Here is a 114,814-nt window from a genome sequence, read left to right as displayed (position 1 = left end):
CCTACAGCCCAGGGCCTGCAGAAGTTAATCAGTCTTAAACTGTTTAATGCGCCTGCCTTGCCTCTCCCAAGGAGATCACAATAAAAGCTTGTGCCCATGATTTTTCCTCTCCCTGCTGCCTCCTGACCCACATTGGTGCTTCCCTGTGTGGCCTTGCATGAAAGGTTGTGCCTCTTGTTTCCAGAGATCTGTGAGTATAAACATCCTCCTGCATGAAAGTCATTCCTGTCTGCATGCGTTACAGAACCTGATCAGCAACGCTCCCAGGTACATTCTCCCACCTCACCAGCCTAACAGCATCCCTCCTCAGAGACCTGACTTTCAGCTCCCAAGGGTCTCTCCTCTAAGTTTCTAAGTTTTAATCATTTCAACTTCTTTCCTTTGTTCCCTAGTCCTATGGGTGGTGGCTGCTTCCTACTACGTCCATGATACACAGCCTTTCTTCTACCTTTTCAGTTAAAGATTCTTTATATCTAGTTAGCAATTCTCCGTATTACATTTCTCTGTCAAAATAACCATTGTGTTTTCTGCCTCTTGACTAGGCACTGATGAACATACAATTTTATGCTTAATCCTGGCACTTGGGTTTGCATCGGAGCTTAATAATTTATCAATAGCTCATGAGGTTTTGCCAAGGTGGATGTGGGGGCCCGGGTGGAATATACCTAGCCAATAAAAATTCTGGGAAATCAAAGAGATTCAGATCAACTTACAACATGTCATTCTCAAGAAAATAATGCTAAATTCCTCATACCTGCCAATTCCTCATCTTTTGCAGCAATGCTATTCTAAATCTTCACCTTTTATTAAATCAATACTGCAAACATATCCAAGTATCTGTTGTCAATAAAGGTCATAATACACTTAGAAATCTATCTTTCATTTCATCTCATGAAATAATTTTCATCTTATAAAAATCAAGAGGGTTTCAAAAACATATGTCATTGTCAGTTTGGGCCATTATCAACAAACATTTGTCTCCCAGAGTTCTGGAGGCTGGAGGTCTGAGAGCAGGGTGTCAGCATGGTCAGGTTCTGGTAAGAGATCTCTTCTGGGTTGCAGACTGCTGACTTTTCCTTGTATCTTCACATGGAGGAAAGGGAGTAAACTAGCTGTTAGCTTCTACTTATAAGGTCACTAATCCCATCATGAAGGATATACCCTCATGACATCCCAAATGCCCCACCACCTAATGCCATCACATCGGGGTTAGGATTTAACATATGAGTTTGGGGGAGACATAAATGTCCAGTTTATAATGTATCTAGTGGACAACAAGATCTCGCCCTGTGAGAGGACTTTTCAATGACATCCTTATCTTCCTAGCACCTTAACTTTCTAGCACCTAGTCATTCCTAAGAATGACTCAGGTATGCCAGCTATTCCTGTGATGGTGGGTAGTGAGAAATACTCTGGAGTAAGTGGGTTCCAACGTACCTGGGTTCCAATCCAGCTTTACTACTTCACACTAACTTGATGACTTTAGGAAAAGCATTAACTTCTCTGAGCCTCAGTTTCTTTATCTGCTAAATGGGGTTATTAATACTCCTTATTCTACCTACTTTACAGACTTACTCAATTCACTAAATATTTATAGATGACCTATAGGCAAGATCTTGTGATAGGCATTCCAGGATATACAAAGAGAAGTAAAATATGGTCCCTGACTTCAAGGAATTTATAATCCAATATTTCTATGCATTCAGCAGTCATGAAACACCTCCTACCCGGCACTGTGCTAGGATCTAAGGGTACAGAGATGTCTAAATAGAGTTCTCTCTTTCAAGGGAGAGGCTTACAATCTGATACAGAGATAAAACAAGGCCACAGATAACTAGAGCAAAAAGTAGAGTGTGCAGTTAAATTTGAAACAAATCAGCATGGCAGTTAACGAAATAGAAGGCCTACCCCTAGCTAAGAGGGTCAGGAGAGGCTTTGTGGATCTGGTGGCATTTGAACTGACCATGAACAGAAACCTGAAAGAAGGAAAGATGAAGGGAGTGATCAGAAGAGGGAGCCTAGTTAGTTGTCAATAAGAGCCTGATGTGGAGTGCTGTTAGTAGAAATCAGAAAGAAGGAATGAGTGTAAGCAATGTTAGATGAACAATGCTTGGAAATTCACAGGGGATAATTAGAACGTAACTGAGTTACTGACAAGGATACAATGGTGACTAGGTGGACATGGCCTCTGTTTTCAATGAGCTTTAGGTAAGTTGTGACTAGGAAAAAATTTAAAGTTCCCCTAATGTGGTCCCTGTATAGTGTAGAAGTAGAATATTGGAGGCTCAGTAAGATCAACAGATCAGGAGACAATTGCCATTGAGAAGATAGTTTGTTATATTCACAGATCCCAAGAGGCTGGGACATGCCATGCCACATCACAGAAGGTCACATAGGGAAGCACCAGGGTCCATCAGGAGGCAGAGGGAGAGGGGAAATATGTGCAAGAGTCTTTATTGTGGTTTCCAAGGGAAGGACTGGGAGGGAAAAGCCAGGCAGGGTAAGCAGACTTAGGATTGGCTAGCTTGATTAATTTCAGCAGGCTCTGGAGCTAGGGGGTTCCCTAGATGTCTGTCACATGGTCCTGGGGTGATATGATGGATGGTTCAGAATATGAGAGCCTGATAAGGAAGGTGATGGGGATAGGACCCTTCCTGGGTCAGCAAGGCCTCAGGTGTCAATGCATCAGAATGCAAAAAATAAAACACACAGTTCATAAATCTCCTTAAAACTAGGGGAGTTTGTTTAGTTTTGTATTCCTAACAGCCCCCGCAATCCCTTGTACATAACATGGAGAAATTCAGTAACGGTTTATTGAATGATCAGGTTAACATATCCCTTCTTTGACTCTTAGATTTTGCTGGAGTTGGACAACTCTAATATATGATTGTGTGTTATCTCAGTGGCGGTCACTTTTCTTTCTGCTGATTCTTCAGAATAAGGCATCCATGAGGGGGACACTGCAATGCATGGCCCCAGTCTCCCTCAGTGAAGGAGGGCTGACAGCAGACAGCCTTCCAATTCTGCCTTCAGGAAATTGTGAACAAAAGTTAAATAAATAAGTAATCCTTTTAAAAATTAAAGATACTATTAAAACCAAAAAATGAAGAGTGGTTACTTCTTTTGTGGCAAAACTACTTTCTATCATAATTAGTGTTTCTTCAATTTCCAGAGACAGAAATCTTATGAACTTGCTTAAGAAAAAAAAGGGGGGGGTGGATTATGACTGGAAAACTGTCTTCAGGAACAGCTGGATCTAAGGGGTCAAATGACATCACCAGAACTCTCTCCATCTTCATTTGTCTCTCACATCTATTTATCTCTATGCATTACTTCATCTTTTTTTTTTAACTCAAAATAGCTTTTCTGTGTTTGGGGACAACGGCCTCAAGCAGCTCCAGCTTTTACTTTATACTCACAGCTCTCGATCCAGTAAAGAGAGAAACCATCTTTTTCTCCCAGAATCTCTGCGTAAAATTTCAGGGAGAAAACTGATGGACATTTACATCAGTCAGTATCCAATCTGGAAATGGAAACCACACTGGCTGTTTGAACAGGGAACAGGTACAAAACAGCAGTTATTAACTTTAGATTAAGGATGACTGAACAGTAAAAGACTAAGGACTAAAGGCTACCCCTCCTCATCAAGGAGGAGGTTCAGGCCTCTTTGAAGAGGTGGTGACTAACACAGGGGCCAGAAGCCTGCTGCTGGTGAAGCAGCTTGTCGTGGAGCCCAGCCCAGCCCGGCTACAGAAGCAGCTTGCCCTTAAGGGAGGGCGTGGACAGGCTGCAGCTGGGCTGTAGAAGAGTTCACTGTGGCCCAAGGGGATGCAAGGCTGCTGATCAGGAGGGCCTGGCCTAAGGGCACCGCTAGAATTCCCCTGAGCACCTGCCAGGCTCCCATCCTAAATAGTGGTAATAATAGAGGACCAGAGCCTGGGAAGGAAGCATCTTCCTGCTGCTACTGCCTTGCAGGGTCATTCTGTTGCCCTCTATTGACGAAGTTTAGTATTCCACTAGCAGGTTTCAGGATCCAGATTCAAGATCAAAAGGCAAGGCAAAGAAGGATGGATTTGGAGAGACAAAAGGTTAGGCACCATCCTACCTTGATCATCTGTACAGCCCTGAACCAGTCAGATTCAGGTCGTAGGTTCCCTTGTGACCAGGAGAAGGAGGACTGTCACTAGCTAAGACTAGGCCAGGGTCATGTGCTCATGCCTGTGCTGCGGTCAAGCAAATGGCAGGAGAGCAGCCCTGCCACTACACATGCAATGGCTTGTCCATAGAAAAGATGGATTCTTCTACCAGAAGAAAGGAGAGTACTAGGCAAAGGAAAATAATAAATATTCTTTGTATGTTGTATATTGACTTTAAAATGTCTGGTTCCATTTGGGTTTGTTCATACAGAAAATGAAAAATTAAGGTCTTTCTTTAAGACTGATAACTGCATTTTAATTCATTTAAGAGACATTTATTAAGCACCTAGTATTAGAGGAACTTACTTTTATTAGTCCTGAACCACCAAAATATTTGTGGACACAGGCTGAATTGAAAGGTCTAAAAATGAAAAGGCATCCACCAAGACTGAGTCAAGAAGAAACTGACCACTTGAACAAACCAATCACTAGAAATGAAATCGAATTAGCAATAAAGAACCTCCCTACAAATAAAACTCCAGGACCGGACGTCTTCACTGGGGAATTCTACCAAACATACAAAGAAGAACTCATACCAGTCCTTCTCAAACTCTTTCAGAAGATTGAAAAAGAGGGAATACTCCCAAACTCATTCTATGAAGCCACCATCACCATGATACCAAAACCAGGCAAAGGCACCACCAAAAAAGAGAATTACAGACCAATATCACTGATGAACATAGATGCAAAAATCCATACCAAAATACTAGCAAATAGAATCCAACAGCACATAAAAAAGATTATACATCATGATCAAATGGGGTTCATCCCAGGGACACAAGGATGGTTCAACATACGCAAATCAATCAATGTAATACATCACATCAACAAGAGAAAGGACAAAAACCACATGATCATCTCAATAGATGCAGAAAAGGCTTTTGATAAAATTCCACACCCATTTATGATAAAAACTCTCACCAAAGTGGGTATAGAGGGAACATATCTCAACATACTAAAAGCTATATATGACAAACCTGCAGCCAGCATAGTACTCAATGGTGAAAAACTCAAAAGCTTCCCACTAAAATCTGGGACAAGACAAGGCTGCCCACTCTCACCACTCCTATTCAACATAGTTTTGGAAGTCCTAGCCACAGCAATCATGCAAGAGAGAGAAATAAAAGGGATCCAAATTGGAAAAGAAGAGGTAAAAGTGTCACTATATGCAGATGACATGATACTACGTATAGAAAACCTTAAAAGGTCCACACAAAAACTACTAGAAATGATCGAAGAATTCAGCAAAGCAGCAGGTTACAAGATTAACGTTCAAAAATCAGTTGCATTTCTTTACACTAATGATGAATCAACAGAAAAAGTAAAGAAACAATCCCCTTTAAAATAGCACCCAAAGTAATAAAATACCTAGGAGTAAATCTAACCAAGGAGGTGAAAGAATTATACACAGAAAACTATACACCATTGATGAAGGAAATGAAAGAAAACTTTAAAAAATGGAAAGATATTCCATGCTCTTGGATTGGAAGAATCAATATTGTTAAAATGATCATATTGCCCAAGGCAATCTACAGATTTAATGCAATTTATCTTTTTACCCAGGACATATTTCACAGAACTAGAACAAATCATAATAAAATTTATATGGAACCACAAAAGACCTAGAATTGCCAAAGCATTAATGAAGAAAAAGAAAGAGGCTGGAGGAATAACTCTCCCAGACTTCAGACAATACTACAGAGCTACAGTAAACAAGAAAGCATGATATTGGTACAAAAACAGATATACGGACCAATGGAACAAAATAGAGAGCCCAGAAATGAACCCACAAACTTTAGGTCAACTAATCTTTGACAAAGGAGGCAAGAATATACAATGGAATAAAGACAGTCTCTTCAGCAAATGGTGTTGGGAAAACTGGACAGCAGCATGTAAATCAATGAAGCTAGAACACTCCCTTACACCATACACAAAAATCAACTCACAATGTATCAAATACTTACACATAAGACAGGATACAATAAACCTCCTAGAAGAAAATATAGGCAAAACATTATCTGACATACATCTCAAAAATGCTCTTCTAGGGAGGGCAGTCTACCAAGCAATGGAAATAAAAGCAAGAATAAACAAATGGGACCTAATGAAATTTACAAGCTTCTGCACAGCAAAGGAAATCATAAGTAAAACAAAAAGACAACCTATGGAATGGGAAAAAATTTTTGCAAATGAAACCGACAAAGGCTTGATCTCCAGAACATATAAGCAGCTCATACGACTTAATAAGAAAAAAACAAACAACCCAATCCAAAAATGAGCAGAAGACCTAAACAAGCAATTCTCCAAGGAAGACATATAAATGATCAATAGGCACATGAAAGAATGCTCAATATCACTAATTATCAGAGAAATGCAAATCAAAACTACAATGAGGTATCATCTCACACCAGTCAGAATGGCCATCATTCAAAAGTCCACAAAGGACAAACGTTGGAGAGGCTGTGGAGAAAGGGGAACCCTCCTACACTGCTGGTGGGAATGCAGTTTGGTGTAGCCATTGTGGAAAACAGCATGGAGATTCCTCAAAAGACTAGGAATACACTTACCATATGACCTAGGAATCCAGCTCCTGGGCATATATCCAGAAGGAACCCTACTTCAGGATGACACCTGCACCCCAATGTTCATAGCAGTACTATTTACAATAGCCAAGACATGGAAACAGCCTAAATGTCCATCAACAGATGACTGGATAAAGAAGAGGTGATATATTTATACAATGGAATGCTATTCAGCCATAAAAACCAACAACATAATGCCATTTGCAGCAATATGGATGTTCCTGGAGAATGTCATTCTAAGTGAAGTAAGCCAGAAAGAGAAAGAAAAATACCATATGAGATCGCTCATATGTGGAATCTAAAAAAAAAAAACATAAATACAAAACAGAAACAGACTCATAGACATAGAATACAAACTTGTGGTTGCCAGGGGGACAAACTGGGATTTCAAAATGTAGAATAGATAAACAAGATTGTACTGTGTAGCACAGGGAAATATATACAGGATCTTGTGGTGGCTCACAGCAAAAGAAAATGTGACAATGAATATATGTATGTTCATGTATAACTGAAAAATTGTGCTCTACACTGGAATTTGACACAACATTGTAAAATGACTATAACTCAATAAAACAATGTTTAAAAATAATAAAAAATAAAAGTTTTGAAAACCAAAAAAAAAAAAAAAAAGAAAAGGCAGTTGGAAAAATGGCTGAGACAAGAAAATGGTACCTTTATTTACAGATTAAAATGTCCTAAGAGAGATAGCTACAACTTTGTAGCAAAGTTTTAAAATACTACTCAGGGTCACTTTGGAACAAGGCAGCATGACCCCGTGGTTCTGAGCACAAATCATAGAGCAAGACTGCGGGCATTCAAACCCAGTCTCACTACAATGTGACATGGGGCAAGTAAGTGGTGACTTGTGCAAAAGTTTTCTCATATGTAAAATTTGAATAACAATAATAGATATCTCATAGAATTGGTGGGAAGATTAAATAAGCTAATGTTTGTAAAGCTCTTTGAATGGCTCCTGGCATATAGTAAGCACTCTATGATTATTTAGCATCTATTACAAATTTGTTATTATTAATTGGATATCAAGTAATGTGACTTTCTCGCCATTAACTAGTTCAAAATCCCTTTATCTCCAAAACAAGAAAAAAAATGTTTGGAAACATTTGTCTAACTTGCTATATATATTTTAGCACCTATAAAAGAGGCCATTTTATAAAAATTATTTTATTTTTACTAACTTCTGACACTGAAGTAGTTTCTTTATGAACATAAATCATGTACTCAGTGGAACCAAGTGAAACCAAACAAAAACTTGTTCTTGGTGATATTCTAGAGCATACAGAAGAAAATACAAATCTTTCCTTTATAATCTTTCTTTGAATGTTTGTTAAATTGTATGGAAAGAAAAACTCTTCCCTGAAGACGGATTTGTGTACATATCTTGTCAGAGGAATATATTTTTCATAGCCTACTTTTAGAAGGAAACTGCCTCTGTAAATCCAATGTTTTAAAATGACACTGGAGTATTCTGAGCAAGAAATGTACTCCCTCTCTGGCTGAGTCAGAGAAATCCTCTCCTAATGAGGACTCTGGCACTGACTGTGAACCACTGAAGCCTTCCTATTGTGACACACTCTGCAGTATGAGTGATAAACTAAAGTCTGAGATAGAGTCTCCCAGCGAGTCCTTGTTGGTGAATGTCAGGATGTCAGGGAAGAGTGGGCACAAAAAGAAGGAACTGCATTTCTTCTCCTTTCAGGGATAGGGCTGTCCTAGTCTCTGATAACTCTTACCACAGTCAGAGTGATGGGACTACCTGGAGTATCCATAACTGGAAGAAAACAAATAGAAACAAGAGAAAACACCTTAAAAAGTACATGCATTTGGAATTTAAATTATCAAAGTGTATACACACACACACACCCCCCAGACATACGCACACTGTCTTAGTCTGTTTGGGCTGCTATAACAATCTCATAGACTGAGGGGCTTAAACAATAGAAATTTCTCTCTCACAGTTCTGGAGGCTCGGAAGTTTAAGTTCAAGGTGCCAACAGATTCAGTGTCTGGTGACAGCCTACTTCTTGGTTCTTTTCCCTGTGTCCTCCTCACAGAAGGGGCAAGGGAGCTCCCTGGGGTCTCTTTTATAAGGACCCTAATCCCATTCATGAGGGCTCCATCCTCATGACCTAATCATCTCCCAAAGGTCTCCCCTTCTGGTCCTATGACACTGGGGGTTAGAATTTCAACAGATGAATTTATGGAGTGGGGCACATAAACATTCAGTCTATCTTTGATTGCACACCCCCCCACACACACACACACGATGTTCCTAAACTGAATTACCAAGGAAGTACCTTGATTAAAGAACAAATATTTCCTGGATTAAATAAAATATGATACAGTAATAGAATTTTTTGCGTGTAAAAAAGATTAAATATTTTGACACCAACATTGTCCTGATTCCTACAAATAAAAGTTTAAGTAATGCAATATTAGAAGTGGCGTTTTTCAGTCGAGCGTATAATCACACATAAAAAGGCGTCAAGTTTAGGATCTATGAATGAAGATTTAGTTACAATAACATTTTACTACTAAAGACATTCTTACCAAAGAGAGAAGCAATAAATGTGGGACAGAGATGCATCATCTCCTATGTCAAGTTTTAAGGAGGGCTACCATGTTTCCATAGGATACTCTATTTCCTAAGAGGGAAAATGGGGACAATCATGTATCTCTTAGCTTTGCCAGAAGATTAAGCAATGTATAATGCAAAGGACAACACACACATTCTGGCATTGATTCCTGGTAAATAAATAGTATTTCCCCTCCTCTCCTGAAGGCCACTCCAGGACTTAGTAACGTGAGGGTGGACACAAACACAGCATTTCGCTGAAGCAAAAGGGCTTTGGGATGTGAGTCTGAAAGAAGACACAAAGTTGGGGCCCAGCCTGGATTCACCGTGTTTATCACTACCTCCTCATTACACCTACAGAGCGGCCCTGAGAAGAGCAGAACTTTGGTCAACAAACTCCCAAACAGGCCAAGTTTGTAATTCCAGAGAACCAATGAGCTGCCTGAGCCCTGAGCTCTGTGAGGACCTGCCCACCTATCACCTGTGAACGTACACAAGGGTGAATCTTACCATCATTTGAACACTGTGATCTTGTTACTTATGGGCAGATGGGACACTTACTCCCAGATTTATCAAGCAGTAAATAATTCTCTGGTTGCAAGAGAATGTAAAATTTTTAAAGACCATGTTGGGAAGTGATTAAAGCAAGATTCCAAAACTGAAAATTAAAAGAATAATAGTTTCTTGGTCTCTGAAAAGAAAAGTAGTAAGAATAAAATAGATCTGGACTGTTTATAGACTTTAAAACTGTAGTCTGCTCCTGTAGTTGTGGTCTTTGAGAATCCAGGCTTCCTGTCCTCAGTTAACACAAAGGATCATTAATCTGTGAGTCTTATATGCAGGGAAGTCTTTTCTTCTGAGTAATTTTCCTCCCTATATACCCGCTAGGCTGTATCTACACACACAAGCTTCATTACTTTATCCAGGATGATGGACTAACAGAGCCTCATCAGTGAAACAGTGGATTTTAAAAATTCCTTTCCTGTAGGAAATGTATTTAGGAGATGCTGGCGTTTTAAAAATAAGTGTTTCCATAAATATGTCACTTTTTATGGTTTTCTCCTCATCCCACTGACAATTCTATAGCATTTCAGAAAGTAAGTTTACAGACTAGAATAACCTTTGGCTATGAGGAAAGACTGTTGTAATAGTCCTATTAAATATCTTAATGAACGTTTTTTGGGGGGGTCTATTTGTTATTTTTCTAGCACTTCTTCTGTTGATGTTAGTTTCCAAAGGGTTGGTACTGTATTCCTCTTAACTGACGAAGAAATTAGGGTCTCTAAAAATCTTCCTTATTTTCACTTTCAATGAATTGTCATTTGTACTTCTTTTAAGGTTAAATCCTTCAATTCTTATTCATGGAGATAATATTTTGATAGATTGTTCTTACAAGTTATTTGGAACCTTAAAAGAGACATTTATTAGCATTTTAACATGACTTTTCCCCTATGACTGTCAATCAAATTGATACTATAAGAATATTCAAACTAATTGGCAAATCATTTCTGAACACCCTTAACTGATAGCAAATTAAAAGGTTCTATGTCAATCCCTGAACCTCTGATTTCAATGTTGCTTAAGACCACCCTGGAATACATAGCCACTCTTAAGAACGTCCAGAGGAAGTTGTAGCATCTCCTTCAGAAGTGCTTTTGAGACGCTCACAACTAAAGTCCATGTGTTCATGGCAATTAAGAGCAAATGGATATTGATACAGGATAAGTGACTGGTAAGACTAATGCTGGAGCCCAGGGAAGGATGCCCCAAAGTGTACCTCAATGGCATATTGGTTATTTTGAATTAAAGTGACTTGAGAAACAGCCAGTGGGAAAAATGACATTAAAAAAAACCCATTCTGACTCCCTTTTTCCCCCCTGAAGGCAGGAAATCTGCCATGAGGAAGTATCCTCCCTACTCCAGGAGGAGAGAAAGCATCCCGATCACCAGTCAGGGAATTCAAGGTTAAGAAAGCTGTGTAGACAAACTATATTATTCTTCATAAATCTGCTGCCCTAAGCACAAGCCCCTTTGTTTTGTTAAATCTTCACAAATAATTTTTTTTGTCTGAAAATGATATATAAACAGCCTGTTCTGGCCACTGTGGGAGTTCCAGATCTATGAGACCTCCGTGTGCATGAATTACATTGGCCTTTTCTCCTGTTAATCTGTCTTCTGTCCACTTAATTATTAGACCAGCCAGTAGAACTCAAGAGGGGTAAGAGGAAATTCTCCCCTCCCCACCACCGCTACCACACTAACAACTGTGCCTTCCAGCTGTGAGGATAAATCACTGCAAAATCAACTATGTGAAATAAAAAGAAGTCATTCTAAGACTTTGATTCACTTATTTGTTCTTTTACTAAATAGTTACAAATAAGCTGAATGAATAAATGAATGCAAGAATGCCTGTGACGTGGTAGTCACTGTGCATCATGTAGCCCGAAAGAATGGCAAACGGGAAAAACATGGCTCTGGCCTTTATGAAACTTACAGTCTAGGAGGGGAGAAAAACAGAAAGCAAAGAAGCACATAAGCAAATATCTAATTAAATTTCAGTGACAGTATTGCTGATGAGTTGTTCTGATTTTCTATCCCAGTCTTTTTTCTCCATAGGAAGACTAAAACACCCAGGAAATTTTTTAAGTAAAAGCTGAAAATAGCTCTCTGAAAACCTACCTCCTATGACGTGAGCCCATTTACACATTCCCTGGATCAAAGTGGAAAGTAGTTGTGTCATATTGACTCCACCTTCTGCCTTTCGCATCCAATTAGGTGCCACAGCTTATTCATTTTATCATCCAAATACATCTTACATTCATTTACTTGTCTCCATTTTCCATACCCAAAAGCATAGTACTAGTTCTCTGGTCCTCTTACCCAAATTATTCTAATAGATCCCCAGAATCACAAACAGAATAGGAGATATTAAAGTAAGAAAAGAACCTAGAGATCACTCTTCAGGTAAGGAAACAGGCTCAGAAAGGCAAATGTCTCACCCAGGCCCCCACAATTCAGCCTAGCCACAGACATGTCACTAATTTTTCTTAGAGGAGCGACAAAAGATGCTACTGGCTGCCTGCTTTACAGTCACTCTTTTCTCTCTTACTTACTCGCACACCTTCTGAAACTTAGGCAAACTGGGCTACATGCTGTCCTCCCAAACACCCCCTGTGCTTTACTGATCAGGGTTGTCATTCACAGCGTTCCTTTCACAGAATAGGCTCCTCCACTTTCATACTCACCTCTCATCCTTCAAGCTCCAGATCCTCCCCCATAGCACTGTATCTGACACTTTCCAGGTACAAATATCTTTTCTGTATTTCCTTTTCTTTTGTGCCATTTATGACTTTTAAACATTTATGATAATTATTTAGTGTACTCATCCCTATCAGATTATTAGCTTCCTGAGGATAGGAAATTCACCCTCCCAGAAACATGCTTTGCCCTAGTAGGTACCAAGTAAATTTTTCTTTGTGAGTAAAAGAAGAAATAGCACTAAAGTGAGCTCATTTTAAAAGTAATTCGGACCAGGAGTTGGTGCTGACTCTCATGGAAACAAAGGTCTGAATGAGCTGCAGGAGGGGAAAGAAAGGAGGGAAAGAGACTTGTTGGAAGTGTCAGGAACAAGCACAGATGCTTTTTCTCTTGCCGATGATAGCAAAGTTCTTAATGGAAGATGATCCCAATCAATAGAGCCAGACAGCTGATTTATATAATGGAATCAAGCTGAAGTAGTGGTCTTCCTCTGCAGAGTGATGCGATAGGGGAAAAGGCTACTAGACTAGGGAAACCAGGTGACTCCACAAGTGTATCTGCTGGTGTTCATAAATATGTTCCCCACCAACAAACCACAGGAGAGCTCCAGAGAGCAGCCTCCTTGAGCCTGGATGCTGGAGAGTGACGGTGGGGCTGGTGCGGCTGCTGTATTTTGGCTGCTGCCTCTGCTGCTGCCACTGAGCAGATACCGCAGTGAGGGGTCTGACCGCGCTGAGTGCTCTCAGGAGCGTGGGTCTGGCTAGGAATGAGAAGTTAAGAGTCAGGGTTGGGAGGTGGGCGGGACTCACCAAGGAGCTGCGGACCAAAACAAGAAATCTAGGGAGCAGGAGAGGAAGAGTGAGCTGGAGCCAAGATCGCAGGCCAAGTGGAAGTGGAGGAAATGTCATCATTGGTAAAGGAGGACTTGGAGAAGAAACTGTTTAAGCCACTCTCGCAGAATCTGTACGAGTTTATTGAAATAGAGGTCTCGGTCCAGGACAGGTATTATCTCTGTGTGTCAGGTAATCTGTGCTTTCTGTTATCATTCCAAAATGTAAATAACCCAAAGATGCTTGGGTGATAGAGGGACAGTTTTTTTGATGCTTCTTTTTGTATGCAAATAACAGCACGTGTATCTTCTTGTAATGGAACTTAACTACACCAAGATTAACAGTTTGGAATCGACAGGATTTTTTTTTTTTTAGGTGCTAAAATGAAAGGCAAAAAATATTGTCAAGAATGTTTGGGTTAATTGTTCAGAAATGAAACTGGGTATATACTTTTCCTGATTTGATTATTTAGTCTCCAGTCTCTCATTTAATTCACTTGCATGGCATGCAATTTTATTGTGTAAGAGCTCATTTTAAAAAATTCAACAGAGAGCTTTCTGTATATTTTTAAACATATTGGAGAATTGAGCTGCACAGCTCTGTTTCCAACCCGTCTGGACAACTAGGGTTCTCTCTTTTCATGCTAGGAAAGAAAAATAGACCTTAGATTTTCTTCCGAGGTTTATTTAGACTTCCTGGGGCTTATTGTGAAAAGAGAAATTATCTTTTAAAAATTTCTTCTCACAGTATGCTCACAGAAACAATATTTTAATGGCAGAAGTTAGTTCATGAGATGGAAGTTTAAGGATAAGGAAATGTTCTCTAAACTACTTAACTACAATGAGGATTTTCCCTTATGTTTTGAAAATGTGTGAAAGTTGTCCAAAAGTAAGGAATAGGCTTTTGCACTTAATTATTGTTTGTCTTACCTGTAATTTTTGTGTGGAATTCAGACAGAAATGCTTGTGCATTTCAAAAGTTGTGCCATTATTGAATTTAATATACAGCATTCCTTTTTCCCAGTCTATGCTTTTTAATACTTGTCAGGGGCTTAGGAAGAAAAAGCTTAGAGACTATGGTTTCACTGTAGACTTGGCTTTTTAAGGTACACCATTCTGCATCTTCAGAAAACTTCCTATAATTCCCTTCCTGATAATTTGCTTAGAAGAACTTTCAAAAGTTGTCAAATGGGAGTACTGCAGAGGGGAATAGAACACCTTTAAAGAAAGTGCTAAGAATTCTTTAAAATTCTGGAATCCTAATAAGTATACCAATATTTACTTAATAATAAGAATAGTAACATTTATCTAATACTCTACCTAGCATATTTTGCTATATAAATGAAAGTGTGGGGCTTGGTATATGAGCAAGGTAAAAAACTTAATCAGTCCAGAGAAAAGAAAGAAATCAAATTATAGGAAAAGGTCAAGTGAAACAATTTCAACTGTATTATATTCAAACCACTGTATCTTAAAGTATTTTGACCTAATATATTAGAGAATATGCTTATTCCAACATGAAAACTTAATAATTTTATATCTATTGTAATCCTACTTGAGAAAGCTAATTACTCATCAGGTAACATTAGTGTATAAGTATTTTTAAAGAAAACCTTATAAAAAGTAAAACAATCACAATAATGTATATGTATTTACCAGGCATTTTTTTATTTCCATCTAACTTAACCAGATGTATCTTAATGCCCCCCCTCCAACTATATAATTAACTAAACTTGTTCTATCTGGCATGGGGGAGGGAAATGGTCTTAGAATTAAATTTTGGGAAATGGATGTGATTTTTTCCCCAGTATCCTCAAGTCCTGAGAAGGACACTGTGGGCTGGGATCAGCTGCTGTCTTTTTCATAAATGACGTGAATCCTTTCAACTAGGATTAGAAGATCAAGGGGTTTGCATTGTTAGCATGTGTGAAGGCAACCTCTTAGGGTTCAATGTTCTCACCTGGAAAGTGATCAAATAAAATAGGTGATAGCTTTCATTAGTAAAATTCAGTGATTCTATCATGTAAGAAGCAAGAAAAAAATAAGGTCCTCTCAGGTGTGAGGAAGAGAAGACAAAAATGTGATATTCCAGGTAAAAGTTAACCTTATAAGTCAGGTTCATTTACTAACTTCATGACTCTCATCTATATCACATCTGTCAATTTGAGAGCACTTTCCCCAAAAGTAGCATCTCTTTATGACCATTTCAAATGCATTTAGACAGAACAGTTATCTAAAACAAAGTCAGTGTGATGCTTGCTAGAGCTAAATCTTTGACCACACTTTACTCAGAAAATCTCCGTGGATAGGACTCATCACAACTGCTGAGGCAGGTAACTCCAGATTTTGAATATTGGTCACCTTCTGGGAGTAGACAGACATGTACTTATGATTTCCTCTTTATATCCTATAATCCACCAGTTCTAAATCTGTGAGAATCAAGAGTCTAGAGCAGTTAAATACCATCATGCATTTTTCAAATTAAAGAAGATATGTTTAAATAAGTTAAACTTTCTATTTATTGATCAGAGTCTCTCTTTTGCAAGGGTCTCACAACCAGATGATTGTGATTTACTGTTACCTTGATACCTTACTTGGCTCGTGTCAAAAAGCATACCTACTAAATTCAATCTCCCTCTCTATAGTTTGCTAGGATTTAAACTGAGGATTTCCTGGCACCTCAGTCACCTCCCACCTTAGGGTCTGCATGGTCATTTCCCTTTGGAATTAGCTTCCCCTAACCTAGAACATCATTATCTCTGGCAGTTAAAAGCAGCATCTTCTTATGAAGGATAGAGGAGCTCTATTCTGTGAGAGTGCAAATGATTTAAAGAAATTCTGAGGGACTTGAAATTGCACATAAAGCATCAGTCATAATTGGATGGGAAGTAGCAGGGTGTGGTGAAACGGACCTTGGAATGCCAGTAATCAGGCAGATCTGGTGTAAAATATGACTCTGCTTCGCCCTCCTGCCAGCTGCGAAGTATGGGGCAACACTCTGGGCTCAGTGTTGTCCTCTCTGGAACAGAACTAGTAACACCTAATCTGCACTTAGTGCTCTCCTGTTAAATCCTAACTAGGAGAAAAAACAAACACAATAAATTCTACCCCAAATAAATAAAAAGAATGGTTACATTCTTAAAATATACAGAAAAGAATGTATCTATTGTGAAAACATGCATGTAAACATATATATAACTAGTAGATACTGTAAATAAATATTTATAATAAAATATACAGTAAACATATATGTTTATGTATTATATATTTATAAATAAAAATTGTAGACATTCAGATACAGATTATTTTTTAAGTACTCTCATTTTTTAGAAAAATATTCTCCATTCATAGGTATTAATATGAAAATAAATGGCATTTGCTAGAATTACAAAAATAGTATGCATAAATTCTCCATACATATTACATTTTGATGCCAGAAAAGAACTTCTTCTCTGTGAACCATGGATTTGAATAATTTTGTCAAATCATTTATAATGTTAACAGTAAGAGGATTAAATAAGTTAACAAGAAAAAGAAACAAAATACTAGCAATTGAGTGGCTTATAAACAACATTTATTTCTCACAGTTCTGGACACTGGAAGTCCAAGAACACGGTGCCTGCAGATATGGTGTCTGATGAGGATCTGCTTCCTCATAGACCATCGTTTTCTCCCTGTAACCTTTCAGGGAGGTAAGGGCAAGGCATCCCTCTGGAGTCTTTTTATAAGGACATTAATTATGTTCATGAAGGCTCTGCCCTCATGACCTAGTCATCTCCCAAGGACCCACCTCCTAACACCGTGATCTTGGGGGTTAGGACTTCAACATAGGACTTTGGAGGAGACACAAACATTAAATCTATAATGCCTAATACAGCCCAAAGATTTGTTTTGATAAAAATATTTCTAGAAAAATTATTTGAAAGTTACTTTTTTGATGAAATCAACAATAGCATTCTCAGCCTAAGACATCACCAATACATTGAAATGTTTTCATGGAGGTTTCTTATCTTTGATATCTCGTGGTAATTTTTCCCTATGACAATTTCAAAGATGAAAGCAATTGTGTAGCTCAAGGATTGTAAAATGACAGCAGTTCATTTATTTAAAGTATTTCTGTGCAGCTTACTTGTGAGTTACTATTTTTCCTCTGTTCTGCCAAATTATATTGGTTCCATTGGCCAATCTCCTTTCCACTTAGCCTCATGAATAATGGTGGCTGTTTTACCACAATAACAGAGGCAGTTATTGACAACAATGTTTATTTTGAAATTCACAGTGAAAATAAAATGGTGGGCATGAAGTTAAGACTGTCATTCTGAAAACTGCTAACTGAAATAGTAATACTGGAGCAGGTTCATTCTGAAATTCCTTGGGTGTATAGATACCACTAAATCATAATCGGATAAAATGGCACATCTGATGTCACTGAAACCAACTCTGTAACATTTTGATGATATAAACACATTTCTGTTTTAAGACAATGTGCAGAGTTCCCACTTTGCCACTGCATTAATGTGGATGTGGCCATTTAATTTTAGCTGGCAGCAGAGCTCAAGTATGGAAATTAGGGATTGGGTCCACTCCAGCCTGAGCAGACTTCTTTGACTGTTGGCTAAAGACAATTCTTGGAACCCCTTGGCTACAGAGGAGACGTTTTGCCAAATTAAGGAGGCTGTACTGTCTCTGTGCTACATGTAAGAAAGCTTGACAACTGGTAGATCCCACCTTCTTAATCTTTCTCTATTCCCTCCCTCCAATTCATCCTTTCCATAATTGCGCAAGAAAACTTTCTAAAATCTAAAGCTCAGCTTGAGCTTTAGATTTACTAATTACTAATTAAAGTCCTTCAGTGACAACACCCTTCTCCCCACCCCCATAAATCTTCACACCCACAGCTTTCAGGATGATCTTTGAATTCCTTAACCTAGCATTCTAGACCCTTCAGGAACTAGCTTCTGCCTACACTGCTTCCCACCACCTATTCACCCCCACACCTCATGCCAACAATACTAGATACCTGTAATGACTCAAAAGATTCAAGTATTTCGTGCTTTTGTACACACGCTGTTCCAGAACTCCCTCCATTCCTTTCTTCATTCGGCTAACTCCCATGGCCCTTTACAACTCAGATAACCTCCTTCAAGAAGCTCTCTCTGACATCTAGTGGGATGAAGATGTTCCTTCTTCATGTTCCTATGATAGCCTGTCTATGCCTCATTCACTGCACTGTAATCATGTATTTTCCTTCTGAAGCCCCACTCTCTGTAATCTCAGCGAGAGCAGGAATGGGGTCATAGGGAGAGTTCATTTTCTTCAGTGCCTAGCACAGGGCCTCACACAAAAGGATCTGCAGTCAATTACTTGGTTATCATAACATGTAAGTGAGCCAGTAGAATTGGCTTCAAATCACATTTTTATACCGTATTTGGTTATTTCTCCACATCCCCACCCTCTCCCACTTCCTCAGCACCCAGTGAGACAGCTAGCCAGAACAAGAATATCATCAGTTGGTTCGGAGGTAGAGCCTTTGTCTGGACAGACAACTGCCTCCTGGTGGAAAGAACTGCCTCCAAGATCTTTGTAGTAAGTGAAACAGAATCCACTTCAACACACCAGCCTAATGGCTTCTTTTCTCCTCCTTTCCTCTCCCCAAAGCTAACATCTAGGCCAGTGGAAATGGATCTCTTTTAGGGCTGGAGAAGTATACACGGATAGGAACCCACTAACTTTTGCATACTATTTCAGGAGACTCACATACTCTGAACCAGTTTTCTTACCCAGGGATAAGATCTTCTACACTAGGTCCCCTCCAGGACATGTGCCTCAGTCATTCCTCTGGTCCTCAAAATGTGCAATCTCTCCTCTTCCAAATTCTTGGGGTATGTGATCCAAAGGGTAGCCTTTAGTCTCCTCCTATTTCTTTTTCTAAAGCCTGCCCAGCCCAGCAACTGGCGCACCATACACACCCAATGTTCATTAGGACGTGAGGGAGCCCCCCACAAGCTGTCTTCTGCCCTTTCCATTCTAGAGAAACTGCCCTCATGAAAGAAATCAATTATCTTCCCCAAGTCAGATTCAGTGCCAGAACTGAGCTCTGCTTTTTACCCAACCAAGTGACTTCAGGAGACTGTCTCCAAATCTTTGAAATCTTTGATTTCTATGGCATTGCACTGGAGGCTTGTCTCTTTTCTGATGGCATCTTCTCAGACATCGCTGCTGGCACCGTGTTCTTCTCCACTCTGTCTCACCTCTTTCTTCTGCTCTTTTCCCTATAAACCTAGTCTTGGAAGCCTGTCTACACAGAAAAATCCCAAGCCTGTATCTCCATTCCTAAACTATAAACTTCCATCTCCTTCTCTTCTGAGATAATTTATGGACACCTCTTCTGTATATCAAAAACCACACTCACCATTCCACCCAACCAGCTCCCCCTCCATACTTCCCTAGCTTGGGTTTCCATCTAGAGTTATTTCCCTTCAGTGTTGTCCATGCCTTGTTTGAAATCTTACTTAGATTTGCCACTTCTATTTCTGTTGCCCACATCCTATGCCTAGATTACAAGAACAGCCTCATGAAACAACAACAAGATGAACAATTACTATAAACCAGGCATTATCCTAAGTCACTTATATATCTTTCATCTTTATACACTGTAAGTTTGTATCACCCTGACGTCCACTTTACAAAATGAGAAAACAGGTTTAATCTCTCTCGAGATTGAGTAATTTACTCAGACTGCACCACAAGAAATAATGTCATGATTTGAATCCAGACTGTCTAATGCCAGAGCCCACTAAGACATCCTGCCACTTCTAGGGACCTCCAGTTCCTTTTTCTTTTCCTCTTCAGTATATCCTGGGCATCACTGATTCCAGAAAACTACTCCTTTTACAAGGTGCCACAATATTAGTCTCCTGCTCAAGGGGGAAAGAGATTTATTAAATGTGTATTACTGGTTGAGTCTTGACTAAACTCTGGACACAGTGCCCTCTTCTTAGATTTGTCAACCTGCTCAGACTTTCTTCCCTAGGAGACTGAACTCAGCTCCATTATGAACTCTAAGCTCAACTGGTTGCCTGAATTTCAGTATCGCCTGTACTTTCAGGGGATAATTACTCCCCTCACCAGTCCCAACTCAGGAGCCCTCACTCTCCAGGCCAGCTTCCCATCCCTTCCACTAGAGGCGGGATTCAGACATCAAACATCTGCAGTGGTTTCCATCATTTTTCAAATCATTTTCACAACCTTCTCAACCTGGTTAATCTTATTGCCCACCATGTCCTAACACCAACCAATCTATGTAGTCCACTCTCTATTTCTGCCTGGCGAAGTTCAGTGTCTATTGTCCCCTCCTTTCATCGTGTCCTTCACCTGGAATGCCTTTAGTATCATCCCTGACTTTCTAACTGGACTAAATTTAAAGTTCTAGCTCCAATTATACTTTTCTTATAATTCCTTCCTTAACTATTCCAGTCCCTTCTCTTCTCCGAACTCCTGTTGAACATAATGTCTGCTCACCATTGCTTATCTACTACTATGATTATATTGTAATATATTGTTTTATATCTTCCTAAGTAGGAGAGCATGCCAAAGCGGTACTTTCCAAAACCAAAAGAGAACCTTCCTCAAAGACAAATTCCAGCCTCCCTCTTAGAAGACAGAACCAGCTTGCAACTTTCTAAGTGACATCACCCATCTTGAAAGAAATTTAAGACATTCAATTCCCACTGCCACTTCATTATAATATACCTGTATACCCTTATAATATATATTGTATGTGATGTGTGTGTGTGTTAGCCTTTGCTCTTCAACAAAGCCATAAGTTTCCAGAGGGGCCTTGTCTCATACTTGTACCCTCTGTGGCATTTGCAATAATTCTATCAGGAGAATAGTGGATACCCTTATGAATACTAAGATTTTGGAGACATACTAAAGAGGTGTAAAATTTTCAAACAATACCAAATAGGTCAACAGTAGCTGCATTGCAAGCACTTCTACAACAAAACTCTAACAGTAGTATTTGCATGGTCACTCTTCAACAGCAGGTTGCTGTGTGAGCAGAACTTTTTACTTTCCTGACCTCATTTTCTTATATTGTCATAAATTAAAATTCCAACTTGTTCTGGTAAACATTTTGGCACTGACTGTATGCTAACGCTAAGCCTCTCATTTCCTGCCCTGAGTTGAACCCCATTCTCCACCACAAAGCTCATAGCTGAAAGCTCATAGCTTGGTATTGTACCTGACAGGCATTACTGCGGCAGGGTGTAACCACAACTGTAGCAAAAATAATGTTAACACACTGAGCAACTTTGAGGGAAATTTAAGGAAATGCTTATGAAGGCTCAGATACATCAGGGTTCATAATTGGGATGCAGATATAATGTATGTTCAAGCTCATTATACAAAAAGAAAAGTACATAAATACTGAAAAGTATGGGTTGATGAATAATTTATTATCTTCTAAGAGTCTATGTAAACTAAGTGTTTTTCTATCCTACAGTGACCAAAAATAAAGAAGTAAAAATAATTATGGTGAAACACTACAGAATAGGTTTAGATGAAAAATATGAAGTAACAAAAAAGTGGTCTTTGAACGATCTACAGATGATTGATGGAAAAGAAGCAGATACAGTAAGTGTTACGTTTTGTAAGGGAGATGTGGAATCAATATGCTGGAGATCTTTATGTTCAATATCCTACTTCATATATTTTTGGCATGTATTAAGTGTTAAGATGACATATGGTTCTTAAGTGACATGGCTGAATCTACTGGGATGATCTACTGTTTTTTTTGTTCTGTTTTTATAAGTTTAAATCTGGATTTTGCCTATTAGACTTAAAAGCATCTTTCCCAAGGGCTTCTTAACAGGTTAAACACAATCTTCCAGTCAGTTCTGCAACTTTAAATATATGATGCTCCCACCACCACTACTCTCTCCTCACTCTGATTTCCTCCATAAGTTTTGGGGATTCCTTCTCTCATCTTCAAATTTTGCAGTTGGTCAGCCATCTGATCCTCCAGAAGGATCAGTAACTCTTGGAAGTCCTACAACCTTAGTGCTCAAAGAGAGAAAATGGGGTGTACTTTAATTTCTCATGTGATCACTTGAAAGTGATTTTTCCAGTCTCCCTTTGAACTCTTCTACTGATGGAGGGAATTCACTATCACATGAGGAAGTCCATTCCTTCTCTGAATTACCATTCCTTATTTTCACATTTCCTCCTTATGTTTAACCAAAATCTGCTTCACTCTAACAGCTTCCCATCAGTCCTAGTGTTGCCATTTGGAGCAACCAGAACAAATCCAACCCTCCTTTCATGTAGCAACCTTTCCAAAATTTGAAGATGATTATAATGTTCCCTCAAGTTTTCTATTTTCTAGGGTCAATATATCCATTTCACTCTTTAAATAACATTCATATGCAGATTAAATAAGATAATATGACAGGAAAACACAAACTCTAAGAGGTAATAGCACTGCTGTTATTTTTTCCCATGACATTGCCTCAACACCCTTTACGATGCTATTTCCTGTCCTCTGGAATGCTCCAGTTTTTCCAGAATTAAATACAATACATTAGAATTAGTGTGACCAGTTTGTATTTCGTTGACCCAGGTTCCTTTTTTCTATTAAACCCTTAACTGAGACCTCAGGTCTTTGGGTCATGAATTACCATTTAACCTGGTCTGCCACTCCTTCTATGTATATAGAATAAAATCCCAATAAAGTCCCCTGATGATCTGGCCCCTTTATCTCTGGTCATTCCTCCTTAAACTTATATATCCACAGTGTTTGACTACTGATTCTTGGGGCTTAAAATGCCACCCAATCACCTCTATCCCTCAACCCATTCCCAGATTCCCTGTGGGATAAAGTCCTACTCATGTCCCCCTGTCCTATAACCCCACTGCATTGTGGATAAAAACAGTCCAACAAACTGCAGTAATTGGCTTACTCTGTCTCCCCCCTGGATGGAAAGCTCCTAGTAAACAGCAATGATGACCTTTCATCTTTTAGTGTAGTCTTCTGCCTGATGGATTTTAGGCACTCAATAAATATTTCTGTTATTGTCGGATGAGTTAGAACTTAAACTCATTTATCCTTATCCTCCTAATGCCATAGTTTTAGTTTGGCCTGTTGTTCCCACCTATCAAATCTTTTAATATTTCGAGTTTTTAATATTCACTGTAGTATGACACAGATTAAATGAGCACAACATTTAAGACTTTATTCAAGTCAATAATAAAAATGACGAAGCTGGCAGGGCTAAGTGCATACCTATAGGTAACTGATAGATTAACATCACTACTACTATTGTTACTACTACTGCCGCTACCATCTCATACTTAGTAAACCCTTATCAGGTGCCAGGAAACAGGCAAAGCTCTTTCCATATATAATTTCACATAATTGATCACAAAAAGCCAAGAATTAGACTCTATTATTACTCCTGATTTACAGATGAGGAAAATGAGACATAAAGAGACTAACTGACTTGCCGGAAGTCAAGTAACTATTTAGTGATGGAGCTAGACTTTACCTTGAAATCTATTCATTTGTCTTCTTTGGACTGGTCATTTGCCATCTCTACAATTTCATATACTCAGTCATGCACTGAGAATTTACAGTATACCATGCTAGGCTCTGAGGATACAATGGTAAGTTAGACAGACACTAGCACTTAATTCTGCCTTATTTAATTATCTAGTCTGAATATCTAAATTTTGCCCTTAAGATCTTTAATGAAATCAGTACATGTTTATTTTTTTAAATTGAAGTACTGTCAGTCATAATGTGTCAATTTCTGGTGTACAGCAAAATGTTTATTTTTTTAAATTGAAGTACTGTCAGTCATAATGTGTCAATTTCTGGTGTACAGCAAAATGTCCCAGTCATGCATATACATACATATAATCATTTTCATGTAAATCAGTATATGTTATCTGCTATTACCTTATCACCTACAAATCCTATTTTAAAAATCTGGTGTGTTTGGCATGACTTCTTAGTGAAAGCATGCTGGATTTTATTGCTTTCTTTCCTAAGTAATCACAGCATTTTTTAATACATTCTACCTAAATGTTCAACACTTAGGAAATAATTAAATATGTTTTTGCATGTCAGTATGCTGGAACATTACATAGCTATTAAAAATCATGTTTCCCAAAGATAGCTTAGAACACAATTGTTCACCATTTAATATGTCTTTTTAAAAGTCAGCCAAATACAAAACTTTTCTATAATATTATCTCATTCTGCATATTTAGTCTATCATAGTATTGAAAATTGAAATTTGAACCTTATATTTTAATACAAAAATATATATAGGTATATGTATGTGTATATGTATGTATGAAACAAATCACTACTTTGGCAATAATTAGTTCTGTGTAATAGGATGACAAATTTTGAAATTACTTTCTTCTATATACTTTTATGTGTTTGCCAAAATTTCTATACTGTTTTGAATTTTACCAGAAATCAATGTCAAGTTCACTAATCTATAGTTTCAGGAATTAACCATCCCCACCTCCTTTTCTGATCATTTTCTTATTTTTTCTCTCAAGTTCTCAAATATTACTGATGTCATAATTATTTTTATGCATTTGGTCAATGCGGGGGGATGAATTAATCAATCAACAGATTCATTGGAAGCAGCTAGCTCTGCTTTATTTTCTCTTCACCTTTCTGGCCTTTAATTCCATTTCTATGTTGTTGTTTTTTCCCCTCTCCCATTTGAAGATCGTCACCTTTGACAGTGAACTAGATACAAGAGAGAAATTTAGTATTTCTATCTTTCTCATCATTTTAGGACCTAAAATATTAAACGGCCAGAAGAAAACCTATAATATCCAAAGAGCAATTCCTTTAAAATATTTCTCTTCTGTGGATGAAGTGAAAATATTTCAGTTGTTTTGGGAATTTCCACTTCTCCTCCCCCTTGGAATTGAATCCTCAAGAGTCAGCATTTATTATATTTTTCTCAATAGCAACAATACAGTTTTAAACAGAGCTATTTCAAGCCAGAAAGTTGTCAACCTTAAAATGGAATGGAATTGAAACTGAAGTCAATTTATAAAGCAGAAATCAAAATGACTGGGGATTTGGAGACTGATGTGGTGCAATGAGAGAGAGAGGATGATGTAGCAAAAAATGGGGTTGGGCTGATTGAGATCCTGGTTCTTGTCTTGGCTCTGCCAGTAACTACATGACCTGGCCTTCACCTCTCTGGAAACTATTATTCACTACTATATTATATTATATTATATTTTAATCATGTATATAAACAAGAGATTACTGAATGAACTGTGTGATTCCTTTTTAGCTCTAAGATTCTATGAAAAGAAAGAGAGAAGAAAGGGGAGAGAAAGAAAGAGAAGAAAGAAAGAGGGAAGGAAGGGAGAGAGGGATGGACTTGTATTCTATGTTTATTACTGATTAAGCTTCAATTATTAGGCTAATGGAAAAAAATTAATCCTCTCAAACATATAAAGGATATTTTCTACATGATAAGGAGCAAATGTTTCAGTGAGGAAACTACATAAGGTGCCTGATTAGTATCTGGTGATGGAATGGGTGTGATTTCCTTTTGCTGAGATTCTCTGCAGAAGTGTCTTTCCATCTGCAATTATGACAGCTAGGAAAAATTTCACGAGGTGTGACTAGGCAAACACTGCACTTAAAATCACATAACCTTTGTATATTCTTTTTTTTAAATGTTGTTTTGTTTTTTTAAAAAAGGTGGTATTAACACCAGTATCACAATCTTGGGGGCAGATTTGGGAAAAGGGAACTATCATTTCTTAAGCTCCATAGTAATGTCACAGTTTATATGATTAATCTCAGGTAAACTTCATAGCAACCCTGCCTAAAAAGGGAGAGTCAGATCAGGTAAGTACCTTGCCCATGGTTACGTAAGAGTCAAAATGGTTGCCTAACATTGAAACCTATGTTCTTCTTCCTGTCTCTTGTAAGAATTTTCCTACTTAAAAGAAACGGCAAGTGCATAAGTTGTTTGTATATGATCTTTAGACACCACATGGTAACAAAGTATTAATACACTTGTTTGGTTTGGTCTTTCTCTACCTCGTTGTCATTTAGGGCAATGTTTACCTCTATTTCTCTTTTTATAGGACTACTTCAGATCACTTCAACACACATTTGTTGAGAACTTAGTAGTTGCCATGGATAAGCACCAGGAACACAAAAAATAAATAATTCAAAACCTCTGCCCTCAAGGAGAGTTAAGAGTTAGGCAGATAATGACTGTGAAAGCATTTTGTAAACTGAAAAGCACTTTTTAAATGCAAGATATTGTTGTTACTGCTATTAGTAACTGGCAATTATTATTATTTTAATATGTAGGACCTAGATCAGATTTGATGCCTACTTTTTCCCTGAAACATCTCCACTAGAATAATAGAGCCTAGAGCAATCCAGTAAGAGTCAGTTTTTAGTAATTTTAATGATCCTTGCCATTAATTTTAAAAGTAATTCCTTGCTATTAACTTCAAAGCCAGCAAGTTGGTGATCTGTTATATGCCAAAGGCTAATTAGCCATTCTATATATCCCCCTTCTACCACTGAAATAGCACAAGGGACTGACCTCCTAGTAGAGAAAAAGAGAAACCCTTTCTCCTCTGTGGAAGTCTGTAAGTGGGTTTATTCATTTTTTCCATCCCCACCCATCCTCTCAAAGTCACTAGCCTAGGAAGACTTGTTAACTGCACATTCTGACTCATGTTTTATTTGCATAATTGAAAAATCATAGATGCGTCAAAAATAATCTTTCTTATTTGTTCTTTTTAGAAGCAATATGTTTGAAGCAGGTAGCTTTGGAAAGCTCATTTGTAGATTTTGGAAATATGTTTTTTACTGAGACTTCATAATTAATAAGCATACATCAGAGAATATGAGAGAATCCAGGAGATCAAGCTACGCTCCTGGCTACAAACAAAATTATGTCTCTTTTTCTCTTCTAGGACAATCCATTTTTTGATCTGCACTTCAAGAAAGTGTACAGTTTGGAAGCATATAGTTGTGCCTCTAAATATGCCTTTGCTCGAACTGTAAACAAGCTGAATCATGCATATCTTAAGAAAGACTTACAGATTGTGAACTTTGATTCTACTTACATTAATGATGATTCCATTTGGTCCTCCAACAACAAGGATTGCTTGGTCCTTATGAGAATATGCTTTTATGCTTTCAATCTAGTGTGCTTGTCCCTGTGTCCCCTGCCGCTCTGAACATGTACACCATGTTCCTTCATCAGTATTCTGTGAAAATAGTTCCCTGTATAAATATTGATAGTCATGACTTTGTTTTTTCCCTTCATCAGTGACTATTACTTACATGAAAATAAAGTGATGCTTTGTTAGTTGCAGTGAAATATTTTAACACAATCATTCAGTATCTGGGACACTTCCCTATGTGTTCTTTGGTAACTTTGGATGATTTTGCCTAAATTAGTATTCTACTAAAAAGTACCATGAAGTACTTTGAAAGGCCTAAATAAATGGAAATACATCCTGTGTTCATGGATAGGAAGATTTAATATTGTCAAGATGTCAATACTACCCAAAGCGATCTGCAGACCAATGTAATCCCTCTAAAATTCCAATGGCTTTTTTTGGAAGAAAGGAAAAGTCAATCCTCAAATTCATATGGAGTTATAAGGGGCCCTACATAGGCAAACAATCTTGAAAAAGAAGTACAAAGTTGAAGGACTCACACCTCCCAATTTCAAAACTTACTACAAAGCTGTAGTAATCAAAGCATAAAGATAGACATATAAACAAATGGAATAAAATTGAGAGTCCAGAAATCAATCCATACATCTATGGTTACTTGATTTTTGACAAGGGTGCCAAGTTCATTCAAAGGGGAAAGAATAATCTCTTCAACAAATGGTACTGGGACACCTGGATATCTACATGCAAAAGAATGAAACTCGACCCCCATCTTACACCATACATAAAAATATTTAAAATGGATTAAAGAATGGATGTAAAACATGAAACCATAAAACTCCTAGAAGAAAATGGAGGGGTAAATCTTCAGGACCTTGGATTTGGCAATGGATTTTTATGACATCAAAAGCATGAAAAACAAAAGAAAAAGCATCAAAGAATAATATCAAGAAAGTGAAAAAAAAAACTTAAAGAATGAAAGAAAATACTTGCAAATTGTATATCTGACAAGGTTTAATATAAAGATCTCCTACAACTCAGTAACAAAAAGACCCAATTAAAACATAGACAAGAAACCTGAATAGACAAAGAATATATACAATAAGCACAAGAAAAGGCGTTCAAACATCATTAGTCAGTAGAGAAATGCAAATCAGAACCAAAAGGAGATACCGCTTCTCAACTACTAGGTTGGTTATTTTAAAACACACACACACACAAAAACAAGTGTTGGCAAAGATGTGGAGAAATTTGAATCCTCATATATTGCTTTTGAAAGTAAAATGGTATACCCACCATGGAAAACACTGCAGAAAAGCTTTCTTCCTCAAAAAGCTAAATACAGAATTACCCAAAGACCTAGCAATTCCATTCCTAGATATACACAAAGAAACAGAAAGCAGGGACTTGAATAGGTGTTTGGACATCAATGTTCATCGCAGCATTATCCACTGTTGTGGATATTGTGTGCCAAAGATGGAAATAACCCAAGTGTCCATCAACAGATGAATGGATAAATAAAATGTGGTATATCCATACAGTGGAATATTATTCTGCCATAAAAAGCAATGAAGTTTTGATACAAGCTACAACACAGCTGAACATTGAAAATATGCTAAGTGGAATAAGCCAGACACAAAAGGACAAATATTGTATGATTCCACTTATATGAAATATCTAGAATAGGCAAAATATGAGGCAGAAGGTAGATTAGAGGTTACCAGGGACTGGGAGGAGGAAGGAATGGGGAGTTATTGCTGAATTGTTAGAATTCCTGTTCGGGATGATGAAAAAGTTTTGGAAATAGATGGTGGTGATGATTGCACAACACTGTGAATATAATTAATGCTGCTGAATTGTACATTTTTCAATGGCAAATTTAATGTTACAGATATAATACCATAATTTTGAAAAATATCAATGTAACATGCTAAAAATCATTGAACTGAACACCTTAAATGGGTGAGTTATATGGTATGTGCATTATACATCAATAAACCTGTTAAAAAGGAAAAATGACCACCTTAAGTCTCCTAGAAGAAAACATGAGTGAATATTTTTATAAACTGAGACTGGAGGAAACTCAGCTATCACTCAAATTCAGAAGCAATTAAAATGAGTAATATAACTACATAAATATAAGAAGACTTTGCATGAAAAAAACTAATTAATCAAATGACAAACTGGAAAAAACTGTAAGCTATATAACAATACACATATCCTTCATATACAGAGTGCTCCTAAAATTGAGGAGTTAAAAAGACTAAGTGTAGTTTGCTGAAAAATTAGTAAAAGATATGAACAGACATTTCATAGGAAAAGAACTGCAAGTGACATTTAAATATATGAAAAGATGCTCAACTTTGCCCATAATAAGAGAAATGTAAATTAAATATACAGTGTGATCCTGTTTGGATCAGACTAGAAAGAATCCAAAACTTTGACAACATTCCATTGGAAATGGGAAAACGGGTCCTCTCATTCACTGCTGTTGGAAATGCAAGAAAGGAATCCCATAGAAGAGAAATTTGGCAATAGCTTGCAGAATTACATGTACATTGAATCTTACCTGGCAATTTAATTTTATCTAAGACTCCATCTCAAAGGTACTTTGGCAAAGATACAGAATGATACATGCATAAGGCATGTGACATTGTTTATAAAAGTGAAATATTTCAAATAGCCCAAATATCCATTATTAGAGGATCAGTTGAATAAACTATGGTACAAATACACGTACAGTCCCAGGCAGCAGTACAAAGTGGAAAATAGAGAAACCTGCAGGTGTGCCCTGATTGGAGGCCACTGGCATGGGGGAGGTGTAAATGGGCTAACTAGAAGCTGAGTGTGCTAGGTGACTGGTTACAGGTGCATATATGGCTTTCTCTAGTTGGTCCTAAGTTGGAAGTGGGGGCCAAAATTAGGGAATCTGGCTTATTAATCAAGTACTGGCCACTTGGGGCCCATTACCATAGAGATTATTATTTGGCTTTCTAGATTAGTTGCTACAGATAGTAGTTTGACTTCCTGGACTGGTTATTATACATACTCGGTTGGCTTCATCAGCTGGTTGCTGCAGGTTGTAGGTCAGAGTTCTATTTTTACATGTAGTCTAGCCATTGTCCATTTGTATATTCAGAAATCTCTTGATTATAGTGGTGGTTACATAATTATATACATTTCTCAAAATCCATCAAACCAAAAACCATATTCAGAAATTTAACTGTTAATATATTTGGTAGTGTTATTTTGACACTATCATAGGAGTATTGAATATTGTAGGATTGAGCATATGTTATCATGTTAATGTCATCAGAAACTGAGATTTTAAGTTTAATAGAATATATGTATAAAATCAAAGAAATTAAAATCCTCTAACGGCGAATTTAACTGGAAATATTAATATAAACTTCTCTTTAAGAAAAATAAGCTTGCATTTCCTAGATTGGTCCACTGAGACTTTGAAGCAAAGGCATTGTGAGCAATGAGCATCTTAGTATGCAAGAGTGTTCTATAAATGCTGTTTACCACTGAAAAGAATGAAGACTGTTTAAAGAAATTACTGATTCTAGGTCTGGGACAGAAAATGTACAAGATGAACATGGGATATCTTGATGTACCAGGAAAAAAGGAAGCTATTAAAGTCAACTGGGGTCAGTCCAAGGGCACAGGAGCCAATTTGAAGTAGCTTCCACTGGCCTAAGATAGGACAATTTGAGCATAAGAAGGAAAATGACTATAATATAGTATAATAAAACACAAAATATATTTCAGCCCATGAATTTCATAACACTTAAAAAAATCTCATTTGTCATCATTGGAACATCTGAAAATCAATAAATAAAGGAAAGACTCAAGCATGTATCTTACCTTTCCTGTAGAAACTGTATTTCAGGTAACAGATGATAAGAGGAAGTTTTAAAGAAGAATTTCAAATAGTCAATGCAGTAGGAATGATAGAACTAGAAGATTACCATTTTTCAATGACTAATAAAATTATGGATTTAGGCAACAATTACCAATGAATGTTAAAAACCATTAGGTAAAAGGTTATGGGGAACTTTATAATGGAAGGAGCAGGCTGACTCCACCCAAACCCAGTAAGTAATCTTAGTATCACTAAAAATGGGTCAGCCAGCCCTACGTGCTCATTATGTGATGTGGTAAGATGTACATACACCACCAATGAAGGAGACTAACCTGAAAAATGAATGTGAATCTAATCAGTCTCCTAGGTTTAGTTACTGAGTTTTAGGAAATATGGGGAATGAAGGAATAAGCTAAATGACAACCAAATGAAGAATGAAATTCTACAGCACCAATGACTCCATTTCTCTACAAATCAATTATTTAAAGTATGTGTGTGTGGTGGGGAAAGGGGAGGGTGGATAGAAAAACTGTTTATTATCTTATTCCTTAAGATAAAAGAGACTTAAGAAAGATAACATCCAAATACAACATGTGAACATGGTTTAGACCCTGATTTGAATATACCAAGTGTAAAAAAGACTGTTTTGAAACCATAAGGGAAAGTTGAATTTGGAGAATATTAGATATTAAGGAATAATCACTAATTTTGTTAAGTGTCATAAGGTTGTGATGGGTATGTTTTATAAAAGTCTTTATAAATTAGATAAGACAGTTAGATACTAGGATATTTACTGGTGATACAGCATGAAGTGAGGATTTATTGTCAAATCCTGCAGGAATGAAAAATGGAGAACAATTTAAAATAGGATTGGTGTAACCATTATTGAAACTAGATGAAGAATCCATGGGAGTTTATTATACCAGTCTCTCTACTTTTGGGTATGTTTTAAATTTTTCATAGTAAAACATTTAAAACTGTTAACATCTACCATTCTGAAACAAAAGCTAAAGATCATTTTGAAATACCGTTCTCTTATAAAAGGACGCAGAGTTACTTGAGAATGGCTGGGGCAAGGAAAATACTAGGTAAGCCAGAATATCTAGGTGCCAGAGGATAAGGAAGTGCTTAAAAAAAAAAAAGAGAGAGAGAGAGCAAAAAGACACAGGAAACAATTTGAAATAGTTGTCAATGGCTAGTGCTGGAACAATTTGAGCAACAAAACAAATAAGGAAGTACTGGAACATCACTCAAAGAACAAAGTAAATACCTGAGCCCATACTAACAAAAAAATGAATGAGGGAAGAAAGAAAAATTCTTCCTTATGGTATAGTTTCAAATAATAAAAGTAGAAGGAATGAGGAAAACTAGTAAATGTAGAAAAAAAAATGAGGAAAATAGAAAATCACCATCAAAGCACCATAGCACCATAGTAGTAATTGCTGCAGATGAGATCAATAAATGAATACTAAAATTAATGAGTGAAAGTTTAAGGAGAAATAGAATATTTTCATAGCCTCAAAGTGTTTCTCCTAAAATAGTTGTTGACTAAAAGAGGGGAAAATAGTAACATTATAGCGGCAGACATCTGATAGACAATCCCTTAAACAGGGATCGAGGTAAATATTACCAGTAGTAATGGGACATACCAATGTCGAGATATGATACGATGCACTGAGAAAGGCACCTCACCTCTGTACTGTTCTTCCCCCAAATACATAACCTTTGTCTAACCATGAGAAAACACCGGACAAATCCAAATTGGGGGACATTCTGTAAGTTAGGATGCTTCAAACAAAACAAAATGGCTGCCATAACAAAATGAAAAGGCAACCTACTCAATGGTAGAAAATATTTGCAAATCATATATCTGATTAGGGATGATATCCAAAATACATGAAGAACTCATACAATTCAATAGCAAGAAAATATACAATCTGATTTTAAAATGGGCAAAAGATCTGAATAGACATTTTTCCATAAAAGACATACAGATGGCCAATGGGTACATAAAAAGATGCTCAATATCATTAATCATCAAGAGAAATGCAAGCCAAAACCACAATGAGCTATCACCTCACACCAGTTAGAATGGCTATTACCAAAAAGACAAGAAATAGCAAGTATGGGGAGGATGTGGAAAAAAGGGAACCTGCATGCACTGTTGGTGGGAATTTAAATTGGTGCAGCCACTATGGAAAACAGTATGGAAGTTTCTCAAAAAACTAAAAATAGAGCTAACATATGATCCAGCAATTCCACTTCTGGGTATTTATCCAAAGAAAACGAAAACACTTACTCAAAAAGATATCTGCATTCCCATGTTCACAGCAGCATTGTTTAAAATAGTCAAGATATGGAAACAACCTAAGTGTCCATCAATAGATAAATGGATAAAGAAAATGTCACACACACAAACACACACACACACACGAGTATTATTCAGCCATAAAAAAGAATGAAACCTTGCCATTTGCTACAAAATAGATGGATCTCAAGGGCATAACGCCAATGAAATAAGTTAGACAGTGGAAGACAAATACTGTATGATCTCTCTTATATGTGAAATCTTAAAAAAAAGAAAGTAAGAGAAAAGCTCATAGATACAGAGAACAGACTGGTGGTTGTCAGTGGTGGGGTGTTGGGGAGATGGGAGAAATGGGTGAAAAGGGTCAAAGGTAAAAAGAAAAAATAATTATAATAAAGTAAATTAAAATGAAAAAAATTATAAAATAAAGTTAAGATCAGCTTTCTGAGCCAGGCAAAGGGAAGGCAAGGAAAGAAAAAAAAAACCTTTAAGTTGTGTATATTTTGTATGATTTCCTGCCTTAATTGAGTTTTTCAATTATCTGGCCAGAGCTTTGAGGAAAGAATCTGCCCAGGCATCTCTCCTTGGCTTGTAGATGGCCATCTTCTCCTGGTGCCTTTACATTGTCTTCCCTCTGGGCATGTATCTGAGTCCAGATTTCCTCTTTTTATGAGGACAAGTCATGTTGGATTAGAGCCCACTGTAATGACCTCATTTTAATTTGGTTGCTTCTATGAAGATCCTATCTCCATGTAAGGTCACATTCTGAGACACTGGGGGTTAGGACTTCAAAATAATGAATTTGGGACAGTGAGGAGTATGGGAAGGGGGACACAATTCTATTCATAATTATGAGGAACAGATTGGAGGACACTTAAGGAGACTTGACAACTAAATGCAGTGTGAGATCCTGGATTGGATCCCACAATAGAAAAAGGATATTGGTAGAAAAACTGAAGAAATCTCAATAAGATCTATGATTTAGTTAGTGATATTATCCTAAAGTTAATTTCTTAGTTCTGGATAATTGGGCTATGGGTATGCAAAATGTTAGCACTGGGGGAAGCTGGGCAATGAGTTGGGGGGGGAGCTCTCTGTACTACCTTTGCAACTGCTCCATAAGATTAAATTTTAAAAAGTTAAGACCTATTTGAGTTAATTTCTATCAAGTACCTAAACGATGAAGAGACAGACAATTTGTGGGAAAATGAATTGGTTGCATCTCACTTCCAAGTGCGAAACCAAGTCACCACTGGTTTTCTTGTTCTGAAAATGGGAAATGCCCTCTAATTGGGACAAGTAAAAATACCTTTTTTCTCAAAGCAGGCAGTTCAAGTGATGATATGCTAGAAAAATCTCACACATCCTACTCCAAGTCTTGCATTACCCTCTCCAACTAATAAAAAACCTATCCATATAGCTCATGTGTTTGCTTCTAAGGTAAAAAGCTCAGATTGTGGTCTATGAAAGTGATCATGTCCCATATTGGAATGATGTCTTTAAAGAGAGAAGAAAGATAGTATCTCATTCATATTTGTATTATACAGTGGAGGCACTCAAATTATGTGTATTTATTTTCTTGACATGTAATCCTTATAAAGGAAACTTGAATTTTTATTTACTTACTGAAAATCAGATCACCTTAGTATTATTTTTTTTCCTCTCTCTACCTTTGGTTCTCTGTATTCTGTTTTCTCCCCTATTCTTTTTAAGTTTAATTCCTCTGCAAGCCAAAGTGTCTTTAATTCTCTACACTCTTTCCTCGTATATTTTTAATTTTACTCCTCTTTTAGCTAAGCTACTGCCAGCAATTTGAAACTCCTAGTGCCTAGTTGCCAAGACTAGCAGAATCACCCACACAGGCCTTCAGGTCGTGCACCACACTAGAGGATCCCATCTAAAGGAGAATCATTCCTATCATCGACAACAATTAATTTAGAAGACAATTTACAGGCGAAATCTACAATTTCAGGCCACCCAGTCGAGTTCTGGAATGGTTGGGGAGAGCTCCCTCCTTCATAAAGTCTCATCTGCACTCAGAGAGAGTACCAATCTACCAGCACACACTCTAGCAATTGTCCACAGTTTCACTTGACTACATTCTGAGCATCTCTTTGTATCAGCTAGCTATTTTCACAATAATACAGTACAACAACAACTCTATGTCTGAGTGGCTTATAAACAACAAGCATTTAGCTCTTGCTTATGCATCTTTTTTTTTACATTTTTTTAACAATGTAACATTTTTTATTGATTTATAATCATTTTACAATGTTGTGTTGCTTATGCATCTTGAGGTTCATTGGAATAGGGCGAATCCAGGCTGGGCTTGGCTGAACTGAGCTGGGATGGGCTCAGATACTGTATGGGTACTTAAAAATTAATTTTTTATAATATTCTATAATTTTTTTAATCATCTAATTCTTTACCTCAAAAAGTCCTATTTAAAGAAAACATCACCACAAGTAGAATGGTGATTGCCAGGGACTGGAAGAGCGGGAATGAGCAGTTACTGTTTAATGAATTTCAGTTTTACAAGATGAGGAGTCATGGAGATGGAGGGTGGTGATGGCTGTGTAACAATATGAATGTACTTAATACCACTGAACTATACACTTAAAAATAGTTAAGATAGGGGGAAGGTATAGCTCAAGTGGTAGAGTGCATGCTTAGCATGTATGAGGTCCTGGGTTCAATCCCCAGTAATTCTCCTAAGAATAAATAAGTAAACAAACCTAATTACCTCCCCCACCCCCCAAAAATTTAAAAATTAAAAAAAAATAGATATGATAGCAAAGCTTATGTTATACGTATTTTGCCACAATGTTTTAAATTGGGGGGAAAATTATTGATAATGTAAAGAAAATGAAAAAGCCACTGAGCTTTCAAATTTTTCTTATGCTTAAACGAATAATCAGACAACATCAAAATCATAAGCTGTCCCCCAAGTTAACACTGATGAGAATATTAAGCCAAGTAGAAATACTGGTACTGTAGTTATCAACCAATGCAAATATTCATGAGCCTCATTTGTTTCACTGTCAAGAAAACATGAAATAAATTTTGTAGATGTCTATAGGTTTCAGAAACAAATCTTTTATTTCAACCATGCAATGGAAATTTGTTCTTTGTTCCAGATAAACTAACCTTTTAGTGGTGGCTAGTCCTAATATCAAGTTTTTGCATGTTATTCTAATATAACCATTTCAGTCTGGACAGTTTTCTGCAGACCACTTTTACTGAGTTTCTCTTAACAGTCATGCTTTTCTATTTCATGGTTTGACCATCCCTTTTTTTGCTATCAAGTTGAAGTATTTTTCCTGAAAGACTGACGATTCTATGGAAAAACAGGTAACAAGTTCATTACATAAGTACCAGATTTTATACACAATTCTAGGAAACACTTGACCCTCAAGCCCTTGACTCTACTTTCAAGCCAAAATATGTTAATAGTAAAAATTAATTATCTACACTATTTGTCACTAAATAATCATAGCAATAGCAAAATCTTATCTTTGTACAGTTTAAGTACTACTTACCAGAAAGTTACTTACTGACTGTTGTTTAAACAAACTTAGCATATGTGAAATATATATCTTCCCACCAAATTTTATCCATACAAATGGTAAACAATTTAATAACTCTTTGGGACAAAGAAGGGATATAAGTTTAAAGCAGTCAGTCAACATTAAATTTGATTTTCCATAAAGATGAATACAGTCAAACCATTTATATTTATCTTGATTTGCTTACACTCCTAGAGTGCAGGTCTAGGCTTGCCAGTAATGTTACTCCTGAATTCCCCAAGTGCAAAGGAGAGAAAAATCTGTGTCCAGGGATTAACCTGAGTGTATTAACGAGGTCACAATGAGAGTCATTAACCTCTACTTTCAAGCCAAAATATGTTGTGTATTTTTGTCCATAGTGGCCAATTCCGAGAAAAGATTCAGAATTAGGTGAGAGATGATCTCTGCACTTCTGAGAGAATCTCTCCAAATGTAAATAGGGAACATAGCACTGTGCTTTTGTTATCATATCACCCTAAAACACGTGCATTGAATAAGGCAACTGCACAAAAAAACTTTGAGATGCAGTATGATTCTGCAAGCCAACATTTGCCTTCCTCATAGTATTTGTATGTCTTACTGTATTATTTGCCTATGTTGTTCAAATGTGCATCTTTTATCTAGTTAATATCTAGTTTTAATATTTATTTAATTATAGTGATCACCATCTTCAGTTAGTGTCTACCTGACTTCCTTCTATAAAGCTGCAAAGAAATGGAAAGTATCATGTTGGGGCAGCTACATCTGTTTCTTATAAAACCTAGAACAAACACCCATTGCTTAATGTGCCTAACAGGAGAAGCTGTCCTCTCATCCTGTCTCTGTTAAAGCCATTTATAAATAAAGAATCTGGAAATGGAGCACAGTGATCCTTGTTCCAAAAAAAAAAAAATTACTTGGTGTTCTTTGTGTTGATACTAATGGTCTGACATCTCTGAAAAACTGCTCCTCCTTCCTTAGACAGGAATGTGCATAATTGAGTTATAAGAAAACAATGCTCAGTTTTGAAATCCCAAAATTGTAGAATAGATAAACAAGATTACACTGTATAGCACAGGGAAATATACACAAAATGTTATGATAACTCACAGAGAAAAAAATGTGACAATGAGTGTGTATATGTCCATGAATGACTGAAAAATTGTGCTGAACACTGGAATTTGACACAACATTGTAAAATGATTATAAATCAATAAAAAATGTTAAAAAAAAAAAGAAAACAATACTCAGAAACAGAAAAGAGAAAAAGCAAAGTAACTGACATAATAAAAATGCTCAAAGTTATGAATAAGGAAAAAATGAGATTATATAAACCCAAATCATTTCTTCAGACAGATGAAGACCCTCTTGGCCTCATAGTCAAGTTGAAATCAACTAGACTTAAATTAAGGGACAGTTGGGCTGCAGTAAAAGTGGGTGACGCCTAAGTCCACGTCTGTGAGATCTGTGAGGTTTCTCACTAAGCAAAGTCTTCAAAGCCAGCGGCACTGCCCACATGTTGGTGCTTCGTCAGGCAGAGTCCTGGAGGCAGTAGGACACTTCTGTCCCTCCTCTCTCAGGGACAGCTAAGGAAAAGGGATACTGCACTCCCCCTCTAAAATGGGCAAAAAGAGTACAGGTTCTCTGAGTGATCTGAGATCAAGTCTCCACAAGCATCCCACCTCCGCTTCCTTGGTGCAGGCATCAAGAGTGATTCTCTGAGGACACAATTACCTTTCAGCCAATATTGTTTCGTAATTTTGCCAACATCGTTCAAACATCAATACTCACTACCCTTGGCCATTTAGAAGAGAATTTTCCCTTGGAGTGCATTTGCAATAAAAAATTTATTTCATGCTACCCAAACATGAGATGGTCTCATACCTGAGATGTGTTAACATACATGGCTTTCTGCCTATGAAAGGGAAGTAGTATCTCAGGGCCTTTGTGACTATTTTGCTTCTCAAGAACATAAACCTACCCAATTTTATCTTCTAAACAACCTGCATGTAAATAGTAACTGTCATTTATTGAGTGTTTACTATGTGCCAAGCAATGTGCAAATGCTTCATAATAAATATACCTCCGTAAATTGCAGGACAGTCCCAAAAGATGGCAATGATTATTTTGAATTTACAGACGAGGAAACTCAAGCCCAGAAGAGTTAAGTAACTTGCCCTGGGTCACTGAACCAGTAAAGACCAGATTTGAAACCAGGTCTGAATGACCCCAGCGATCATGTATTTTTCACTATCTTATGTTGCTTCCCAAGCCTACTTTTTGCAGATGACTATAGTAACGTAGAGAAATATTCACTGAAATACTACCATGTGCCTACTATGCACCTTTGGGCTAAATAATTAACCTGTGCCTCCATTTTCTAATCTTTAAAATAAGGATAAAAAAGATTCCTACATCATAGGACTAAAGTAGTTAACACATGTAAAGTGCTTAGAATAGTCCATAGGACATAAGTGAAGTGGTATGAGTTCTAGGAACTGGGAACACATCAGTGAACAAAACAGACAGAAGCCCTTGTCTTCATAAGCTTCATTCTAGAGAAAAGGAAAGAACAAATAAACAAACAAATAACATATATATGTATGTTAGCGATACATGTGTATCCGATGTAATGCCATAGTATTTCAGGATGTAATAAGAACCATGAAGAAAAGCAAAGCCAAAATGGAAAATAAAGGATGCTAGGCTGGGGCACTATTTTAAACAGTGCTCTCATGGAAGGCCTCACTGGGGTAACCTTTGAGCAAGCTGAAGTCCTGGTGGGCGGGGAAAGCAGCAGATTATGTCGGGTCTCGTAGGTCATTGTAAGAAGCTGGGCTTTCACTCTGAAGCTACTGGAGGGTTCTGAGCAAAGGGTAACATGATATGGTTCATGCTTTTAAAAGGATCCCTCTGGCAGCTGTGTTAAGAATAAGCTGTAGGGACATAAGCAGTAATTCAGGAGGGACAAGCTATTGGCAATAATCAAGGAGAGAGTAGTAACAGAGATGGTGAGAGGTGATCAGATTCTGGATCTACTCTAAAGGTAGAGCCAATGCGATTTCTTGAAAGATTGGATTTAGAACGTGAGAGAAAGAGAGGAGTCAAGGACTAGCAGCTGAAAAAAGAGAGAGAACATGAACTCAAACGGAGAAAACTCAAGGAGAAACAGTGCTTGGAAATCTTTCCTGCATCATATTAAATTATTTCAGGCTCACCTCTTTTCTTATTCCAAGTGTTGCTGCAGTGACCAATTCTATGCAGGCATCAACCAGCTTCTCTCAATATTCCAGCACCTTGCCCCTCTCACTCCCCACCTATACCATGGGACACCGCAAGAACCAGCCCTCCTTGCACATGTGCAACTAGAAGCATGATGTGCAACCTTGACTGATGGCAGATAGGAGCCAGTGGATAAATGCTTTCCTCTTTGCCCTTCACTCCAGGACAGAATTCTGAGACACATTTCATAAGGCTTCTCGGAAGGTACCACAGCACCAATCAACAATTGCCCATGGCATTTGTCAACTCAATAATGCATCCAGCTATTGGCTTTTCTGCCTTCTCTATCTTGTTTCCCCGACCCCCTTATTCTTTTCCCTGAACTCATATTCTCAAATAAAGTACCAGCACATAAGTCTTTTTTGAAGGTATATTTCTTATAAAGCATTTGCACATTACTTGACACATAGTAAACACTCAGTAAATGGCAGTTACTATTTACATGCAGGTTGTTTAGAAGATTAAATTGGGTAGGTTTATGTTCCCCTTCAGGGAAACTCTGGGCATCAAAAGTGACTCCAGGAAGCAGTCCCAGATTTTGGAGGCTGATCCTACAACACTGATCATAAGATAATAAGGACGCTGGCTGGGCAAATCGCAGGTGGTGATAACCCCTGGCTCTCCACTGTAGTAGCTTAGAACGAGGTGCAGATGGAAAATAAAGCACTGAATTATATAGCGGCTATGGGTCTTGAGCATTATGGAAGCAATGGTAATTATCAGGTGGGCTGACTTCTGTTAACTGCTTTGGAGATCTGAACAAAAGAAAATGGCAGGCTCTGTTTAGCCAACAATCAAGTCATGGCACACTGTGAAAGCCAGAAACCTCTAAGGCAGAAGAGCCACTGAGAAGACTGTGCTAAAAATCAGCTCCAGTATAGAATCATTAGAGTGGCAGAGCTGCAAAGGAGTCTAAATGCACAGCCTTAAAAATACCACCCATGTCAAAGCTAGAGCCTTGACCGGAAAAGAATGGAACCTTAAGATCTAGAATGGGGGCATTTGTGTGTACATGCCTTATAATCTGAAATCCCCAGATTTTTTTGTCATCCTCTTTGCCAGCAGTCTCCTTTTTCTTGGTAAAGGAAAACAGCCTCTACTTGTCTGGAAATACTGCAAAGAATATATTTGAGGCAAGTGCCCTATTTATGACCTTATTTTCCCCAATATCCTACCTAATCCAACCCCCATTACCTCAAGCCCAGAACCAGAGCTTGAGCACAATCCATGTGGAGACTACAAGCCCTGCTCCACGGAGAACTAGACCAGGGTTCCTCAGTTTCAGCGCTAGTGACATGTGGGGCTGGATAATTCTTTGTTATGGAGGGTTGCCTTAAGTGTTGTAGGTTCTTAAGCAGCATCCCCGGCTCTACTCACTGGATGTTAGTAGAATCCTCTTGGTAATGACAACCAAAATTGTCTCCAAACATAACCAAATGTCCCCTGGGAGTCAAAAAAATCACCCCTGTTGAGAACCACTGAACTATAGATGAACTCAGGAAGAATTGCAAAATTGTCTAACATGAACCAATAGGAACCAGGGGATTACATGTGACAGTGAATGTTTAGAGTGCTAAACCAGAGGAATCAGGTTATAAGGCTGGCTAGGGGAGAATTTATGACATGGGGCCATTTACCTGTGATTCTGGATTTAGTATTTTGGCAAGGACACCTGGAGTCAGCCCTAACACAAAGCCTCACTGTGTCCTTAGAGCTTGGATACAATAATGGCCCATGCTAAATGAGATGTTAGAACAACTCTCAATGAGTACTGAGAAAGGAAACAGAAGATTCAGGAGAGCAGGACTGTTACAATGAATTTATTATGGGAGACAAAAGAACCACCAGAATACGTTTCCCAGAAGTAAGGATGTCGGATGAACTTACTGTGAAGCTGAAGTACCTATCAGTTGGATCTGTTGCCCAGAAGTGTTGTGATGAGAGCTGCCTGATGCTCAGACCGTTTGCTCCCACCGATCTAATGGTGCTGGAGGGATCTATGATGGATAAGAGACTGGTGTGAAATTGTTGGAAAGTCCCCAGTAAGAGGGTTGTAGCACAGATCCTTAGTGTTCTGCAAGGCCATGCCTGAGGCAAAGAACTATTCTCCCCTGGGGACGCTAGAGCTACCTTCTCTTGAGCTGGATATTGCCAGATCCACTAAGTCACAAGTGCATGAGTATACCAGTAATTTACTGAAGTATGTAAATTGTACAGGACCGAGCCTGAGCAGGTGCAGAAGACACAAGTCAATTACACAAATGGGTGACTCAGTCTCCTATGGCATTTCTGTAGCGCTAACATCTCTTCCCCAACTCACTCCTACGGCCTCTTGGAGTTCCCTATGACTATCTCAGAACAAAAACTCTGAGTCTGGTTCACAGATGTATTGGCACATTCTGTTGGTATATAGGCAAAACTGGACCACTGTGGCACATCGCTGCACTCAGGGATAGCTTTAGAGAACAAAGGTGAAGGGAAGTCTTGCCAGTTGGCAGAGCCTGGAGCAGCAGTCTTCATTGTTCGCTTTTTTTTTTTTATAGAGAGAAGTGGCCTGAAGCACAAGTATTTACAGACTTCAGGGTTTGCCCTTCTTTCCTGAAGCAACTCTGCCAACATCCATTATCACCAGAATTATAGCATTCCTGATCAGCATTACCTTAACCAAGGAATATATTTTATAGCCAAAAAAAAAAAAGTTGACACTATACAAATGATCATAGAATCCACTGATAGTGCCATATCCCTCATTGCTCAGAAGCAGCCAGACGTAAAAATGGCGGAATGGTTTGTTATAGGCTCAGCTAACGTGCCTGCCTGGGGCTGGGATGGGAGTGTTGTCCTACAGGATGTGGTAAATACTCAAAACCAACCAATAAAGAGTGCCCCTAACAGCTAAAGGCATGGCTCCAGAAAGCCAGGAATGGAAGCAGGATTGGCCCATTTTATCAACACTCCCAGTGACTCATGCACAGAATTTGTGTTTCCTGCCTCTCAAATTTAGGCTTTGCTAGATTACAATAATTAGCTCCCCCGGGGTAGGGTGGAGGATGCTTCATTAAACTTGAAATTCCCTCTCATTTGATTACTTTAGGCTTCTCATGGCAGTAGACCAGCCAGCAAAGAGAGGAGTTACTACTCTGGTGGGAGTAATCAATTGTGATTAGCAAAAGGATCTGGGATTGTTGCTACAAAATAGTAGCAACAATAGAGAGGAATAAATCTGGAATCCAAAGAATTCAACTGGGTCTACTTCTGTATCCAGGAATAAGGTGAACAGGCAATTACACAATCGTGACCCAACCAGAGCAAGGAAAATAAAAGCTGAAGTTTCAGGTTACCTCACTGAGGAAACAACCTAGTTTAGCTGATGTGCTGGCCAGGGGTGAAGGGAGGTTAGAATGGGTAGTAGAGGAGGGAGAGAGTTACTGAAAACAGTTATGGTCTTGGCATCAGTGTAGCAGCAGGGATTTTCGCTTATTCCAATAACTCTCTTACATTAGTCATTGCAGAGATTATGGGCGGCTATCACCTTGCAGGGGACTCTGTGAAGGACTAGACTTAACAAAGGGCCAAGTGGTACAAAGAGTGGACTGAAACGGACACCACCTGTCTGCCTTCTGTCACTAGTTCTAATCCTTTCAGCCTCTTATTCCAACCACTGCTGCAACAACCTGTTCTGAACAGAGTTTGATGAACTTTGGGCAAAGACAATATGACTGCACCTCCCCTCTTACTTCCTGCCTCAGGACTTCTCTGATGTGGGAGTCAGCTTGGCATTCACAACTGTGCATTTCCAAAGTGTAGAGTAGTTAATGGCCAGGGGCATTACCCTTTGATTAAAGGTGGATAGGAGCTGACAGATAAATGCTTCTTCCACTCTGGCTTTCAGTGGACAGTTCTGAGACTCATCTCATGAAGCTTCTCAGAAGGTCCTACGGGATCAAGAAAAAATTCTTACATGGTGATGACCAACTCAATTACACATCCTTATACTGCCTCTTCCTTACTTTACTTCCTCTCCCCTTCTCTCACTATTGATCCCTGGGATCAAAGCCCCAAATAAAATACTGCACATAAGCCTTTGTTTTAGCCTCTACTTTGTGGGGAATCCAGGAAGGGAGGGGAGAGAGAATTTAATTTTTAGACACACAAGTTTGAGATGCCTAATAGACATCCAAGTGGTAATGTTGGGGAGGCCATAGATACACAAATTTGGAGTTCAGGGAAGAAATCCGGGCCTCTGAAAAGCAACTCACTTCCCAACTTTGAAAAGGGCTATAAACATACAGGTTTGAAAAAAAAAAAAAGATAATAGGACAAAATAGCACAGGCAATTGTGATATAAAGATTGTCCACAGTAAGTGTTCTGGGACTGAGCAGGAAGGACCTAAGAGGTCTTTGTAAAGAAAAGATTAGGTCAAATTCTGTTTTTAAAAGGGAAGTCAGTCAATGAAACTGAAAAGCATATCAAGTAGCATTGACTAGAGTATATTGATCTCAGAGGCAAACAGGTCCCTACTATTTCTGCTGCTTTTTCCACCAAATTATTTCTTCAGATAAACACTGAAAGATACTTTGCACAGCTCATTTTCCCCTTTCTCAGTGAATCCATCTTGACAGAGTGAATTATTCCCATAGTACGTCATCTCTTTCTTTTACTTTTGTTGTTTCGTTTACCACACTAGACTGTCATTCATCCTTCTATTTAATTCTGTCTCCCCAGTGACAGTGTGCCCCCTTCTTATGAGATCCCTGTCTTTGTATCTCCAGCACCTAACACGGTGCCGGCACTAAGGTGGTACTGTTTCTCAAATGCTTGCATGAAGTGGTCCCTGAAGAACCCTTGCAAAGGACTGTGTTGAGCCACAGCAAAGAAATTGCTCCTTTGAATTACCAGCACATTTATCGGACCTGTACCTCTCTTTGGTCACATATTTTGCCTTATTTTATATGCATTTGCATGTACATCTTGTTTCGCCCTTCCATATCATGAACTTCTTCAGGCCTGAATCACCTCTGCATCTCCATCAAAGTGTCTGGCATAAAACAGGTGCCAAGAATATGTACTCAATAAATCAATTGCCTTGCAACCAGCAACACTGGCATCATCTGTACTTCTCAAACTTAAAAGTACATAGGCGTCACCTTGTTAAGAGGTAGATTCCCAGCTGAAAAGGCTGCATTTTCCAAAGAGCCCCCAGATTATGCCCAAGCAGCTGGTCTGCAGGCCACATTTTAAAACATCAACGTCACTACATCAGTGGTTCACGACCGTAGCTGCATATTAGAATCTTTCCCGGAAGATATTAAAAGTGTCTGGGACACCCTCCCCTTAACGCCGAGATTCTGATTTACCTCATTTAAACTCTCCATGCTATAAGTAGGAAGGATCTAGAGTTAACCGAGCTTTACGTGTGCAAACAGAAAACATTTAACAGGATCTCTCCTTAAATGAGTTGCTGAAAATAGCTGAATAAATAACTCTCGTAAAGAAAGATGCAGCACTGAGCTCCCAGGTCGGAGGCAGTCTAGGTACGATGAGGCCCCGCCCCTGCCTGTCCTTGACACGCCCCTCGGGCGAGACCTGCCCCGCCCCCCCAACCTCGTCCAAGCCAGCGGCGTCTCCTTCCTTCTCTACGCGGCGGACTTCCGGCGCGGAGGCTTGTCACGTGGCCGGATATGGGAAGTGGCGGCGGAACCGCGGCTTCCCGATTGCTGCTCAATTGTGGGTCGCATCCTAGTAGCGGTGGCCGCCCTAGCCCTTTGCTGTCTCGGTCTAGGAGGACCCGGCTCGGCACGGCAGGGCTCAGTCCGGCCTCGCGGTAAGCCTTCAGCCGCGGCTGCCCCGTAGTCCTGGCGGCGGCGGACAGACGAGCGGACAGGTGGACGCCGAGGTCTGAGGCGGCTCCCCGGTCCCGCTGCTGGCTCAGTGGCCGGGGTCGGTCCCGCTCGCTGCCTCTGCCGTCGCGCCTCCTTCTCTTCCCTGCCTGTCTGGGTAAGAAGCAGAGTCCGGGCGGAGCACCCCCCAACCCCTTGCTGTCCTGGGGGCTGGGAGGGCAAGCCTTTCACATCCCTTTCCGGTCCCGCCCATAGGAACCAGATTTCAGTGTAAAAACCGGCCTAGATCAGTTAACTCTGGCATAGACCAGGAGAAGGGGCGTGGCAGTGCCTTCCCCTTCTTTGTTCAAATTCACATTTTATTGTAAATCTCTTAAGTGAATTTCCCTGTCTCCTTGCACCGTGTTCTCTTCTGGAGGACAGTGCTCCGCGTGCTAAGATGTCTCTATAGCACACGAAGTCCAGCCAACACTCACTGACACGGCACTCCCACAGACAAGTTATTTATCACACACTGTAATGATACAGCTAAATTTAAGGAAATAAGAACCAACATCGAGTATTGTGGCTGACTGCCTCTGGAATGTGGTCGGACTTGGGCGCTTAAACCTGGAAAACAGTTTTGGAGGATCTCTAATGATTTATTCACTGGCTTACCAAAAAGTACTGTAAAGAGTGGAGAGTTAATCACTGCACCCTTAGAATGCAGGTACCACTGGAGCGTGGATCATCCTGTCTTTGTGAACATGCCTGTCGTATTCACCACTGTAACCTAGAACTGTGCCTGGTACTTAGTAGGCATCAATATTTGCTGAACGAATGGAGGGTCACATAGTGCATTTCATTATGCCAAACTCCTTTATGAGCTATGCCCAGTCCTCTCTCTTGTTTTACCACTTACCATACAGTCAGTCCTTGCATTGGACCAAAGAGGGACTGTGGTAGATGCTGGCTACTATTTAGTCATTCATTTAACTTATGCCCTCAAGAGGTTTGGGGAGTACCTGCTAAGAAAAAACACAGAACTGCTAGGACAACCGCCTCCACACCACCACCCCACCACCCTGCAGCAGCCCCCTCTTTCAAGAGAGTTCTTGAGATCCAGGAACCTGTAGTTTCATGAACCAATTAGACAGCAGGTGCTTGATTGTTTAGTAAATGCAATAACTGCCATAGAAATTAAGAGGGATCAATTTGGATTAAGATCTTTATTGAATCAACTTCATATAAACCATGGAGTGTAATTAGGGTTTGGATAGGTAATATTCCCTGCATAGAAAAGCACCTAAGCAAAGGTTCAAAGACCAAAATGAACAGAGGGCTTGGGGAGTGGAGGGTTTGTATTTGGGAACATTAGGAAAATGTTGAGTAAGAGCATATTGTGATGAAAGCTATGTTTTAAAATTATTGTTCAGAGTTTTAGGATTGCGGAAGCTTGCAAAGAGATAACTACATACCGTCATGTTAAATAGATACAGTTGATGTGAACCTGGTTAGTGTGTTGGCAGTGGGAACAGAAACTTGAGGGGAAATTAATAGAATGCTTTAGTTCTCATGTCTTTTGATGCTGTCATTTTGGTTAATTTATTAAATGCCTACTATGTTTTTGCCAAGTTCTAGAAATACAAAGATGAATGAGATATGGTTCTTGCCTGCAAGGAGATACTTTGAATGGGAGAGAGACTACAACTAGCTGAACAATATGATTTGTAAGTGCTGTATTAGCAGAGTACAGAGGAAATTTTAGAGAAGTAGAAAAGAAATTATCTTTTTTAAGTATGTGACTACTTCACAGCAGATGTGACATTTTAGCAGGATCTTGAGGATGAGTTGGAATTTCCCAAGGAGAAAAGAATTTCAGGAAGAGGAAATTGCATGAATAAAAGCCTAGAGACAAAAGCAAATTGGCCAGTATCCAGTGTGCCTTGGGCATAGGATAGATTCAAGCTTTTTGCACAAGTGTGTAGGCCCTAGAACTTATTAAGAGATGGTAACATGGACATTTTACAACCGGTGAAATGGAAATTAAGATGGTAACAATGTAGAGATGAGGGAGAAAGCAGGTGGAAACACTTGTACTTCATGCTTCTGTATTCTCTGCAGGGTAGAGGGTGAAGTTGTTTGTGGAGGAGGCTGACAGTAGAGCTGAGGGCTGAAGGAGAGAAATGAGGATTTGCAACACCGATGGGGAGTAGAGAAGGAATCATCAAAGGAAACATTAAAGAATTGCTGAGCAACATTGAAAGCTTAACTTTGATTGGATTTAAATATTTGTAATGAAGACAATGAAAATGGATGTGAGGCCTTCTTATGTGGCATATGGTAGCCCAAGAGAAGTGGAGGAAAATACAGTTTATGGAGACCGATGAATAGGCTGAACTGGTCTACAGAGTAATACCCTTGAAGGGGCTAGTGTGGGTGTAGGGAAATGAACACTACTTCCAGGCTAAGGTGGAAAAGAAATTAAGCTTGGAGAGGCCAAATGGACTGAGAACAAGAAGGAGGGGGAGGTCAGAGGACCAGAGGCTGAGATGAAATGAAAGAGGGATGGAAGTGGGAAGATGGGATTTTTGTGAGGAAAGCAGTTTTTTTGAATTGCAGCAGAGATAAAAGTTTTAATGATTGAGTAAAATATAGGAGATGCCTAGTTTACAAAAATGTCATTGTGTTATAAAAATTCATTCAGTCATTTATTTAAAACTCATAATTTCTTCATTTTCCATATGACAGTGTTAGAAGTAAATTTCTTCAGCAACCTCACATGTATGAAATACTATTCACTTGCATTGGAAAAAAATATATAAACACACACACACAAATATCTATACAGTATATTCAAAAAATAAAATTGAAAAGAGATTTTTTTTGGAAATATTTAACTTAAGTTGATATTTGGAAAAAAACATTGAATTAGGTGAGAAAAAGGAGACAAGTGGAAACCCATTTTCTTATAACAGCTTTATTGCAATGTAAGTAATATACCAGAAAATTCACCCTTTTCAAGTATATAAGTCAGTGGTTTTTTTAATATTCACAAATTTATACAGTCATCACTGCTGTCTAATGCAAGGACATTTTCATCACCCCAAAAAAGAAAACCCATTCCTGTTAGCAGTCACTCCCCAGTCTTCCTTCCCCCAGCCCCTGGCAACCACAAATGATTCTGTCTGTATGGATTTGTCTACTGTGGACATTTCATATAAATGAAGTCATAAAGCATGTGGTCCTTTGTAACTGGCTTCTTTCAGTTAGTGTAATGTTTTCAGGATTCATCAGTGTTGTAGTGTGTATCAATCCTTTGTTCCTTTTTATGGCCAAATAATATTCCACTGTATAGATATATTTCATTTTGCTGTTCCTCAGGACATTTGAGTTGTTTCAACTTTTTGGCTATTATGAATCATGCTATTGTGAATATTTATGTACACATTTTTGTGTGGACATATGTTTTCATTTCTCTTGAATATATACCTAGGAGTGGAATTTCTCGATCATATGATGATTCCATGTTTAAGTTTTTGAGAAACCATCAAACTTTTCCAAAGTGGCTGCATCATTTAACAGTCACCAGCAAAATACGAGTGTTCCTTTCTCTCTGCACCTTTACCAGCACTTGCCTTTTTAACTTTAGCCATCCTAGTAGGTGTAAAGTGGTAGGTATCTTGTGTTTTTGATTTGCATTTCCCTAGTGGCAAATGATGTTGGGCATCTTGCCATGTGCTTATTGGCCATTTATAAGTCTTCCATGTAGAAATGTCTATTCAGATCCTTTGCTCAGTTTTTAATTGGGTTTTTTATCTTTTTATTGTTAACTAGTGAGAGTTCTTATATAGGAAATTCATATTTAAAGATTGAGCATGGGTTTTTTAATTTTTTTCTTAAATCTTTTTTTTAACATTATAATATTTGGTGAGCACTTCCAAAGATTTTAGAGTTTAATAACACTGGTTCTCTTATTTCTCTTCCAAACATACAGCTTTTTATTTTTGCGATGTATCTGTATTAATGTATTACATCATTCATCCTATGCTCATTAGCCATAAGTAATTTCATTTTTTAATCTTAAATGGAATACTGTAAGATAGAACGATTTTAAGAATGGGTTTGATATCTATACTCTGAATTTTTTCAGCTGAGTAAAGATGACAGCAATCAAGCATGCATTACAAAGAGACATTTTTACTCCAAATGACGAACGCCTGCTGAGTATTGTCAATGTCTGCAAAGCAGGGAAAAAGAAAAAGAACTGTTTTTTGTGTGCCACAGGTGAGTATTTAGTAAAGAAAAGTTCTTGTTCGGCCTTTTTGTGTTCTTTTATTCCCCAGGGGACATTTTCTTGTTACTTAAAATATTCTCATTGTCTCTATCATTGGAAAAACTGTTGGGCCAACAAATTCATCTTTTTCAATTATCTTTAATTAAATCTTGAGTAGATACAAAAGCATTTCTATAATATATGTATAAGGTGTGGACACTTGTGTACCCATCACCCAGGATAAGAATACTACCATGACTTCTGAAGTCTCCTGTATGCCCCGCCCTGATCCCATTCCCCTCCCTCTCTCATTAAGAGGTAATTAGTATCCAAAACTTTAGTATTTCCTTGCTTTTCTTTATCATTTTATCACATTTATTTGTAACCTTGAATAATACATTGTTAGATTTGCACGTCTTTGAACTTTATGTAAATTGAATTGTAGCGCATGTATTCATTTGTGACTTTGGCCCAAATTTTTTTCTTATTGTTGAGTTTTAAGAGTTTTACTTTTCAAGGAATCTGCCTCTGACACTCTATAGTCTGATTTACATTCTTCCATTGTATTCTGTGTATTCCTCAATCATAGCGTTTGTTTTGAAATAATATTCCAGTTTTAGTATCACGTACAGGCACCTGACAGCTATATTTGCAATGGGTGAATGAATAAATGAAGAATGAGTAAATGAATAATGTTTCTAATGAAAATGTGTGTTTTATTCAACAGTGACGACTGAACGCCCTGTGCAGGTGAAGGTGGTCAAAGTCAAGAAATCTGATAAAGGAGATTTCTACAAAAGGCAGATTGCCTGGACCCTTCGAGACCTTGCTGTGGTAGATGCCAAGGATGCCATTAAAGTATGTTTTTCTGAGTTCTTTGACCTCTGTTCAGAAAGCATCTTTCATTTTATAACATAGTATGATGTCTTTTAAGGTGATCTAAACTTGTTCTTAACCCAGTGGGTCTCCACCTAACCAATAATTATCTAAAGTGTATTGTCCAACCTTCCATTCTCCATTCCTCCCTCTCAGGCTACTAAAAATAAGTACGTAGCTAAGCTTGTTTCATTGTCTGTGCTTTGTTTTGAACTACGATTATGTTTGTTCACAAGCTACACAAACTAGAGTGAAATAACCTTGACCCTGTACATTTCTGTATTTAGGTTAGGTATCCTTAGTATTAATCCATACACGAGTATGGATTTTAAAGTGGTGTGTTGTATGAGTAGTTTTTTCAAAAATCATTGTTTTGGTAAAACCCGGTTCAAAATCACATAACTATAACCAGAGTGAACCTTCCTTGGGTAGGACTCACAAATCAATGTAGAGTCACCAGCTGAGGCAGCCACACTGGCCCTTTGAAGCCACAGTTTGAATCTTGTGGCTCAATTACTAGGAATGATAGTGAGTTACACACCTTATTTTCAGGAATTTAAAGAATGAGACGTAAGAATATAATCTTCCACCTTTCACCTAAGTCACACTCGAACTCCAAGAAAGTTGCATCATGTGATGATTGTGATAAAGGACCACCTTTATTCCTGACAGTTCAAGGCTTTTCACAGCAATACCTTTTTTTAAAAGAAATCAAGTACAGTTCCTGGGGTTAAATTGGGTGCTTCTCCTCTTCAGCCTCTCTGACGCTGCCCCTGATCTTCCCCTGCAGCCCAGAGGCACCCCCAGAGCTCTAGGGAGTGCTTTGTGCCACATCCGCTTATCCTGTTGATGGGGCTGATAGCAAGGCTTACGGTGCTGTCACTACAGGTGCCCTTTGATTTCACTCTACATGTCTTATACATTTATTAAAAAGGCACAGAGAAGTGAAACTGCCTTTGTAGAGCAGTCTGATAAAAGTCTGATTTTATCCTTACCCCGGTACAAATCTCTGAGGAACTAAAAGCTGGACAAAATGACAGGCAGTTTTGTCAAATGCAAAAAAATTTTTTAATGAAGCAAAAACAACTTTAGGAGACTCCTGCACATCTGTAGAGTTCAGATTTCTTCGAAGTATAGAGAATTCCAAGTGTAGATCCTTTTCTTTAAGTATTTTAGGCAAACTGGGTCTTGACTTTATCCCTAAAGAGCACCCTATTTTTACAAAAATGTGAGATGTGGAAAACAGGGTCCAACAGGTGCTTCAAGTGTGGGTGTATATGCATTTGGAAAGAACATTAAAATGAGATTTTTTTTAAAAACCACTTTAACAAGTTGTTTAATAAATAATTTCTGTTGCCACGGGAAAGATCAAGAGTAGAGATTTTCTATTTAAGAGAAAATACTTTCAGGGCTTTTTAGAAACTCGCCTTTCTTAAAAAGCCTTTTTCTCTTCAATAGTTTCACACTTGTAACCCATTGACTTGTGTAATTCACTCACATTGCTAAATGCTCATTTGAATGCTTTCTTCACAGCTGATGCCTCATTGCTGACTTGCTTAATGGATTTTTTTTTCATTTTATGCAGGCACCTTGGTGTGGGTACGCTATAAATGGATATAAAACATAAAATTTTTATACGTAGCCTAACTAACAGCCATTTAGCATCACACATTGATTTGTGTGAGTGTTGCCACTGGAGCACTCAGCCTCTTTTATGGCATTTTGGGAAATATTCCCAGGGAAGAGATCATTTCCCATCAAGTTTCGTATTAGTTGCCAAGACTCTTTGATTTCCTTATAAGCACTAATGCAATTAGCTTTTCATTGTAAATGCAGGTTTTTAATCTTTTGACACTTCAGTTCTGCTTATTGAGCTATAAATTAGTTAGTACATCCGTGCTACTGTAATATGATTGTACCTTGGGTCAAGTCTCCATCCCTAAATTATCCCGGTCTTCACAGTGGAAGTCTGATGTAACTTCCCTTGTGTCTGTGGTCTTTATTTGCATTTTATTTCCCCTAAATAACACCTTAAATTAATTGAATATGTTATTACCCTTATGTAGAACATTAAGAACCGTTTATTTAATTCCTTGGATATGAAGAAAAGTATGTGTCTATATGTCTTCATTTTTTATATAGCAGTCAAGTAGTTCTGCATTGAAGGGGGAATATCAGGGCTTGAGATTACCTCTGTAATGTGGCTTAAGAGACATGTAGATACATAATGCAGTTCTCTCATGTCAGCTGAACTAATTTTTCATTTGAAAGGACCTTCAGGCCACTAGGATTTTTGACTTTTAAGACACCTTTAATCATTCTGTATTTTCAGACTTGAAAACAGGAGCAGTCCCTACTTTCCACCTCATTTGTTCTAGGAAACCACACGAGAATATAGACTATTTTTTTCTCCTGTGTTACAATGAAGATATATATTTTATCAAGAAATTAATATCAAATCACAGTTATGAATAATAGCACATTGTTAAAGAAAAAGTGTAACTCTAAAACCCTGTAGGCAACTTAGAAAGAAAAATTAGATCCAAATCAAAACTGGAGACCACTGTCGTCTTATAAACTAGGAATCTGAGACACAGCCATTAAATAGACATCCTGTACCTTCACTCATACACCTAAGGGACATAGAAAAAAAATTACCAGAACACTGTGTTGTTTTTTATCCAGCTTTTGGGGGGAGATAAACAAAGTTTTTGCTATAAATTTAATTCTCTGAATCATTTTCCGCAAGTCACTTAGCTGATTTTTAATGGTGATTTTTCTTTTTCAAGAACAGCTTTAACTTCTTTTTGTTTTATTGAAATGTCAATTTTACAATAATAAAAAGGGGGTGTGATCAAAAACAATATCTTTTATATATTTTTATTTCAGGAAAACCCTGAATTTGATTTACATTTTGAAAAAATATATAAATGGGTTGCCAGCAGCACTGCTGAAAAGAATGCATTTATTTCATGCATTTGGAAATTGAATCAACGATATCTCCGGAAGAAAATTGATTTTGTCAATGTTAGCTCACAACTTTTGGAAGGTAAAGTTAAATTAAAATGTACATGTAAAGTCAAGTGTATGTATAAGTGAATATATAATTTGGCATTGTTTAAAGTAATTAAAGCTCTGAATTACCTTTTTTGTAAAGGAATTATAAAATAATTTTTCTTATCACTTAATTAATACTTGTTTATTATAGACAATTGATGCATAAATTAAGTGAAAATCGCTTATAAACTTAATCCTCCGAGGTAACTACTGTTAACATTTTGTTAGATATTATTTAGTCTTTTTTCTATGCATATTGAAGTACTTTTTTTAAATAAAGAAATTTACATTGTATCCTAACATAGTTTTTCATATAATGTATCATGAACATTTTCCATGTTATTAAATACTTACCCCAACATTACTTTTAATGGCACCATAGTATTCCATTGTACTGGATATGCTATAATTTATTCAGCTAATCATTTGTTTTTAATTTTCCAATCTTTGCTTATTTTAAACAATTCTGAGATGAATATCCTTGTAAGTGTATTTTTGTGTAGAGTGTAGGTGTAGTGGTTAAGAACACAACTCTGGAGTCAGACAGCCTGGGTTTAAATCCTGGCTTTGTCACTTACTAGCTATATGACCTTGGCTTACTCTGTGTTTCAGTTTCTCTTATCTCAGAAATAGAGATCATAATAATGTCAACTCCATAGGATTGTTGTGAGCATTAAATTACTTAATAAATGAATATGATGAGAACAAAGCCATATATAGTAAGTACTCAGATATTAGCTGTTATTATTCTATTATCAGGATAAAGTCCTTAGACTTGTGTTACAAGACAAACACTCTACTGTTAATTATTGAAACTGTACAATGAGATTTTTTTCCTTTTAAAATTTCTTTTACAAAGGCATACACACTGTAAGTCTGTGTGCCTTATGAATGCCCTTTGTGTTATACTCCTTATCTCCAAGAAAGCAATCGAAGTAATAGCAGGTGGACAGCAGAGTTATTACTCCTCTTTATTGAGGGAAAAAACAGAGATTTGTCCTAAATTATATGTTAGAAAGAAAACTTAGATTTGTCCTAAGTTGTGTATCAGCATTGAAAAAATAGAAGCTTCTGTTCTGTCAGGTTGAAACATCTGAAACTGCCAATGTTCAACCATTTTGACCTATAAAAATGACAATTTCAGATGCTTCCAACTATTCCTTGACTTAGTCACTTGCCTCTGTCCTTTCTCTATTTTGTTTTACTTATTCCTGTGCTACTTGGCCATGCATCTTTCTCTCCTTAAATGTGATGTTCTTTTCTATCACTTATTAATCAGTGAGCCCACTACTGGTTTCAGGCTTGATGCTTGGAACCAGCAGAGGCAAGTCACATCTGTCATGCCCTGTGCTCATCCCCAAAGTGGGGCTGGCCTTGTGTTGGAGCCCTCAGGGTTGCCATCTCACCAGCATGATACCCCAGTGTCTTGGTGCTGGAGTATGTTAAGAGAATGACCTTTAAGAAATTTATGGTAATTTTCCATGCGTTGAAGAGTGGCTTACTCGGTTCTGAGTAGCTTTTATTTTTTTACCATTCAATGTTGAACATTCTGATCAGTGAATGATTCATAAACTTTCTGGTCTGTTTTCAAATATTATGTATTTCCAGATGTTACTTACTGCCTAAATTGTATTTTAAACCATTGTTTCATTCAGTCAACAGTATGGGAAAATACATACCCTACCTGTATTTATCACATTAAGGAATATTACCAAAATCAATGAGAAGAATACTGCTGTTTTTTGATAATGAAGTGACCAGCTTTGAGGAGGAAAATGGCATTTAATTTTTCAGGGCCTAAAAGAAAGTTGTAGACATTTTTATTTTTATAAACATTAACCCAATTGAGATCAGTTTTAAGGATATTGAGAAGATCCTTAAGGATCTCATTTTGAAAATCACTTCCTATAAAGCAGTAACTGTTGCTTTGATTTAATGGAGTTCAGAGTGTACCTTTATTAATGTCTACAGATTTGTTTAATATTTTCCTGGATTTTAAAATCATGGCTGCTGATTCCCATTTTTTATAACATGTCTCTAAGCTTTGGGTTATGTTAGAAAACAAACAAGAAATAATCACCATCTCCTTTCAAGAGCTAAGTAATCATTCAAGTAAGTAAAACTGTTCATTGGGAATGTTAGCAATGTCAATGTGCATAGTTTTTATTGATGACAATTGAATGTTTATGCTGATAATCAGGGCTTTTTGGCAGAATAAGGTTTTTAAAGCAGGACTTTGTTAGCAGTTGAAGTAGAGTGAAGTTTTTGTTTGGCCGTGTCTTTTTTATTCTTGCAGCCAGATTTCAAAAAACCTTTGACTTGAGTCTTTAAAAGTCAGCTTCAACTGATATCTTGTGTGTGTGTTTTTTAAAATTGTTTCAGTCTTGTCCTTTCTAACAATATTTTATGACTAATCCATTGTGAGGGAGTGTCCAATAAAGGTTTTGGGCCTTGAGCAAAAATAACTAGACTAAATGCATGAGTCACAACTACTGACCTAAAAATAATACCCAGGAAGTGATCTGTTTCCCAGTTTTCTCCTCCAAGGACTCATCAGAACTGTTTCTTAAAAGACTAAGAGAAAAGAGAAAAATAAATGTATTTTTAGTCACTGTCAGAAAATGAATAAGAAAAATGAACTCTGGAAATTTAGCTTCTTATGGATATTCCCACTTTGTAGTTATTTTTGACATTGTCTCTTAAACATTAATTTAGCATGAAGTTCAAATGAAATACAGGTAGTATTTTAAAATTTAAACCTGTATACGTTTCTACCCAGCTAATATTCTTTGCTTACTTTCCTCTGCTTTTTTCATACCTTTTTACTCTCCAGAACTGCCTAAAGTTACAGAAGGTGCGTAACACCTTTTCTTCTTATTCTATTCCATATATTTTTATTACTTGCCATTGTTATGTACTGTTGGTTGCATATTTTATGAAATTGTGTACAGGGAAAAGTTTATTACTATAAAATCCATATGGTCATAAAAATTAATGATAGTATTCATGATTGGCTTCCTAAGGACTGTTTTGTGGAAGAGCAAATACTTCTGAAGCAGTTACGATCATTGAAATATTTGTTTATTTTAAATATTTACTTGTGTGAGGAGCTGTACCGAATGATTTGGGCATTTCCTGCCCTCTAGCGACTAAGAAGCTGTCACACACGACAGTTTAACATGTCCACAGTGACTCTTTCAAAGGACAAGGAGCAAAGAGATGCCTCTCTAAAGAGCTTATACTTATATACTGTCATCTATAATTGCCTGTACCAAAAGTTTTAGCCCCCCTCCTTTTTTTCCTGTGATGTTATCTAAATCTGCCTAATCATCATTTGTAAGAGTAAGCGTTTGTTATTTAAATTGGGTGGTTTTTGTTCTAGGACAAATTAACATATGTCAAGTCATGCTGAGTGTAGCTATCCATTTTCATCCAAAATAATGAATATTTAAAACATCCAAAGTTTGTGACTTAAATCGTATCCCATAAGCTGATGAAAATCAGTAACTTTATTTCAAAGTTTATTTAAGGGTAAAATTATTTTTTTCATTTTACCTCTCTTAACTTCAGGATTTATAAGATCCCACATGCTGAGTGTATTCTCTCAAAAAATTGAAATGAAACACTTATCCAGAAAGCATCTCAAATTTGACCTCTTGGTCTTTTGTTATGAAGCAGGAAGACCATTTAAATTTTTGTAACTTCAAACAGCCATGTTGTTGTTGCACTTCTTACTATACAGTTATTGAGAAAGTTTCGTTTAACTTTTATTAATGCATGTGAAAAATTTTTAAACAAAAAAATGGAAAATCCGGTTAATATTTTCAGTGCCGAAAATAAATTGTGAATTGCAGGTGCATTTTTTATTTCAATTGAAAGTTATTTGGGGAAAAAGCCCCAAATGTAACAAAGACAAAAAGAACAAAAATAACAGAAGAAAATGTTACCTGGAAAAAAAATGAAAGCACATTGTTTTTCGTGTGTCCTAAATTCATAATCATTGTTTTGTTAGAGCAACAACCATCTCAGGTAGGAAAAAAGAAAAGATTAGGCTTGCTTCCATATGTTTTGTTTCTCGTTTTATATTTGTTTTATAGTTTAATTATGTTTCTGGAAATTGTGACTAAAGCCTATTTTAACACGAGTCAATGAGTTAGACTGCATGCTTTTTATTTGTTATAATAAACATTATATTAACACATGCAGTTCTTCATAAAAATAAGTTTTCTTCATCTATTTTGAATCATTCTTTCCAATTTTTCGGCCACTAAATTTGACCTGTGCTTAAAACTGACCTTACCTGTAAGTGCCATGCCAGTGTCCTTCCCACTTTTTTACTACTTTATTTTAAATTTTTACCCTCTAAGAATCTGTTCCAAGTGGAGAAAATCAGAGTGTGACAGGAGGCGATGAAGAAGCAGTGGATGAGTACCAAGAGTTAAATGCAAGAGAAGAGCAGGATATTGAAATAATGATGGAAGGCTGTGAATATGCAATTTCTAATGCCGAGGCCTTTGCAGAACGATTGTCCAGAGAGCTGCAGGTGCTCGATGGGGTAAGCCTTTCTTGTAATCTACGATTACTGATGTGCAGTGGATTGAGGAGACTGGTGATGTTCACATTTTACTGCCTCAGCACTTAAGCCCATGCAGTGTGATTATTGCTGTCCTTCTCTGGTAGTGCATTACCAGCTGCCGTCAGTCTTTCACTGTTCTTATTCAAAAGACAGAACCATTCCTATTAAGCCAATGAAGGCAGATGGCAGAGGGTTCTGGATTTGGGGAGGTTCTTGATATGAAATGATGGAGGTAAAAGTAGCCAACCTGAAACCAACTTGGGGGTGGATTCCCCCAGCCTCTCGAACACCTCAGAATAGTTCAGTGCTAAAGAATAGCATTTTTGTGGTTTGAAAAAAAAAAATAGATACAAGTTAGAAAGAGAGAAGTTGGGCTGAAATTAGTGAATACCCATAGAGAGCAGAATAGTGTGGTGAAAACAGGAGAGCCAAGGGAAAAAGAATGTTTGACTCCTCTGCTGAAATGTTTTGGAATGGGTCCTTTTCATTTGTACACACGTTTCTGAGTCTGTATCGAATTCTTTAGAAAGTAAAAAACACAAGTAGCACTCCGTTTGTAAGAAACATCTAAAACGAGAACATTTGGGTAGCTTTGTTTTGTTTAGACAAGGTAAGCATTTAAGAAAAACCCTCAGAGAATAAGGAATATTTGCATTTTATATACGAAGGATGCAGTAGTTAGGATGAGGTTGAACTCAGATCCAGAGGTTACATGAATAGTCCAAGCTTCCAGGTTTATAAAACTTTCTGGAAGTAAAGCCTAGAAGAGACTTTAAGGCATTAAAGTGGAAATTGTCCTGAGTCGGTTCAGGCCCCAGCTCTCCTGCTTAAGATGTCAGTTGGTCTGAGCCCTGCTGACTTTACAGCTGGGCTGCTTTTACAGTTGTGTTATTATGAATAGTATATAAAATAACACGTGTGAAATTACAGCATCACCTGTACAATGATATACTTTTAACTCCTTGTCCAGATTTTCTACTCACATCATGTTATCTGCCTTCCTAATGTGGCTTAGTGGTTTGCATTTTCTTTTCTAGTTGATATTGCATATGTGTTCCAAGTCATCATATTGCTTTGCAGTTTAATTTTGGATTTGAAAGCTTCCATATTTCAGGGAATTCAGAATCAATAGTCCAAATCACTTAGAAACCATTAATAAGGGATGGTGGTCTGTTACTGCTTTGCCTGAGGGGAAAATAGTAATCTCAAATGAAAGAGAAAAGAAAAAATACCTTAGAAGGAGTGATCTTATGGCCATTTGCTCTTCCACATCCTATTAGTACAAATCATACCACAGTTATCAATTAGTTCCATGTATCCTTCCGAGACTGGCATACTGCTGCTACTCTCTTGACTAAGGTATTAATATAGATGATTATGCTTTTATTTAGGGTTTTACATAACTATTACAATACATAGAAAAATTTTATAGCTGATAGAATTGGAAGAAGTGTCAGAGATGACATAGTCTAAAGCCATTCCATTCACAGAAATGAGAGTATACCATCACTGATGACACATTGTGGGGCAGAAATCTACTTGTTCAGGCCCCAGAAATATACAGCACCCATCGATAGTTCACCTTTGTACTTCTTTTATATATTTGCATGATACGGAGCATTACTTTTTTTTTTTTTAACTTTGTAGGCCAACATCCAGTCAATCATGGCCTCTGAAAAGCAGGTGAACATCCTGATGAAGTTGCTGGATGAGGCGTTGAAGGAGGTGGATCAGATTGAATTGAAATTGAGCAGTTACGAGGAAATGCTCCAAAGTGTAAAAGAACAAATGGATCAGATCTCTGAAAGTAACCACCTGATTCATCTCAGTAACACTAATAATGTAAAACTCCTGTCTGAGATAGAGTTCCTTGTGGTAAGTGTGATTATAAATTACCAGCAACAACAACAACAACAAAAAGGCCTAATGAGAATATATAAAACCCATTTGAAAGATTTTCTAATTTCCTGAGGAGAGCAAGATATAAAATACTGTAAATCCAAAGACCCAGTAGTAGGATTGAGTAGCATCTTAACTGTAAATTTCCCAAGATTATACATGCAAATGGTGTATTTATACATATTCCAGAACCACCTGGACTTGGCCAAAGGTCACATAAAGGCCCTTCAGGAAGGAGATCTTGCTTCTTCCAGGGGCATTGAGGCCTGCACCAATGCCGCAGATGCCCTTCTGCAGTGCATGAACGTGGCTCTTCGACCAGGTATGTTCATTAGCGACAATAAAATCTGCCCAAGAACCCTAGACTAAAGCCTATGACATAGTATAAAGCTTTTGACAAGACATACATGGGGCAAGTGGTTTAGGGTTACTTAATCAGCTATTCAAACACATTTCACTTGTTCTCAAACGTAATGTGTATTGACACTAAGAGCTTTTTCATTTCAGTTCCTTCTGATTAACCATCAATGACTGTAAGTTAACACCGTGATTTTTCTTCAGTACCGTCCATAGAACATAACCCAAAGTAGATGACATAAGGTTTTGCTAAACCAGTGGTTCCAAAACTTGAGCTTGCATCAGAATCACCTAGCAGTGATTCACCTTTTTAAAATACAGCTTGTCGCTTGCCACCCCCAGAATCAGGAGGTCTGGGCTGATGCCTTAGAGTCCACACTTCTAACAGATACTGGGGCAAGACCAGGCTTTGAGAACCACTGTGCTATACTATGTTTCCCCCTTACCTTTCTTTTATAAAGCAAATGAATAAGCTAGTAAAACTTCGGGTTCTTCAAAACTGAAATATGGATACTGTTAGAAAGATATTTATTAAGCATCAAGGAACTTTTTTAACCCATTAAAGAAGTCAAGAAATGTTATGATTTCAGGCCATGACATGCTTCTGGCAGTCAAACAGCAACAGCAGCGTTTCAGTGATTTGCGAGAGCATTTTGCCCGGAGACTGGCCAGTCACCTCAACAATGTTTTTGTTCAACAGGTAATTTTATTTTATTATTAATACTGACATGTTCCTGTAGCTTGTTTATATAATAGCTTAAATGTAAATTCCTACAAAAAATTGTAATGTGTTTAACTGGGATCACAGTATATTCCTGCACACATTTATTTGATTTTAATATTTTTAAATATGCACATATTTGCTCATAGATGTATTTTGGACTACAACACCCTCCTTAGGAAGACAGTCTAGTTCCTTTTAGCTAAAACTCTGAGTTTTAAGGAACTTCGCTTACATATTGCACATTATCATTTAGAAGTTCTTATTTAAAAAAATAAGTCCAGACTTGTGACATGTTTACTCTTTGGCCTATTTTTAGGTAAGAACTAGGACTTGACTGCATAATTAAGTGTTCCATTGTCTCCGTATACTTATATACATGAAAAAAATGAGTAACTCAACTGAAAATTTCAGTTGATTTAATCTTTTTCCCTTGAAAATTTTTTATTGAAATATAGTTGATTTACAATGTTTTGTTAGCCAGTTGAGTTAATCTTATATAAACCCTCTGCATTTTTATATGAAAATGGATATTACAGTTAAGATTGTGGCAATGATATTAATATGATTAAGCAGACCTTGGAGGGATTTGAATAGAAGGCATTTTAATATCTGATGTAATAAATTAAGTTTCGTGTACTTTTCATCTCTTTTATTTTAATAGGGTTATTGGGCCAAAAAAATTGAGGGAAATTCTGTTCATCAAGAAGTGCTGTCTGAAATATTGGATTCTTATTTTGTTTTCACTTTGCAGTATTCTACAACAACTGTACTTACTATATTTTATTTCTGATCAGTTTACTCAGGCCCTCCTTCAACTCTATAACAGGTCCTACTTTCTTTCGGTGCCTGTGAGTACATCAACTTTGGCTCCAGCTTCTCTGATTCTTTTATTTTTAATTAAGTTTACTAAACCTAACAGTTGCAGAATCTTAATAGATTATAATTAACTGATATAAGCTTCCTGTTAACCATATTCGTAGCAGTTTAATGTCCCATAACAAAAAGTGTATTTTGGCCAGAAAGGCATTTAATCTCATTCTGCTTGCCTTCTGTTCTGTCGTTCTTGCACTCACTCACTCCTTCATTTATTTAGAAATCGTTTTCCAAGTGATTAGAGATACCTACCAGACATTTACTTGGACTAGATGAGCGGTTGATTCTCCCCTCAAGTAGCTCACAGTCTAGAGAAGGGAGATAGGCAGATGCACTCAGGGAGGGTATATGTTATGATACTGGTACCCTGGGAGCATAAAGAAAGGCCACCCAACTAAGCATATGAGAGGGAAATTGGGAAGATTCTCTTAATGTTTCACTTGACTTGAAAAGCATCAAGAAAAAAGTAAATGTAGAAATCTAGGAAATACTAAAACACATTTTTCTTATGCTATTATTTCAATAATATCAACTTCTATACAATTCCTTAGTTTTTGAAAACAACTCTGTTCAGTGATGTTGTCCATATTTGCAGCTCGTATTGAAAATACCAGTCAGTAAACAGAAGTCCTATCTGCACCCTTAATTGTTCGCTGTAACATGCTGTTATTCATGATTTTGCTTCTTTGCCTTATAAACTAATGGCTTTGTTTAAAGTCAGTGCTTCCCAGTTCTGAAAATCTGATATATATTGTTACATGTGAGCAATGCATGTTGAAAACCAGAATGTTGCAACAACCTAGAATGTGCTGAAGAAGGTGGAGGATGATGTCCCAAGTACAGAAAAGTTTTTCTGTGTATTAGATTTAATGCGTCATATCATCTAACAAAAGAGGTGGGAAACTTGGGTATTTCTATTCCTGGTTGTGGGACAAACTAGCTGGGAAAATTTGATTGCCATATTATGATACATGTCTTTGTCAATCATTGAATTTTCATTGTGTGCCTATTTTGTGCTCATTGTCATTCATGTGTAAGAACAAGAAATGGTTCCCACCCTCAAGATGCTTGTGAAGAGGTGTTAAAACTAATGTGCTTAAAGCTCCACAGCGCTGTATACAGGATACCTTGGAGACATTACAGGTTCCGTTCCAGACTACAGCTAAGCGAATATCTTGATAAAGCAAGTCACACAGATTTTTTGGTTTCCCAGTGCATATAAAAGTTATGTTTACTCTATACTGTAGTCTTGTTAAGTGTGCAATAGCTTTATGTCTAACAAAACAATGCACATGCCTTAATTTAAAAATACTATATTGCAGGAAAAAATGCTAACCATCATCTGAGTTTTCAGTGAGTCAGTCTTTTCGCTGCTGGAGGGTCTTGCCTCGATGTTGATGGCTGCTAAGGGATCAAGGTGATGGTTGCTGAAGGTTAGGGTGGCTGTGGCAATTTTTTAAAATAAGACAATAATGAAGTTTACCATGACAATTGACTCTTCGTTTTCACAGTTTCTCTATAGCATGCGAGGCTGTCTGATAGCATTTTACCCACAGTAGAATTTCTTTCCAGATTGGAGTCAGTCCTCTCAAATCCTGCTGCTACTTTATCTACAAGATTTAGTAATAGTCTAAATCCTTTGTTGTCATTTCAGTAGTCTTCACAGCACCTTGACCAGGAGTATGTAGATTCCATCTCAAGAAACTACTTTCTTTGCTTGTCCATAAGAAGCAACTTCTCGTTCATTAAAATTATATCATGAGAATACAGCAATTCAGCCACATCTTCAAGCTCCACTTCTAATTCTAGTACTCTTGCTGTTTTACCATACCTGTAATTACTTCCTCTACTGAAGTCTTGAGCTCCTCAAAGTCATCCATGAGAGTCGCAATCAGCTTCTTCCAAAACTCCAGTTAATGTTGATATTTTTACCTCTTCTCATGAATCACAAATGTTCTTGATGGCATCTGAAATGGTGAATCCTTTTCATAACGTTTTCAGTTGACTTTACCCAGATCCATCAGAGGAATTACTATCTGTGGCAGCCGTGGCCCTACAAAATGTTATTTCTTAAAGAATAAGACTTAAAAGTCAAAATGGCTCTTTGTCCATGGGCTGCAGAACAGATGCTGTGTTAGCAGCATGAAAACGACATTAATCTTGTAAATCTCCATCAGGGTTCTTGGGTGACCAGGTGCGTTGGCGGTGAGCAGTAACATTTTGAAAGGAGTATTTTTTCTGAGCAGTAGGTCTCAACAGTTTGTCTTAAATATTGAGTAAACCATGTTGTAAACAGATGTGCTGTCATGCAGGCTTTGTTCTATGTTTAGAACACAGGCAGAAGAGATTTAGTTTAAGTCTTAAGGGTGCTACAATTTTCAGAAGTAAATGAGCACTAGCTTCATCTTCAAGTCACCAGCTGCATTAGCCCCTAATGAGAGAGTCAGCCTGTCCTTTAAAGCTTTGATGCCAGCCATTGACTTCTCTCTAGCTATGAAGTCCTAAATGCATCTTTTTCCAATAGAAGGCTGTTTCATCTACATGGGAAATCCGCTGTTTAGTGTAGCCACCATCATGAATTATCTCAGCTAGAGCTGGATAACTTGCTGCAGCTTCTCCATCAGTACTTGCTGCTTCACCTGACACTTTTTATGTTATGGAGACGGCTTCTTTCCTTAAACCTCATGAACCAACCTGGATAGCTTCAAACTTTCCTTCTGCAGCTTCCTCGCCTCTCTCGGCCTTCACAGAATTGAAGAGAGTTAGGGTGTTGTTCTGGATTAGGCTTTGACTTAAGGAAATGTGGCTGGTTTGATCTTCTGTTCAGACCACTAAAGCTTTCCCCACATCAGCAATAAGATTGTTTTGTTTTCTCATCATTCATGTGTTCACTGGAGTAGCACTTGTCATTTCCTTCAATAACCTTTCCTTTGCATGCACAACGTGTCTGTTGGCACAAGGCGCCTAGCTAGCTTTCGGCCTGTCTTGGCTTTCCATCTGCCATCCTCACCAAACTTAATCATTTCTAGCTTTTGATTTAAAGTGAAGACGTGTGACTCTTCCTTTCACTTGAACACTTAGAGGCCATTATCAGTATATTAACGGACCTACTTTTATTGTTTTGTCTCAGGGAGTAGGGAGGCCCGAGGAGAGGGAGGGAAATGGAAACAGCTGGTGAGTAGAGCAGTCAGAACACACATATTTATCAATTAAGTTCACCATCTTATATGGGCACGGTTCGTGGTACCCAAAAACGATTACAATAGTAATATCAAAGATCACCATAACAAATATAATAATAATGAAAAAGTTTGAAATATTGTAGGAATTCCCAAAATGTGACACAGAGACATGCTGTGAGCAAATGCTGTTAGAAAAATGGTGCCAGTAGACTTGTTTGACACACAGTTGCTACAAAACTTCAATTTGTAAAAAAAAAAAAAAAAAAAAAAATTGCTGTATCTGCAAAACACAATAAAGCAAAGCTCAACAAAATGAGATATGCTTGTATATTGAATTGCTAATTGTATAACCACATATACATTGTACACGTATGTATAAGTGCTAAAGAGGTTTAATCAAAAGTGAGCTTACTGAGGATTTAATTAGTCAGATAGGGTATGATGGATTAAGACAAGACTTGAACAGCATTTATGCAATGCAGTTTACAGCAAATGTTTAGATACCATAATATTATAACTACTGTATGGAGGAATCCAGTGGAAATAACCTAATGATCACAACATAACAGTGATTTAAGAGCATTAATTCCCAATCTTTATAAAATTCACACATCAATAAGATTAAATAAAATTTAGAGACTGACCAAGTCACCAATTTATTTTACCAAGTAAAAACCTTTAAAAAAAAAAGCAACCATCTACTTTCACTATCTTTTTATTTTTTTTAAATGACATTTGGCACTAAAAGAAAAGGAAGAATATAATTTCAGACTTTCGAAATTAATGCATGTACCTTTATGAGAAACTGGCTCCCATCCTTTCTTGTTTTCTTATTGCTGGAGGCCAGTGAGAACGTCTTCACATTTGGGAATCACTCGCTGACCCAGAGCATGCTCTCTGTGGTGCAATTTATAGTAATACTTCCATTATCTTAATGAAACTAGAAATGCATTTTTATTTAACATTCATTTCTTACTGTAACATAATAGGAAAGTAATGTTTTTAACAATTGGCTAGAATCTTTGGGCTCTTTTAGATCTTCCATGCCCAGCTTCCACTGAAATGAGACTCTTCCCTATAATTTGTACATTTACTGGGGATTCATGTATCTAGAAAGATATTCACCTGGGAGAATCAGACCAGTTACACTAATTAGGATTCTGATATTGAAAGCAGACAGTCAAATTAAGGCTAATAAAATTGAGAAATATTTGCCAAAGGAGTATGTCCTTTTAAAAATTCTTTTGGTTGTTTATTGAAAGATTTGTCTTGAAAGAATAACTGTTCTCTGCCCTTTTCCCTCTTTTTGTTCTTAGAGACCTGATGATTCCTCCTGTGTGACCTGAGCAAATCACTTAACTCTTTGAGTTTTAGTTTGTTCTTCTAGAAAGTAAGGTTATTGGATTAGATGATCAACCAAGTCTGTATTCTCTAAAACAAAAGTCAGGATGCATCATTATCTCAGGCTATTTGAAAACTTACTAATTTATGTATTAAGTCATGTCAAGGATTAAAGTTACTCATTTAACAAATTAATGGAAAATTTTTAATTAGATTATTATTAGGGGTTATCCAGAAAGCCCAGGTTATAGTCTTCTGTAGTCCTTCCTAGTTCAGAAAGTCTATATCATACATATTTTCATCTGTTGTTTTAAACATTGTCAACGCGAATGGAAATACCATAATGGGAATAGACTGTTTTGAATGACTTCCCTCTTTGGTGTGTTTCTTAATACGGTTTGTATCATGATATTTATTTGTTTAGTAAATTGTAAAGTGATATGTTGTAGGAGGGGCAAGCTTGATTAGAACATTCATTCTCTATTCCTTCAGGAGACAAAATGAACAGTTGATTTATCGGAGAGCCGTTCTTGTGTGTTTATGACTATTTTATGGTAGTGATGTTCAGTTGATATACACAAGATGACGAAAGAAGACAAGTGCTTGGTTCTTATTTTTCTGTGTTCTGTTGGTTTTGCTTGGCGGTATTTGATCCTTGCTTATAATTTTTCGTTACAGCAATGTTCCTTTATACTGTCAGTGATATCTATTTATTTACTTATTTACTCTCTCTAGGGTCATGATCAGAGTTCAACTCTTGCTCAACACTCTGTTGAACTGACTTTACCTAATCATCATCCATTTCATAGAGACTTGCTCCGATATGCCAAGCTGATGGAGTGGCTAAAGAGCACCGATTATGGAAAATATGAGGGACTAACAAAGGTATGGATTTGATGTCAGGTACTCACTGAGTATAAAGCACAATCTTTTAGAATCAAGAGGTCATATGTTCAGTTCCCCAAATGCCATTTGAGATACTGTATATTCTTAGCAAAACAGAGAATAATTGAATTTCTAAGTGCTTATTAGCCAGGGAGAACATTTATATTATTTTCTTGGATGGAGAAGAGCTACATTTTAAACTTCAATAAATATAGTATTAGGCCATGCTGAAACATCATTCAGTTTAGTTAAATGCTATAGTTATTTCCTGAGTTTCTTTATGTGCAATATAGAAACTAGGGAGTATGAAGATGCTGTAAGTGAGGTATTTATCTGCCATCTAAAAATTTATAATCTGTTCTTTTAAGTGAGTGCAATGTGCCTCTTTATTAAGCAAGCATTCCCCTGTTCCAGGCACACAAAAACATGGGTATTTCTGTTTCCTATTCTGGGACAAACTAGTTGGGAAAACTTGATTATCATGGTACATCTTGTATCATGGTACATCTCTTTGTCAAACACCAAATTTTCATTGCGGGCCTATTTTATACTCACTGTCATATGTAAGACTAAGAAATGGCTCCCTACAAGACCCTACTTCCAAAGAGTTTTAAGTCTGACTGGGAAGAACAATTATACTTAAAACAATTAGCAAAAAATGAAGTGCTAAACTGGAAATGCGTTTAAATATGTGGCCATTTAGAGATGGGAAATGCATGACTTGAAGCCATGGGGGAAAACTTCATGGAAATCATTGGATTTGAATTAACTTTTAAGTAATGAGTGGGATTAAATAAGCCAAAGTAAGAGGGAAGGAATTCCAGGGACAAGAAGCAGGATGTGCAGACAAAAGTGGGAAAATAGGCCCTTTTCCAGGACTATGAGGAGGCAACCCTGACTGAAACAGAAATTCCGTATTCTGAAAGGAGAATTTAGGTTAAAGAATCTGAGCCATGAGACCTAACAGCATGCTTCAGACATGGGAAAAGATTGGATGCGTGGAATTATGAACCTAATGTAATAGTTGAAATGAAATGAAATCTTGAGCCAGGAAGATGATTGTGGAAATAGAAAATATAAACCAAAAGAGAGAATCCAAAGACAAGGGACAGAATGATGCCAAACTTGTCAGGCTTGGGGATGAAAAGAGCATTGATCTGTACCACTGACTCAGTATCAGCAGTTGGGGAGGATAAGAGTCCTTCATGTATTCACTCAGCAAATGAATTGAGCACCTGTTACGTGCTGACACTGTGTAAGCACTAGAGATCCAGCACTGAGGGAAACGGGAGCACTTAGCTGTTCAGAGTGCGTATTCCAGTGGACAAAGATTGACACAAAAGTCAGTTATATCATCTGTTGGAAGGTGCTGCTGAGGGCTCTGGAGACATAAAGCAGGAAAGGCCAGGACTTGGGGAATGTCACAGTTTCAAAAAGGATGGTCAAAGAAGGTGTCATGAGAAAATGACATTTGAGCACAGATTTTAAAAATAATGAAGGGTGAACATACAGAATTTCCAGAAGACAGCTTTCCAGGCACAATGCAAGGACCCCAAGACGAGAGCAGCCTGGGGTGCCTGAGGAGGCCAGTGTGGTTGGAGCACAGCAGCCAGGGACAGGATGGGACAGGCAGCGGGGAAACCAAAGGAGGGGTGGGGCCAGGCAGGTCTGGACGGGACTGTGCACCGCTGTAAGGATTTGACTTCTGCTTGCAGGAGATGGGGAGAGAGGGTAATGGTGGGCTTTGGGTAGGGGAATAACACAGCCTGACTTAGATTTAATAAATGACCATGGTAGCAGGAACCCATGGGTTCAGCACTCCTACTGTTGTGTCATATTTTGCCGTGTTTGCTTTGGTTTTCATTCAGCAGAATTCTGGTTTGGAGGTAGCATAAAGAAAAATATTTACATTACTGGAATCTTTGCCTTTTGAAGTTTTAGGAGGATTATTATTTTGAATAATTAAACATTATTATATCTTCTTAAGAGTTTTGTGCCAACAAGTGCTTTGTCCCCTGGTGAATATTCAGATAAGTAAAATAATCAATAAGCTTTTTGCTTGATTTTGTTCTCAGTATTATTGCCCTATCTTTATATATAATGTAGTATTCATGATTATAATTTAAGGTGAAGAAACAAGATGATAGCCAGTCTGGCAAATTATGGAATCATTCTGTGCTCACAGTATATTTTCAATTGACAGTATTAATGAAATTGATTTCATTATTGATTTTTTTAATGTAACTGACTTTTTTCTCAGGAATGTTACTTGATCTTGTGTTTGAACTTTTGACAGACCATATATTTTATGCTTCATAATCTTATTGGATTCCTGAAGTGTTTTCGGAAACAGGAATTTTGTTAAAAAGGAGCAAGGAAGAAAGGAATGAAAGAAGAAAATAGACAAACCAGTGTTTCTTTCTTAAGAAATAATAATTAAATCCAGATACTCTTTGCACTTGGTTAGTTGTACACAGCTCACACTTTCTGGCAGGACCAGGAAAAGCCTGTTTTAAATTTTTTAGGGATGAGATTCACCAGGCCCTGCCCCAACTTTTCTTATGGCTGAATCTAAGCAAAGCCCTGATTTTTGGTATACAGAATTAGAGCCTAGGAAAAATAGATGCCTTCATGTAAGGAGCTCAGCTGCCCAGAATCCCTCCTCCCCAGCTATTATGCATGTAGGGCAATTAATAACAGAGATGGTCCATCCATGCTTAGGTAGGAAATGAGCTCTCCTCTCCTAGTAACCTCCTGAGGTTGACAGTCAGTCTTGAAGATTACTCAGACATCTTCTCTCCTCAGTTCTACATTTGTGGAATTTCCTTTTAGTGTAAAGAGAAAGTAAAACATGGAGTTACCTGTAAGATTCTATAGTCAGCAGAAAATAAAATTGACAACACTGCCTGAGATAACAATATCTAAACTCATAATAGTTAAATTTTAAGTTAGGTGCTGTGTACAAGGAGCTAAGGAGAATAGTACTCATAGTGAGAGACATTTTTCTAATGCGCCCATGGTCACACCTGTCTGTGGCCTTTCCCCCTGCCCCACCGATTAGTTCTGTTGAGGACCTGGGGGAAGGATACTCATTCATTTGAGGTGCGTTGAAAAAGAGGGTGATTTTCAGTAGTCTGCTCAAATCACTGTTTTCTATGTATCAAAATAGCTGTTTTGAAACTGTTTAAATTGCTTGGGTAGTAAGGTGCACTTTAAACAATTTGAATATTGGAATGCCGTCTTTTCTGAGTGATTTGAGAAGAAGCCACTAGTGAAGATTTTACAAATTGTATGAAGGTAATTTCCCATTTGTCAGTCATGTACTGATTTGCAGTGATCATTATTTTTATGAGAATTTAAACTTGAAAAAACAAAAAGTGAGATACCCCAGTGAAATAGGACTAATTTTAGGGTATATTTTAATTTATATTTGCTTTTAAAGTTACAAAAAGATTATAGGAAAGAATTTCCCATTTGACTAACTTTTCTTACAGACACTGTGTGGGAAATGTATATGACCTGCAAGTTGAAAAAAGTGGAATTTATATTATGTTTCATCCAAAAACTGTTTTGTAAGGTTTTATCTACAAAATATCTAAATAAATCAGTGGTAAACTGTAAGTCAGTATACGAAATTTAAATAATACATACCTTTGAAAGATGTGTCTGATGTTTAAAGCAAAGCAAACGTGCTCCAAAACTAGGTATGTTAATTTGAAATAATAAAGGAAGTTGAAGCTTAGATTCCATGATAAATTTGAAAGAATAGCTAGGTACAAGTTTTCTGCTGTAGATTTACTTAAATTTAGTGAAACTCTATGGCATTTAACTTAGGATTTAGAAGAATACATGGTCTCCCACTGTTGAAGAGTATCTCCTGAGGGCATAAAATATTTTTATATGACAATAAGAAAATATGAAGAAATGACTTTGTATGTTAAATAATAGATGTTTTCATTTGAACTAGAATAAGTTAAATTTGCCTTTTTAAAAATAAATTATTTAATTTTGAAAACTCTACAGTGTACTAATTCATTTCTTATTGAAAATAACCTATTTGGGGTAATGTAATACCCCTTGCTGGCAGGGTACAGTAAAATTGAATGTTCTTCATTGCCATTGACACTGTCTGTTGGTATAATTGTTTTTAAAGCAGCATGGAGGTATAGAGGAAGGGTTATAAAGATTCCCATATTCTTCGGCACCGTAATTCCATCCTTAGGAAATTATCCTAAGGAAATAATCCACTGGAGATGAAAATCTTATTGTAACATTATCTATCATAGCAAAACATTGAAACCACTTATGTGGCCTGTTAGGAGATTGATTTACTAAATTGTAGCTCATCAGCAAAGCATAATACTGTGCAGTCATTAAAGTGTGAGACTGGAGAAGTGTAATTGCTATGAATCAAATACCCTATACAGTACGATTACAGCTATATTCAAAATATATGAAAGGTAATACATAAAAATGAAAATACAAGTATGATATGTTCAACTTCGTATTTTTATAAATTGTTAATGTTGTAATGCCAGTTCAGTTTTTTAAAAGACAGAAAATAGCCTTCTTTTTATATCCTATGAAATGCATCAAACTTGAAGACCACAGAATTCAAAACAAGCACAAAGGATTTGGGGGGATTGAAAAATGGAAATTGTTATATTTGTTTTATTAATAAGTACATGTTACTTGTATTTTTAAGAATTACATGGATTATTTATCACGACTCTATGAGAGAGAAATTAAAGACTTCTTTGAAGTTGCAAAGATCAAGATGACTGGCACGACTAAAGAAAGCAAGAAGTTTGGTAAGCGTAGGCACTTCAGTCCACTGCTTTCTATTCTATTAAAAATGGTTTTATTTATGACAGATAATTTTTAAACTTTTTAGGCAAGGTAGAAGGAGATACAGTAGGGTTAAAGAATAAATCTAATGCATTGTTTGATTTATAGGTATTTCATAGAACAAATGTTTGTATCTGTAAATATGTTTTTTACTAATTAAAATTCTGCAGAATTGAATCTGACAATTGTTTATTTACTATGACTAATAGTATAGTCAGCCTCATATCTGCAGACATGCAGCCCATAGATATGGAGGGCCAGCTGTGGGACTTGAGCATCCACGGATTTTGATATCCGCAGCAGGTCCCGGATCCAGTCCCACATGGATACCAAGGGACAACTATATGTATTCATAGGAGAAGCAGTTGGCCAGAAAATGAAGTGCAGTCTAGCGGAAAAAATATTAGGCTAAGAGACACATGTTGAGAGTTCAGCTTCTGACTTCCTAAAAGACCTTTCATAACAGTTGGGGGCAAGTCTGATCTCTTAAGTCATTGCTCTCCACAGGGAAGTGAAAGTGATTCCTGGCTTCTTACTTCTCACTGGCTATTTTGAATTGAAAAGAAAGTTTATAATGTAAGTCTTTTCTTCCCTGCCAAGGGGCTATAAAAATGTCACCAAAATTTCTCCTGTGATTATACCTTATTTTTCCAAAGAGATATTTTTGAAACATGTTACTTTTTGTCACTCCTTCATATGTTAAATAGACAAAAACATGATTTGAAAGGATAACCAGTGAAAGTATCAAGTTGCAAGGAAGTGATTTGCCGAGGCCACATTCTGCTCTTGCATGTACCCATCTCTGGACTTCCTTTTGGATGGAGTTCTGTGCCTCTTCAAGTCAAAACCTGGCCTTAAATGGCTACAGTGTGTACTCATGTGTCTGCATAGCTCCCCTTTAGAACCATGAGTTTAGCATTTGCTTGTTGAAAGGAGCCTATGCCCTAAGCAACTTCGGTAATCAGAAAATAGTATTGAAATTCATAGCTCATCTCTCCATTCTTTTCTTTAGGACAAAGAAGACTATCTTTAGTGGGTAATTATTTTGTGATTCACTGGTTTGTGGTTGTTTTTTTATAATGCAACACTAATGTCTTGATTATACTAGTCCAGACCTTTGAAATGATTTGAATCTGTGTACAAATATATTACACTTGGGTAAAGATACTGATAAGAATCTTGGGACAATAGGCTTTTGGAAACAGAAATGCTAACTCATCCTAAAGGTTAATTGTTCTTAAACAGCAGTGTGTTTATATCCTTGTTAATGTTTCTCTGTGGATATGTTACACTTTTTTTTTAAGTAAACAGCATATTATTAATACAGTTACATGTTTAATGTTTTCATTTAGTATATTTGTCGCCACTTGTTAGTGAGCCATTTTATTTTGAGAGATCTCTTCTACAGTGAAAACTGAAGGTAAAAGGAAATCTTTCTAAAAGTATCTCCTTAGGCGGTCATTAATCCCAGTATCATAATAAGTTTATCAAGCCCAAGATTCTCATTGAGATAAATGACATAATAAAGATATAACTTAAATCAACAACAATAGTATCTTAATGCAACCATTACATTAACCTGAAATGTTAATTTTCTTTTTTCTTGTCCGTTGAGAAGTTCTTAAATATCTTGTTAAAAAATTTGTAATTGACATCATACAAGTTTAGAAGGTACTTTTGTAGTTATAAAACAGTGTTAAAATTGCATCTCTTCTATGTATCTATTCAATAATAAGGAATAGGAGAATAGTTTGTGACACTTAATGGTACCAAAAAATTATAATTTCTGTTACTTTGATATCAGTTACAAGAGAAGAAAAACTAATTTAATAAACAGGATTCAGGGGCTAAAAATTTTTTTTTAATCTTTGAAGATCTAACTTGTTAGTCAACATTTAAAAAATAAATTTTAAGTTAAATACAAATGACTTAAAAATTCTTTAAATAAGGTAGAATGTAAATTTTTTAAAACTATCTTTTCAGTGATTTAAATTATGTTTAAATCAGTTTTTAATAGTAATTATAATTAAAAGAGAAACCTGAAATTTTAGAAAGATAGCTTTTCAATGAATCAAAATTAAGTAATTCTGAATAAAATTTAACTTTATTTTTTAACTTGATCTAAAAATACTGAGTCGTAGATACTAATAAGAATAGAAAATCAGATTGAATGTATTTTACAAAAGGAAATTGTATAGTCAGTATAGCCTTAGAGATTCAGGAGAATACTCTTCTTTTGAACCATTTGATTAAATCTCTAACATTGACTTAGTTCAAATAATTCAAAATAATGTTAAAGTGCCAGTATCTTTTCTTTGTGATAAGGTCTTTATATAGGTCTTTGTCTTTTTTGATCAGTAGGTTTACTTTGATAGCCTCTGAGATGTGGAATTTAACCCCCAAGATTGACACTCTGGTGTTTTGTTTTCCCTTTGTGTTCTACAGGTGTAGTTAATGAAGTGGCAGGCAAAGGAAATTTAGTAATTATTTTTTAAATTGCCCACTTTTTTTCTTTCCATGGCTGAGGTAGACACACACATTATTTTATTTCATTTTATTTTATTTTATTATTTTATTTTATTTATTTATTTATTTTTTATTTTATTATTTTTTAATGGAAGTACTGGGGATTGAACCCAGGACATGCTAAGCATGCACTCTACCACCTCCTCCCCCACATACATTATTTTAGTCTATTTACATATTCATTTACATAATTACTGCGTTCCCCATATTTAACATTCCAAAATCTTAAAAATATGCCAAAATCATTTGTTCATTCTATTCTCCACTAAACTAAGAAATCCGGTTGATTCCAAAAGGAATCTTGGGCACAAGACTGAATTCAGTCCTGGCTGGAAGATTCATTCAATAAATATTTAATAATTGCCCATTACATAAGAGACATTGCTAGGAACTGAGAATGCAGCAATGAGCAAAGACCCTCCTCTCCTCAAGCTTATAGTCTAGCGGGGATTATTTAAAGACATTTAAAAGTTTACCTGTGTATTGTTGTTTGTTGCTGATAAACAGTATAGACTCTGTATGAGACCCAAATAGAGCACTCCTAGTACCTCTGTATTCTTTACTGACTGCTGAAGAACTGTATATGAAGCATTCGGCTTTGCTCTGAACCTGGTGAACTTAGTACATGACACCTTCAGGCCACCGGAAGGTACTGTTCAGGTTGGCCCCCCCAGTAGCTCCAGCACATCCTCCCTTCTTTCCACTTTCATGTCCAACTTCATCATTTCATATTCCCTGGAGCTTCAGGTAGCCAAGGCTGGAAAGATACACATGTCTCTTGTTTGACAAGTTGGCAGTTTATGCTTGGGCTTCTGCATCAAAGTTTGACAGGGATAGTGACGCTTGACACATTGTTTTCTATTTCTTAAGTATTTCTAGATTATAGTTATATTCTTTAATTTTCTGTTTCATTCTATAATTTCTTTGCCTTTCACATTAACTTCTAATTTGGGTAATTTTGGGTTTAGAATTTTTCACAAGATGATTTCTACAGTTGATCTAGTTAATATTAGATAGAGAGAGGTTTTAGGTAAAAGAAACACCAGATGACTGTGACAGAGCTCCAGTTCCTGTATTAAATCTTTTCCCTCGGCTTTACCCTTGCATCTAGGGTAATTAGTGTTTTGATGTACACCTTTCATTTTAGGTGGTCACAAAACCAAAGTTACTGAGTAGTTTAGCTTGATACCCTAAAATGATTTTTAAAGCCCCACTCATATAATTTTTTATCAGATGGTATATAAAATTATTTAGTACAGTGGAGATTCCTTTCAGGAGCCTTCAGTGAATACACGATTATTGATATATTTAATGTCCAAATCTATAAATTCATTCTAATAAATTTTCACTGTATTAAATTATTTACTTGAACTATAATATAGTCTTTAAATTTAAGTACATCAGCTTCATAAACTTTAAAAAATCATTTAAAAGTATGGGAGAGGTTTATATTTGTAGATATTTTTATCTGAATATTTGAGTAAAATAGTACATTAAAAGACTAGTAAAGTTTTTTCTCTCATATAATTTTTCAAACAATAGCTGACCGACTAAACATATGTTACATCTCTCGTTACTTGATGCTCATGGTTCTTTGCATGTGTCTTTTAAACTAGAGCTTTAACTTCCTCTTGTGCATGGTATGTGCAAATTGCAGTTTATTAACTTGTCTTTGTCTTTGATGCTTGCAACCTAATCCATCACAGCTACACTGCCTCGAAAAGAAAGTGCTGTCAAACAGGAAACAGAGAGTGAGTATGCTTAGTGTATTAGCAGGTATTATTCTCAATGCATGTTTGTTTAATGTCTAGAAACTAGTTACTTGTCTTGAAAAAAGTTACACCAAAAATATTGATTGCTCTGAGTTGCCAGGTATTGGTGAAAGAAAACCAGCATGGTGGTAGTAGTATGACTACATCCAAGAAATATGTAACATAGTTAAAAATACATGGTGAGTAGGCAGAAACTTGTGAAAAGTCTTAACCATTATACTTTTGTTTTCAGGCTGTGTTTAGAAACTATAAAAATTCTTATAGATATGGTCAGATTATGTATAATGAAACCAAAGTTTGTCTTTAATTGTTCTTACATCTTTTTATCATTTATTATATGATTTGTCCCTTCTGACCATCAGCAAATAATCAGGTTAGCTGAGAAATATTCAAGGAGAATAACAAGATATCTATTGTTTACATTTAATTCAGATTCATGTCTTTTGAGTGGGAAGGAAATCCCCATCTACGATAGTCTAGAGATATCATCAGGCAGTGTAATATTTATGATGAGACTGGGCAGGGCATACTGTGATCTTTAAGATCCCTTTTGGTCCTATTCTGTGATTCTGTATAGTTTCACTACTTTATACAACATGCTCGGTAGTAGGACACAAATGTTATTGATGGAGGACAGTCTGCAACCTGTCCCATGTGGTAGACTTGTGCCCTGACTAGTATGGGCCCCGGAAGCCAAGACAGTAGAGATGGCCCTGATTTATGCTATGGGTCCTTTATTCATGAAGGTCGCAACTTTCAAAGTTTTATTATTTCTTAGGTCTTCATGGAAGTTCCGGGAAATTAACTGGATCTACTTCTAGCCTAAATAAACTCAGTGTTCAGAGTTCAGGGAATCGCAGATCTCAGTCATCTTCCTTGTTGGATATGGGAAACATGTCTGCCTCTGATCTCGATGTTGCTGACAGAACCAAATTTGATAAGGTAAAATAAAATAATAAGTTCTTCTTAAGCATGAATACTAGTTTTCTAGCATCAGTTTGTTATTGCTTTAATTGTGTTCAAAGATTTGGGCTCTGTTGGCTCTTTTCATTAACCATGTCTTACTTTCCAGTTCTGAATCTGAAAAAAATACTGGTCAAATGGCAACTGAAATGTGATTTATCGGTTAAGTGACATAAAGGCGTTATTAAAATTTGTTATGAATCATAGTGCTTACATTGTAAATCTAAGTCATTTGAGCAACTACAGGATAAAGATGAAATAGCTTTTATGAAGCTAACCTGTTCTCTGCAATGCATTAAGCAAGTTTAAAAAGTTTATCTCTGTGTTCCTCTTTCCAGATTTCAAGTGAATAATTGTAAGTTTTGTTTTAGCTATGTTCTGGCCCTAAATGTGTTATGCCTCATTAATACTGCATTGTCCTGTCAATCTTGCAAGTGTTTGGGGGATTCTATTGAGATTATAGATAGAGCATCCATCATCCCTGCAGAAAAGTAATTAAATGTGAAATATTATTTTAAGCATTTTGGTTCAGTTCTTTGTAGGATCATTTTGGTTTTCTTCAGATCTTTGAACAGGTACTGAGTGAACTGGAGCCCCTGTGTCTGGCAGAACAGGATTTCATAAGTAAATTTTTCAAACTACAGCAACATCAAAGTATGCCTGGAACTATGGTATGGCTCACGTTTATTTATTGGCTAGTATTTATGATCTGCAGCATGATTAGCCTAATTAATATGTTGCCACAATTTCAGTATCAAAACAGAAAAAGAAAGAATTCCCAGTGTAATGATTTTTTAAATAATTTTTGTCAACCAAGATGATGAAAACAGTGACTGAGTTTGGGCATCTAATCTAGTATCTTAGACTGTCTTAGACCTAAATATTCTCTAAATTAGTGAGAGGGGAAAATGTCTAAACTTACCTTTTAAAAAAAACACTTTAAAAAAATAATTTTAGTATTTTAGTAATCAAGAAAAAATAGAATTAAAAAAATGAAAAAGGTGTTTGAGTGTGTACTGTGATCTTAAAAAAAATGAGAAAGTAAAAAAAAAATGGTGAGACCTCATATCTAAATCATTCTTATGGTTTTGTTATTAACTAGCTATGAGACCTTAAACCAATTATTTAATCCCTGTTTTTCCTCATGTGTACAATTGGTATAATAATGCCTGTTTGTCATGCTCTCTTGTGGCATAAATAGAAGAAAATAAAATGAGAGATTTGACAGACTTTTGAAGAACTTAAAAGCACAGTGCAAATCAGGTGAATTTTAAATTCAGATCATCTTAAAAAAGAGAACCAACATATAAAAAGCCATTCTTAAATGAATGAGAAATTAATTATTTCAAATGGTTGGAGATTTGTTGTTGTACCGGTAGTGAATTTGTTTACTTGTTAGCTTCTGTAAGAACTTGTGATAGCATTTTTTAATGCCAAAGTTTTATTGGAGTGATCAATACATTTCTTTAATTTTTAAAATTCTCTTTTGAAAGTTGTCTCTAGATGTTTTTGATTTTTTGTTGAGCTGCCCTCCCATTCCTGTGACCTCTCTGAGCCTCCTCTACCTTCCCTTTCCCCCTTTCCCCTCACATGCACACTCACAAACACGACTTCTCGTGCCACAGTAATTCTCGGATAAAATCTGAGAACAAAGCTTTCCCTGAATATTCTTAAATAGCATACTGAATTATATAGTTTCATCAGTAATATTCCTTTTAAAGGCCATTATTTCTTATGATATATTCTCTCCTAGGAATTTTAAGGCTGAGCAGGCTTTTGCTATTTAAACTAGTTATGTTGTTGGTGTTTTATCATGTAAAGCACCTGAATAATTTTTGCAGACTGAAGCAGAGGACCTTGATGGAGGAACATCATCACGGCAACATAATTCTGGCACACCACTGCCTGTTTCATCTGAGTATGTGTTTGTTACTATCTATTGTTTATTTTGAAAAAAATAAACTTGAAGTTGAGCAGAAAGGAGTGGTGCTCAGTGAAGAGTCCAGATGACTCTCCGTGACTGACAGCACTCAGAGCACTGACCAGTGTGCGCAGTGTCTTAGTAAACGTCTTACTGAATTAAAATTGGTCCTGTTTATGGCTCTTGGGCTCTTCTTCACTCTATAATAATAAAAATGCAATCAATTTTGATGTTTGCTGCTAGGAAGCAGCATTTGAATTGCAATGTATTTCTCAGAAATCACAAAGCACATTTCAGGACCCAGCCAGCCGTACAAATGACAAAGTTATTTTAAGTGAACTTAACTTCAAAAAAAGTTTATATTGGAAACCACTGTAGAATAATTAGTTCATCATATTTGGTCAGTGTTAGTTGAAATATCAAATTTTAGTCATTTCGAGTATACCTAAGGGATTAAAGTTAAAGATGAATACACCTGAAGCTTGTAATAACTCTTCTGTATTTTGTATGTTTTCTGAACAGGAAAGATATGATCCGCCAAATGATGATTAAAATATTTCGCTGCATTGAGCCAGAACTGAACAACCTAATTGCATTAGGAGACAAAATTGATAGCTTTAACTCTCTTTACATGCTAGTCAAAATGAGTCATCATGTATGGACTGCACAAAATGTGGACCCTGCTTCTTTTCTAAGTACTACATTGGGAAATGTTTTGGTGACTGTCAAAAGGAACTTTGACAAGTGTATTGTAAGTTCGTTTTTTTTTTAATAAGTTGACATTCTAACCATTGCAAAAAAAATATATTTGAACCAAGAGATTTCCAGCTTTTCACTGGGGAATCTACTGCTCACATCCCCAAAGCCTTGAAGCAGGTGTTGGCTACAGTATATATGAACAGAGTTAGTTGGATGGTGCTGTGCCAGCTAGTTTCCCATCTACACTGTGAATCTTGGCAAATTCTAGGGTAGGTGGCATAGAAGCAGCAGCTGCTTAAGAGATAATTGACTGATTAGTGACCATAGATGTTATAAAAGGTGAAACTATCACTTGAATTTATTATTTTTATTTTTTAATATACTCTAGTAAGAAAATTAATATTTAGATTATTTTAATTGAGTGTTTAATTATTTGTTTTATTAGTTTAAGAGTGTTAATTATCATACTGCTTTAAGAATAAATTGTTCTTTTAAGAACTTTTGACAATCATCATTTTCCCCCTCCTAATAGGAAAAAAAAAATCATTAACAACTTTATTTTTTCTGTTAGGTTTTAGTAAGCTTGTAGGTATGAACTGGGCTGGGCCAGCTTCTAAAGAAAAGTTTTATTTTATTAATATATTTAGTATGTGTAAGTGGGTAGTTACCTGAATTTTTCTATAACGTAACCTCTAAGTTAAATCCAGCTGTTGACTAGCCATAGACTGATGGGAGAAGAGTAAAAATATGAAGGACAATTAAAATTCATATCATTTTTTATACTTTTAAAAAATATTTACTGAGTTTCTGAAAGTTTAAAAGTGGTCTGTGTCCACTGTAGAAACTTAAATGTCACCTCAACAGACTTGTTAATCCTCCTCCCTCACCAAATGATTTCACTTGGTTATTAAAATATTATGGAATTTGATCATTTAAGGCTTATCCTCTTTCTTACCCTGCCTTCTCTAGAGGTGGTGATAAATTTGGAAGGTCTGATTGCAAGCTGATAGTAGAAAGGAAAAGGAAGAACTACCAAGGCTAAGATAGTGAGTCCCATGTAACACAGCTGAAACGCTAAATCATAAGGACGCTATACATTTACAGAATATGAAGGTTGTGTTGCTTCTCAGTAAAATGTAACTTTCTGTAATACCTCTCAACCCGATGGAACATAATTGTCAAAAGCATAGGATGGTCAGAGGAGTGTAGACATGGGTTCAAATCGAAGGCTGAGCACATAGCCTGCCCAGAATAAGAGCTTACCAGCTGATAGCTTGTAATGGTCGTGGTGGTAGTGGTGATGATGGTAATAGTAGTAATTAATAATAGTTTATTAAAGAATGTTCATGTTTCTCTTGAGTGGGAAGTGAAGAAATGAAGTAATACTAACCTAAACAAAGGTATAAACTTATATTTTCTCCTAAATTGCATGTCTTTCTAAAAGATCTACCTTTTGTGACTAAAGGGAGAAGGATGGTTCCTTCTGCTGCCTGTTCTCACTCTGTTTTTTATTTTAACTCATGTCCTCTCATGGCGTCTGGTAGATTTTGTGTGCTCAGTAAGTGTTACATGTTTTAACACTTGTTATATGGGACAAGATCAGGACCTAGGGCATACCTTGAAAAGGTAATGAATGGGTGTGTGTGTACTGAGCCAAAAGCATGAGTGTCAGTTAACTGCAGAAAATGGAGCAGACAGCACCTGAGTTCGGCGCTTTCATCTGGTGAACATGCTCAAAGGAACAAGGGCTTAGAAGGTTAGCCTAGCACGAACTAAAGCTAAAGTTAGAAAGTAACTGACACGTTAAGTACCCCTAAGCTGCACTCTGCAGTCCAGTACATTTCTAGTTCTGTGAAAAACACCATTGGTATTTTAACAGGGATTGCACTGCCTTGGGCAGTGTGGTCATGTTGACAATATTAATTCTTCCAGTTGATGAGCTCAGTTTATCTTTCCATTTGTTTGTGTTGTCTTCAGTGTCTTTCACCGGTGTCCTATAGTTTCCAGAGTACAAGTCTTTTACATTCTTGGTTAGATTTATTTCATGGTATTTTATTCTTTTTGTTAGAACTGTAAATGGGCTTGTTTCTTAATTTCTCTTTCTAATAGTTCCACAACAGATTTCTGTGTATTAAATTTGTTACCTCCAACTTTGCTGAATTCATCTGTTAGTTCTTAACAGTTTTTTTGGTGGTATCTTTAGGATTTTCTATATATAGTATCATGTCATCTGCAAATAATGAAAGCTTTACTTCTTCTTTTCCAATTTAGGTTCCTTTTATTTCTTTTCCTTGTCTGATTGTTGTAGCTAGGAGTTCCAATACTATGTTGAATAAAGAACAGTTACTTGTCTAATCCACATATCATGGTTTTCAGGTTATACTCCCAAAATCGCAACACAGTGAAATTTTAGGTAAGAGTTTAAAATGATCCAATAGTATTTGGCAATGTAATTCTTACTGTGACTATACCTAGATCCCATGAAATACACAGAACCATAATTGAACCCATGGATCATTTTGAACCCAAATGTCTAGATTCTGTCTGTATGAAACATCCCTTTTGTACTTCATCACCATCATACACAAGCACTTTGCTTAACAGATTTATACTAAGTAACTAATAGATACATGGAAAACTATATAATGCAAATCCGTAGTAGAAATGCCTATTCTCTTTCACTGTTCTTATACCCCCAAAATAATAGAACTTCTCTAACCAAACAAATTTAGGTTGATGAGATTTGGAAATGACTGTGGTTCTCAAACTTGACCATCTGGCCACGAACCAGAAATAATCTGGAGAGATCCTGCGTATACTCTGTTATCTGCTCTGCCCCCAAATGAGGAATCACTGCATACTTATCTTTCATAAGTGATAGAAATGTTTATTGGTTGCTTTTACTTTGAACAAAGACTTGAGAGGTTCACAAGCTTTGATTGAATTTTGTTTTAAGTAATTTAGTTTTTTCTCTAATTTTCTTAAATAAAATATATATAGTTTTTAACCTATAGAAATAGTTTTTCTTAGTTATCCCTACTGTTATTCATCTTTAAATACTGATATTCCAAAATGTTCTAGGTACTAAATTATGTCTTGCCTCTATGATATATACATTTGCTTTTAATTATATGTTGTTTGTAACTTTTATAGGTGTTTCTCTCCCTTGCTTTCTTCCTAACCTTAGAGTAACCAAATAAGGCAAATGGAAGAAGTAAAGATCTCAAAGAAGAGTAAAGTAGGAATTCTTCCATTTGTAGCTGAATTTGAAGAATTTGCCGGACTCGCAGAATCAATCTTTAAAAATGCTGAGCGTCGTGGAGATCTAGATAAAGCATACACTAAACTCATCAGAGGAGTGTTTGTTAATGGTAAGCCTTTGTTACATTCTAAAGAACTTTTTGGTTGGTTGTTTCTGGTAACTGAGAAGTTGGGGGACAGATATGTTCATTATTTTCCATATTCTATATACTTTTTTGAGTTTTCTGAAATTAAAGATTTCTTAAATTTGAAAAATTTACATAAAATCCATTCCTATTCATAAGGAACCACTTATATTTTAGGGTTCATAAGGGTCTATCACTCTGTAAAATTGAAATTTTTTTTATGTATATTTTTATTGAAGTACAGTCAGTTTACAAAGTGTCAATTTCTGGTGTACAGCACAGTGCTTCAGTCATACATGAACATACATATACTCATTTTCATATTCTTTTTCACCATAAGTTACTACAAGATATCTAATATAGTCCCCTGCACTATACAGCATGAACTTGTTGTGAAATTCATATTTTTAAACACAAAAAATGACTCCCAGATTACATTTACATTTTAGAGAGAGCCTTCTGGACATGATAGGCAGTGATGTCTGTGTAACCTTAAGCAAATCAACTTACTTCCTTAGACCTCAGTTTTCGTATCTGTCATATGAGGGAGATTAATGCTAAAATACTATAATTCCTGTGCCAGATCACACAGTTAAATTACAGAAACTGTAGATGTTCATCTAATTTGAAATAAATGATCTGATTGCATCTATTCAGGAATTTTTAAAGCTAAAAGAAATTGACAGAAAATGGAATTATCTCACCAGTTACATGTAACATTTTCAGTGGAAACAGGTATAGGGGAAAGATTAATAAATCATATGATTGGATGTTTATATAGTTGATATTTCTTTTAAAATTCAAAGTAGCTTTGCTTTGTCTGATAGTAAATAATTCATGCTCATTACACACCCCCAAAAATCAGCAAATTGATTATAAAAATCAAGAAGAAAATAAAGATCATTTGTAATCTCATCATGCAGAGATAATATTCAGTTTTTATCCTTTCAAACTTTTTAATATATCTCTTTCCCTGGTATACATGTGCATGTTGTGTGTGTGTGTGTGTATTCTCTAATATAAAAATTTTTATCATACTTTATACACTGTTTTGGAATCTGCTAGACTCTATAATTCTAGTGTCTTTCCTTACCTATCAATATAGGAACTATAATCATTTGTAATGATTGCATATTATCCTGTTTATCAGTATTTATTTACCAGATATTTTATTAATAGGCATTTAGTTTGTTACTAGTTCCCTTTATATATTTTTGTATACATGTCCAATAATTTCCTTAGGGTTGGTTATTAGAAATGGAATTACTAAATCAAAAGGTTTATGTATATGTCAAGGCTTTTGCTAAATTGCCACACAGAAAGGTTATACTAGTTTAGTGCTGTGAGCAGTTGGTGAAAGTTTCTGTCACATCTACACCAATACCCAATATTACTAGGTATTAGCAGTCTTTTTATAGTTTGTCACTAATGCCCAGTATTACTAGGTATTACCAATCTTTTTATTCTTTGTCAGCCTAATAGGTTATAAATCAGTTTTGTTTATGGTATGTTTTACCATGAAAGAGCTTTCAATTTTTTTTTTAACTGAGTTATAGTCAGTTTACAATGTTGTGTCAATTTCCGGTGTAGACGAGCTTTCAAATTTTATGTCAAATTTATTCATCTTTCTCTTTATGACTTCTAAGTTTAGAGCCATTCTTAGAAAGGTCATACTATCATAAAATTATTTCTCTAATTAGCTTTATTTTTCTTAGTACTTATGATTGTATTTGTTTTTTACATTTTAAGTACTTGAGCAATTTAGAATTTGTTTGGTTGAAAGATATGAAATAGAAATCCAAATTTAGTGTATTCAAAGGGACCAGCTAGCTGTCCTAACACATTTTGAGTGATTCATCATTTCCCCACTGATTTGAAAAGCCGCCTTTATTCTCTGCTATGTTTCCATATATATGGGACTATTTTAGAATATTTTTTATTAGGTTTAGGTGAATGTGAAGATCCTTCAATACAATATATTTTATCTTATTAAATCCAGCAGTGTATTTACTTCTTAAACTTACAAATTTAAAAAAAATCATGTAAATTTTTATAGTTAACTATGGTCATACTTACATCAGGATGTTGTTATATGTTTTCCATTTTCACTTTAGTGGAGAAAGTAGCAAACGAAAGCCAGAAGACCCCCAGGGATGTAGTGATGATGGAAAACTTTCACCATATTTTTGCAACACTTTCTCGTTTGAAAATCTCATGTCTAGAAGCTGAAAAAAAAGAAGCCAAACAAAAATACACAGATCACCTTCAGTCTTATGTCATATACTCTTTAGGACAGCCTCTTGAAAAACTAAATGTAAGTGTATTTTCATTCAGTATGTTTTTCCTGGTTTTGAACCTGTGTACAGTTGAATAACACAATAGACACTCACTTTAAATTTGCTCATGTGTTGATGCAGGAGAATAAGGAAGGAGGGCCTCAGATCCTGGCGCTGCCAATGTGCCAAGACACTGCTAGATGTTTCATATACATTATTTCTTTTAATTATTTTAAGCAATGATGTGGGGTAAGATGATACTATCCCCATTTTACAAATGAAGAAACTTAAAGGGAATAAAAGTTACAATAGCTGGCAAGTAGCAAAGCTAGGGGATGAACTCAGATTTAGATTCAGGCTTTTCCATTATACCAGACTCTTCCATTTCTTACCTCATAAATGGTTAACCTTTATCCCTAGTTCAGATGAAGATTTTGAAAGCTTTATTAAGATAAAAAGAAGACCAAAAACTACTTTATTCATTGCCTTTTTCTTTCCCTTCCTTTCTTGACTTGAGTCTTTCCTCGGTGTATGTCTGATTATTAAAAGTGAGAAATGATCATTTTAGAGAAGTTTGCAACATAGTAGAAGATTAAATGGACCCTTCTAACTAACTTTGCCCACAATGTGATTAGTATCTTTCATAAGTTTTTAACTTGAAATTAGAGTCAAATAAAAATTATATATATGTTTTCAACAGTTCAAGGAAATAGTTAAAAGACATTTAATCAAATGCAGAACCAGTTCTTTATAAAACTTAAGAATAGCCAGATATTCCCTAGGGTAAAAGGTCAGTCTCAGACCTAAAGCCTGCATGATACTTAACTGCACCATAGAAGCATTTCCTTTGAAAGCAAATTTAAAACAGAAACATTGATAGATCCTTTATTATTTGACACTGTTATGGAATCTCTAGCCAATGCAATCAAACCTGAAACATAAAAGATTTTGAAAGGAGAGTCAAGATTATAATTAACTGTATATAATATGTTGAAATTATTTTGTCTAGTAAAGTGGTAGGGGTTCAAAATAAATAGATCAAAAGCAACTTACTTCCTATATATTATAATAACCAGTTAAAAGTCTTTGTAGAAACAAAATTTTAAAAGCACCAGGAATAGTCTTGTCCAAAACATTACTATCAAAAAGTTAATAATTAAATGAAGAATAAATAAATGATAATTGCTAAGAAAATTTTAGAGAAAAGTAATGAGAGGGGATCTGGCTTGTCAGTATTAAATCGTATTGTGTGATGCTCAAATAAAGACTTGCCAATCAATATACATGTAAAAAAGTCAATAATACTAAAAGACAGCCCAAGAAGAATATTTGTAACAGTATAACAGTCAGCATATTTGATATAGAAGATCTTTTTAAACTCAATAAGAAAAGCACCAAAATCATGGTATGTAAATACATGATGGTTCTGATTGTACTACAAAGCATATGAAAAGCAGATTAACTTCATTTATAGCCAAAACATTTCAAAATACAGTGACAGATAAACTTTTTTCACTTTTCAAAATAGCAGAGATTTTTTTCAATTGTGATAATGCTGGTGATAGTATGCTAAGGTCACAGTCTCATGTACTGTTGACAGAAATAAAATTGATTGAACTTTTCTGGGAAGCAATTTGTGTATATGAAGAATCTTCTGAATACTTTAAATTATACTCCTCAATTGAAGAATTATAACCCTAGAAATTTATGCTGCAAAGTAATCAGTAATGTGGGTAAATACTTACGTATGAAAGTTATTTATGACAACTGTGTTTATAATAGATTTTTTTTTAATGAGTAGATTCAGCTAACTCCAAGGAAAAAGTGAAAAATATTAAATACCTAATACTGGGGGGATGAATAAACAAATTGTAGTTCAGTTATTGGATAGAATATTATGCAGCCATTAAAATTTATACTTTGGAAAAAACAAAATATTAAATGGAAAATATACAAAATTATAATCTCATTTATGTACTCACACATCAAAAGACTAGAAGGAAATCTTAAATGTTAACAGTGGTTATCCCATAGTGGTATGTAATAGGTGATTATTCTATTCTTTATATTTTCACACATTGTCTAATTTTTACACAGTGAAAATATACTATTTTATAATCAGACTTTTTAAAAGATGTAAGTGATAATTAAAGCAGTTCTTAGCCATTCTTTCTTTTCATTTTCTTGAAGCATTTCTTTGAAGGCGTTGAAGCTCGAGTAGCACAGGGTATAAGAGAGGAGGAAGTAAGTTATCAACTTGCATTTAACAAACAAGAACTCCGAAAAGTTATTAAAGAATATCCTGGAAAAGAAGTGAAAAAAGGTCTTGATAACCTTTACAAGAAGGTTGATAAACATTTATGTGAAGAGGAGAATTTACTTCAGGTATGCTTTAGTTCTTTTTATCATCCTAAATTGCACATCGTTATATATATCTTTTTCTCCAAAATATTCCTCTGAAATGCTACACATTTTCTAATTTTAGTACAGGAGGAAAATTCCATAAAGTATGGACCAAATTATGAATTGTGAGGAAGAAAGGAATATTTATATAAGTTTATATGGCTATTCTTATTTATTTAATTTTTTTGTTTTGAGGTCTTAAGTTGGTTTTCTTTTGCTTGGGGATGGGGTTTTTTCATTGCTTTTTTGTTTTGTTTCAGTTTTGAGGGTAGAAAGGAAATGGAATGGCATATTAGTACAGTGGAGTGATTCCGAGCATGGGGGTTGACGTTAGAAATGGGTTCATAATCTGGCTCCAGATAAAGCTGCATGATTTAGGGCAAGTTACTTAACTTCTCTGAGCCTCAGTTTCTTTATTTGAAAAAAAGGAAATAATACCTCTCCTGTATAGTGGGCATTACTATTATTATCATAGCCATTTTATACATGAGAAAATCAGAGCTCAGAGAGGTGAAGTATGTGACCATGATCCCATAGCTAGTGGATGGTAGACCAGATTTAAACCACAAATCAAGCCATTATATTTCATAAGCCATACTGAAAGGATGAGTGAGAATAATTCTGATTTTAACATCACAGAAGGCTTCACAAAGTAAAGCGTTTGTGTTAGCCTCTGAAAGTCAGATACTAATTTAACAGAAAAAGTAGGAGTAGTGGCATTCCAGATGGAAGAAATACCAGGAGCTAAAAGATGATGAACAAAAAGTGTTAAACTCTTTAGTAAATAGTCTTAAGTTGACTATTAGGAATTTAGGATTTATGAGATTTAGGGTTCGCAAGGAAAACTCCTAGAAGAATGTATTGCCGTAACTGGCAGATAGGGATGATATTCCGAACACCCACCCTCACTAGGTTGTCATGAGACTTAAATAGGATAATACACACGTAAAGTGCTTTGTACTGTGCTGATATAGAGTAAGTGGCAATAAGTGTAACCTATTAATATGAGCTAATATGTCTGTATCATATTCTGTCTTGATATTTGTCCATATCTTAGTTCCACTTTCAGATTATAAATTCCTTTGAATGCAGGTGATTGGTCTGACTCATCTTGGTGTCCTCTGTGGCATTAAGCAATGTTCTACATCATCAATTTCAGATATTTTTAAATTTTCATCTGATGTGAAACTTCAGCCTTAACTGTTGCATTTCATTTAATCTCACTAGTCTTAGTTTCATACATAGTTGTGCACATCCACATCCCTATTGGATATTGGAACAAATATAATAGTAGCTAAAATGTAATGAGTGCTTATTGTACCAAACCCTGTTCTGAGCACTTTACATACATTCACTCGTTTAATCCTCACACAAAACTTATGAGGAAGGTATTATTATCATTATCCCAGTTTACAGATGAGGAACTTGAGGCACAGAGCAGTGAGGTAACGTACTCATGGTCACCAGTCTTATGAGTGGAAGGAGCTAGGATTCTAGCTCCAGCATGTGTGTTCTTAACTATTATGCTGTACTAAATTCTTAGAATGTCTTGATGTTATTTCTACGTACTTGATCATGTATTATTTCCATTCATAGTTCAATGACTGATTTTCATTTTTACTATAGGTGGTGTGGCACTCCATGCAGGATGAATTTATACGCCAGTACAAGCATTTTGAAGGTTTGATAGCTCGCTGTTATCCTGGATCTGGTGTTACAATGGAATTCACTATCCAGGACATTCTGGATTATTGTTCCAGCATTGCACAGTCCCACTAAACCTTATAAAGGAAGAAAAGATAAATGAAAAAAGTATTCTGAGTACACCAGACACTATTCAAGAATATCAAACAGCTCTTTTGAGAATTCAGTCTTGAAATTTTGTGTATTACTAAATGTCAGATAAATGGGTAATACCATACCACAAATATTCAGGAGTGAAAATACCAACCTAGGTAGTAGTTTTATTTGCCCAATAGGTTGTGTACTAACTTAATGCACTTATTGCATCATAAATACTGTTAGCATTTTTCTATGACTGAACAGGAAATTTTCCTTTATTGCCTCACTTTTGTATTTGAGAGTGGTCATCCTGTGTGTAAGGCATTGGGAGTTCTTCAACTTTGACTAATTCAGTATTGCTTGCAAATCATCTAACTACTAAAATACTATATAGAATTTTTTCCCTGTGTCTATCTAGTGTGTATATGAATAGGGATCTTGTGATGATCAGTTATAAACTTGGATTTTGAGGATTATGTTCCTCTGTGTAACAGTGTATCTAAAATAAAGAAATTTTCAAGAAAGTTGAAATTTGATACCATTATTCTTAGATCTGTCATATGCTATCATTTATGTAAAAGCAAGTTCTTATAAAACCAATCTATAAAAATTAATTACATGCCCATTACCATAAAACAGTTAAAAGTGTAATAAGATAAGAAATATAAAACCATTAGCATCAAAAATATTTAGCATTTGGGTAGGGGAGGGTAGAGCTCAGTGGTAGAGCACATCCTTAGCATGCACAAGGTCCTGGGTTCAATCCCCAGTACCTCCATTAAAATAAATAAGTAAATAAATAATCCTAATTTCCTCCCCCCAAAACAAACAAACAAAAAAAAACACCAAATAAATGAATAAATAAATATTTAGTATTTAGGACTAAATCTAACAAAACATATACTATGGACTGAATTGTGTCCCTTCAAAATTCATATATGGAACTCCTAACCACCCCCACCCCTCGCCATGTAATTGACTTAGAGATAAGGCCTTTAAGGGGATGATTAAGGTTAAGTGAGGTCATAAGGGTGGCCTTTCCGAGAAGAGACACCAGAACTCTCTGTCATGTGACACAGAAAGAAGCCATCTACAGGGCAGGAAGAGAGCCTCCTCAGAACCCAGCCATACTGGCACCCTGATCTCGGACTTCCAGGCTCCAAAACAGAAAATAAATTTCTGCGTTTAAACCACCCAATCTATGATACCTTGTTATGGCAGCCTGAGCTGACTAGTACAAGGTGGATATAACACCTTTATGGAGAAAAGTATAAAGCTATCAAAAAATATTTTAAAAGGCTTAAATAAGTGGAGGAGTATTTCATGTTTCCAGATAAAAACACATAACGTGTAGAAATGGCAGTTCAAACTAAATTCAAAGATTCAGTTTCCAGTCTACATGTAAGAAGCTTGAAAGTCACCTCTCCATCCTAACAAGTAAAAAAGCTGAAAAAACTTAAGGCTAACTCTTCTTAGATTTGTAAAAGAAGTAAGGTCACAGGACAAACCACTGCCACAATTGGAGAGACCGGCAGGAGAACACAGACTCACAACTTACCCAAGCACGAACCCTCGAGTTGAAACCACAGGAACCAGTGCTGATGTAGGGAAAACAGCTGTAATTGACAAGTTGCCCCAGATAAGTGTGAATAAGCCTGAGAAATAAAAACTCCAGGGGAACCCAGTCTTTGGCAATAAAACTTTTGTGAGTTTTACCTCCTATAGCTCTACCAAGTTCTTACATTGAATATCAGAAAAAAAAAAATCCCTTTGTGCTCCTAGCAGGGGGAGAGGGAAAGGAACCATTTAAAAATATGTCAGAATATTCTGTTCTTAACAAAGTCTGCTCTCAGAAGAAAGTAGCCAGAACCTAACAGATGTGGGAGAAGGGAAATACCCAACTTCAGCCCACTCTCCCACCTAAAGCAGGAGAAGGGGCTGAAGAGCACAGATAAAGTTCATAGTCAAGAGTACAGACTCACTAAAAAACAGACCACCACATTACTAGGGCCTATTTACAGCAGTTCTTTTTACCCGGTACATCATGTCTGGCTATCAAGAAAAAATTATAAGATACTAAAAAACACAATTTGAAGAGACAAAGCAAACATTAGACTCAGGTATGGCAGGGATATTGGAATTCTCAGAATAGGGATTTAAAACAACTAAGATTAATTTGCTAAGGGCTCTAATGAATAAACCAGAGAGCATGCAAGAACAGATGGGCAATGTAAGTAGATAGAAAGCAGTAACAAATATGGTAGCTCTTAATCCAACTATATCAAAAACCATTTTGAATGTTTAAATACACCAATTTAAAGACAGAGATTGTCAGAGTGGATCAAAAAATAAGACCCAATCATAAATTGTCTACAAGAAACCCACTTTAAAAATAAAGACACAGGTAGGTTAAAAGTAAATGAATGGAGAAAAAATATACCCCATGCTAATACTAAAGAAAGCAGTAGATATATTCATTTCAGACAGAGCAGACAGCAGAGTAAGGAAAGTTATCGGGGATAAAAAAGGGCATCACATAATGATAAACAGGCCAATTCTCCAGCAAAACATAACAGTCCTTAATGTGTATATGCCTAACAACAGAGCACTGAAATAGGTGAGGTGAATACTAATAGAACTACAAGGGGAAGTAGATGAATCACTAGTATAGTTGGAGACTTCAGTACACCTTTATCAGAAATGGACAGATCCAGACAACCTATGGAATGGGAGAAAATATTTGCAAACAATGCAACTGACAAAGGCTTAATTTCCAGAATATACAAACAGCTCATACAACTCAATAACAAAAGACAAACAAACCCAATAAAAAATGAGCAGAAGTCCTAAACAGACATTTCTTCAATGGAGACATACAAATGACCAATAGGTACATGAAAAAATGCTCAATATTGTTAATTATCAGAGAAATGCAAATCAAAACCACAATGAGGTATCACCTTAGTTGGAATGACCATCATTAAAAAGTCTACAAAAACAAATGCTGGAGATGTTGTGCAGATAAGGGAACCCTCCTACATTGTTGGTGGGTTGGTAGTTTGGTGCAGCCATTGTGGAAAACAGACTTTACCCTATGATCCAGCAATCCTACCCCTAGGCATATATCTGGTGGAAACTCTAATTCAAAAAGATACATGCACCATAGTGTTCACAGCAGCACTATTTACAATAGCCATGGCACGGAAACAACCTAAATGTCCATCAACAGATGACTGGATAATATACATATATATATATATATATATATATTACAAAAATGATGGAATACTACTCAGCCATAAAAAAGAATGGAATTATGCCATTTGCAGCAACATGGATGGACCTACAGATTATCATACTAAGTGAAGTAATCTAGAAAGAAAAAGACAAATACCACATAATATTATTTACATGTGGAATCTGAAAAAATGACATAAATGAACTTATTTACGAAACAGAAACATAATCACAGACATAGAAAACAAACTTATAATTACTGGGGGGAAAGGGAGGGAGGGATAAATTGGGAGTTTGGGATTTGCACATATTAACCACTATATATAAAATAGATAAACGACAAGGCCCTACTGTATAGCATGGAGAACTATATTCAATATCTTGTAGTCACCTACAGTGAAAAAGAATATGAAGAATATATATGTGTGTGTGTATAACTGAACCACCATGCTGTATACCAGAGATTAACACAACATTGTAAATGACTATACTTCAATTAATACAAACAGCTCATACAGCTTAATATCAAAAAAAAAGCCAACAAACAACCCAATCAAAAAAATGGACAGAAGACCTAAATAGACATTTCTCCATAGAAGACATCCAGATGACCAATAGGCACCTGAAAAGATGTTCAACATCACTAATTATGAGAGAAATACAAATCAAAACTACAATGAGGTATCACCTCACACCAGTCAGAATGACCATCATTAAAATGTTTACAAATGATAAACCCTAAGAGGAGGTGGAGAAAAGGAACCCTTCTACACTGTTGGTGGGAATGTAGTTTGGTGCAGCCAGCATGGAGGACAGTATGGAGTTTTGTTAGAAAACTAAAAATAGACTTACCATATGACCCAGCAATCCCAATCCTGGGTATATATCCAGAGAAAACTATAATTTGAAAAGACATGCGCACCCCAATGTTCACAGCAGCACTATTTACAATAGCCAAGACATGGAAACGACCTAAATGTCCATCGAAAGATGAATGGATAAAGAAGATATGATACATATATTACATATATAAATATATATATAATATATATAATGGAATATTACTCAGCCATAAGAATGAAATTATACCATTTGCAGCAACATGGATGGACCTAGAGATTATCATATTAAGTAAATCAGAGAAAGACAAATACAAATACAAATATGCTATCACTTATATGTGTAATCTACAAAAAGATACACATTTTATTTACAAACCAGAAATAGTCTCACAGACATAGAAAACAAACTATGGCTACCAAAGGGAAAAGGGTGAAGGGAAGGATAAATTAGGACTTTGGGATTAACAGATACACACTACTACATATAAAATAAATAAACAATAAGGACCTACTGTATAGCATGGGGAACTATATTCAGTTTCTTGTAGTAAGCTATAATGGAAAAGAATCTGAAAATATATGTATATGTATAACTGAATTGCTTTGCTGCACACCTGAAATCAACTACACATCAATAAAGAAATAAAATAAAATAAAAATAGCAAATGAATAAATAAACACTAGCTCTATCTGGAATTCTGTTTTGCATAAGACAGTGGGTGAAGATTCTTTTTTTTTTATTTTAACAAGCATCTCGTACATCATTTATAATTAGCCCATATTTCACCTCTGATAATTCAATGGATATACTGTCATGCTTTTACATATGGGTAGATATGGTACTGACCTCTCTGTCTTAAGCTTATAAATTATGGTCTTGATGAATTGAATTAATTCATGGAGGGCCTAAATAAACAATGTCTTCTGTAGATTTCAAATATGCTCTGTTTGGGAAGAGAGTTTTCTAGATCTACTTCTGTCAGGTCCTCTGATGGCCACTGTGGTCTGTGGGGTCTGCCTACTCTTCCTCGATGACAGAGCTCTACTTGTCACAGGGTAGGAACATGCCAGACAAAAGTGAAAAATCAAGATGGCATAAACCATTGTGGATCTTAACCTGCTACATATTACAGTCATTGGGGAAATGTTTAAAACTGCCAATATCTGCACCCCACCTCAGCCAAATAAATAAGGAACTCTGAAGGAGGGGCCCAGGTTTTTGTAAACCTCCCAGGTGATTACAACAGCAGACGGTGGCCCTGGTCTAAGCTGGCCGTGACTATCCAATTTTCCTTTGCCTGTATTTAGTTTAGGAGTGTGCATCTATGTGACCCAGTTTTGGTCAGTGAGACGTAAGAGAAAATGTGCTAATGGGTCCTAGAAAAGATCTTCCACACTGATGAAAGTTCATAAGATATACATGTCTTCTTTTGCCTGTGTGTCTTCTCCCTTCTTGCCATGTTGTGATATGAGGAGGTAATGAGAGCTGCGGCAGCTGTGATCATGAAGGTAGGACGATCACCTGAGGCATCAAAGAAAAATGTAAATCATGGAATGATGTGTGTGTATTAAGAGCAAATATATTAAAGAATATTATGTATATAAACAGTAGAGAGAGTAGGTGCAATTATTTGAAATTTTAGGGTATTGGATTTAACGTCTTTAATGGTTACCTATATGTTACTACTAATCATTAGAGGCTTCTATTTAATTTTCATTGCACAGTCATGATCCTTTTATGTTTTGTAGATGATTTAAATAATATGTGCAGAATGCTTGAGAGTGCTTTGGAAGAAATTTTACATTGTTTCCTTAGAATTTAACATATCTTGTATTTGTTATACTTTAAAGAGCCCTTTATCTTTGAACGTTTTTTCCTAGACCAGCAGCTCTTATTTTACCCCCCAGGCTTTGCCAAGCTGTAACTAAGCCAATATCGATTCTCTGCAACCACTTTGAGGTCCAGATTGATCAGTCAATATTATAGCACTTAGGGAAAGAGAACTTTCTAAAAGGATTTCTAAGTAGTGGAATAATACAATATTTAAATCTAAACACTATATGCTTTCCTAAGTTTGTAGGTCCTAAATTTAATTTGAAAAAAAAAAACTTGAAGTGGTTTGTATTAAAATTTACTCATTATAACTTTACTTAGTGTTTTTTTAACCAAGTTTACTTTAAATTAACTATAGCTATAAATGTACTATATCTAACTTGGGCTCATAAAAATTCATTTCCATGTTTGTTTATTCAAGGGGAATAATCACTGTGAGATTGACCAAACCATAAGATTTATCACAGCAAATAGTTCTCTAAGTAGAAGAGAGAGGAGGAATAGTTAATGAGTGTAATAGACTGAGTATTTTGACTTTTATTGATGGAGCCTGAAATTATGTGTCTCTCCCTAGGGCATCCTCTTCAGAATTGTGATTTCTCAACTTATTCTCAGGGTCCCTTTTGTTTTGAATAATTTCTTGCCTCTCAGCCTTGTCTTTGGATCACAATTTTTTTTCTGCCTGAAAAATTACAGTACTGCTTATCATCAGGGGGTATAAAATTTATCAAAATACTCTAGAAATGAATTGAATTATTTCTCATTCTGTATCATAGTAGAGTCATTCTGGATCCTGGTAGGACTGTACATCACAGTCCTCGTGTTCTACAAAGATTAGGCAGATGACTAGCTGGACCAGTCAAACTGTCTGCCTCTGCCAGGAATCTGAGTCTTGGGCAGAGTAACACTGGGTGGAATAAAAGCACTTGGCAGTAAATCATTCTGATGGTCACACCCAAAGAGACCACCTGTAAATGTCTTCTATAAAGATCCCCAAAGTTGTCCAGGTCTATTTCTCCCAAGATCAAGTGGTTCTGTTCTTTGATTCTATGACTCACCCAACAGTCTTCCCATGTTGTTATCAGGGAGTGCTAGGGAGCTCTTAGGTTAGCTGAAGTTAGTTTCTGTAGCTTGCAACCAAAGCTCCCCAAGCAATGCAGGCTAAAACATGTATATACACAAAATCAAATCAGCTATATTAAACAATGAATGATAGGTGCCAAGTGAATGATACAGACAGTAAGTGTTGTAATAGCTCAGAAGAGTTAAATATATCTGTTGTCTGACAAAGCCAAGGAAGACTTTATAAAGGAAATGGGACACGCATCACTGAGCTCCTGCCACCCACCCACTGGACAGCATCCATGAAAATCAGTAGCAGTGTAACACTGAGATAAGAGCTCAGACTCTGAAGGCAGAGAGAACTGGGTTCAAATCCTGGCGCTTCCAGGTTGTATGATCTTGTTCAAGTAGGTTAGCCTCCTTGTGCCATAATATCCTTATTTGTAAGATGGAAAGAGTAGTACTCCTCTCGTAGTTTCATTGTAAGGATTAAACCCGGTAATGTCCGTACAATGGTTAGCACAGTGCTAATAAGCACTTAATTTTAAAAAGAAATGAATCAATCCTGCGTTTCTTGACAATGTTTGAGACATCAGACTCATCTCTCCAGGGCGAGTGGATGAAAGGGAGCAACATCCTTGGGCCAAGGAAGCAACATCACCAAAAAGCGATCCATTCCTCACCCCATCCAACTCCCACCATACATGCACCACACATTTTCTCAGGATGGAGGGCATCTCATCAAGGTCTCTGTGCCGCTATTATCACAAAGTCTTCAATAACTTGCTAATGTTGGCTTATTAGCGTGTAGCAATCCTGTGAGACAAGCATCATTATCACTATAACACATGGAGGGGCACAGTGAGTATAATGTCCTCACTTGGGTAACTCAGAGGGTCGCCCGAAGACTAAGAAATGGATTTTTATTAATTTGATGCCTTTCCTAATTTATAAAGCCTCCATTCTTTCATATGTGGCCAAGCAAGACTAAGAAGGCAACTATTCACATCTCCCACACACATACACCCAGTTCATCTCTTAGAGCCGAAAGGGTGAGAAATCTGACAGACTGAGCTTTTATTTTCCTAGACAGACTAACATCTCCCTTTAAAGGGAGTGTTTAAATTACTGGGTCAGTTTTAGACATTAATTGTTTTTCCTCCTTACCAGCAGGTGGGGACCGAGGAAGAAGGCTGAATTCGTTAACAAAATGTCTCCATACTGCTGAAATGTGGTGTGAACTAAATTCACAATCCTGCTAAGTAAATCTAAAAATCAATTAGAATACGGAGTATTAAATTCTATGAAGAGAAGCTCCTATGGGAACACGATGCAGCAAAGTAATTAATGTGTTAGATCAGACCCGTAGAGGATCCCACCCAGGATTTGGTCCCCCCAGTGAAACCAGTGCACGTGGGCTGAGGGGCAGAGCGAGGGAGCATGGCTGATTTTGACTTGGCATTTCATCAACTGGAAACTTAAGAGCATTCCTTGAAATATCGCCAGGTTGGCATCTATTGATTTCTCCAACTCTTGTTGAAAATTTTTATATATCTACACCATTTCTTGGGGCTTTCAATCTCTGAAGAGGATATTTCTGAAAATTCTATTTGTTATCACCCAGTTTTGGTAAGTTAGAAAGCGTGAGGTGAGGTGACGCAGGTTCTCTGTGTATCAGAATCTTCCTCTTCAGATGGTTTCTCCCACTTTGAGAAAAAAAGAAGCCACTATGTTTATTTATGTTCGAGGTTTAGATAGTAAGTATACTTTGCTCAGAATGGCTCAAAACGTTAATTTTTATTTCCTCTCATCCAGTTCTTCTTCCTGCCCCCAGATAATAACTTGGGAAGAATCCATGACTTTTTTGGTGTCTTTGAAGTAGAGTAAGTCCTTGGTTAGTAATTGAAATACCTATGAGAGTTCCCTGTCATAAGCAGAACTGCGAACGTGGTTCAGTGGTCAGTGTTCTCACCCTTCTCCAGCTTGAGCCCACCGCAGGCAGAGAAGAAAGGGGAAATGGTCCCTTGCTTTCCTCTTTCCCCATCCCCACTTCAATTCCTCCTCTCCCCAGACTGCTAAAGGACGGGGAGGGGAGAGATGAGGGAAAGGGATAGGAAAGTCCTTGCTTGACCAGTATTTCTGTGAACCAACGCCTGCTCTCCGGTATTTAAATCTGACTCTCTCTTTGTTGTTGTGGATGCTTTGGAGGCCCTCCTCCCTTCCCTGAGGGTCTCTGACCTGCAGCTCATTTGCCAAGAGTCAATACATCTCAATTCCCAACAGTCTCTGACTCCTTCCCCTACCCCTGGAACTGGCATCATCCCAATTTCCCTCAGCAGAAGACTCCTTGTCTTCCTGCAGACCTTCCTAGACAGGACCTTTTTCTGTGAGGGTTTAGCTGCAGACCAGAAGAAACCCCTCTAGATCGTTTCAGTGGAAACGGACTTAGAACCAGGTTGTTGGAGGCTTACAAAATTGTTTGGAAGGGCTAGAATAGGCTCTAGGCAAAGCTTCTTTTTTTTTTTTTAATTGAGTTATAGTCAGTTCACAACGTTGTGTCAATTTCCAGTGCAGAGCACAATTTTTCAGTTATACATGAACATACATATATTCATTATCACATTCTTTTTCACTGTGAGCTACCACAAGATCTTGTATATATTTCCCTGTGCTATACAGTATAATCTTGTTTATCTATTCTATATATACCAGTCAGTATCTACAAATTTCGAACTCCCAGTCTGTTCCTTCCCACCCCCCTCCCCCTGGCAACCACAAGTTTGTATTCTATGTCTATGAGTCTGTTTCTGGTTTCTGTTTTGTATTTATGTTCATTTGTCTTTTTCCTTTTTTTTCAGATTCCACATATGAGCGATCTCATGTGATATTTTTCTTTCTCTTTCTGGCTTACTTCACTTAGAATGACATTCTCCAGGGACATCCATGTTGCTGCAAATGGCGTTATGTTGTCATTTTGTGGCTGAATAGTATTCCATTGTATAAATATACCACATCTTCTTTATCCAGTCATCTGTTGATGGACATTTAGGCTGTTTCCATGTCTTGGCTATTGTAAATAGTGCTGCTATGAATATTGGGGTGCAGGTGTCTTTTTGAAGTAGGGTTCCTTCTGGATATAAACCCAGGAGTGGGATTACTGGGTCACATGGCAAGTCTATCCCTAGTCTTTTGAGGAATCTCCACACTGTTTTCCACAGTGGCTGCACCAAACTTCATTCCCACCAGCAGTGTAGGAGGGTTCCCTTTTTTCCACATAGGCAAAGCTTCTTGAAACAGCTCCCATTCCAAGATCACATCTCCTTTGTGGTCAGGAAAGCTTACACCAATGCTTCAGACAGCTCCTGAAGCTACCTCCTCCACAACCCATTCCAGTCTAGTGGACACCTCTCACACTGCCCTCCCTCTCCTCATCCAGTTCCTAATGCCAGTCTCATATGAGTGCAGATGATGGTGGAACTTCAGCTCAAGGCACCCAGGAAACACAAAACTTAGCTTTCCAGCTTCTCAAACAGAAAGGCCATGGCCTAGAGTGGATGCCAAGGGACTCAGTCCGTAGGATCTGGTACAGGACCCAGGATCTCTCACATGAGATTCATACCTGGCTGTGGAAAAGATGCAACAAAGTCTGAGAGGGTGCCTTCAAGTCAGGGTCTCTCCCTTGTTCAAGAGATACATTTTAAGTGGTCTCTTTATGTCTCCTTCTCTTGATTTGAGATGAAGAGAGAAGCTGTCCAAAAATTCTGGATCACTTCTAACATTTGCTTACACTTGTTAACAGAACCCTGATTTGGTGTGAGAATAGGTCATAACTGATTCAGGCCATCTTGGACAGTGACTGCCCTCAGGGTGGGTGGACGTGGAACCCCGTTCTGGCCAATAAAGGGAGTGCCGCTAATGCATTCTGGGAGACATTTCTGTCTGACGAGAGGGGGGCCTGTGAGGAAAAACCTGGTGTTTTCTTATTGTGAAATCCCTGCCCTCTGCCCTCACTTCTCGTTTTCAGTGCTGATGCATGTGGACCTGTTTCTTAGACTTGTGACAGCCATCCTGTGACCATGGGGCAAAAGGCCTGAGGATGGAAGCCACCCACTGAGACAGCAGAAGCGTGAAAAGGGGTCAGGTCTCAATGGCATTAATTGCATTGCAAACCAAACTAGGACCCACTACTGTCAGGTATTTTGTCAAGTGAAATCACGAGATACTTTTATTACTCAACCAGCTCTTAGTCAGGCATTCTGATACTCGCAGCCAAATGCATGTTGACTGACTGACACTCAGGCTGAGTCCCTGGAACCCATGATAAGTGAGAGAGAGGGAGGGAGATGGCGGGGGGGGGGGGGGAGAAAGAGAGGGAACCAGTCTGGACCTAGGGAAAGATTTGGAGCCTAAGTCAGCAAGTGAGTATTTTCATGCTTCTGTACAGTTAGGACTTTCTGAGCAAGTTTTACCAGAACCTGAGTTAAAGAACCAGCATTGGGAGTTAAATTATGACTATGATTGAATAGCTGGTGAGACAGCTCTGGAGAGATTTACCTCCCTGGAGGTATGTGTTTACATTTCAAAGGGGGCCAAACCTGCAACCAAGGAGACGTCCCAGGAGGTGTAAACCAGGAGAGGCTTCTCTGGTCTTCCCCTCCCCGCCAGACATCTGTTTATATTCCAGAAGGTAATAGCCCAGGAACTTTTCCCTTTCTTCCCACAGAAAATTAGTGTTAAGTAGGCAGAACCTTTCTCTCCCTTTCTCAGGGAGGAAGGGAGAGAGAGCTATTCCTCTCATATATAAACTCTCAGATCCCTGATTGGGGGCAGGTGCTTCCTCTCCTGTAGCACAGAACCCGGTGAATGTCAGGTGACATCTGACTCCATCTCACCCTGGGGGTTGGGCAAGGATAGCTCCTGATATAAGGAACAAGAGCTGATCTCTGCTCCAGAAACCTCACATATGCATTCAGGATAATAGAAATAAACATAGATATTAAAAACTGATCAGCCATAGAAAGAGGCTTGTGCATGATTCTTCGCTGGAGAATGTGACTCAGTTACAAAACAGTTTAATGTGATTTTAGGCTGTGTTGATATACACTGAAAGTACTGTGCAGATATATCAAGGGAAACAAATATATCTAAGCCCCCAGTTGTAACCTGACGTAACCATTTCTGGGCATAAATTTCAGTTAGAAACTGAGAAACTAGAGTGTTTCTACACCAGAGGAGGTAGCCAGATAAGTGATGGTCTTGGAGACCATGACTTGCAAGCAAAGGTAGAAGGATCTGGGGTATTCTGAAGGGTCATCCTACCTATGAGGGAAAAATTACTTTCTTTTGATTGCTCAAAACAAACGGCTCACACACAAGGAGAGGCAGATTTTAGCTTCGTATAAACAAGAATTTTTCTAACAAAGATTCAGCAATGCAGTGAGCTGCTTGGAAAAGTAGTGAGTCCTCTTGTCATTGGAAGTAGTCAGGTGGCAGCTGGGATGGCCATCTGTTGGAGAGGTTGAGGAAGAAATCTGTAGTTGATGTGGGAGATTGCCTAGTTGACATTTTAGGACCCTGACAACTCTGTCTCCACCAAGTTTAACTGGTCACCATCTGAATATTCTCTTTCTAGCCATTGTCCTATAGAGTTCCCTTCCTTGATAGTCTGCCAAATTCAAAGTTGTTTTTAACTTCCAGAGTTGAAGTCAAGGCTCTATCAATTACTTTGTGATTTCTGGTAAATTACTTAATGTCCTCTGTAAAATGGGGATACTGATACCAATACTTCCTACTTCATAGGGTTATTATGGTGATTAAATGAAATAATAGCTGTAAAGCACGCACAGCACTTAGAACAGAATCTAACAAGTGCTCAAACCCAACGGTTAATATTGGTTTATTAGTATCTTCACTTACTGTCTCACCTCCTTTCACTTGGCTACCTACTCATCCTTCACATCTTTGTTAGTTTGAATTTACATTTCTCTTATTTTCGGTGAGTTTGAGTGTTTTCCATATATGACAAAGAGCAATTTGAGCAATTACATCTTCAAACCTTTGTCTATTTAAAAATCATATTATATACAACATATGTAATAATATACTATATATTAAAACTTATATATTATATTTCTAATATAGTCTATTATTTGTTAGTCATTTTACTGTCAATTTATAGGAGTTTTTTATATATTGGGTCTATGGTGAGAGTTGTAACATTTTTCCCAACTTATCCTTTGTCCTTTGACCATAGAACTTTCAAGGTTTCTTTTGAAGTTTAGAGTATGTGGAAGGTTTTTAAATACATATATATTAGTGCTTATCAATCTTTTATTCATGCAAAGCCTCCACTCTTATCTCTATTCTTACTGACTCCAAAAGGTGACAAAAAGGTGTAGCTCCTCGCACTAGCATTATGAAATGAACGTTTCTGATGTCTGTGTAGACACACAAAATAAACTGCTTCATCATCAGGATGCTTTTGTGTTGTGTTTTTAAAACAGACTTACCCTTTCTTGACGATAATTTACCCGTGTCTCTGCTGCTGAAGAATAGCTTCTCAGAATAACATCTAATCATTTTGTAGCCAAGTTGCTACAGAGGTTCCACTGCAAGGCTCCAGACAGACTGGAACTATCGTAACCATTTTCTTATCTGCCAGTAATAATCAGGTTGCCAGCCAACCAGACACCTGGTGATAGGGAAATTGAGTCCCTGCTGCTTACAAGAAAGGACCTGAATTAGTTGGCAGTAATGTCGACATTTCAGCCCCATCGCTGGGCCACTCACTGAAGGGAGGTAGCAGTGCTATAGGGAACTTGTATCAGAAGGCGTGATTCATTCAGTTCAGTTCTTCAATCCATACTTCCTGGTCTTTTGTTAACAGCCAAACATCCTGCCTGGCTTATGGGCACAAAGAAGAACACATTAATCTTCTATGTACTGTAAGGAGCTCACAGTCTAAAGGGGGAACAGGATAATCAGTGACTACAATAGAGTTAGCGACATCCAGAGACACAGAATATGTTTTGGAAATACAGAGCAGAATTTTATCTCAGTGTATCTCTGAGGTTCTCCTAAACATTACCTGCATATCCAGCTGTTTCCCTGTAAGTTATCTTTACTCACAACACTTAACATTTTTAAATGAGAGGTTTTCTCCCCCCCGACACCAAATATGTGACATCTTTTCCAAAACCACTTCTCCAACTCTCTGGACACCAGGGGGTCCAGAATTCAACTCAATTCGGACACAAACTGCTTGGCATTAGTACAGACCCCACTGGTTATGGGCTCAGTCCCACAAGACTGTCTCCCTCTCAGGTTAGATAATTTACTAGAACAGAACTCAGGAAGATACTCTGCTTACTATTACCAGTTTATTATAAAGGATGCAATTCAGGAACAGCCAAGTGGAAGAGATGCTTGGGGCAAGAAAGTGGGGAGCTCCATGCCTTCTCCAGTACTCCACCCTCCCAGCCCCTGGTGTCCTCACCAACCTAGAAGCTTTCTGATTCCTGTATAGGGAATTTCTAAAACCCTGTCTAGGGTTTTTACAGAGTTCCAGTAAGTAGGCACAATTGCTTAAATTATTGACCATTGGTGATTAACTCAATCTCTAGCCCCTCTCTGCTGTTTAGAGGTTGAAACATTCCAAGCTTCTAATCAAGGCTTGGTCTTTCTGGTGAGCACCCTCATCCTGAAGCTATCCAGGGCCCTGTTTAGGGTCATTTCATTAGAATAGAAGATGCTCCTATCACCTTTTTCACTTAGGAAGTTCCAAGAACCTTACAAGCTCTGTTCCAGGACTGACGGAAAGACCAAACATCTCTCTTACTGTGCCACACCAGGGCATTTTTGCAATATCACCTTGAGCCCCTTATCTCACAGGCCATACTTTCTACCCACCCCTTGTCCCCGTCTTGTCCCAGCACACTTCAAGGTGGCCTCCTGATTACATACCCAGGGACCTGTGCAGACTCTTCAGCCCCTGAAGCTCAAGACCTTGACATTTGCCTAGATTCCTTCCACTCCTTCCCTCCTAGAGACTGGTCCCTCACAAGCCTTGCCCTTTCTTCCTCTGTAATATTTCTCACATTTCCCTCAGACCTTTATCTCATCATTAAAACAATCTCTTGTCCTAAATAATAGTATTTTCTCCACCATTCACCATTCCATCCTTTACTACCCAGATTAACATTCCCCAAACTAGCTTCATAATGCAATTTCCCAGTTTAAAAAATGTTCAATAATTCTTCATTATATATTGGATAAAACTCAAGCTCTAAAATCTAACATTTGGAGAGTCTTTTAGTAACCGGACATCACTTTTCCTTTCCAGTCTTGTCATCATCTGACCACTGTGCTCATCCCTGTTCCCATCAGATCGCTGCCTTTGTTATTACTGAAGCAATCATTATGTTTCCACATAAACATCTTTCCCATCATGTTATCCCCTCTCCTCCTTTTCTCCCCTCCTTAAATCTCTCTCTTGCATGTGCTCTCTCTCTCTCTCTCTCTTTTTTTAATACTCAAGGTCTTATCTAACTATAATAGCAACCATTGGTGAGAATTTAATGTTTTCCCTAATTTCCACACATCTTCTGGTTTGGAAGGACAATTACAAAAACAAGACACACAAAAAACTGATTAGGGAATCAGTGATGACCTCACTATCCACCCACAACCTGGAAATGGACGGGAGGGAGAAGGGAATCTCCACATCAAAGGAGACGAAGGAAAGACCAAGGAAAGTATTGGCAGTCTCTGCATGTCCATTCAGAATGGATGGACCTGGGCCACTGGTGGCACTTACAGGAAAGAGCATTTTTAAAAAATTATATAAAATATTTAAAAGATGCTTAAAATGAACACCTGAATATGCGAGTGTCCTCTAGGCTCTGCAAGACGCCTTTAAGGTTAACCCCTGTGGGAGAAGAGGGTCTCCTCAACCAGGTGGAAAGAGATGGGCTCCATCTTCAGGTGAGGGAGAGGCAGTGGCTCACAGCCCTCAGTGATTGGGATACAGACCCCAGGAGCAGGATGGCCCACCTGCACAGCCTGCCCCTTATCTCGACAGTGTTCCTCCCCAACCCTCCTGGTTTCAGGCGAAAAGTACTTTTGATCTGGGCTCGGGGTTTTGCTTTGTTTTGTTTTATTTTAACATTAAAATTGAGAGGAAAGGGGTACTCTGGAGCAAGAATGTGTATTCTGTGCTAGATTCATGGAATTCTCTAAGTTTGAAGTGTCCAGGGATTTGGATTTTAAGCACTGGCTGGAGTTCCCTTTGGAAATTTCATTGTGGCCAAATGATTACCAAGCATCGCAACATCTCTCTGCCAGCCTCCCACTCTTGGAAAGGGGGCAGGGTGAGAGTTTAAATAGCCTGGAAAATGTGTTTCATCTTGGTAACATTTTCCACTGGGCATTCACACTGGCTAGTTTGCCAGGGCTGTGCTACAGGTCATCTGAACAGGGACTCTAAAGGCTTCTCCTAAATCTAAGCCTTGTCAAAAGGTATCTATCTCCAGCACCAGCCCACAGAAAGAAATTTAAATTCCAGAGGGTGGGAAAGGTGACCTGAAGGATTTTTTTTTTTAATCTAGTATGTATCAATCATCCTTAGAGTCTTCAGTAAGAAATGGAGGTCAAGACCTGGGAGTTGAGGGGGAGGGATGTGTAACCATGCCACCTTCAAAATCCAGACAGAAATTGCACTCTCAAAGAAAGAATGCTTCTTTAAAAAAAAAAAAAAAAAGACCACCCCCTCCCAGATGTTGTTTCTAGAATTAACAAGCTGCTCAGGGTATATTTGGTAGCTGTGGCACTGATGATGTGGGCAAGTGAATAGGTTTCACAGGTTAATATATAGCTGTGCATATGCATGTAGCCCAGAAATGTGTGGAGAAGGGGAAGTTCTGAACCAGGTAGAGAAAGGCAGTAGGGCCTCTTCTCTAAAAGGGGATGCAAAGGGCTGAGAGCCCTGGCCGCAAACAGCCAAGATACCTGATATCTTATCAAGCATTACAGATGGTGAGAATGGAAAAAGATTCCGTTTCTGGGATTTGCTGCCAACACCATGAGCCCCTTAACACAGTTGCTTTGATTCAAAGCAGGTGATCGTTATGCACTGGCTGAGTGGTGGACTCTGGAGTGAAGCCCACACAACCAGTGGGCTGCATTCTAATGGAAATATTTGCACTGGGACAGTAATGTCTGAGAGTCCCAAAGAGCTGGTAACCCAAAGGAAGAAAAAAAAAAAAAGACCATCTGTTTTGACTCCATCTCAAAATCAGAAGGAAAACCAAAATTCATTTGAAGGTGCTTTAAACATGAGTTCATGGCTTGTGAAAGAAGTACCCTTTTTTTTTTTTTAACAAGCTGCCTCAACAGCAATGCTTCTAACTCAAGCATACCCTAAAGCAAGCAAGGCTACAGATAAGAATATGGGATGAAGAGACAGAGTATAAATCCAAACAGGAATTTGCATCTTTAATCTGAAATCTCTAAAAACTTGGTTGGGCATGGATGCCAGAAACATAGTAGACGTTCACTAAGAATGTTTGGAACTGGCAAGCCTCATCTAAGTTTGTTTTGAGGTTGAAGGCAGGACTTGTTCTCTTTAAGAACACATTTCCATTAGGAAGCCCAGGACAAGGGCCCCATGGAATTAACCTGCACACTGGATGTAGAGGAGCAATCAAGCACAGATCGACATTTCTAATTCCCAGATGTTCCTGACTTTATTGAGAAGTGGCTACTTCGGTGGGAAAGCTGACTCAAGTCTAAGCTAGTGGGCTGGAGGGACCCAGCATTGATTCTGGTGGGGGCCTGACTTCCAGGTACTACCATCTATTTCACCCTGAATCTGAACTGTTTACTTTTCTTCAGCCTAGGAACCTAACATCTAAATCACATTTGCTCCCTTTGCTTGACAATCCTAACTCCAATTAAATCAGCTTTAGTGGCTCAGCTGGCAGGATTCAATTCCCTTTCTCTGTCAATTCCTGCTCAAGGAGATGGCAAATAATTGAGTCTCAGAGACACCAAGCCAAGGACTAGCAAATAAGCATCTTTGGGAGGCTGGTAGTTACACAGACAACATAGCTCTCAGTATATCATCTAGCTTAAACCTACCCATGTTGACCTGGTTTCATTCTCTGTTGGGAATGCAGTGGTTTTAAGATATATCCATCAATTCTTTGCTACTGCTCCTTTCAGTAGGTGGAGTATAATTCTCCTCTCCTTGAATGTAGGCTGGCTGAGTGGCTTGCTTCAAAGGAATAGATGATGATGATGATGATGATGATGATGATGATGATGATGATGACGATGACAATGATGATGATGACGACGACGACGACAATGATGACAGTGATTAAGGAAGAAGTGACAGTGGGTGCGCAGCCTGCCAATAGCCACAGAGCACTTGGAATTGGTCTCTCCCTCTTTTCTATGTGTCCAAGTTTTAGTTGTTTCAAGGTTCAACTCCAAGTTCCATCTGCACCGTGAAACTTGAGTGGTTGCTCTTGTCTTCAGAGGATATTTTTTTTTTCTTTTATGAATTCCTGAGACACTTATTCTGTGCCATCAACTGGTACTGAAACAGATATGTATCAGTTTGCTAGGACTGCAGTAACAAAGTAGCACAAATTGAGACACTCGCTCAAACAACAGAAATTTATTGTCTGGAGGCTATTCATCTGAGATCGAGGTGTTGGCTGGTTCCTTATGAGGGCTGTGAGGAAGGACCTCTTTCCTGCTGCTCTCCTAACTTCTGGTGGTTTGCTGGCAGTGTTTGGCATCCCTTGTAGATGGCATTCTCCCTATGTCTTCATAATGTCCTTCCTCTGTATGTGTCTCTTTCTCTTCACAGAATGTGCTCTTTTTATAAGTACACCAGGCATATCAGATTAGGGGCCAATATGACACCAGTATGACTTCATCTTAACCAACTACAACTACAATGACCTTATTTCCAAATGAGGTCACGTTCTGAGGTGGTTAGGACTTCAACATATGAATTTTGGGCAGGACACCTTTCAACCCATAACAGTGTATAGAGTTTTATCCCAAAGCACTCACTTACATTCAGCAAAATGCTCTCAGCCAAGAAATATAAAAATGGAAAGGAAAAACACAATCTGAATAATCTAAATGGCTTTGCCCACTGTTTTGCTTTATGCTCCCCAGAGGAAATTGAGACGGAAGATGAAATTCTGCCGCTCGCTCAGTCAGACGCAATTTCCTTATGCCTGTTGGAAACTCAGCATCTAGTCACTTAGAATGTGATCTAGTGTTTAAAAACACGTATTCTATAATATATGATATTTGCCCTGTAGGCTGGCTTTATAATCTCACTTCCAATGAGATGCTATCTTACATTTTGCTGGGCTGCTCTAGTTCATTATACATCAATGGCAGAATAATGCGTTTACATTACATTGAATTCTTTCACTTGTACCTGGACAGCCTTCTCCATCCCTCTTCCACCCCAGCTATATCTAAACAAATAAACACAGATGGAAAGTTCTCAGCTTTTAAGTGAAACAAAAAGGGAGGGCGTATGGGAGAAAGAAAGGAGGAAACAAAAATGAAAAACCTTTCTGCAAGGGTAAGGCTCCGTAGGATGTATGACATGGCGGTTTATCTTCCTGCTCACCCAGACTAAATAAAAAATGTCAAAACTAGGGGAGTGTGGTGGGTTGAATGATAGCCCCCCATACCCATTAGATATATGTCCACATCCTAATCCTTAGAACCAGCAAATGTTACCTTATTTGAGAAAAGGCTCTTAGCAGATGTAAGTCAGTTAAGGACCTTGAGATGAGGGGACCATCTGGATTTTCTGGATGGATCCTAAATCCAATGATAAGTGTCTTTACACAAGACACACAGGGAAGATTTGACTAATACAGAGAGATGGAGGCAGAAGCTGGAGTGATGTTACAAGCCAAGGAAGCCGCCAAAGAATGCCATTGGTCACCAGAGGCTGGAAGAGGCAAGGAAGGCCTCTCCCCAGAGCCTCTAGGGGGAGGGCAGCCCTCATGTCACCTTGATTTTAGACTTCTGGTCTCCAGAACTGTGAGAGGATACATTTCTGTTGCGTAAAGCCACCCAGTTTGTGATCATTTATAATGGCAGCCAGAGGAAACTAAAAGTAGAGGAGCGACTAGATGGACTGAATAGGATCAGTACCAAAAAACAGAGACTAGGAAACCCCTGCCGTGCACATCGCACGCACCGAGCAAGCAAGTGCCAAGGGCCCTCTGGGAGACAGGGTAGTCTGTGCACATATAGCCCTGTGTCTAGGCGCTTTCACAGCTGTCTTTCTCATTACCGTCTGGAGAGGACCGCACATCTGTAGCAGCCAGCAAATAGCTTGTTGATGTCCAGCATGAATAATGCGTATCTGTACCCACAGAGTTTGCTCAGCCTGGAACTGATGCAGCCTGCTGGCGGACCTGTCATGAAGTAATGAAGATGAGTGGAGCAAAGCAGCTACCGCTGGTTACGGTGAAACTACATGCAACTGTTACCAAATTCAAGTTCGGCTGCTCGTCACTCAAGAGTCCAATACTGAGAGACAAGTGTTGGATAAAAGGAAAGGCAGCTTTCTTGCGGAAGCTGGCAAGCCTGGGGAGGAAATGGACTCATGTTCCAAAGAACCAACTCCCTGCTTCCAATCGGGGGCAAGAGTTTTAAAGGGGAGTTTCAGGACTGAATAGGCAGAGGGAGGGGACTACATGCAGAACAGCATAGACAGCTCCAACAGTCATCTTGAGATTGGTCATGCAGTGGTCCGATGCAAGTGACATCTTGGTTGTTTTAAGTACAGTTACTCTTCAGTTCCAGAGTCAGGTTGTTCCCATTTCCTTGAGGCTAATTCTTGAAATTGTGTAAGACGGAGCAGCTTATGTCGTGGCTACAGTCTGGTCATTACATAGTTAATTTCCATTTGATGAGGGTTTCAGTATCTATAAAACAGCTCAAAGAATATGGCTCAAAATATTATCTATAGCTCTTGAGGAGGAACAATTGTTTTGTCTTATTTGACTGTTTTCTTTTGTTTCTGCATTTTCTTATTTCTCTGATTAAATTTATCCTTTGGCTAAAGTTTTCCTACTGACCAGAGCCAGGCAGAGGACATGGTGGTGGGGGAATGTCTGTTCTGGGAACGCCCCGTAGGGTCCTGCTCCGTTACAGAACCAGCTCAAGATTTCCTATGGAGCAAGACAATAAAAAACACTCCACCAAAAACAACTCTACTGCTGTTAGCCCCTTCAGGGCTACATGGTGCCCCCAGTCCCTGGGCTTTTGGGGTTCCTGCAGAGTAGTTAGGTTGCTTCTTACCTTTTCCCATTGCTGACTGGGATTCAAATTTTTCAAGGCTGAGAAGTCAATTTCTAGCTGTCCAGCTGCTTGCCAGTCACCAAATTTTATTGCTCTTCTCTCCTCTACCATTCACTTTGTTCTCAAGCCTTTTTAAGTGTATCTTTAAAATTCCTTTACTGATATTTTAGGATGAAGGAGGCAGGGAGAGAGTCTGAAGCTAATATATACATTTAACTTGCCCTCTCTAATTAGAAAGATGCAAAATTTTTATCTGAAGATTTGTACCTTGATTCAGTTCTGGGAAACTCTTAACAATGATCTCTTTAAACATTTCTTCTCTGATGAATTAGTTTTCTCTTCCTACAGTAACAATCACCATAAACTTAGCAGCTTAAGACAACACAAATTTATTATCTCATAGTTCTGTAGGGCAAAAGTCCAGGTGGGCTCTGCTGCCAAAATCAAGGTATCAGCACCCTGGGCTTGTATCTGCAGGTAAGAGAGCAGGGGAAGAAATCTGCTTCCACGCTCACTCAGGTTATTGGCAGGAATTCAGTTTCCTGTTGCTGGAGGGCTGAGGTCCACAATTCCCTGCTGGCTGTTAATCTCCCTGAGCTCTCCTAGGATCCCTGCATTCGCCATCACACTGCACCCTCCATCTTCCAACCAGCAACAGCCGTCAAGTCCTGCTCGCACATCTCTGCTTGTAAGGGTTTGTGCAAATGCATTGGACCCACCTGGAAAATCTCGGACATTCCCTATTTCAAGGCCTTTAACTACCTTAATTATATCTGCAAAGTCTCTTTTGCCATGAAATGTAACATATTCATAGGTTCCAGGGATTTGGATCTGGACATCTTTGCGGGGTCTGCCTACTACAGCCACTATCCCTTCTTCTGCCTTCCTCGAGTCTCTGAAGCTATTGTCTGTATTTCTTAACTGCTTTTAAAATATATTTTATTTCTTTGTCTGCACTGGGTTCTAGGTAAATTCTCAAACTCTTTTTTTTTCTAATTCTTTTAACTGTGCCTAATCTACAGTTCATTCCACCTGATAATTTTTTTTAATTTTGATGACTATATTTTTAATTTCCAAATCTTCTGTTTGGTTCCCTTTCATATACATCTGTTCTTGTTTCATTTAATAATTCTTATTCTTTCTGATAGCAGTGATTCCTTCCATCTGTCTAGACCAGTGGTTCTCCACCAGCGGTGATTTTGCCTCCCGAAGGAACAGCTGGCAATGTCTGCAGAGATTTTTGGTTGTCACAACTTGGCAGATGCTACTGGCATCTAGTGGGTGGAAGCCAGGAATGCCACTAAGCATTCTGCAATACACAGGACAGGTCCTCTGAGACAAAGCATTTTTCAGCCCAAAATGTCAAAAGTACTTAGGTTGAGAAACCTTGATCTAGATCATGTTACACATACTCATTTTAAAGGTTTCATCAGACTCTTCAGGTACAGAGAATTCATGTTTTGATGTTTTATTTTGTTGACGGTCTTCATTAGCACTGGATTTCTTCATTGTTTTTGATTTGCAAGCTCATTTTCAGTGAAAGGTTATTTCTTTTTCTCTCTGCATCTGGCTTTCCCTCATCTTAATTGTCAGTTCTGAGGGTGGCCCCACCAGGATTGCCCCACAATTCAGAGCTCCTGTCATCTGGTGGTTTTGGAGAGCTAGAGAGCCCAGAGCAGGCTCAGTTTCTGTTTCCTTCTGTCTCCCCAGCCCTACCACTTGCTCAGAGACCTAGGACCTGGGGGGTGTGCACAGGGATCTCGACCTTAGACCTTGGAGTCAGTCCAGCTGTGAGTCTGAACTCTGGTCTTCCATGTTACCTGGAGCAAAACTGGCCTGTAACTTCAGGGTCCCACTCACCTTTCTGAATTTCTTTGATTTTGGTTTTTACATTTTCTAATTCCTATGTGTTTGGGGCAAAGAGAAGCCAGCCAAAGTGTCATCTGGACTGGATGGCTATTGCATAGCCACTTTGCTATGATACGAATTTATTTTTGGCTCAAAAAGATATTTGTCACATCAGCAAAAATGTGTTTAATTTTACCCGTTCAAGACTACAAAAACCATCTACAGAACCTAACTCATTGCCTCCTAGAAATTCCATAAAACAACTTACTAAAGCACGTGGGAAAATAGACAAGGCACACACAATGGAAAAATGGGTACAAAGTTATTCACAACCCACAGAGCAGTTAAGTGATAATGCAAAGATGAAAGAACATTTTCAGAATGGAAGTCCTACTCGGGAGAGTAGTACACAAAAAAGGAGGAAACAAGCTCCTCTCTGATCATCGAAAAGTTTTCATGGAAGAAATGCAATTCTAGGATTTGACCATGTGTTTTCTGTATGTGAGCAAGCTCTCTGTAACAAGTTGATTTACATTT

At 37.4% G+C, this 114,814-nt stretch overlaps 2 protein-coding genes across 6 annotated transcripts; both read left to right on the top strand.

The window, feature by feature from the left end:
• The first annotated feature begins 13,300 nt into the window (after positions 1-13,300).
• On the top strand, positions 13,301-27,851 carry EXOC1L (exocyst complex component 1 like). 2 transcript variants are annotated; one of them, XM_072973582.1, is made up of 3 exons: positions 13,301-13,631; positions 21,965-22,095; positions 27,448-27,851. In XM_072973582.1, exons 2-3 carry the CDS (start codon positions 21,994-21,996, stop codon positions 27,712-27,714), a joined length of 369 nt encoding a protein of 122 aa, XP_072829683.1. In that variant the 5' UTR covers positions 13,301-13,631; positions 21,965-21,993; the 3' UTR covers positions 27,715-27,851. The 2 variants fall into 2 exon arrangements, with proteins under 2 accessions (XP_072829683.1, XP_015105126.1); XM_015249640.3 differs by having other exon boundaries at positions 13,301-13,651.
• An 18,474-nt stretch (positions 27,852-46,325) lies between these two features.
• EXOC1 (exocyst complex component 1) lies at positions 46,326-91,633 on the top strand. 4 transcript variants are annotated; one of them, XM_006198142.4, is made up of 19 exons: positions 46,326-46,485; positions 50,634-50,767; positions 51,484-51,614; positions 54,522-54,681; positions 59,057-59,244; positions 60,913-61,140; positions 61,354-61,486; positions 62,112-62,221; positions 68,377-68,526; positions 73,232-73,337; positions 77,607-77,651; positions 78,451-78,614; positions 79,199-79,306; positions 80,477-80,553; positions 81,079-81,307; positions 84,443-84,626; positions 86,756-86,955; positions 89,108-89,302; positions 90,947-91,633. In XM_006198142.4, exons 2-19 carry the CDS (start codon positions 50,644-50,646, stop codon positions 91,097-91,099), a joined length of 2,685 nt encoding a protein of 894 aa, XP_006198204.1. In that variant the 5' UTR covers positions 46,326-46,485; positions 50,634-50,643; the 3' UTR covers positions 91,100-91,633. The 4 variants fall into 4 exon arrangements, with proteins under 4 accessions (XP_006198204.1, XP_031544001.1, XP_006198205.1 ...); XM_031688141.2 differs by having other exon boundaries at positions 46,326-46,658; XM_006198143.4 differs by lacking the exon at positions 77,607-77,651.
• Positions 91,634-114,814: the final 23,181 nt, after the last annotated feature.

Source organism: Vicugna pacos, chromosome 2 (assembly GCF_048564905.1).
Source record: "Vicugna pacos chromosome 2, VicPac4, whole genome shotgun sequence".
NCBI lineage: Eukaryota > Metazoa > Chordata > Mammalia > Artiodactyla > Camelidae > Vicugna > Vicugna pacos.
This window is presented reverse-complemented; position numbering and strand designations above follow the sequence as displayed.

Coding starts and splice junctions, on each gene's coding strand:
- EXOC1 (XM_006198142.4), top strand. CDS start 50,644: ATGACAGCAATCAAGCATGCATTACAAAGAGACATTTTTACTCCAAAT. Junction 59,245..60,912: donor AGCTGCAGGTGCTCGATGGG/GTAAGCCTTTCT, acceptor TTAACTTTGTAG/GCCAACATCCAGTCAATCAT. Junction 81,308..84,442: donor GGAACTTTGACAAGTGTATT/GTAAGTTCGTTT, acceptor TCCTAACCTTAG/AGTAACCAAATAAGGCAAAT.
- EXOC1L (XM_015249640.3), top strand. CDS start 13,531: ATGTCATCATTGGTAAAGGAGGACTTGGAGAAGAAACTGTTTAAGCCA. Junction 13,652..21,964: donor GTATTATCTCTGTGTGTCAG/GTAATCTGTGCT, acceptor TCTATCCTACAG/TGACCAAAAATAAAGAAGTA. Junction 22,096..27,447: donor ATGGAAAAGAAGCAGATACA/GTAAGTGTTACG, acceptor TTTCTCTTCTAG/GACAATCCATTTTTTGATCT.